Below are 144,179 nucleotides of genomic sequence, written 5' to 3'. Positions count from 1 at the left end.
AAAAAAGGGGGGGGATAATAGAAATGATAATAATTGAGGAAAGAAAAATTGAAAGGAATGCGAGTATTATTCTAACAGGTTTTGTAGAGATATTAATTTGAGAATTGAATTGATTTTTGAAAAAAATTTTCTTTTTTTCTCTTCTCTTCCTCCTCAGTCAGGAAGGATTTCTCTCATGGAATGGGACAGATTTTAGTTGAATTCAGTTGAGAATAATTAAATTCTGTGATTAAATTGACTTTTGGGAAGAATTAAAATTTTACCTCAGTCAGGAAGGATTTCTTAAACGAGAAATAAAGGTCAAGGTATTGGGATGAAATTATTTGAAAATAATTATAAATATCACTGAGCAAAGTAATAAATTAATTATAGTGCACTTAATTTAACTCGAAAAGCGATTTATATTTTTTTTCTCATGGGTTTTTTTTAGCATTAATTAAAGCTAAGGGCTGACGTTGGGAAATGGGGCCATATGCCATTGTAATGATTATCGGGTGGCTCTCGGTTTTGGATCTGGCCAAGAGTGACCTGATACCAATGGCGATGCCTTCGCCCTGCAGATGCCCTGTGGTAGGTGTATCAGAATTTTTGTAGGAATTTTTGACACCCCTAACACGAAACTGCGAATAAAATATAAAAATCTCGAAATTTCTCTGTTAAAAGTGGGTTATTTATTTTCTTTATGGATTATACTTCCAAAATAAACTATTAAAGTTGTTTTAAAAGTAATAGAAATTTTTTTTTTTTTAAACAGTAATGAATTTTCCGAACTCAATATTTTTCAATTTTTAAACTTTAAAAATCTATCAAAATTTTTCTATTGATTCTATTTTTACGAATGAAATTTTATGTTCTTTCCAATAAACCGAATATAATATTTTAGACAAACGTTTTTTTTTTAATTCACGCCCCCCCCCCCATTTTCAAGTTTCTATTAAAAAGTACATAATTAATTTACTCACCGAAAAGTAAATAATTAATTTACTCGCAAATTGAAGAGAAAAGGTCAATAAATAATATATTCAAATTTAAAACAAAAAAAACGTAGTGTTTTTTAGAACTTTACCTGTAAAGTTTGAAGTTTAAAATCTTTTTTTTAAAACCACGTTATTTGTTTTTTCTTTTTTTTTTTTTAATGGAACCTTGGTCCTTGCTCCTTTAATTGAAAAAAAAAATTAGGGCTTGAATTACATTTTTCGAGGAGTTATAAGCTTGGAAAGACAGGAGGTCGAATAATTCACGCCTCCCATTTTGAAATGTCTATTAAAAAGTAAATAATTAATTTATGTACCAAAGTCTTATATATCACAAATTGAAGAGAAAAGGTCAATAAATAATATATTCAAATTTAAAACAAAAAAAAAAGAACTGTTTTTTAGAAATTTACCTTTAAAGTCCAAAGTTTAAAACCTTTTTTAAAAAAAAACACGTTTTTTTTTTGTTTTTGTTTTTTTTAATGAAACCTTGGTCCTTGCTCCTTTAATTGAAAAAAAAAAAATTAGGGCTTGAATTACATTTTTCGAGGAGTTATAAGCTTGGAAAGATGGGGTGGAATTATTCACTATTTTCACAAAATTTCTGACACATCTAGCCCTGTGGTCATCCATAGGTGTGGTGTATGAGAATGGAGGTGGAAAAGTAAGCGTACTATGAATGATATGTATGCAACTCTTAATGATGGTGTGTTGTTGGTGGCGATTGTATGGTGTATAAAAGGGACGAATGTGAGGAGGAAGCGAGGTGATAAGCATCTCGAAGCTGATTGTACAGATGGCAAGACAGACTCTGGTCTGAAACAGCCCGTGATTCTGGAAAATGTGATTCCCGATGCTGACATAACGAGACCTGATGCTGAAATCCAAAGGAACTGAAGACGACTTGGAGATTCTCTTGTTTTCTTTTCTTTTCTCTTCTCTGTTTTATCAAAATTCTTACAGGGTGCTGAGTTGTCAATCGTGAAAAAGAAAATCCCAATGGTAGCTTGAGGGCGGTGAGAAGAAGTCCTCAATTCAACAAGATGCTTACCAAAACCTGAACTGTGAATTATAAGGTGAAGTTTCAACTGCAACTGCTTAAGGTGGGAGAGATTCCCCCTAGCTTAATAAAGAACAGGTCTCTGAGTACCCTGATTAGGGCCGTATACCATCTATTTAAGAGACTGTGCTATTAATAACAAAGTGAAAAAAGATCTTGTGAATTGTGACTGAACTCTGTGAAAAAAAATCTTACAAAATGTGACTGAAAAAAATGGTAAAAGGGAATAACTCTTATAAAACCCTTGAAAAATATTGAGTAACTTTTTTTGTTGGAAAAAAAAAAACTTTTTGTAAACAGGGGAAACAACTCTCAGGGGAAAAAAAAAGAATGACAATTTAATTAAGTGAATTTTTGCATTTTATTGAGTGACATTTATGAATGGTGATTTTCTTTTGAGTTATTACTGTAAATTGTAAGAAAAAAGGAACAAAAACTTGCATGTGAAAAGAAAAAGCGACTAATTACCTGATGAACGCATGAACTTATGAACTGCATTTTGTCATTCTTATGAACCTTTGATTTTATTAAATCAGTGAAATGACTTTATTGTGAACTTTTGTATCGAAAAAGAGGGAGAACCCTGGGTGTAGGTTGGCTATTACACTGTGTATATGTCATCTTTTTTTAACAGGTAAACCAACAATGGAGAGAGGGAGGCGTGAAAAATCTAATGGTGAGCTATGGAAAGGGCAGAGCAGTGTATTGAGAATTAAACTCCATTGGTTCTATCGAAGCAATGAAGTCTAAGGGGGGGGGCGAATGTAACATGATTGACTGAGGGAACGATTTCCTCCCCATTGGGGAGGTTGAGACCCCCCCCAAGACCTGAGGAAGACCGGGGAAATATGCTAAGATTGTTTAATTAATCCCCCGGACACGACAGCGGATATCAAAAGGACTTGAATTAGAAGATATAGATATATATTTTGTTTTATTGTCAAAGTCAGATATATATATTGTGTTATTGCCAAAGCAGATATATATTTTGTCGTTTGAAAAATAAATGACAGGAAATGTTAGAATAAGGAACAATGACATTCGTCTGCCCTGAAAGACACCGGGTCAGGTACTCTGAGTTCTAGGCAGGAAAATTGACAAGGGATTGACCCCTGAGGTCATATGAACGGATATCATTTTTGGTCCCAGATTTCAAAACTCTAGACTATGGCTGAACTGCACACATGCAATTTAGATCTGGAAATCACCGAACACATAGCTTAATCTGATTGGTGAGGTGGATTATCCATTCCAACCTGCGACCTTATTATAAAAAGCCAATACCACTCGAAAATAGACAGATTGGAGATTGGAGAGAGATTTGCACCAACCTCGAGAGGAACCAGTTCCCAAACGCTTGACCCCCCCCTCTCTATTCCGCCTGAGTACCATCTACGAAGAAGAGAGATTGAGAATTTAAAAACGTGCTAAGAACTGAATGTGTATATATCTGTAAAAAGACTGTAAATTTTGTGAAATTAATTTTTAGTAGAATAGAATTTTTATTTGTTTATCTTTCTTCTTTCTGGCATATGCGAGCTCTGCTTTTCGCTTTTAGAAGAATTCGACACCATGTCGCTTGGAATTTCATGTGGTGAGCTCCCAGCCGACTAGATATCATAAACCACAGTTTCGAAGAAGACCAGAGGTCAGTTGCTTGACCTCACCACAGGAGTTCGGCTACAGGCAGAAAACCTTATTCTGGACAACAAGACAGTATTTTTCCTGTTCTTAGAATATCGATGAAAGCTCATGGCCAACCTATTTACTTTTTCTGGTTGATTGATACTCAGTCAACGATCGCTTTTCGCCCAGGCAATTGTATTTAAATTGTTTTCTGCTAAAAACATAAAAGCCAAGAAGGTTGATATGGCTGTGAACACGTTCATTGGCAGTGACTCCTTGAGATTGCAGGAGCACAATATATCTATAAAATTAGGTGATCAAAACCCTTTTAAATTTGAGGCATTATTTTCCAGGGATTCGAATTTAAAATTCGAAGTTGATAATTTTGATAAAGTTGTTAATAACTTAACTCAAAATGGATTTCGGCTCTGTCCCAGTTATAGGAATTTAAACGAAACTCCCATTAACAGGATAATTGGTTTGGATCTTCTGGGTAAATTAAATAATCTCATATTGGTTGGGTGTCTTAGCGGCAACACATGGAAACATGGTGATTACATAATTCCATTTGGCGAGAGCCAGCATTTTTTGAATAAGGATTTAAGGTAGATTCGCCTCCCTTTAATAGTGTTGTGAAATCCCTTCCTGAATGCAACAGCTATTTAATCAATTCTGTTCTAAATCCAACCCTCTCCTATGAGGGCAGATTAAAACCTTTCTTCTTTGAATCTACAGCTGAGCAAGGGGTAGAGAAGTTGCTCACTCTCGACTCATTGGGTATCAACTAAGAGGTCAAATTATCTGCCATGGACAAAGAGAAGATAGAGGAGTTTAAAGACTCCATCATCTTAAGGGAAGGAAAATACTATATAAATTTACCATGGCATCAAGATAAACTCCCATATGTAAAAAGTAACTTTGTGCCTTCTTTGAAGATAATGGAGAGAGTGGTAGAGTCCTTAGAAAGGAAGGGAATGTATAATGAGTACCTCCAAGTGTTTAAGGATTATGAGGAATGTGGAATAGTGGAGCTATTTTTTGTCCCACCTGGGAATTATGAAGATTATATTTGGGTTCCGCATAGACCCGTTATTAAGGAGGGACCCAGAGTGATGACAAAAATTTGTCCCATATTTAACTGCTCCCTGAAACGTTGAGAGGGGACATCAATTAATGACGTTGCCTACATGAACATAAACTTAACTGCTAATGAAATGTTGCCTACATGAACATAAACTTAACTGCTAATCGAAAAAATAGATTAATTGCTGGTTTTCAGGAAAAACGAATATGTCCTTCTAAGTAATATAAAGAAGGCCTTTTTACAAATTTATCTTAAATCGGTAGAGGATAAGAACAGATTTTGCCTTTTCCTTAAGAAAAGTGACAGATTATGTACACACAGGTACAAAATAATTATACTTAGGTTCAATGCTAACTCTTCCATACTGAACTTCATATTGAAATTCCATGCGAAAAAATATGCGAAAGATTTAGCATCGTATGCTATATCCAACTATTTTTACGTGGATAATCTTATCACGACCAGTTGTGAAAGAGAATCCTTACTTACTATTTATAACAATGTTTGCAGCAGATTGTTAGACGCAAGATTCGATTTGCGATCCTGCAATTCTAACTGCTCTAAGATACAAGATAAAATGTTGGAGGATGAAACTATTTCATCTCCATTCCCAGTCTTTGAAAAGGTATTGGGATACCAATATGCTCCTCTTCGAGATACGTTAAAACTCTCTCCCACTTTAGTGGACCCTGGGGTCACAATACCAAACGGGGATTCTTTCCCAAATATGAGGAGTATATGATCCTTTATCATTGCTTCTCCCTGTCACGATACAGGGGAAGATCCTTGTCAGCTTGATCTGGAAAACAAGTTGTCTGGGGATGAGCAGATTCCTGAAGAGCTCATCAACCTGTGGTAAAACCATGCCATTGATCTAAATAATTTGGGGAAATTTGAATTTCCCAGGTATGTATTTTCTGAAAATTGTTCTGTCGAATTATGTTCTGACCCCCAAATAGGACTGCCTTGTTACATTCCCTCGAAATGAGGAATAAATTTGTTGAAAAATTCAATTGTATCTGGCATGATGATTGCCTTTTGTCATTAAAAGAAATCAATGATAAAACTGGGAGTCTCCCAACAAACCCAGACATTTTTGGAATCTTGGTAAAATAATTAAATTAATTCCTGGAAGTGACAATAATCTTCGTTCCACTGTCATTCTTAAAGACGGGTGCTAACAGATCCATTCCTTAAAAAATCTTGTGTCCTTGGAAATTAAGGGTAATGATGATATTGTATCAACCGAGTTTATTGAGGAAGGGGGTCCCTTCTGTCCAACCTGTTCGGTTCCTAATGATGGAACTTGGGCTTCATAAATGTTATTGCCGTTTGAAGTTTTAACTTTTTTTTTTTCAACAGTTTCACATAAAACTTTATTTGGTAGTAACTATTAAAGAAAACGTTATAATGAAGTATTTTGTAGAGTCGAAGAAAATGAAGGGAGGTAGCGCCCACGTGTCTGCGCGTCATGCCTTACCTTGGAACACTCCTACGGTGTGCGTTCGTGCATGGCCGAAACATGAAAGAAATTCCAAAATGGCGCCGTCCTCATCTTGTAGATTGTGCGATCATCACTGGGCCCCACGTGACCGTTCTTTGGCTGCTGATTGGCCGAGGACGAACGCCGTAAGGATAAAGGGAGTGTGTTTGGAACATGGGGGTGTCTTTTCTAGGATCGACGTCAGTGTGATCGTATCGGTGAACTGCTGCAGCTTTAAGAGTACTTTAGTGTGTGTGTGATTTTTTGGGACTTGCTCGTCTGCTGACTTTACAGGACTTTCTTTTCTGCTGATTCTACAGGACCTGCCCTTCTGCAGAACTTGGAACAAAACTTCAAGCCTCTTCTTTCTTTTCACACGTAGTCTCCTAAAAAGGTAGAATCCGACTTACTTGTGAAACGGCCATTAAGCTATTTCGGTTAAATGGGGGAAAAAATTGACCTCAAATTAATACCGGAGTTCGATGGATCAACCCCGGTACTTGACTGGGCGGAAAAGTTGGAGTTACATTGTGTTTTGTCTGGCGTAAAGAACTTTGAACGTGTTGTCCCTCTGCGCTTGTCCAGCGGCGCCTTTGCCGTGTATCAACAGCTCAGCCATGAGGGCAAACAGGACTACGAGACAATTAAGGCGGTGCTGTTCAAGGCGTTTGTGATTGACCCCGCCACTGCTTGGGAGCAACTTGAGGCAAGGACCCTACGTCCGGGCGAAACAGTCGATGTATACTTGGCAGAACTGACCAAGTTAACGGTCTTGTTTGGTGGACTGCCCGAGCGGGCCTTAGCATGCAAATTCCTAGCAGGACTCCCGACAGAAGCAAAGCGACTATTACGAGCCAGCTCAAGTGCGGATTCGTTGCCCCTTAATGACCTAGTGGATCGGGCCAGGACTGTAATGAAGAATTATTCCGAGATGAGGGAACCGGTAATTGCTGCTGCCCGGTCCACGCCGAATGATAAGAAACCGTATCAGGGACCCGGTCCACGTGGCGGAATCATATGTTACAAATGCAATGGACAGGGCCATATTGCAAGGAACTGCCGGCAGCAACCAATGGCCGTTCGCTGCTACCGGTGTAAGGAAGCCGGCCATATAGCTCAAGACTGTCCGGGAAACGGAACCGGGGACAAAGTGTCAGCGTCAACCTCTTCCCCACGCAGAAATTAAATGAGACGCTGTCGATCGTTTCGATATATGTCAACGAAACACTGCGCTCAGCACTCCTCGACTCCAGGTGCTCCCGCACTATCATATGTGCAGATCTCTGCCACACTTGGAGAAAGAAGAACGTCCGAGTGACTACCATCAGTGGAGAGACGCGCACATGTTGCGGGGTGGGCAGCGTAAACATTCGGATGAAAAATGGAATCTCCGCTAACCTAGAGGCGCTGGTGGTACCAGAAAAACCCCTGAGTTTTGACCTGCTCCTAGGATATGATGCCATCAGAGCTCTTGGTGGCGTCTACATAACGGCGACAGGGGCGGTACATTTTCAGGAGAAAGCCCCAGTGTGTGCTGCACTAAAGATCGACCAACCAGACTTCAGCGTCGAATTTGACAAGCAGAAGAGGGCCTGGACTGCCTCATGGAAATGGTCGGAAGACCGAGAACCGGCCAAACGGCAAAATGGCATAACGGAATACCATGTGCCCGACCACATGAGGCCCGCGTACGAAGAAGAACTTCGCAGATGGATCGAGGATGGCTGGTTGATTCCCTACCCCTACAAAAAACTTGGACCCCCCAAGGGTCTGATCCCATTAATGGCAGTTGCTCAACAGAACAAAGCAAAAGTCAGGCCAGTGATGGATTACCGAGAACTGAACTCATATGTTGATGCGTTCACAGGCGAGGCCGACGTGTGTGCTAGCAAACTGCGAGAATGGCGCCAGCTGGGTTCTAATGTGTCCCTATTGGACCTTAGAAGGGCATATCTGCAGGTCCGGGTTAGCGAGACACTGTGGCCGTTTCAGACGGTAGTGTTTTCCGGTTGGAGGTATTGCCTCACGCGACTGGGCTTTGGGCTGAACGTTGCGCCCCAAATCATGAAGACGATCGTCAATGCTGTATTGTCACAGGATAAGACCATAAAAGAGGGGACATCAGCATACCTTGACGACATATACGTGAATGAAGACGTTGTGCCATCATCACGTGTGAGGGCTAAGCTTGCCGAACTTGGACTGATTTGTAAGGATCCAGAACACTTGGAGGATGGCGCTCGTGTTTTGGGGTTGAGCATTCAACAGGAGCGAGGGACCTTGAGGTGGGGGCGCGGAACTGCAGTCCCCGAAGTGCCCCATATCCTCACGAGGCGGGCCATATTTTCCCTGTGTGGAAAACTGGTAGGACACTTGCCAGTATGTGGATGGACCCGGGTCGCAACAGCCAGCATGAAGAGGAGGGCGAGTGCAGTTACCAAAGGCTGGGATGACGAGACGGTGGGCAATCTGTTGCTTCGCATGGTAAAAGAAACCATCACAAGAGTCAAGCAGGAGGACCCCGCTAAAGGAGATTGGTGCGTCCAGGGAGACAGACTAAATGTGTGGGTGGATGCGAGCTCCCTCGCGATCGGGGCACTATTGAAGATGAACGGGTCTGTGATTGAGGACGCCTGCTGGTTGCGACCACTGGATGATGCCGCTCACATCAACTTAGCGGAGTTGGATGCGGCGATAAAGGGAGTAAATATGGCACTCCAGTGGAAGGTTAAAGAATTGTGCTTACACATAGATTCGCTGTGCGTGTACCACTGGATAGTTGACACACTAACAGGCAAAGCGAGAGTGCGCACCAAGGCGGCTACTGAAATGCTAATCAGACGAAGGTTGGAGACACTAAGGAAGTTGGTGGAAGAGTACAACCTATTGGTGAACGCGGTGCTTGTCGCTTCCACCCGCAATCTTGCAGATAAACTCACCCGTGTGCCCCAGAGGTGGTTCGACGCAATGAAGAAAGAAGCCGAACCAGAATCGTTATGTGCTGCCTCTATTGAGGAGACGGATGAAATCAAGAGGGTACACCACAACACTGGACACCCCGGAGTGAGACGGACATATTATTTCGCACACTTAACCAACCCATCAGTGTCCAAAAACAGAGTAGAATCAGTGGTCAAGGAATGCCAAATATGCCAGTCAATCGACCCGGCTCCCACCAAATGGCAGAAAGGTCGGCTGGAAGTCGACGGGACTTGGAGCCGGCTGGACATGGACATAACCCACTATGGTGGTCAGCACTTCCTCACACTAATCGATTGCGGACCGACGAGGTTTGCGATCTGGCGACTGTTAACAGGACAGGACTCGGCTAGTGTCATCTGCAAATTAGAGTCTATATTTTACGAGCGGGGGCCACCCGAAGAGATTCTCACGGACAACGACACAGCCTTTTGCAGCGGGGAATTCAGGCATTTCATGGACGAGTGGGGGACCCGGCTGAGACACAGGTGTGCGTATGCGCCGAGTGGCAACGGTATAGCAGAGCGGTGCCACCGAAGTGTGAAATGGATAGCAGCAAGGAAGCAATGCACGATTGCGGAGGCGGTATATAGGTACAATACAACGCCAAAGGATGACGCGACTGCTGAAAGTGCACCTACTAATGCGATACATCGCTATCGAGTGCGTGTTAAGGGCATTGACGCCTGCCCGCCTAATCAGAAGAAGACGCAAGGACGGTACAAGTCAGGGGACACCGTCTGGGTAAGGCCTCCCAATAACCGATGCACGACCAGGTTCAGACAGGGACGGATCACCGGCATAATCGGTGAGCAGGCTGTGCTGGTTGATGGTGTCCCACGCCATGTAAGGGATGTCCGGCCCGCCCTTGATATAAACCAAATGGTGAACAGTGAAAGTAATGAATCATCCAGTGATGAAATGTGGATCTGGCCTATGGCTGAGAACCTCAGCACGGATGGCGATAGCTCCAGCACCACTTCTGAGAGCTCGGATGAAGATGAAGCGCAGCCGGATGGTAGGACTGTGGACACTGACCCAGGTAGCTCGCAGGAAGATGAAGTGCAGCCGGATGGTAGGACTGTGGACACTGACCCGGGTGGCACTGGTGGAGATGAAGAAGCCCAGCTAATCCCCCTCCGTAGGAGCGCCCGCATCAAACGACCGCGGTCGCAATGCCGCATGTGTGATCTAGAGACCAGGGGGGGTGTAGAGTCGAAGAAAATGAAGGGAGGAAGCGCCCACGTGTCTGCGCGTCATGCCTTACCTTGGAACGCTCCTACGGTGTGCGTACGTGCATGGCCGAAACCCAGGAGAAATTCCAAAATGGCGCCGTCCTCATCTTGTAGATTGTGCGATCATCACTGGGCCCCACGTGACCGTTCTTTGGCTGCTGATTGGCCGAGGACGAACGCCGTAAGGATAAAGGGAGTGTGTTTGGAACATGGGGGTGTCTTTTCTAGGATCGACGTCAGTGTGATCGTATCGGTGAACTGCTGCAGCTTTAAGAGTACCTTAGTGTGTGTGTGATTTTTTGGGACTTGCTCGTCTGCTGACTTTACAGGACTTTCTTTTCTGCTGATTCTACAGGACCTGCCCTTCTGCAGAACTTGGAACACAACTTCAAGCCTCTTCTTTCCTTTCACACGTAGTCGCCTAAAAAGGTAGAATCCGACTTACTTGTGAAACGGCTTTAGTCTAGAAGGCTTGCATATTGACCGGGTGTATCGGGCACACAGGTGGGTTCGCGAACAATCTGAGTGAGGTCATAGGCAATGGTAAAATCATGACAAAACCTCCCCACGTCATTGGTTTTATTTGAGTGGGTCAGCTATTCCACATTATGGACATTGAAGTCACCGCAAATGTGAATGTTAGGCGAAGGATGAGCAGACAGGATGTTGTCAATTTTCTCAGATATGCTCTTAAAGATAGTAACCCCACTGTTGTGTGTCCTATCTTTGGCAATTCTATGTGTTCTCTGATTATTTCAGCATGCTTTCTTTTGGTTGTCACTATTTCTCTCTTACAATGATTTCTAGCATCTATGAATTTTGTCTATTTGTATTTTACTTATGATGTACAAACTGGCGAAATGCATGCTTTCTTTGTGCCATAGCAGCTGCACAATCTGTAGTGAACCATGGGGTTGAGTGGGGCTTGCTATAATGCTTCTGTGTTGGAACATGTGCTTCAATTCCCTCTTTGCACCATTCAGTTGTCTCATTGGTACACTGTTCAGCAGGAAGAGAGAAGATATTGGTCCATGGGGCATCTCAGATGTGTTCTCCAATGGTTTCCCAGTAAGCCCTGTTGTAGTACCTTATGGTTTTCAGCAATGATTCCTCACCTTCAGGTTAGGATTTAAATGTGATGTCAACTGATACCATTGGGTGGTCTGCGTTTCCAAGTGGACTGTGGGCATTAATCACACAATCATCAAGTAGTGTGATGAGGAATAGGTCTAGAAATGAAACCTGCTGAGGTTCACGATCTGGTAAGCCAGTTGGAAACATTACTGTCTATGTGAGGGAATGGGCTATAGAGAAGATATTAGTGGAGCGTCCAGCTGCATCTGTGTAACCGGAGAAACTGAGCCAATTTTTATGGTGGACATTAAAGTCACCAAACGCATGTATTTTGGCATTACAATCCAAGGAGAGTGCTACATCTATACTATCAGAGACATGATCGATTAGAGTACAATCCTGACTTGAGGAAAAACAGCAGAGAAAATATAAGTAACTAATGCAGTGATGAAATGTTAGTTGAAAGCACTTAAATCTTGAATCGGATGACCAGGTTTTTTTCTCTCTAGTTTAAGGGAGGGTGCTATGAATATTTATTCTAAGCACATGCATACATCTATCCGAGTTCTTACAGCAAAGAAGGAGGTATCCTGTCATGTTAAAGTAGTTGGAGGGGATTGAAGAGTGTAAGTTTGTTTCATTTAATGCTAAGATATCCGGGGAGTTTACTAAAAGGTAAGACTCTACATCATCTATATTACCTCTAAGCCCACGGATATTTGTGAAAGTGAGCCTCAAGGGCGGAGGCGAATTGGTTTTGTTGTTTGGTTTTATTGTGATATTTGTTTGGGTTGTTATCTAATTATGTTTTTGTTTAATGTTAGGTTAGGGAGAGTGTTGAGCAAAGTAGTCCATTAGCCGAGTCCAGTCTAGAATGTGTGGTCTCATGAAAGCCAACCAGATATAGCAGCAGGGTCCCTTTCCATGCATGACATGGCACTAAAACTATCCTAATATTATATGATGATAGAGCAGCCAGTCAAAGAGTTAGGGCACCTGTACTGTCAGTCGGAAACAGCAGCAAGACAAACTGTTAATCAGTTACCCTCAACCTCTCAGACAAGACCGGCCCAAACAAGTTTAGTGAGCACAAGTGGCATGCAAGCAAATTTTCTCAGTTTCTGAGAGAAAGAGAGAAATTTAAAATAGGGAATAGGGGAACGGAGTTCAATATCCTAGTCAGGAAATAAAGCCAAGCATAGGATGACTCTGGTGAGTCCCTAGTGTCATGCTGTGTTGTGCATGGATGTGTAAGAATGAGATTGGAACACATGTGTTTGGTTGGTAAGAAGGGAACTGAATAATGGCGCCCCACTTTATTGATTAATTGCTATGCGCATGCGTTAGTGCATACAAAAGTTAGATCACAAAACCGGAACGAAAGAGTCTATATAAAAGTTACTGAATTGAAAGAGCAGCGCTATCATTACATCTCCCTTTCTCTGAAAACAAAAATGACTTAGGTATGTAAAACAAAACAAAGAAAATGGAAAAGCTGGTTCAGGGTAGACTGCCTGAACAGTTACAGCGAAGCAGGGGATTATTCTGCCCCATGAGATGCTTGCTGGGAGGTTATGAGTGTTTGCTCATCATAAGTTCATTTTTGATGGTGGTCGTACCACCATACCACTACGGGTACGTTTTTGAGTGTCATTTGGTATGTTTGGGGATGCACACACAAGTGGGTCCACAGACGTCGCACGTTTTTGTGGAGCTGTGTTGGGGAGGTCTTGCGACATTTGTGGGGTAGGCATCACTGGAATACTTCTTATGTGTTGTCGGTTTCTTCGCAGCACATGCCCATTGACATTCTCCAGGAGATGGGAGCAGTGACCATCTACCTGGGATACTACAGTCGCTGGGTCCCAGCTTCCAGACACAGTATTCTGTACCCTTACCCATTGACCATGGTATAGGGGTGGTAAATCTTCCTTAAGTGCATGTCGTTCAAAATACCTCTTTTGGTTCTGCTGGCGTTGTTGGAATGCGCTGTATATTAGATCCTGATCATGGTTGTCATTTCTGATTTTGGTGATCAGTGGAGATTCGATTTGTCTACCCATGAGTAGTTGTGTAGGGCTTGGTATGACACTTGAAATTGAGGTGCAGTGCCAGTGCAGCAGTGCGATCTTAGGAGTTGTTCCCGACTGTTTGGTTTTCTTGAGAATATTCTTGATAGTCCTTATTTCACGTTCGATGATGCCATTCCCTTGTGGTCTCCGAGGTGATGTGGTCTCATGATGGAAGCCCCATTCTTTGGCGAATTCACGGTAGAGATGACTTGAAAAGTGTAGTCCGTTATCGCTATCTTGGATGGTATGCCAAACTCTGAGAAGATTTGGCATGTGATGTTCACTATGACACTGCTTGGTGAATGATCAGTTAGGTGTTTGACTATAGGATACTTTGAGTAATAGTCAGCTATGATCAACCATTGACTTCCGTGGAGATGAAACAGGTCTGTGCCAACTACGTCCCATGGCTTTGTTGGTATGTCATGTTGCATTAGCGGCTCTTGCATTTGGGAGGGCTGATGCTGTTGACAGATACTGCATGACTTTGTGAACCGTTCAATGTCTTTGTTTATGTTTACCCAATGAACAGTGTCCTTGGAAAGGAGTTTTGTTTTCTCTTGTCCTAAATGAGCAGCATATTCTATGTCTTTTTGAAGTGTCTAGGGGATGACAATTTGTTGTCCTTTGAGGATAAGACCATCATCAATTGAGAGCTGATCTCTTAGACTCCAGAACACTCTAATGTCAGTGGGCAGCTGCTTGATTGTCTCTGGTCATCCCATGATGATGGTCTCTCTCAGCTGATTAAGCAGAGGATCCGCTGTCATACACTGTCTTAGCTGTTTGATGCAATTAGTAGAAAAACGAACTGTATCAACCCAGACATCAAGTTCGATAGGGTCCGCATTACAAGGTGGTGGTAGGCGTGATAATCCATCAGCCAAGATGTTGTCAGATCCCTTGTTATATGTGAGCCTGAAGTTATATCCTTGGAGTTTTATTAGCATTCTTTGCAAACCTGCCAGGGCTGAGGTGAGCAGTTTGTCGATGATCATAGTAAGGGGTTTGTGGTCAGTGACGACTTGGAAATGGTGGCCATAGAAGTATGTGTGGAACCTGTGTGTGCCAAATACGATGGCCAGTAGCTCATGTTCGATTCATGCGTATCTCTGTTCTGTCTGTGTGAGGCTCTTGCTAGCATATGTGACAGGCGATAGATTGCCCTCCTCATCTGGTTGTAGCAGAGCTGCACCAATTCCATATAAACTCGCATCACAGTGCATGTATATCATTTTTTTAGGGTCAAAATATTGGAGCAGGGACGTTTCAGATAGTTCACTTTTTATCTTTTTGAAAGCTTCCTTATGGTGTGGTTCCCACTGGAAATCAGAGTCCTTGCATAATAGGTCACGCAACACTGCTGTCTTGGAACTGACATCCTTGACAAAACGAGACAAGTATGTCATCATACCCAAGAATTGTTGTAGTTCCGTCTTATGTGGTTCAGCCATTTTCTGTAGATCACGTACCTTCGCTGGGTCTGGTCTTAGTCCGGTGTGTGTGTACAGGTTTCCAAAAAAGGATATTTCACAGCATTTGATCTTGCACTTCTCCGAGTTCAAGGTAAGGCCTTCTTCAGTAGCGACCTCCATGAAACGTCTTAAGTTTTCGTCATGTTCCTGCTCTGTTGACCCATATATGGTGATATCGTCAGCTATATCACAAGCACCAGTGCATTTCTCGAGTATTCTGTCCATCTCGAGTTGGTAGATGTCCTGACTTACACACAAACTGAATGGCAGTCATTCAAAACAATACCTACCAAATGGTGTTGGGAAAGTTGTTAGTGGCTGACTTTCAGGGTCAAGCTTTATAGACCCAGACTTAGCGCCCAACTTTGAGAAGAATTTTGCTCCTGCAAATCGGTGGTTGAGCTCCTCGACAGTTGGAATTTGGTGGTATGGCCGTATGAGAGCTTTGTTTAGCACTCGTGGGTCTAAGCAAACCTTAATTGTGTTGTCACATTTGGTGACATAAGTGACAGTTTGTGGGTTTGTTGGTGCGTCGAATGACTCCTTGCGATTCTATCTTGTCGAGTTCCGATTTGATTTTTCCGCACATGGCTATAGGTGTCCTTCTCAGTGGGTCTATGTGGCATGGTACATTGGGGTTGACAACAAGCTTGTGAGTGTTCTGAAATTCACCAATATGGTCAAATCTCTCAGCATTAGGTCAGCTACACTATTGATGGGTTGGTGCTGGGCTGAGATGGCACAGTTCATTGTCACTACCCTAAGAGCTACTGATGTTGGCATTGCCCAATATGGCTGTCCTGGTAGAATTGGGTATCCAGCCATGGGGAGTTTTTATACTTGCACCTAACAGTTGTGGTGCCATACAGTTTATCCTGGTATTGTTGTAGGCTGTTAACAGACATTGTATTGAAGTGAGTGATCCGGGCATTGGGTTTCCAGCTTTGTCTCTTGTTGTCGTGCTTCCCTGAGATGCAAACTGTAGCCCAGTGACCTGTTTTGCCACATATGTGGCATATATCATTTTTGGCAGGGTAGTGTTTTTTGCCAAAACGGTGACTGCGTCCACAATTTTTGCAGGTTTGTCTGCGTTTTCAGTCAATTCCTTGCCACTGGTGTGTACCATGGCTTATTGTGGCTATCTGTGGTGATTCCTGTAACTGGTGGAGCTGGTTGACATAAACTGCTGAAGCCTCGTGTGAACGGCTAATCTAACAGCTTCCTCGATTCTATAACACTTCGGTTTGTTTAACAGTTCCTTTTGCAGTTCGGGTATTGGTGTGCTGGCAATTAGTAACTCGACAAGGTATTCGTTTAATTCATCGGCACTGAAATCACATTTCTTTGCCAACAGTCGACATCTATTGATGAAGATGTCTGTTGTTTCATTTGGTCTCTGCTGGTATTTTCCAAGTTCCAGTCTACAAAAGCAGTGATTTGTTGCCGGTTCTAGCTGCTCCAAAAATGCAGCAAATATTATTTGTGGATCCTTGCGATCATCATCAGACATCGACCAACTATTATACCGGCGTAAGCCTTCTTCGCCGGTCGCGAGAAGTATTAGAGGGACTTTATCCTCGTGTTTCGTCGCTTTGACGGTGAAGTAAAGTTCCATTTGTTGTCGAAATAGTTTGAATGATTCAGCAATACATGTCGAGCCCCAATCAAAACTAGGGACTTGTAATGAAATTGTGGCCATTACGATAAGAAAGTGTGAAGAAAAAAAGGTACAGACAATTTGTGTGGTGTGGAAGGTTAGAAAAAAAATTTGTTCAGCGTGCGAGAGATTAAAAAAATTGTTTTTTTTTTAATTGTCTGTGACGTTATAAGATTGTGTGTTGTATGATAATACCGCTTGCCACCATGCTGTGTTGTGGATGTGTAAGAATAATGAGATTGGAACACGTGTGTTTAGTTGGTAAAAAGGGAACTAAATACTGGCGCCCCGTTTTATTGATTAATTGCTATGCGCATGCGTGAGTGCATACAAAAGTTAGATCACAAAACCAGAATGAAAGAGTCTATATAAAAGTTACTGAAACGAAAGAGCAGTGCTATCATTACACCTAGTACTGTATCTCTGTCCTGGCTAATACACAGACAAGAAGTGTGAAAGCCGGCGATACGAAAAGCCCATCTATTCCTTAAGCAAGTTATGTTTGCTAGCTGGGAATTTGTTCAAGTCACCAGCTCCAGGAAGGTTGTCAACCATGACTGAGGAGGCCTCCCTCTCTCAGTTTTATTATTAGTTTTCTTTCTCTTAGAATAATGATCTGACAAGATGTACAGGTCCATCACACCGAGAAGGTTAACCGTGCGCCTGGTCTTTATACCAGGTATTTCTGTGCCCCCGCACATAATCTTACAGTATCTTACTTTCAAGTTTTTCTCTTATTCTTCATAAATAAAAGCAGGATGAGAGATAGATTCCCCTCTAACAAGAAATGTTATCTTTTAAGTCCTGTGAGAGAACCAATCGCCTCTAGCAACTAATTTGTTTTAAAATAAATGAATAGGATATTAATAATTATTTGAATATGTAAGAGAATATAAAGCAAAACAAAAGAAATGGTGGAACTAGATCTACATAAAGAGGTTCCACACAACACAGATATATAGATGCACTTAACTTGGTGTTCTTCGAGTGACTCATGTTGGTCTAGCTAAAAGACCAGTGTCTCCACATGGAATGAATTGCGGTGCAAAGATTAGCGTTTATTTGAGAGCAGTAAGAGGAAGGGAGGGAGGATCTGCCTTAAGAGCCAAATGCGTGCTTTGATTTAAATCCTCCCTTCTTTGATTTAATTGAAACGGTATAATTTTCGATTTCTGTATTAATAATTTAAAACATCATTTACCAAAGGGGATGAATACTAGAAAAGAGATGCAAATTTCCACTTTTTCTATTGTGTATATACATATATTGCATACTAATATAATAACTAATATAATACAAAGAAATGACATGCGAGAAAAATCTGGGAAAATAGTTTCAACAGGTAGATAGCACAGAATATAGAAATGGAATAAAATAATACAATAAAATAAATTAATTTTTTAGTAATATCGATTTTAAAGGCAGATTAAGAGAGGATTAAAATTTTTAAAAAGCTTTTTTTAAATGCAAGTCCATCTTACAAAATTTCATTATCATATTTTATTGTATAAGATGGGGAGTAGACTCGCCAGTTAAAATGAATTCAGATAAGAATGGGAGGGTGGAAATATGGTTTAAAATACACTATAAATACATCTAAAACACAAACTAAGTTTATAGAATGAGTTAAAATAACAAAGAGATAAAAAAAAAATTACAATTAAATTTTATTATGCTATAAGTTCAAAAGGGACTATAATATGTCGGGATAGGAAAACCGCTTTAGGCCATGACATTTCGAAGCCAAACGCTTCTCTTCAGAAGAGGGCGGTAAAGACACATATTTTACAGAGAAAAATTTTTAAAAAGATAATATTGCCTTCCTGGAAAGAGGATCAAAGGAAAAACATGAAGCTGTACTGAGACTAAAGCCAATTGTAGGACTGCCAGCAATCACTGTAAAAGAGTAATAAAGAATGCGAGAGAGTTGTATGCTCTGTCCGTTAAGTCAACAGTAACTAAGCTCCGGCTTGGTTACCACCAGTTTTGGCAAATAGCAAACAGGATCCTGAACAGAATCATGTGCTCTATCCCAACCATCATCAATGGACCTGAGGTAATTTCGTCAGCATCAGACAAAGCCAAACTCTTTGCCAAGAAGTTTGCAACTAACTATACCCTATGCGACTAAGGCTGTCAACTTATCATAATTCCTCTTTTATCAGAAAACATACCATGCAACATGCGAACATCTGTGAGTGATGTTGCCAAGCTAATCAAAAACCTTAATTCCAATAAAGCAACTGACCCTGATGGCATTTCAGTTATAATGCGGAAAAAGCTTCAACAAGAACAAATTCCCATACTTACAAAGCTGGAAAGCCTCATCAGTGTGCCCTGTATTATTCAGGTGATCGGTAGTTAACCACGTAAACAAAAATAATCTTCTTAGTGTCATGCAATATGGTTTCCGTTCTGCTAAATCTACAGAAGATGTGGTAATGGTTTTATCTCATAGGATTAGCGAATCTCTTGATGGAACCTTTTATTTCTAGGGCAAGTGCTCTTGACATAGGGTATGGCATAAAGGCCTACTTCACAAGATCTCCAGCTACAGTATAGCTGGAAATGTTTTCTCAATTATTAAATTATTTCTCTCTGATAGGTTCATAAGAGTAGTGGTTGATGGGCAGAAATCAGAAGCTCACAGTATTAATGCCAGAGTTCCTCAGTGGCCCATCTTTGGCCCAACTCTCTAACTGATCTATATCAATGATCTTCCAAATCACATCCTAAGATTATTCGAAGACATTTATGCTGATGACATTACCATCTATGTCAACACATCAAAAGCCGTAAATGACCAAGTTCTCTGCGATTCTCTCCTCTCTGATCTAGAGCATGTGGTGCAATGGAGAATCCAATTGCCAAATTCCATTTGATTCAGTCACTGGATAACTTTCGAATTACAATCCGATTGTTATCCAATGTAATTCACAGTGATCCCACTCAAAGACAGAACGTCCCTTGATCTTGTGTGACGTCACAACCAAAATGAAAACAGCTGTCCAGACAGGATTTGCAGTGATCTGACAGACCGAAATATCTTGATGAAGTGGAAGCATTACAGTACAGTACCAAATATGAGATATCTCCAAAAATAAAAGCAAAACCATACAAAAACTGCTAAATTGTGAAAACCACTGCTTAGGAAGCAATTAAGTTATTGCTTATTCACCATACATGTTTTCCTGCTTTTATTTACTTATATTGCTTCCCTCTTTTTGGAAATCATAATTTATCATTCTATGACTAAGTGTAATCTTTAAATATAAGGCCTATACTGGCCACATGTATATTGTTACTGATGCATGTTACTAAAATAACTGGCACAAATGTTATTTCCAAATGCCTGCTTTAAAGGGATAATGCTTTGCCTCCAAGATGTCTTCCTGTCTGTTTTGCATAATAAACATTAAAAATCCTTATACTCTTAAATCTTCCCTAAATCCCTGTATATCTATATTGTATATTAATGCCGTATTCTTCTAAGTTATATCATCTCTCCTGTTTCAACTGGACAAAAAAACAATTGCTCTTCTCCCCAAACTGATATAAAATCACATACTTTGCATGTACCTTGAAAGAGAGTTCAGCTTCCGGTCCTAAACTTTAGTAGGCTGACCTTTTCAAAATCGATAAATACTAAACATCTATAGATTTCTATTGCTAATGGATGCATTAGCTTAACCTATATTTATACTGTATAGAATATCTATAAAATAGATGACTAATAGACACAGTTTGCGCCCAGATTATAAGTGATCTATATTAACTAGCAACTATATCTTTCTTTCATTAGATGGGATAAAGTACTGGTGATTATCTTTACTTGAAAACTAACACCTAAAGCACATTTCGAAACAGACCCTAACCCTTATACTATAATTTTCCAATTAGTCACTAATCCACAAACCATATTTGATCTTTTCTTAACCCGAGTAGATGTTCACCTTTAATCTACACCCCACACTCATACATACTTCCTTTAAAAAACGTAACCAATCTTAATCCTATTCTGAGGAGTGTAACTTCAAAGCAGATACTAATTCTTTGATACTAACTATCAATCCTAACTATTCATGCGGGAGCATAGAAATACCTGGCTTTGAGACTAGGTGCAGGGAAAACCCTCTCTGTGCTGACGGACCAGTAGATCTGGTTAGGTCATCCATCTAGGATAAGGAAAACTCCGATTTGTAAACCTGTGCCACTGACCTCATACATCTTGGCACCAAACAGAGGAGGGAGGCCTCCTCATTCCTGGACGACAACCTCCCTAGAGCTGGTCACTTGATCAAATTACCGGTTTGCAGACCTAAACTGCTTGAAAAGTAGATTGGCTCTGCCTATCTATACTCCATACTCTTTCTTTGCCTATTAGCTAGGAGCAGAAGTGCCACCAGAAGGACTCATTAGAGACGCTCAGTGCTTAGCCTTGTTTCCTGAATAGGGCAATGAATGTCGTCCAACACATTTGCTTTATTCCCTTCTATACCTGGACATCTTGGGGTGCTTATTTACCATATGTGCTAACATGATTGGACTAGACCACTCCTGTTGGACAGGTTTGAGGGTACCGGTTTGACAGTTGCTATTTCCAACTGACAGTACAGGAGCCCTAACACTTTGATAGCGTCTGTTCTGTCATCAGCTGTGTAATATCGGGATATTTGTAGTGCCATGTCGCATACGGAAAGGTACTCTGCCCTCATCTCTGGTGAGCATTCCCGAGGCCATATTCCTGTGGATGAGGAGCTGGCTGATGGTCTACTCGTGTTGCATGATGGTGGCTATGCACATCCGTTTTGCCTAGCACCTCAATCTAGATCTGAAACTACTAAATAGTATGAAATGACAGCTCAGTCCAAAAAAATTTTCAAACCAGACACACACTCACACTTCCTCCCTTGAGGCTTGCATTTACACATATCCGAGGACTTAGAACTAACTTAGATATGTAGAATCATTTCTCCTAGCAAACTCCCCAGATATCTTAGCACTAAGATATCCCCTCTAACATCTTTAACATGTCTGGTTATCTTCCATTTTGTCATAAGGACTTTAACAGGAACAGACTTGGAGTCTATATTTGTAACACCTTCCCCATGTTTAGGGAATCTAACCAGGCCTTCATGTGCTTTAAGCTAAATTTACAACATAGTGTTAGCTACCTGTATTTTCTTTATTGCTCTCCATCAACCCAGAACTGTACTATAATTAATCATGTCTCTGACAGCATAGATGTAGCACTCTCCCTTGACACTACCGCCCAAATACATGTATTTAGTGACTAACGCCCACCACAGAAATTTGCTTGGCTTCTCTAACTACACTGATACAGTAAGTAGCATCATCTATAACTTTGCTATATCTTATTCCTTGACACAGACAGTAACATTCCCAACCCGTCTCCCACATCGCCAGGAATAGCAAGCCTCACTTCTGGATCTGTTTCTGACAAGAGATCCTGAGGATTGTGTAACAAATGCTGATTGCCAACTTGGGAATGCTGATCATGGTGTGATAATGATAGAATCACTAAACTCTCGACTCCAAGTTGAAGAGCCATTGCTCAAAACGACAATGTACTAAAATAAGGCTGACCGGTATGCCATTAGAGATCGCATCAGAGACATCCCATGGGGAAATATCTTTTCTCTTCCTGCAGAAGAGTCCACAAATGAGACTACTGAATGGTTCAAAGCAGCAATTAAAGCACCTGTTCTTACATGGAAGTTCTATAGCAAACCCCACCCTCCCCAATGGTTTACTTCTACTTGCGCAGCTGCCATGGCTCAAAGGCAACATGCATACCATAGATTTATCCAACATAAGTTCTGTACAAACAGACAAAGTATATAGACGGTAGAAGTAATTGTAAGAAAGAAGTAGCAACAGCTAAGAGTGAATATACTGAAACCACCAGGAAATGCATTGAAGCACAGAAATTAAGAACTCATGATTTCTGGAAAATCTACAATAGTATAGTAAATAATAGGCAATCAATAATTCCCCCACTATTCAACAATCATAAGGTTGTTTTCACAGCATCTGATAAAGCTAACATGTTTGCCTGTTATTTTCCCTCAAACTCTATCTTGGACACAGCAAACCATTCCCTCCCTGATTTTTCTGTGGACAGAAACCACACTAAATGATCTTAAAATCACCCCTTCTCAAGTACATGATATCATAAAAACCCTAGACACCTTAGCACCTTCTCAAGACATGATAGACGCCTAGACACCTTCTCAAGTACCTTATATCATAAAAAACCTAGACACCTCAAAAGCATCCAGGCTGTGCTATTAAAAAATGCTCCATTGAGGTTACTCCAGTTCTCTCTAAACTCTTTAACAGATGTTTTAACGAATCTTGCTTTCCTGACAGCTGGAATACTGCTTCTGTTTACAAAATCTCTGGCAACTGACCCATTAAATTATTGCCCAATTGACCTCCTCCTGCTTTCGCCAAAATATTTGAGTCTTTAATTAATCAAGCTTTAGTCTACCACCTTACAGCTTCTGTTTGACCATCAATATGGATTTAGGCAAGCCCGTTCTACTGCAGATATTATAATTGTAATCTCTGAACGTATATACCAAGCACTGGATAAAGCAGGTGAGGGGAGAGCAGTAGCCCTATATATATCTAAGGCTTTTGACAGGGTATGGCACGATGGTCTTCTCATAAAAATATAATCTATGGTATTACTGGAAGAATGCTTAACATAATTAAATCATTCTTAAATGAGAAAAGAATCCAGGTTGTTCTCGATGGGCGTATGCCTAAAGAATATTATATAAATGCAGGTGTACCTCAGGGCTCGATCCTTACCTGATAAAATTGTCTCCAACACGGGTATATGACATCACGCTCTATAGCAGGCACATGGGAAAACTAATTAGCACATATCTAAGGCAAAACTAATTAGCACATATCTAAGGCAGTCTGTAGTGGAATGGGGTCAAAAAAGGATGGTAACGTTCAAAGCTGCCAAGACAAAGCTCATTTCCTTTAATAATTATATGAAACCTTATCAACCACAAATAGCTATGGGTAAAGATACATTACTTGAAATCACTTCATTCAAACTCCTCAGCTTAATGTTCACAGGGAGCATGAGTTGGAATAAATACATTGAGATCATTGCCAAGGCTGCTGCGATGAATGTGGGATCTCTCTACCATGCTAGAAAGTTACTTACGCCTGAAGGTATCCTGTACCTCTACACAGCCACTATCCGCCCATGTATCGAGTACTGCTGTCACATTTCAGCTGGTGCATCTGCTACTAGTCTCTCGTTCCTGGACAGGGTTCAAAAGAGAGTCGCCAACCTGATAGGTCCTGAATTGTTATCTAAGCTTCAGCCACATCGACAAAATGTTGCATCCCTCTGCTTGTTTTACAAGTATTTTAAGCTCTTGTACCCCCTCGATGAAAATACCCCCGACAAACCCAACTGTTAGAGAATGGATAGATAGAGAGAGAAAGAGGGGGGGTATGAATTATAGTGTAGACACGTTGACCGGAAGTCAAGATCAGCTTATTGGATTGCATGTGAGTCATGTGATCAGGTTAGCTGAATCGAGGAGATTTGCTTGGGACTTGGAAGAGAGCGGACGGCTTCGCCGTTGTCTCCTCCCCTTTGTGGGGGACGAATGCTGACGTGGTAGAAATAAGACCTAGAAAATGAAACAACACAGGCCAAATTCACTTTCCAATCTTCTGCGAACAAACTGGAAGGTGAATAAAACGAACCAGAACACTCAGACAAGAGTGTGAAAAAAAAAACCTCGAACCTGGTGGTTACCATAAAAAAAATGTTATATGCACACAACGAAAAAAAAATATATTGTACACTACACATAAAAAAAAGGAAAAGATAAAGAAAATTAAAGAAAAAGAAAACAATGTAGGGTCCTTTCATTGAACAGCGGTAAAAAAAAAATATATAGAGACACAACGGGAAAAAAAGACACATTAAAATTATGTATAGTTATATATTATGCTAAATTAAGAGAAATAAGAAAAAAACAGATAGCTCGATCGATATACAGATAACAAATTATTGATTTTAAATATGAAAATACAGAAAGAAAAAAAATGCTGTTACGGTGTAGAAAAATAAACATAGGAAATTGAAAAAGAAAGATATATCAATCGACATATTGATTGTTGATTTTGAATATGCAGTCAATGTGTAAAACAAAGAAAAAAAGAAATAGAAAAGAAATATAAACTTTAGTTACAGAGTGTGAATGAAATGACTTGTCACAATTAAAAGAGAAACACGTCATTCAAAAATGTTGTTATGAGTTAGATGTTACAAAATTACAAATTTGTAAACTGTAAAATCTCCGTGTACTTTTAGGAAAAACAATGTGTACTTTTTTGTGAAAAAACAAGGGACAGTTTCTGCTAATGTGTATTTTTTTTTCTCTAATTATACGTTTTTTTTTCTTAGGAATTTTTTTTCTGGTGTGGAAAAATCTTATTCATTGTTATGTAAATCAATGTAAACTGTTTTATGAAATGTTAAAATGTATGTTTTTTTTTAGATTAAGAAAAAAAAGAGAAAAAAACACAAGTGTTGTCTTTGGGTGATGGGATTCTGTGATTTCGAGTACGATCAACATGGAAAAATCCATGGGTGGAAGTCCTGATATTTTTCGCTTGGCTATATGCCTTGAAAGGCAGTTGCGGTTACTGACCTAGAAAAAAAAGTTTTTCCAATATAGCAGAGCGAAATATATTTCTGTCCAACATCAGGGAGCAAATGGAGTTCCCCTAACGTGGCATAAGTGGCAGAAGAGAAAATGGCAGAAGCGGCCATAATAAAAATCACTTGGATAAGTAAAAGGTGATATTTTTTTTCTTTTTCAGAAAACCCCAGTGTTGGGTGACATGGACAATTTTAGTTTCCATCGATTGATATTTTGTGTTGAAATTTGTTTTATGAAGGATTGTCTGAAAGTTATAAGTGAGTCGGTTTTTTTTTGTTTTTGGAAACGACTATGTATTTTAATTGTAAATGTCTATGTATTTTTTGTAAACGACTGATTTTTTTTTATTTTTGAGATTCTGTGAGGTGGTGAAGGTGATGTAACCGAACTCAGAACTTGCTGACGTGGACAATTTTGGGTTTCCACGAATCTGTTTTGTTATTTGTAACTTTTTATTGGTGAGATGAGACTTTGATTATAAGAATTTTTTTTAAATTTTTATTTTCATGCGATTGATGTTTTCTCACATCAGAATTGTGCAGGTTTTTTCTTGTTCTTGGACATGTATTTTTTTTCGCAGAATGGAGGAGGAGTGAATCTTTGTCTTGTGGAGTTTATTGAAATAACGATTAATTTATAAGTAAGAACATGTTGTTAATTAATTAACAAATGATAGTAATAATAATGATAAAATAGGAAAAAGGGAAAGAAATAAGATTTAAGCAGTGTAGGAAAAAAAGACAGACTACTGGGTTGAATAAGGGGTCAACTAGTTCTTAAGTTTAGAAGAGTCAAAGGTTCAAAAAATTTATTCTAATTTTCGAAGTGGTTGTAGAATTTTTTTTTTTTTTTTTTGTCGTTTTTTCGTGGGATTTTTCTCCAGATGCGTAATTCGGCGGGAGACATAGGAAAATGCTCTCGTAATATTATAAGAAAAATCTTTTATGTCGTATGAGTCATGTGCTTGTGGAAACGCGTTATAGCGTGACGAGAGATATCGTGATCTCTGCATGATTCTAAGATGCGAGATGGAGGCCATGGGGTCACAGAGTTGTTGACCTTCAAGGGCACAAGGATTCGCACCACATGGTATTATTTGTGGATGTAATTTTATTTATTTTAATTATGATTTATTGAATAATGGTATGACAGTTCCTTTGCCAGTGGGGTGAGCTTAGGATTCCCTTAGAAAAAGTGGGTAGTAAAAAAAAAATGTATGTCTTCATCATACATTTTTATAAATAATGGGAGAAGGAATGTTAGAGAATGGATAAAGAGAGAGAGAGAGAGAGAGAGAGAGAGAGAGAGAGAGAGAGAGAGAGAGAATTATAGTGTAGACACGTTGACCGGAAGTCAAGATCAGCTTATTGGATTGCGTGTGAGTTATGTGATCGGGTTAGCTGAATCGAGGAGATTTGCTTGGGACTTGGAAGAGAGCGGACGGTTTCGCCGTTGTCTCCTCCCCTTCGCTGGGGTGGGGGACGAACGCTGACGTGGTAGAAATAAGACCTAGAAAATGAAACAACACAGGCCTAATTCACTTTCCAATCTTCTGCGAACAAACTGGAAGGTGAATAAAACAACTATAGAACCAATTTCTTGTCTTGGAGTGAAGATATTCGTAAATGCAAGCCTCAAGGGAGGAGGCAGGTTGGTTTTCTTTGTAGTTTGGTCCTGGTTTAAACGTAACTTTTGCTTGAGCTGTCATTTCATTTTATTTAAAAGTTTCAGTTAGGGTGAGTGAGTGAGGGGGTTCTGGACAAGTAGTTGTGCAGAATACCAGACATGCAATACAAGTAGACCATCAGCTGTCCTCACCCATAGGATTGTGGCCTCAGGAAAGCCCACCGGGGATGAGTGCAGGGTCCCTTTCCATGCGCAACATGGCACTACAAACATCCCGATATTATACAACTGTTGATGGAGCAGCCGCTCTAAGCGCTACCAAAGAGTTAGGGCCCCTGTCCTATCAGTCAGAAACAGCAGCCAGGAACTGTCAATCCGGTACCCTCAATCCATTAGGCAAAGCCAGCCCAGTCCAATGCACCAACATATATGGCACTGAAGCACCCCACTGTGTCCAGTTTAGGGGGATGGTATGTGGCGGGAGCGGGGAAAAGCAGCGTTCATTGCCCTAGTCAGGAAACAAGGTCAACCACTGGTGATTCAGACGAGTCCCTGTGATAGTACCTCTACGCCTGGCCAATAGGCAAAGAAGGAGTATGAAAGCCGGGCGATAGACAGAGCCTATCTCCTCCTTAAGCAGTTTAGGTTTGCCAACCGGTGATTTGTTTGAGTCACCAACTCTAGGAAGGTTGTCGTCCAGGACTGAAGAAGCCTCCCTCCCCTAGGTTTAGCTTCAGAGTTTTCCTTCTCCTAGATGGATGACCTGGGAAGATCTATGGGTCCATCAGCTCCGAGGGGGTTCGCCCCGCGCCTGTGTCGTAATCCAGGGATTTCTGCGACCCTACATGGGTAGTTAATATTAATTGGTTATTTAGGTTAATATCTCCTGAAAAAATCGGGCATTTAGGTTAACTTCTACAGAAAATTTTCACTCCTCAAACGTGGTTAAAAAAGACATTACTATGCTTTCCATTTTCATTTTTACTGGGAGAGGGTATAGGTAAAAATTCATGCAGTGGAAGCAACTAAATTTGCAACAACATTGGATTGAGAGAGGCGGGTTAATGTATGGTTAAATATAGTTTTGTAAGTTTAGGAATGTATGGTTAGATATGGTTTAGTAAGTTTAGGATTAGGATAAAGTGTTAAAGTATGATTTACTTGTTATTAGAAATTATGATTTGATGCCCAAACTGAATATTTAGTATGACTGAAAGATAAGATATGCTCAGTATAGATACAAGAGAACATTTGATATGGAGTACAGTTATACCTGATAGATATAGGTTATTGCATATTCTGTAAGTATAGTTAAATATAGATGGATGGATAAGTAGCATGTTTCATTGTATACGAATGCATGGAATTTTAGACAATTTGAGTAAGTTGCCTTCAGACTTCAACGAAGGAGGATGACTTCGCCTTTCTCTTAATTGTAGAGAATAGGAACGACCATTAAGACGGGACACACAAAAGAGTGACACCGTCGTCTGATTAGTAGTATATATAGAGCACGCACGCAACACCGGAACAAAGAACGACGACTACGACGATAGTCGACTCGGAAACCTTATATGGCGCTACGAACAGGATTTATTTTTCAACATAATTTCTTTTGTACGATTTTTGGAGTATAATGGCGTCAGGACAACACGAGGACGGCCAATACATGCAGTTGATTCAACAAATAATAAATCTGCAAAGAGAAAACAATGAGCTTCGCGGAGGGAGTGCCTCGAGTCGGTCTAACACTAAGAAACCAGACCGGCCACGTATCGAACATGGATTCACCGACGTGGACTGGGCGCTTTTCATCGACTCGTGGGCCCGATACAAACAAATGTGCGGCCTTACCGACCCCGTGGAAATCCGCAATGAACTAAGGACAGCCTGCTCAAATGAGGTAAATAAACTTTTATTTGACTTAGTTGGGCCTGAAACCCTCAATTCTGTCACAGAGGAACAACTCTTAAGGCATATACAGTTCATTGCGGTGAAAGGTCTACACCCGGAGGTGCATAGACATAAATTTCATAACATCAGACAACAGACGGGGGAGGGACCCGCACAGTTCTTGGCAAAGCTTCGGTCCCAGGCACGGTTTTGCAATTTCACGGTTCTGTGCCCCAACGAGAACTGCCGGCAAGCCGTAAACTATTCGGAGGACATGGTAGCTGGCCAACTCGTAACCGGTCTGGCAAATGCGGAGTACCAGTGTAAATTGCTGGCCGAAGCAAATATTCTAACCACTGTGGAGCAGAAGATACACAGGCTGGTTAGTTTAGAAACTACAGAGACGTCTGCTCCTCAGTTGCAACGAGGCTCAGAGGGACACTCGACTTTTGGCCTACTAACAACCAAGAAAAAACCATCTCGGAAGGAGCAGCCGCTCAAAACCCCTCAGAATAGTCCTTGTGAAGGGTGTGGGAGGACCTCACACCCCAGTGGGTTAAAAGGGCGGAAGAACTGCCCGGCGAGGGGGCTAAAATGTTTTAATTGTGGCGTCACAGGCCACTTACAAAGAGTGTGCCGGAAACAGGAGAGGTCGACGGCGGAGTCAACAAACGATGCCACACGTCAATCGAATATTTTCGGCAGCAGAATGGAGGGGGCACCGGCATGTTACAATCAAAAAGGTAGAATAGCAGCAGTGCCACACCTTGCATGGAGCAGTGGTGGGTTCAGGAGAAGTCCCCCTGAGCCACCACCCTCGTTAATGGTCGATGTGTCCCTGATACCAGAGTCCCAGGCTAAATTCGGGTGCGCTTTGGATAAGGGAGTAAGCCGTCGAAAACACCGCATCCAGGCCATTGCAGATACCGGTGCCCAGACGTGTTCGAGTGGCCCAGAAATATTGAAAATATTAGGGTGCACCAGCAGGATCCTGATACCTACCACCCACAGGATACGGGGAATCACAGACGAACCCCTAGATATCAAGGGGGTGGTCCTGACTCAGATTAAGCTCGGTCAGAAGGAAACGCGACAAGTGGTCTACGTTTCAGAAAACACGTCAGGATTCTACTTGTCAGAATCGGCCCTCAAAGACCTAGGAGTAATCAATCGCGACTTCCCGCATCGAGTATCAAAGGCCGATTTATCGGCTTCAGAAAGTGGGACAGCACCATGTGGATGTCCGAAAAGAGAATCCATCCCGGACAAGCCAGCGAGGATCCCGTTTACCCCCACTGGAGATAATAGGGAACGGTTAGAGAAGTGGTTACGTGAACACTTTAAGTCCAGCGCATTCAACACCTGCCCCCATCAACCGTTACAAGTCATGTTAGGGAGGCCGCTGGATATAACTTTTATCCCGGGGACTGGAAGAAAAGGGTAAAGGATGATTTGGATCGAGATGTTGCGTTGGGTATTATCGAACCGGTACCAGCAGGCACACCTACGATCTGGTGTTCGAGGATGGTAGTCGCTCCAAAGAAAGACGGGTCACCAAGAAGGACGGTAGACCTACAAAAATTGAATGCAGCAACGATGAGAGAGACTCATCACACACCGTCCCCTTTTAATCAGGTGTCCGTGGTGCCTGCCCAAACCAAAAAGACTGTCTTGGACGCATGGAATGGGTACCATAGTCTGCCACTCTCCCCAAAAGCCCGGGACGCGACCACGTTCATAACGGAATGGGGTCGTTATCGGTATCTCAAGGCTCCCCAGGGTTTTCACGCATCCGGGGACGGGTACACGCGCCGGTTCGATGACATCACAGTTGACATGCCTCGAAAGACCCGGTGTATAGACGACACACTCCTATGGGACAGGTCCTTAGAATTGGCTTTCTGGCATACTGTGGACTATATTACCCATTGTGGTAAAAGTGGGATTGTCTTTAACCCTGACAAATTTCAATTTGCTGACGATGAAGTTGAATTTGCCGGCTTTGTGATAACCTCGGACGGCGTGAAGCCAACTAAAAAAATGACGGAGGCTATTCTCAATTTCCCGACCCCAACAAGCATTACTGGTATCAGGTCCTGGTTTGGTTTAGTTAACCAGGTGTCGTATACATTTGCACAGGCCAATATAATGGCCCCTTTTCGAGAGTTGCTGCGGACAAAGAACCGTAAATTTTACTGGGATGACACATTGAATAGACTTTTCAAAGAGTCGAAGAGGAATATCGTTCAGAAAATCGAAGAAGGGGTGAAAACCTTCGATATGAACAGAGCGACCTACCTTTCAACCGACTTCAGTAAGGTTGGCATTGGGTATTTTCTGTTCCAGAAGCATTGCCAATGCCCAACGGAATTAGGTCCCAACTGTGGTAAGGACCACTGGAAGATGATTTTGGCCGGGTCTCGCTTCACGAAAGATGCAGAATCTCGTTATTCCCCTATAGAGGGGGAGGCTCTAGCGCTGATTTATGGCTTGGAGTCTTGTAGGATGTTCATCCTGGGATCCCCAGACCTATTGGTCACCGTGGACCACCAGCCCCTAGTGAAAATTTTCTCGGATCAGATCCTGGAGAATATAAAAAATCTCCGCCTGTTCTCATTCAAGGAGCGGTCGTTGATGTACAGGTTCCAGATTAGGCATGTTCCTGGGAAACTCAACGCAGCACCGGACTGCACATCCCGATACCCGGCGCCGTCAAGACACAGCAGACTAAAGGGCACTGACACTTCCCAGCAAATCGAGGGGAGTATACAAGCATCCATCATAGCTGCATACGCACATAACCCCAAGTTCCGAGCGATCACCTGGGATAGGATAGTCGCAGCTGCAGCCACCGATGAGGAGTGCCGAACGTTGGCGTCATACATTCAAGACGGGTTCCCAAGGTCACGCCACGAACTACCACCAGAAATCCGGCAATTCTGGCCGATGGCAGACCAACTATATTGTCTGGAAGGGGTACCCATAAAAGGGGACAAAATTTTGATACCAAAACGGCTTAGAGCCAAGGTGTTAGAGGCATTACACTCCGCCCATCAAGGGGCGAATGGTATGTTGGCTAACGCCAGACAACGGTTATTTTGGCCTGGTTTAGACGCCAGCATCCGACAAACAAGGGCGCAATGTCGGAGTTGCAATTCGATCGCCCCATCCCAGCCTAGGGAACCACTAATGCCACCCATAAACCCGGAATTCCCATTTCAAAAGACAGTCACTGACTTGCTAGATATGCACGGGAAAAGTTACATGGTATACACGGACCGATATACCGGTTGGATTGAGGTCGCACCACTACCATCAGGAAGGGCTGCAGCGGTGTGTAACGCCCTGAGGGTTTGGTTTTGCACGTATGGTGCGCCGGAGGAAATATCATCCGATGGAGGGCCACCATTCGATTCACTAGAATACAAATCGTTCCTAGAAGACTGGGGCGTAAAAAGGCACATATCATCTGCACATTACCCCCAGAGTAATGGCCGAGCTGAACTGGCCGTAAAAACGGCCAAAAGAATGCTGATGGACTGTGTTGATGGCTACGGACATCTACATCATGATCGGGCAGCACGGGCGATGATGACTCATAGGAATACGCCCAGTCAGGACCTTGGATTGTCGCCGGCGGAAATACTATATGGTCGAACAGTAAGGGGCCATCTCCCCGCACTTCGCAAAAAATACTGCATCCACAAGCGTTGGACGGAGACCAGAGATTTGAGAGAGAGGGCGATGGTGAAAAGGCACGTACTTAACAAAGAACAGTACGACATACACAGCCGCCCCCTCCAACAGCTCCGAGTCGGCGAGTCTGTGCAGGTGCAGAATCAGGAGGGACCAAATCCACGACGATGGGCGAAAACTGGGAGAGTCGTCGAGACAATGGGTAACAGGCAGTACAGGATATGGTTGGATGGTAGCGGCAGGATCACATTACGCAATCGCCGTTTCCTCAGGAAAATCAAACCGGTCATGGATACGCCGGAGTATCCACCCACTCAACAACCCCATCAACCACCTCCCCAAACACCAAGAAGGGAGGACAGCAAACCACCGTGCAACATGCATGAGATGATGGAGGTGGAAGAAGCTGATTGTGACACATCAGAAACAGATATGGAGGTGGACCAAGATCCGATCAACCACAAGCCAATGCAGACGAGTCCGGTCCCACGACGCAGCATGAGGGTAACACGAGCACCAAGGCCACTTTTCCCTCAAATGCAAGGACCAACTCACTACTACACGGAATTCTCCAGTCACATGACCACAAAACGATGGTAGTGTGGTCACATGGTGGAGGGAGGGCATGTAGAGAATAGGAACGACCATTAAGACGGGACACACAAAAGAGTGACACCGTCGTCTGATTAGTAGTATATATAGAGCACGCACGCATGCACCGGAACAAAGAACGACGACTACGACGATAGTCGACTCGGAAACCTTACATTAATTTCTGGAAGTTTGTATTTCAATGAGTACCGGTTTAGTTTGTGTAATAATTATTGCAATACTATCTCTTAACAAAGAGATATTAACGGTTGCTGTTCATTATAGATTACTTTAAATCTATGTATAGGACTATGGCTAGTAAATGTTTACTTAGAAGCTTAGTTATGGGTTAGGAGTTATCAGGAGCATGCCTAAGAAACCATTAGGTGTTGATGGGTATCAATTTACGAGTCTGTTAGGGTCAAGGGCGGAGAGCAAGGACCCCTGTAAGTTATGTGAAACGGATTAGATTTAGTGGCAACTTAGGAAATAGAGCAGTTTGATTTGTTAGTGATCAGGAGAAAGAGAATTTAAGTAAAAAAGAAAAAGGTTTGTCATGCAAAACAGACAAGACAGTCATCTTGGAGGTAAAGTATCTATAGGATGTACTTAGTATACAAGCAGTGGTATTTTGCAGTTTTGAGAGGAATTATAGGTACAATAGTTTCATGGTCCGTAGTCTAGGTCAGGGATGAAGCATTTCTAATATTGTAACTGGGTTTATCTAATTTTAAAAGTAGTTGAATAGAGTATTATGAGGTGTTCTACTTAGCTTAGGGATAGAATGAAAATTTAAGGTAATATTCAAAGTGATATAAGGAATTTCATGAGGATTAGATATATGATCACTGGATGTTGAACTGTTCAGGAGAATTCTTGTATCTATTCAGAAGGATGTCTTGGTGATATAAGATTTGATAAATTAAGAGTCTGAGGATACAGAAAGTTGTGAGCTGATGAGGATTCAGTATAGGCGATTGTATATAGGTAGCAAAGGTGGTTTAGTTTAGTACGCACGTATTGTACATATTAAGTATACTGCTTCAGTTCTACCCTCTATCGTAAAAGAAAATCCATTTGTAATTCGGTTGGCAAATTTGTCAAGAGAGGAAATTTAAAACAGAGCTTATCTAATTTTTAATGATATCAGTTTACAGACAATTGTACAGACTGATAAATTGTTGTGTAAGACATAGGAGCCCCTCATCTTGGTAATTTGATGAAATGACGGATCAAGAGCATAGGTTCGGAACATAGGTTATGAACATATGTAATAGAAAGACCACTAGACGATCACACACACAACGACATTAACTCTGGTAAGATAATCAAACACTCAATCCTTTATAAATAGACACGTTTTAATATATCCTCCATTCCAATTTCAACCAATATATAATACAGACAAGCAGCGAGGTCCCACCTCTACACAGTAGAGATCCCCAGATGTAAGAAAGCCTTCTTCCCCAGAACTGCTAAGCTTTGGAATTCTCTTCCGGGTTCCTGCTTCCCGAACTGGACTGACATGCAGAAGCTTAAGTGTAATGTAAACAGACATCTTGCTGCTAAACTCCCTACATAGTACTCCTGAACTTAGGTCCCTGATAGTATCCCCCTACATCAAAGAGGCAATGTGCCTTGTTTGGTTAGAAAATGTAATAAAAAAAACTGGTAAAACCAAACAGGATAACCATGTAAAAAAATAAATTCATTGGGTAGGATAAAAAATTCCGACTTCGACTCCTCCTACTCTTAGAAATCCGACTCCGACTCCGACTCAAGCTGAAACCTCCGACTCCTTCCGACTCGGAATCCGCAACCCTGGTTTTAAAGTAGTTTTAAATGCTCTTTATTTCACTTTAAATATTAACTTTTTAACAGTCTTAAGAATTCAAAAAGGTGAAACATGGCCCCCTCTTTGTCTTCGTGAGGTAGGAGCGAAGAGCTTCGTTTTCAGATTTGTTTTCGCGCACGTTTGAAAACTGAACCGCTCAAAAATAGAAAATAAAATACTCAACAGAATGGAAAAGTGGTCAAAAGCATATAACATTTAAAATAGAAAATAAAATGGAAGACTCTTTCCCCGTAAGTTTCTTGTTTTCGAGGAGGAGTAGTGACGCTCTCTCTCTCTCTCTCTCTCTATATATATATATATATATATATATATATATAGGGTTAATTATCTCAGAAAAATGATTTCATGGGGGGGGGATATCTCACCTTTTGTGGTACTAGTTCGGAAGTATGCTTATGCAGAGAAATGCCGTACTATTTTTAAAAATAGAATTAAAAAATTTTTTCAGAATGTTTGCGTGAATTTTCAAAGAAGGTACCGTAATGAGATGAATGAAGGAGAGTAAGGCAGCATTTTGTAAAAAAAAAAACGGAAAACAAAAGAGGAAGCAAAAAAGAATAAAGGCGCACTGTTGAAATTCATCAAAATGGCCGAAATGAAAGTCGAAAATCATGCTGACACCGAAGATGAAATCAATATTACTAACGTTGATACTGTTACTTCGGAAGTCGACATTAACAGTGTTGATACATCAAAAACTGTCAATGATGATGATGCGCATGAAGTTGAAGAACTGGAAAGGCAATCATGGCGCGAAAACATATACTGCAACCGATTTTACAGATGTTGGTATATGGCCAGTTGAGATTAATCGTAAAATTTGTTCTACGCTTGTTCAGCAGGGATCTGCCGCTGTGCAGCACCTTGATCAAGGAAGTAGTCGACCAGGAACAAAAACAAAAGGCAACATTAGAAAGCTAACTAAAAAATGATTCTATAGAGAATTGTGAGAAAATTTTGCGAACATGGATGGTGTATTCTCCTTCAAGAGAAGCCTTATTTTTATTCTGCTGCAGACTGTTTTCAACTGGACTGTCGAATTTTTCTGGTGATGTGGGTTTTACGAATCGGTGGAAATTAAACCCAAAAGTATATGAACATGAAGCTAGCACATCTCATGCTCAAGCGTTTCTCAACTGGAAGGATCTAGATATCCGACTTGCTGAAGGAAAGGTAGTTGACAAAGTAGAGCAACATCTTATTGAGAAGGAAACTAAGAAGTGGCGGGAAAATCTAGCTAGATTGCTGGTTTCTTGCCAAGCAGAATCTGGCATTACAGGATCACTGGGAAGACATCCATAATGATGAAAGAGATCAAGAAAACAAAGGGAATTTTTTAGAATTGATAAATTTATTGGCCAAGTATGACCCTGTGTTCCGTCAACATTTGGTGAAAGTTAACCTGGAAAAGAAAATCGCTACTTCTTATCTGTCACAAGAAATTCAAAATGAATTTGTGAGCATTTTGGCAAAGCAGGTGAGAAAGAAAATCATCGATCAGATCAAGGAAAGCAAATATTTTTGCATAATTTTTGATAGCACTTCTGATGTATCTCTGAAAGACCAGATGAGTGAAGTGTTGTGCTCTGTAAAACTTGACGAAAATAAAGTAACAGTGAAGGAGTCGTTTCTCTGCTTTATCCAGACAAAAGGTAAAAACGTGGAGGACATTTCTCAACTGATTTTGAGAGACTGGAGAATGATGGGATTCAGATTGGTTGATGGGTAGAAATCAGAAGCTCACAGTATTAATGCTGCTGTTATGGCAGGCCACCAGGCTGGGTGTGCAGAAACGAATTTCTAAAATCAACCCAAAAGCTCTAGTTGTGCCATGCACTAACCATTCATTAAATGTGGCTTATGTACATGCCACTTCTGTTACATTTGTTGACATACTGGGCCTGTTATTCTTGTTCTTTTCTGCATCTACACATCGCTGGGACGTCTTAATTCAGTTGACCAATCTAAGTATCAAGCGGAGTGTGGAAACTAGATGGAGTAGTCGAGCAGATGCTGTAAATGATGTGGTAAAAAAATTATTGGAAATCGTCATTGACCTGGAACAGCTCACAGAAGGAGAAAATGCAACCATAAGATCAGATTCATTTTTAATTCTCAACTCGGTATTGTCGTTTCCGTTTCTTTTATTTCTGAGCCTTTGGAAAACTATTCTCCCAGAAATCAATGATGCCCAGAAGTATCTTCAAGAAAAGGGGCTGGATCTGCAACAAAGTTCTGTCAGGCTGTTTAAAGATTGCCTTCTTCAGAATAGAGAAAACATGGTGGACACTGCAATAGACGAGTCAAAAAATCTCTGCTCTGAAATGGCGATAAGCATGGAGCATCGAATCCGCAAAAAGAAACGAATGGATGGTGAACGATTGACTGATGCAGCGCTGGGGTTTGATACTGAGTTGAGACGGGAAATGCTGTCTGTCATAGATAGGTTGACTGAAGAAATATCTTGCAGATTTCAACTAGTTCACAATCTTGCAAGTAAATACACTTTTCTTACACCGTCAAATCTGCTTGATGATAATTATGATTGTCAGCTTGGTGAAAAGACATAGAAAAAGATAAATTCTTTGCCAAAAGGAAGAGATTATAGTATTTTGTAAAAGCTTCAGGAAAAGACAAAATCAATGCCACTTTTGAACTTTATACAGAGATTCCGTCTCTAATATTGTGATCTTGCTGTGCATTTTCCTTTACCTGAGCTATTAGCGTTGCCGGCTGAGTGCTCTTTCTCTGAACTGAAGCTCATAAAAACCTACCTTCGATCAAAAATGAGCCAGACAAGGCTTACAGACTTGGAAATCCTCTCCATAGCGAGGGAACTTGTCGATAGAGTGAATTTTGATAGAATTATTGATAAATTTGCAAAAAAAAAAGCGAAAAGTATATTTGTAAATTTTTAACTGACTTGATGCCTTGCAATAGTTCTCTCACAAAAAATAAATTTATAGCCTTATTTTCAATTCATAAATACATTTATTTAAAAAAAAAAAATTAAAACTATTTTTAAAAGGATTATCAACATCAAATTTCTTAAATTTCGCACTTAAACCGAGCGATTACACACAGGGATTTCAAAAAGCATGGATACAAGATGTTTTTTCTCTTCGGGAAGCTCGACCTCTTAATAATAACATTATGAAGAAAAAGAGAGAAAACTACATCGGACTATTATCTCCTTGATACAGTCATGTTTTTTTTTGTGAAAATTCGGAAATAACAACAATAAAAATGATGAATAATAAAAATGATAAATAAAAATGATTTTATCATTTTTTAACCTTTTTATGTTTTCAAATATTCTCATTTAAATTTATAAATTCAAATTTCAAATATTCTCATTTAAATTTATAAAAAAATGTTTTCTAAAAGGTGTGACTTTCTATTTCTTAAATTTTGCACTTAAACCAAGCGATTACACACAAGGATTTCAAAAAGCACCGATACAAGATGTTCTTTTTGTCTTCGAGAGGCTCGACCTCTTAATAATAAAATTATGAAGAAAAAGAAAAGAAAACTACATCAGACTATCCTCTCTTTGATACAGCCATATTATTTGGCGAAAATTCGGACTTTAACAACAACAAAAAAGTAAATAAAAATGATTTTGTCATTTCATAACTTGTGTCGTGGAACAACAGTGAAAATAAGAACAATCAAGTCGAGGTCCGGTTAAGGAACAAATGTATTAACAATAATGTACAAAGATAAGAAAGCGTGTATATCTGCTAGGCACTCGGCTAGCAGTTGAAGTGCAGTTGCATCTCTCTCACCGGTGTTGGAATTATTAGCGCTATTTATAGTGCTAATCGGTGTAAATTTCTCTGTTCAAGGAAGGCTGGTACAACACCCCCCTTTGAAAATATCCCGTTTGGGATTAATAACATTTTTGTTTTGGGTTCACCCTAATCAATTCTGTTGATTTCTGTTTGATCTTCTGTTCTCCAGAGCTGTCTCTGGTATGGGCACCTGAAAAGTATTAAACACTGTGTCCATGATGTGCTCCTTGGGCAATCTGGTCACCTCACTGTTCGTGTATCTTTTCCGAATTTGGTTAGTGTGACGTTTGTGCACGAAGTCTGTTCCCTTAATCATGTAGACCATGTTGCCTATTTGTTTCTCAACAATGCTGGACTCCCAGAAAATCTTATTATTTTTGTGAATCTTGTAAAGACTCTTTCGCCAATTTATACTATTTTTTTGAAATTGGTTTTTTGAGGTTTGGCCTATTCTAGTTTGGTAACAACTTGTGAAAAATCAATCTAACTTTGCGTCTGAACATAACCTCAGCAGGTGTCTTCGACATTTCGATGTTTGCATTCAAAGTGACTCTGTAGATTATAAAAATTGTTGGATTGACTTATCTGTCGGCGACCCACTAGCTTTTTCAGAGCTCTCTTGAATGTGTCAATAAATTTCTCTGCTTGTCCATTACTTCGGGTGGTATGGCGGAATGGTTAGATGATCCTAACAAAAATGTTTAAATTCGGTAGACGTAAATTACATTCCAATGCAGTCTATTACTCCAAACCTAGTGAATAATTCATACAGGAAGTTGATAGTTACCTCGGATGTGGGATTCTTACATTTTAATACTTCCGGCCATTTAGATAGGCTGTCTACAACAATGAGATAGTAGAACCCATCTAGCGGTCCTGCAAAATCTAAATGAATCCTAGACGAAGGTCAGTCCGGTTTTGCCCACAGTGAGTCAGAGGAGCTTTCATAGCTAATGTGCATCCTCTACACTCCCTGATTTTTCCTTCTATATCCTAATCCATATTTGGCCAATAAACAAAAGAGCGCATAAGGCTTTTCATTCTTGATATACCTGGATGTCCTATATAGAATTCCTTGAGCATTCTTTTCTGTAATGTCGCAGGAATTATGACCCTGTTGCTATATAACAGGACGTTATCGTAAATTGAATAAATTTCTTCATCCAGTTCGTTATTGTTGATCCTTTCTTTTGTGTGTATAATAAATTCGTCCACCTCTTGCCTTACTCTTAATCTCATCAAGCGTTACTGGAAGTTCTCTTATTGTGTCACATAACATATGTTTTACTTCAACTTCCGCTTGAATGGCTGCTATTACTATATCCTCCAATGGTTCTGTCTGCTTAGGTATTAACCTCAATAACCCGTCTGCATGACCAAATTTTTTATATGGTACATACTCCATTTGAAAATTGTAATTCAGAAATATCTTTGGAGTCTATTCGCCTTCTGCTACAAAGCTGAACGTTTTAAAACAAACAAAATGCCGGCAACTAGAGTAGATCAAGTTAGGACTTTATAAAAAAAAAAAAAAAGCTAGAATTTTTTTTTTTTTTTTTTTTTTTAACAAAAAAAAAAAAAAATGTAAATTAGATATTGTTTACACATAGAAACGTTACGACTTTTAATCTATAGATAGGCCCTCGATCAAGTCATCCGGAAATAGAAATCTCCTGTCACTCTAGTAAGCCATATGCTTGCTAACAGTTGATAAAAAAACCGCTGGCGGAATCTCTAGTGCAAAAACGTTAAGTATTTTTATTTATTTATTTTTTTTTTTCTAAACTAGTCCGTAATGTTTTGTTACATTGTTTATAATTTGCTTTTCGTGTTTTATGTATTTTGTCTGTATTTCTCCTGTCTTTTTGTCTGTATTCCGTATTATCCGTCCAGCCCTTCTGCTACAAAGCTGAACGTTTTAAAACAAACAAAATGCCGGCAACTAACGATAAAAAAAAAAAAAAAATGCCGGAAATTATTCTCTAGAGTAGATAAACTTAGGACTTTATTTAAGTAGTATACTTAATATATACTATTACTGCAAGCTTGCCTGTATTGAAAATATTTTCTTTTAGTTTTCGAATCCTACCTTATATAGTTAGCCTTATGTTCAAGTACATTCGAAATATAATACAGCGCAAAGAAAGTCACTCATGAAAACGGACCTCCTAAATTAAAACCTTGAAAAATTATTTAAACTCTAATGTAAATTAATATTAAGCAGTCTTTACAAATTGATAATAGTTAATTATTGGATTTTAATTAATTATAAGATGAAACTTTTATGATTCAAACTAGATAGATAACGACAAACTTCCACCCATTAATATGGGAGGGGAGATTATCACCAAAATTCCATGAATTATTAAGTTCGCACCGGACTTACTACTTAGATATAAGTCACTTGTACCCATTCCCCTTTCTCCCCCCCCCCTTTTTTTTTTTTTTTTTTTTTTTTTAAATGGAGAGTAGATAATACAGTGGATGTGTTATCGGCAGCTCCAGTAACTCTCGCTTCTCCTATTTTGTCATTCAGTCCTCATTCAATGAGTGATGTTTCTGACAAAGGGTGAAGAAAAAGCTGCTTAAAGGTCGGTACTACTTGGTGACCAGTAGTCTGAGATGTCGGATATTTTTCTGTCTTTGTCTGTCCTTGTTGCCATGTCACTAGTAAGGGTGCTGGAGGTAAACGTTTTGTCTGGGCTGACGTTATCCGCCTGATAGTCAGGGACCCGAACCTTGGATTAACCACTAAGGAGGCTGTCCTATCAGCAGGCGCAAAGTACTGGGACTGCTGTATTGCCATTTGGTGAGTGGATCTGGACCATGCAGTAGTCTCTGGTGGGGCCTCTCGATGCCATACTAGTGGGTAATTGTTACGGCTTTACCTTTTCGTGTGCTACAAATAAAAAATAAAAAATTTCCTGTCTTTTTATCTCTTACTTTCCCTCTCTGTACTGCTCTAACCAAGTATGCCGACCTATTCCACAAATCCCCAAACCTCAACATGAAATATCTCCAGAATAAAAACTCGATTAAACCTAGAACCCCATCTTCCAGCGTAGACCCCTACTACCAGGTCTCCTTCTCCAATATCAGGGGTCTATGTTCCAACCTTCCAGGGGTTGAAACCCAATTACAGGAGACGAAACCGGACATATTATTTCTATGTGAAACTGGAATAGGGCCGACCACTTCCCTAGATGAGTTCATAATTAATGGATACTCCAATTTAACAGCTAAATCTGACTCCCAAGATCGCCATGGGCATGGAATATGTGCCTACATTAAGGATGGCTTCCCATGTGGCAGGGATATCTCTAGAGAAGATCCTAATTTACCCTATATGTGCTTCAGGGTTGCACTTGCTAACACCACTGCATTTATATTTGCCCTCTATAGGCCCCACAACAGCGGAGTTACTATCTTTAAGAGCATATCTGAGAAAATAGACCACATACTGTCTTCACATCCCTCGGCTAACATCCACATCTGTGGTGACTTCAACGTCCATAACGTGGAATGGCTGACCCATTCAAATAAGACAGATGATGAGGGGAGGTTTTGTCATGATTTTGCCATTGCTTATGACCTCACTCAGATTGTTCGCGAACCCACCCGTGTGCCCGATACACCCAATCAATATGCAAGCCTCTTAGACCTTTTTCTTTCAACTTCCCCTGAGCTATGTTCATGTACCGTTCATTCTCCTTTAGGATCCTCCGACCACTCCGTCGTATCAGTTTTTTTTTTTTTACTACATGTACACACATACAACGTCACTTCTCCTTTCAAAGGAAATCCACACATGCGCAAAAGACCACTGGAAACAACTATAAAAGCAAGAGACAAGCTGTTTCCAGCTTTTTCAGACCAGCTTCCGAGCTGAACGGTTCGACGAACCAGCCGCCTCTCTTTCGGGAGTTGCGCGCCTGTGCACGTCACGTTCCCTGCTACTGTGTGTGTGGGGGCAAGAGTTAACAGGCAGTACGTACACCTTACACATTTTCTATCTCCATGGCCTGGATTGACTTTTTCTCATTTTCTCTCTATATATACTACAATAGACTTTCCTTCTCACCAGTAAACAGCGAGAGACACACGCCCAACTAAACACGTGTAGTACCCCTTTCTTTCATGTGTTTCTTCACAAAATAAATACTAGTTCCTTTAATTCAATTTAACACGTAGTTTGTCTCTTTCTCAATTCAATTCATTTTCCCTATTTTGCACCACCACTACAAATTGGCGACACCCGAACGTGAGATGAACACGCATTTCCTTCTATACCCTAGACCACTACAGACGTTTTTGCAGAAAACAGTTCTGTAAGTAACGTAACTGTTTCTTGGAAGCTTAACTGACTGGTCTTTTTTGGGAGATTAAAATTCACCAACTTTGTATGCTTGACTGTTCTCAATTTCCTTAGCAAAAGCCTAATTTTTTTTGCGTCTGACCAGGTACTACAATCCGATATAAAAATATCCTCATATCGTCTATAGTACACACGCCACACGGACACTCAAAAATCACTTATGCACACACACATCCATTCCACACATTTTCCAATTAATAGCAACAAATTACTTTCCTCACAAATTACTTTCCTCATGGGACTTTTAAGTAAGGCGAACTTCACCAGATAAAACACAAACTTTAAAATAATCTTATTATTTTCACACAGGACTTAACCTTCTAAACTCCTTGGTTCCATGAAGGACTCTCATCTAACATTCTAGTCATAATGATTTTGAAAGAACTTTCACCGATCGGACCTTTGTCCATTCACCTTGTTGTTTTTGTTAAAAAATAAATGCGGTTCATTTTAAATCAGAAGGAGGTGTCATTTTGTTTTATTCTTTCTTTTTATTATTTTGTTTGGGGTCAAGAGATTTAATTCCACTTAAACTTCTGCACCCCTACAGAGGTCATCGATGAAGTAGAGAAACACACTGAATGGTGCTCACCCATGGTAATGGTGTCTAAACCAAACAGGGAGTCAGAATATGTGTGGGTCTCCCCAAACTAAACAAAAGTGTCAAACGTGAGCTACACATGTTACCTACGATTGAACATCTATTGGCTCAACTGGGCAAAAAAGTTGCCAGCATTCGAGATTGGAATGAGGGTATGGACAAAAGATCCAAACAGTAAGAGCGCAGAAGGCACTATCATAAATGCCACTCCCCCCACCGCTCTTACCTCTTACAAACTAGTGAGACAATCATCCAAAGAAATCGCCAACACATCATAGCCAACCCAACACAAAGAAGTGAAGGCGAGCTGGCAGTCCCTTCTCTAACATCCATAACTACACAAAACAACACTTTTTGACCCTCATAGAGGGGCAATGACTAGATCCAGGCGGATATCCAAACCAACCATCAAACCGTACCTTTAAAAAAAAGAAAAAGGGTCTGAACACTTCGCACACAAATTATCTACAAAAAGAAAAGGGGAGATGTTGTATCTGGTTAATAAGCCATCTAGTTATGTCCCTTGAATGACGTCACCCCTTTCTTGCGAAATAAAACGGCCCCGCGGGTGTCATGCAGTACGTGTTTCTGTTATACCGTACGAACACAACAATTAATAATATGAAAACGATATTCTATCGTTTCCATATTTTCAACTTTGCCCATTTGAGACAATAGATGCTCAATCGTGGATAACATGTGTAACTCACGTTTTACATTTTAGTTTAGTTTTATGATAAAAACGATAGAATATTGTTTTCATATTTTTTTAAAGCGAGCACCCATGGATAAGATTCTTTCTTCGGGGGGGGGGGGCGATTACGTGTTGGAGAAAAACAAACTATTTCAAAATTTAGAGCAGGGGATTGGTTTTATATATATATATATATATATATATATATATATAAACAAATGTTTTAATTGCCAAATACAATTTTTCAAGGCCAAACTGCTTAAAACAAAAAAAGAAAAAAAAAATTAGCTAAATTTAGCTTTAAAAGGGCCAATCTGGCCACTGTTAAGTGACTCATAATTTGGACATCTATTTTCATTAATAATCGATTTTCTACTTCATGGTTTTTCGTAAGTTTTGGATATGTTATGAATTTCGACATGTAAGAAATTCTCTTACTCGTTTTTGACACTCAGAAAAGCAACAAAGGCTCACCTTAATTCCAAGAATATTTTATTTACAAGAAAGGTAAAAATGAGTCCATATTGCAAAAGAGTGCCCTCTTTAGCTACAGCCAAATGGCAGGTAGTTCATGCCTCGAAAGTTGTAGGTAGTTTTCTTCTTGTGGAAGATGCTGGTTTAATTCGGCCGCTCGTAGAAATGATTGAAGGTTCTCGAAATCCTTCCAGACTGGTCAATAAGAACAACGCACATTGCGATCGATGTTCCATAATAAAGTATGCCCTCCTGCGGGCAATGATGACGAAGTAATTAGTCCATAGAACATTTTAGCCTCAGGCTTGTATCCGCATTTAAGTGAGTGGAGATAACAAATGGAATAGAACCCTGCCTTAGTTCATTTGGCACGAAGCGAGATAACACAAGTCTGCTTTGCTTAACGCGGGATGGAAATCTGTTTGAAGAAACACAATATTCCCGCCAATTCCTGAATCCTCCGCAGCAACTGAAACAATGCAATTTCATTGGTCAAAATAATCGCGTGATCTAGCAGTTATCGCCCTTGCATTCTGAAATTTCTAACAATGTTTCGACTATTGGTTTTAATTGAAATTTAATATTTCGATTTTTAGATTTCGCTGCAATAAGAAAAAAGAAACGAGTTTTGTTTGCCTTAAAGTATTTTCAAGCGCTTTTACTTTTTTTATCTTAAAATTGTGTGGGTGTCAAAATTTCCAGATTTTCCTGAAAAAAAAATAATAAAAAAACGCTAGCCGCTAGATCAAAATTTACTTGCTAGAAATATTTTAATTTCCAAATTTTACTTGCTAACGAAATCTCCAGATTTAGTGGGAAAGCTGCTAACTTGAAAACAGTCTCAGAGTTTAAAAGGTATTTTTGAAGGCTTACAATGCAGAAATGTACAGTCGTTATGAGCAGATTCAATTATTTTTTTTTTATTATTATTTTTATTTACATTTATTTATTTATCTACCTGATATATTTTCTTTTTTTCAACCGTGGATGGTACTTATTCCAAATGTCCTTTCATTAGTGGAGAAATAAAGCCTCTCTCTCTCTCTTGGCTGTAAATTTACAATTTACAACCGAGAGAGAGGATTTATTTCACTACTGATGATGGATTATTACTCGAAAGAACCTTTGGAATAAGAACCATCACAGTTGAAAAAAAAAAAAAATTAAGTAGATAAAGATAAATAAATATAAATTTAAAAAATAATATAAAAAATATTGAGGTGCTAATGCAGAGAGTGATCCGCGCTATTTTTTAAATCGTATTTCCACGTTTAATTAAAGTTTTATGGTTTTTTTTATTCAATTGTAAGGTTAAAGTACAGAATAATTACAAAACACCCTCCCCTCCCCATGTTAAGAATGACTTTTTAAAAAATAACCTTATTATTTCAGCACGGACTCCTTGCATGGGTACCAATAGTGAATTATTTATTATTCATTTATTTATATGCTCATAATGACTGTACATTCCTGCATTGTACATCTTCAAAAATACATTTTATTCTTTAACAATGCTTCAACAAAACCACACCATAATTCTTAGTTTCAAAGTTTATTTTACTGGAATATTTATTTGTAACCATTGACAACGCCTTCTACACGCGTGTGCGCTATTGGACGGAGTTGCGTCCCCTGAAAAGTGTTCTCTAGAAAAGTCGTTGTAAAATTCAAAATTCCGGTAAATTTGAAAATGGCTTTACGTGTAATTCGTGATCGGCCAGTTGTTTGTAATATTTCTTTCGATGGATTTTTGGATCGTAAAACGAGAGCAACTCTGTTCAATGAACTCGTTAAATACATTTTGTACGAGAAAAGTCAAATGCCTGAAATGTTCGACCAACTCAAACAGAATAGTCACGTTCTAGGCAAGGTAAGTAAGAAATAAAAGGCAAAGTCAAAGCGAGAAAAAAATCATTTGGTCCATGTTGGATATAACTTGTTATTCTTTACCTAATTTTTACATATTTAAAATGTATACGAAAATTCTTCGTTTTTAGAAATTCGAAATATTGAATTTCAAGTAAAATCAATGGTATCTACGGGTTTGTATTAACTTTACGTATAGATTCGAAAAAGTTGTTAAAAAACAAGGTGCTTCCGCGCTATTTTTTAAAATCATATTTCCAAGTTTAATTAAAGTTTTATGTTTTTTTTATTCAATTGTAAGGTTAAAGTATAGAATAGGTACAAAACACTCTCCCCTCCCCATGTTAAGAATGGCTTTTTAAATAATGTTATTATTTCAGCACGGATCAATGAGTACTAAAAACAAATATAGGTACTGGTCGCGGTAAGAGTTCCCTGCCGAACACCCTCAAAAAACAATAACTTCTCCCCGCGCAGCCGCAAAGGACATGTTTTAGTTGCCATAGTAACAACACTTTTTGGTACTCCTGCAGTATTTTACCCACCGATTTCACGATCTTAGCCGAGCGTTGACGAACGCTTTCGGCGTTAACGCCGACGAAAGCCGAGAATTCGGAGCTGGTGCAAGAACGATGTGAATAGCAACAACATTACAAGGAAAACATATTACACACACACAACAAAATGGATAAAATTAATACAAAAAATTGTGATAAAATAAATCACAAACACTTACCGTAAGTTTTTTTAAAGTAAAATAAATTTATTTTGTTGAATATATATTTTTTTTTGGGGTTCATTTTGTTTTCCGATAGCTTTTTTTTGGGGGGGGGGGGTAAGCAACAGTAATAAACACTTCAATGTTTTTTTTTTGTTTCTTTTTAACAAAACGTTATTAAACAGTAACAACAATGTTTTTTTTTTGTTTTTTTTTCAGTAATGTTTGTAGGGGGGGGGGACAACAATTACTGTTTATCTTTAGTTCCGACTGGAAGATTTTCTACTGACTGTAGAGAGGCAAAGTAGGGAGCAAAGGGTTTTCAGAGGATGTGGAAAGAAGCTCCTTCCCAACCGGGTAGCCTTCCGCGATTTGATTTATTATGGAGACAAAAGGGTTGTGTCCAAATTTTTGTCTCCACATAAATTCGCATAAATATGTTTCCAACAGCTCCCGGTTTTTTTGTTTGTTTTTTTTATCGCTAAATTAAATAGCTGAAATGAAAGGCTGTGTATTTTTACTTTGAACAATAAAATAACTGAAATGAAACGCTATGTGTGTAATTTCAATGAAAATTATTCGTCTGCTGCGCGTTCGTTTGAAGCGCCCTGATTGGCTGATAGAGTATCGTACCGGACCGCTCGCCATGTTCCGGCGTTTTCCGACGGATGTCGATCAACGCTCGGCTAAGATCGTGAAATCGGTGGGTAAAATACTGCAGGAGTGCCCTTTTTTTTTTTTTTACTCTTTTTAAATGACAACGTTAATGTTTATGAATATTGAAATAAAACATATTACTACACATTTATTAATATCTTTTTTTTTTTTTTACTGTTTATGTGTCAATTTTATCGACTTTTTCTTTTCTTATATTGAAATATTATATATATGAAATATTGAAATTATTCTTATATTGAATATTGAAATAAAAGACATTACTACACATTTATTAATAATCTTTTTTTTTTTTTACTGTTTTACTGTTTGTGTCACTTTTATCGACTTTTTCTTTTCTGTTTTAAATGACTACGTTTTACTGTTTATGCGTCACTTTTATCGACTTTTTCTTTTTTAATAGCATTTTCTTAAAAACAAAAGAAAAAGTCGATAAAAGTGACACAAACAGCAAAACAGTAAAAAAAAAAAAGATATTAATAAATGTGTAGTAATGTCTTTTATTTCAATATTCAATATAAGAATAATTTCAATATTTCATATATATAATATTTCAATATAAGAAAAGAAAAAGTCGATAAAATTGACACATAAACAGTAAAAAAAAAAAGAAGATATTAATAAATGTGTAGTAATGTTTTATTTCAATATTCATAAACATTAACGTTGTCATTTATAAAGAGTAAAAAAAAAAGTTTTAAAAAGTCGATAAAAGTGATTAAAAGTGAGATATTATTGATAAATGTGTAGTAATGTCTTTTATTTCAATATTCATAAACAGTAAAACAATGTCGATAAAAAATGTTGTTACTATGGCAACTAAAACATGTCCTTTGCGGCTGCGCGGGGAGAAGTTATTGTTTTTTGAGGGTGTTCGGCAGGGAACTCTTACCGCGACCAGTACCCAAATATATAACAAATGGGTACTTATGCAGAGCCGGACGTAACTCACCGGACGCTCGGCTAGCCCCGTAACACGACGTCAACAGCCGGAGTTAGCCGAGCGTCGGCGATGTAGTTCGACGGTTGTCAACGCTACGCGCGTGCGCGACGCAAGAAAAAAAATTCAAAGCAGCAGACGACAATAAGGAAAAAGAAGAAAAAGTAAAACAGTACAGATCAATCAGATTTATTTAACAACAACCGTTACAATTTCAGATTTATTTAACAACCCTTAAAATTGCTTACCTATGGAAGGAAATATGAACTTAACATATTTGTCGGAAAAAATTGCAAACAGCAGCGCAGAGAGCGGGTGTCCTGGAATTTTGTCAGGAAAGGAGTTTGCTTGCAAAAAAGAAAACCTGTGCCTCATAGTCGTGCCCTCCAACAGTCTGAGGAAATTACCAACAGTAAATATTCCTCGCATTTTTTCTTTTACCAGGTTTTTTCCTTAACCAACCACCCAACAAAAAAAAAAAAAAAAAACACAGTTTGCTTGTTACCTTTTTTCGCTGTTTATTCTTAAAAAAATTTAAAAAATAACCCTAACCCTAACCCTAAAAAAAAAACCACCCAACAAAAAAAAAAAACATGTTTTGTAAAAAAACAAATTTTGCTTAACTTTTTTTCGCTGTTTCTTCTTCAAAAAAAAAAAAAAAAAAACATAACTTTCTTGTATATAAAAAACACTTTACATTTACAAAAAAAATTTGTTTTCCGTTACTGTAAATAAAAGTTTTAACAAATTTTACATTAAGGTAGGTTTCTCTTTTCTTATGTTTTCAGCGCCGACGCTCGGCTTGCTTTTCCTCGCCGACGCTCGGCTAACTCCGGCTGTTGACGTCGTTTTACGGGGCAAGCCGAGCGTCCGGTGAGTTACGTCCGGATCACTCTCTGCATAAGTACCAACAAATGTTATCAACTTTTCTACCCAACTGGATAATTTTTTAGTGTTTTTATTTAATGTAACATGTTTATTCAGCTCGAAAAACATAGTGTTTACCGATGTATCCGATATGGATAAATTCGGTAATCGTGAAGAAAGAGAGCCTGTTTCCTCCGTTTGACTATAGGTGTCATTACTGTCTGTCCACCCAGTTACGGAAGCACAAAATGTATATAATGGCACCCTTGAAATATAAATGTTTTTGTTATATCTTAATTTTAAACATGTTTTTTTTGGGGGAGGGGGTTGCAAACATATTTAAGTTTTATTTTTCGAAACATTTACGTTTTGTTGATTGTTTATTTTTCAAACGTTTACTTTTTTGCAAGCATAAACTAAATATTTTTCTTTTTGAAAAGTTTGCTTATGCACTTATTGTACCGCGCTATTTTTTAATAGTAGTTTCAAGTAAGATTCAGGTTTTACAATATCCTTTTTCAAATATATATATATATATACATATATATACTCGCGGAAAAGGTAAAATAAGTACAGAAAAATTAAGAAAAAAGGGGGGGCATAAAAAAAGATAAAAGAAAAAACGTTGATTTTTTTTTATTATAAGAGTGGAAAAACGGTTGTACCCATAAATATGTTTAAAAGAAAAATATAGCAAAAATATTTAGTTTATGCTTGTAAAAAAAAAACAACAACAAAAAAACGTAAATGTTGGAAAATAAACAAGCAACAAAACGTAAATGTTTCGAAAAATAAAACTTAAATGTTTGCAAAAAAAAAAAAAAAACGTAAATATGATTGAACCCCCCCCCAAAAAAAAAGCATGTTTAAAATTAAAATATAACAAAAACATTTATTTTTATTTCAAGGGTGCCATTATATACATTTTGTGCTTTCGTAACTGGGTGGACAGACAGTAACGCCACCTATAGTCAAACGGAGGAAACAGGCTCTCTTTCTTCACGATTACCATACACATTGAATTTTTTTTTTTTTTTTTTTTTTTTTTTTTTTTAATTTATATCGATTTTTTTTTTTATATACTCGAAGGAAGAACAATTTCGTTGGTTTTCTTCAAATCTTTTTTAAAGAAAACCGATTTTAAAAAACAAATATTACATAATTTGCTATTAAACCTGTTATTTATTTTTTTTAATTTGGTCCTTGCTCCTTTAATTAAAAAAAAAATTAGTGTTTGAATTACATTTTCAAATAGTTATAAGCTTGTAAAAATCGGAGGTTGAATTATTCAATTTTTTTTTTTTTTTTTTTTTTTTACGCATTCTTAAAATCTGTTTTTGACACTGCTACTCATGCACTGAAATAGTATTATTTAAAAAGCCATTCTTAACATGGGGAGGGTGTTTCGTACCTGTTCTGTACTTTCACCATACAATTGATTAAAAAAAAACATCATAAAACTTTAATTGAAATTGGAAATACGATTTTAAAAAAATAGCGCGGATCAGTAAGTGCATTAACAGTGCAGTGTAATGATTAGTACCCGAAAAACAAATGTAAACCGCTCGTGAAAACTTACTGACATTATTTTTACTATAAATGAGGTGAAAACTATTTTTAAAATTTTATTTAAAGTATTTCAATGAGATGAAAAATATTTTCTGTCATTTAAAATATCCGCTATGTATCCATGCGCCTTGTGAAAGATCATGTGACTATGCGCACGTACATTTAATAAGAACTACTCACGCGTAATAATACGGTGATATGGCGAAAAATAGTGCGAGGGTTCAGGGGTTAATACCATGCAAACGGTAAATTTGCAACGGGTTTGAATATCAGATTCGTTGTCAGCGACCCCGAAAACCTATAAAACACCAAATTTTATTGGTCGGTGTTCTGTTGTAGTTAAAGTAAACATTTACTGAACTCTCTGCTGCTGAACACGGTAAGTTTGGGGAAATGAGTTAAAAATTTTTAAAAAATGTACAAAATACGGTGGAGCAAAGATAAGTAGGTCCAGCAGACGAGCCTCATTTTGAAAAATCTGAACAGTTAGGTCATGTGACACCGGTGCTTCTACCATTACCTTTGAATGATGAATATAGAAAGCACTCGTTTGCTGGACCTACTTATCTCGGCTTCATCATAAATTAAACTTTTCAAATTGTTTTATTTACAAAAATATTTCTTTATTAAAAAAAAAAAAAAAAATCGTTGAACTGCTGTTTAAAAAAAATCTGTTTTCCTTTTTACGTTGACTTATTTTGCCTTTGGTTGCAATTATTTATTTTATTTTCACTTCTTCGTTATGTTCCAATAAATTTCCGAAATTTCTTTGAATTTTTTTTCTTTCTTTAATTTTTTGAATTAAAAAAAAAATTACTTTTAACTTAACTTTATATTTCACCATTTTGTTTTTTAGTAATAAATGCTTCTCTACTGTAAGAAATTTCTTTCCTACACACTCAATTTCCTCCCGGCAGTAGCAAATGAATTCCACAAACAAAAGCTATACCTTTAAACTCAAAATTTATTCACAATGTAACAGCAATGAAAGTTTTTTGGTTTTGGTAAGTCCTTTTGCAAAACGGTCGCCCGATTTCCTACCATATGCATGGAGCCTTTAGTTTGAATTCCTATTGTCGGCGTGTTAGTTGTTCCTTTGGAAGGATCCATGAAGATCATGGAGAACATGGCGGGAATGATGGCACCAATAATCAGGCATGATGTGAGCCCCTTGGGACTCTAGATGAAATAAGATAAGATCCAATAATCGGAAAATAACATGACGAAGAGTTTCTTGAATGTCATCCTGGATCTGAATAGGTTCAGCAAAATAAGTTGTCTCTGCTTGTAGAGATATGTCCTTCGTTCACCGACTGTTTGGTGTCCATGAAGGAATTGTCTTGGCTCCCTAGTGAGGGAACCGCTGGTTTGAGTCTGTACAGTTCTGTGTTCTTTCTCAGACTGAAAAATAAACACATGAATACAAAAAAGGCGCCAAGTCAAATCACCTGACACATTGAAATTTAAACCAATCACAGACCACTTACCAAACTGTAGGTGACCTAAAAGATGGCAGTTAAATCTGGAATTTCTCACACACTGCCAAGGAGGATAGGAAAAAGTAATGGATAATCATTACTTTTTTCCCAATACAAGTTTATTAATAAAACGGTCGGATAAACGAATAGCAAGTTAATCCAATAAACATAAGTCTTAACTTAGACAATTTTATAATTTCAATATGTTTTAATTCAGTTAAATTAACTTTAATATGGTTATTTGTTGACAATTCAAATTGAGACTCAAAATTATAACTTTAATTCAGTTAAACTTTCTTAATATTACACTGCCAAGGAGGAGAGGAAAAAATAATGGATAATCATTACTTTTTCCCAATATAAGTTATTTACACCTTTAATTCAATTAAATTTTTTTTTAATATTAATATATGTGTGCCACTCTCTGTTGTCAATTTTCAGTTTAAACTTCAAAATTCTCATGTACCCAGACACTATTTTCACTATATAGAATGACCTGAGGAGCGTCACCCTTACAATTAGAACAAAACCACTCCCCTAAGTTAATCTTGATGATTAACTCCCACACAACTGAAATGGTACCAGCTGTCACAGAAATTGCAACACACCATTGGCGATGTTCCATCATTAGAAACTGAACAGGTTGGACAGAAAAAGGGACCTCCTTCTTCTATAATTAATCTCAGTTGATGCAATATCATCATTACCCTTAATTTCCAAGGGCACAAGATTTTTTAAGGAATCCACCTGTTCGCACACATTCTTAAGAACAACCGCGGAACGAACGTTATTGTTGTTTCCTGTAATTAATTTAATTATTTTACCAAGATTCCAAAATTGTCTGGTTTTGTTGGGAGTCTTAATAAGTACTATCTCTCCAACAGATAACTTGGGGGCACAATTGCTCCCGATTTTGGCATCAACTTCTCTTAATGACAAAAGGTAATCATTATGCCAGATACAATTGAATTTTTCAACAAATTTATTCCTTATTTCGAGGGAATGTAATAAGGCAGTCCTATTTGGAGGGTCAGGACATAATTCAGCATCATAATTATTAATAAGCAAACGAAGTTGATATTCTGTTTGAAGAAAATGATTCAGAGTTAAAATCCTAAAGTCTTTGTCGGCAGAAGCAATATAAGTGAGGGGTCGGTCATTTATTGCCTTTTGCACATCAGAAAATAAAGTCAGAAATTCAAAATAATCCAACTTTCTTCTCCCCAACAGTTTCCTCAAACATTATTTGACAGCTTTAATTAGTTTCACCCAGGCTCCCCCCTGCCAGGCAGAGTAAAGGGGAATTGTTTGATGGACGATGTGTATGGATTTAAATTGTTCCTTCAACTCGTCCGATTCAAGTACGTTCGATAACAATATTCCGGACACAACAAAAGATTTCGCGTTATTGGAATATACATGCGTAGAGATACCAAATAAATTGGTGAATCAGTAGGAATTTGCAGTTCTCGCTGTCCCTTTCTTCCTGTCCTTGATTCGCATAACTGAGACAACAGCACAAAATCTCTTTCACCAAGCAAATGAAAGAATGCTGCCCACACACAAAAGTCCGACGTCTTTTATCACCGTGGGGGCGCCAACTCCTGCAAATCAGTACCAACCGGATTTTCCTTCCCATCACGCAGGCGCAGTGTTATTTGTGTATTGGACGCAACCATGACCGGCTCATCATACATTGTCTACACTCATCCCTGATCACAGCATGTGCAAGGTTGCACTGGTAATCTTTGGTGTGTACTTTGCCACAAGGGTGGTTCTAGGGTCTCTCCATTCTGTGTTGTCTGTGGGCCAGGCAGTGTTATACCCTCAATATCATCTGAAGTCTCATCTGCTCTGCCAGGTGAAATGGCATCTGGTTGGTTTTTCAGAGGGTTCTCCATTTTGGGTTGGTTGTCGGCCAGGCAGTGTAATACATGCAGTGTCATCTGAAATCTCATCATCTGCATTACCAGAGGGGAAGGTATACGTCCGGGGTCGTATATCCTTCACATGGTGCGGGACACCATCAACACCAATGGCTTGCGGACTGATCACTTCTGTTACTGTTCCTTCTTCGAACTTGGATGTGCATCGATAACCTGGCGGTTTTACCCATCCAGGGTCACCCACACCGTATTGGGTTTGTGCAGAGGCTGGTAATGTGGGCACTGGGTCGATGTTCTTCACCCTAACTTCATGTCTATGGATCCTATTGGCAGGTGCAGTATATGATGATGTATCATCCTTGTACCAATACACTGCTTCCTGAACAGTGCATCTCGTTCTGGCTGCAATCCGCTTAATACTGTGGTGACATCGTTCTGCAATGCCATTGCTTGCTGGCACATATGCACACCGAAACCGCAGACGTACTCCCCAACCAGCGGAAAACTCCTTGAATTCCTTACGGGTAAATGCAGTGTCGTTGTCAGTAAACAGTTCCTGCGGTGGGCTACACTCCAAAAATATCGACTGAAGATGCTGAATGATGTGTCTGGAGTTCTGCTGTGACAACATCCGCCAAATGGTAAAACGCACTGGACCGCAATCAGTGAACGTCAGGAAATGTTTGCCGTTAAAGTGTGTTATATCCATCCCCAGCCTTTGCCAATTAGCTTGTACCGCCAATTTTCCTGGCGTCCAATTAACTAGGGACGGATCAATCGTCCGACATTTCTCACATTCTCCGATAGCTGACCTCACATCAGATTTGGTAATTGTTGGGCAAACCCGCCGAACGAAATAGGCTGTACGTCGGATGCCTGGATGCCCACTGCTTTTATGCAGTTCCATGATCTGACTACTGGTCATTGCGTTGCTCTTTCCAGCACAGGTCAAAGGTACAGGCTCCGTCGCAGATTTCATTCTATCGAGCCACCTTTGTGGAACACGTGTCATGGGGTCTGCCAAGTTCTGACTTGATGGGACCAGAGAAACGTCTATTGAATTAGCTTGTACCGCCAATTTTCCTGGCGTCCATTTAACTAGGGACGGATCAATCGTCTGACATTCCTCACATTCTCCGATAGCTGACCTCACATCAGTCTGTTCTTCTACCAGTGATTTTATTGTGTCCAATCGTCGTCGGAGTAACATTTCGCTGGTAACCTTTGTGCATACTCTAGTTTTTCCAGTGAGCGTATCCACTAACCAGTGATACACACTGAGTCCGTTTTTAAGTGTATAAATTTGCACTTCCAGTGTAACGCAAGGTTGATGCCCTTTAACGCCGCATCCAGTTCAGCCAAGTTAATATGCTGCACATCGCTCGTGGATTGCAGCCAACTTGCATCTTCAAAGACAATAGTGTCATGTTCCAGGGAACTTGCATCCACCCATACATTGACGTCTTGTCCGTTTACACACCACAGACCCTGTGAGGGATCGCTCTGCTTCACCCTGACTATTGTTTCCTGGAGCATTTGTTGAAGTGGAACATCTTCTGTGGTGTCATCCCATCCTTGGTTTACGGTATTGGCCCGTCACTTTATGATTCCTGTCGCTGCTTGTAGCCACCCACACACTGGCAGATGCCTGGTCAGTTTCCCGCACAGGAAGAAAATGACTCCACGTGTCACCAGGGTTTCGGAGTCGGAGGTTTTAGCTGGAGTCTGAGTCGGATTTCTAAGAGTACAAGAAGTTGGAATTTTTTATCCAACTCCTATAGTTCAATGAATTTATTTTTTTACATGGTTTTCCTGTTTGATTTTATCAGTTGTTTTTTTACATTTTCTAACCAAACAAGGCACATTGCCTCTTTGATTTAAGGGGCTACTATCAGGAATCTTAAGTTTCAGGAGTACTATGTAGGGAGTTTAGCAGCAAAATGTCTGTTTACATTACACTTAAACTTCTGCATGTCAGCAAGAACCTGAAGAGAATTCTAAAGTCTAGCAGTTCTGGGGAAGAAGATATTAGAGTAGAAGGCTTTCTTACATCTGGGGATCTCTACTGTGTAGAGGTGGGACCTCGCTGCTTGTTGGGTTTGTCGGGGGTATTTTCATCGAGGGGGGGGTACAAGAGCTTGTAGTTCGTCAGAGTATCCACCATTAAAATACTTGTAAAACAAGCAGAGGGATGCAACATTTTGTCGATGTGGCTGAAGCTTAGATAACATTTCAGGACCTATCAGGTTGGCGACTCTCTTTTTAACACTGTCCAGGAGTGAGAGACTAGTAGCAGATGCACCAGCCGAAACGTGACAGCAGTACTTGATACATGGGCAGATAGTGGCTTTGTACAGAAACAGGATACTTTCAGGCGTAAGTAACTTTCTAGCACAGTAAAGAGAGCCCACCTTTTTCGCAGCAGCCTTGGCAATGATCTCAATGTATTTATGCCAACTCATGCTCCCTGTGAACTTTAAGCCGAGGAGTTTGAATGAAGTACTTTCAAGTAATGTATCTTTACCCATAGCTATTTGTGGTTGGTAAGGTTTCATATAATTAAAGGAAACGATCTTTGTCTTGGCAGCTTTAGATGTTACCATCCATGTCTGACCCCATTCCACTACAGACTGAAAGTCTTCCTCTAGGGTTTCCGCCATTGCCTTAGATATGTGCTCATAAGTTTTCCCCACGTGCCTGCTATAGAGCGCGATGTCCTCGGCAAATATACCCATGTCAGAGACAATTTTATCAGGTAACGATTGGTCCCTGAAGTACACCTACATTTATATAATATTGTTTGGATGTATGCCCATCGAGAACAACCTGGATTCTTTTCTCATTTAAGGATTTAATTATGTTAAGCATTCGTCCAGTAATACCATAGATTATATTTTCATGAGAAGACCATCGTGCCATACCCTGTCAAAAGCCTTAGATATATATATAGGGCTACTGCTCTCCCCTCACCTGCTTTATCCAGTGCTTGGTATATACGTTCAGAGATTAGTTATAATATCTGCAGTAGAAAAGGCTTGCCTAAGTCTATATTGATGGTCAAACAGAAGTTTAGCAGCTGTAAGATGTGGACTAGAGCTTGATTAATTAAAGACTCAAATATTTTGGCGGAAAGAGGTTAATTAGGCAATAATTTAATGGGTCAGTTCGTTTGCCAGAGATTTTGTAAACAGGTACCACAGAAGCAGTATTCCAGCTATCAGGAAAGCAAGATTCGTTAAGACATTTGTTAAAGAGTTTAGTAAGAACTGGAACAACCTCAGCAGAGCATTTTTTTATAGCACAATCGGGATGAGATCAGGTCCACATGCTTTTGAGGTGTCTAGGTTTTTTATGATATCATGTACTTGAGAAGGGGTGATTTTTCAGATCATCTAGTGTGGTTTCTGTCCACAGAGGAAAATCAAAGAGGGATTGGTTTGCTGGGTCCAAGGTAGAGTTTGAGAGAAAATAATAGGCAAACATGTTAAGCTTTCTCAGATGCTGTGCAAACAACCTTATGATTGTTGAATAGTGGGGGAATTATTGATTGCCTATTATTTACTATACTATTGTAGATTTTCCAGAAATCATGAGTTCTTAATTTCTGTGCTTCAATGCATTTCCTGGTGGTTTCACTCTTATATATATCTTCATATAGAAGGTAGAAGTAATTGTAAGAAAGAAGTAGCAACAGTTAAGAGTGAATATATTTTGAATATACTTTGTCTGTTTGTACAGAACTTATGTTGGATAAATCTATGGTATACATGTTGCCTTTTGAGCAATGGCATCTGCGCAAGTAGAAGTAAACCATTGGGGAGGGTGGGGTTTGCTATAGAACTTCCATGTAGGAACAGGTGCTTTAATTGCTGCTTTGAACCATTCAGTAGTCTCATTTGCGCACTCTTCTGCAGGAAGAGAAAAGATATTTCCCCATGGGATGTCTCTGATGCGATCTCTAATGGCATATCGGTCAGCCTTATTTTAGTATATTGTCGTTTTTAGCAATGGCTCTTCAACTTGGGGTCGAGAGTTTAGTGATTCTATCATTATCACAGCATGATCAGCATTCCCAAGTTGGCAATCAGCATTTGTTACACAATCCTCAGGATCTCTTGTCAGAAATAGATCCAGAAGTGAGGCTTGCTGTTCCTGGCGATGTGGGAGACGGGTTGGGAATGTTACTGTCTGTGTCAAGGAATGGGATATAACCAAGTTACAGATGATGCTACTAGCTATGTTAGAGTAGTTAGAGAAGCCAAGCAAATTTCTGTGGTGGGCGTTAGTCACTAAATACATGTATTTGGGCGGTAGTGTCAAGGGAGAGTGCTACATCTATGCTGTCAGAGACATGATTGATTATAGTACAGTTCTGGGTTGGAGAGCAATAAAGAAAATACAGGTAGCTAACACTATGTTGTAAATTTAGTTTAAAGCACATGAAGGCCTGGTTAGATTCCCTAGACATGGGGAAGGTGTTACAAATATAGACTCCAAGTCTGTTCCTGTTAAAGTCCTTATGACAAAATGGAAGATAACCAGACATGTTAAAGATGTTAGAGGGGATGGAGGAGTGAAAGTTAGTTTCACTTAGTGCTAAGATATCTGGGGAGTTTGCTAGGAGAAATGATTCTACATCATCTAAGTTAGTTCTAAGTCCTTGGATATGTGTATGCAAGCCTCAAGGGAGGAGGCGTGAGTGTGTGTCTGGTTTGAACATTTTTTTGGATTGAGCTGTCATTTCATACTATTTAGTAGTTCTATCTAGATTGAGGTGCTAGGCAAAACGGATGTGCATAGCCACCATCATGCAACACAAGTAGACCATCAGCCGGCTCCTCATCCACAGGAATGTGACCTCTGGAATCCTCACCAGAGATGAGTGCAGAGTGCTTTTCCATGCGCGACATGGCACTACAAATATTCTGATATTACACAACTGATGATAGAACAGCTGCTGTAAGCGCTATCAAAGAGTTCAGGCTCCTGTACTGTCAGTTGGAAATAGCAACCAGCAACTGTCAAACCGGTACCCTCAAACCTGTCCAACAGGAGTGGTCTAGTCCAATCATGTTAGCATATATGGTAAATAAGCACCCCCAAGATACCCAGTTACAGAAGGGAATAAAGCAAATGTGTTGGACGACATTGCCCTAGTTAGGAAACAAGGCTAAGCACTGGGCGTCTCTAATGAGTCCTTGTGGCCGCACCTCTGCTCCTGGCTAATAGGGAAAGATGAGTATGGAGTATAGATAGGCAGAGCCTATCTACTTTTTAAGCAGTTTAGGTCTGCAAACCAGTGATTTGATCAAGTGACCAGCTCTAGGGAGGTTGTCGTCCAGGAATGAGGCCTCCCTCCTCTGTTTTGTGCCAAGATGTATGAGGTCTGTGTCAAGGAATGGGATATAACAGGTTTACAAATCGGAGTTTTCCTTATCCTAGATGGATGACCTAACCAGATCTACTGGTCCATCAGCACAGAGAGGGTTTTCCCTGCACCTAGTTTCAAAGCCAGGTATTTCTATGCTCCCGCGTGAATAGTTAGGATTGATAGTTAGTATCAAAGAATTAGTATCTGCTTTGAAGTTACACTCCTCAGAATAGGATTAAGATTGGTTACGTTTTTAAAGGAGGTATGTATGAGTGTGGGGTGTAGATTAAAGGTGAACATCTACTAGGGTTAAGAAAAGATCAAATATGGTTTGTGGATTAGTGACTAATTGGAAAATTATAGTATAAGGGTTAGGGTCTGTTTCGAAATGTGCTTTAGGTGTTAGTTTTCAAGTAAAGATAATCACCAGTACTTTATCCCATCTAATGTAAAAAAGATATAGTTGCTAGTTAATATAGATCACTTATAAACTGTGGTTATTAGTTATCTATTTATATTCCATAGAGTATAAATAAAGGTTAAGCTAATGCATCCCTTATCAATAGAAATCTATAGATGTTTAGTATTTATCGATTTTGAAAAGGTCAGCCTACGAAAGTATAAGGCTGGAAGCTCAAGGTACATGCAAAGTATATGATTTATATCAGCTTGGGGAGGAGCAATTAGGTTTTTGTTCAGTTGAAACAGGAGAGATGATATAACTTACAAGAATACGGCATTAATATACAATATAGATATACTGTGATTTGGGGAGGATTTAGGAGTATAAGGATTTTTTTTATGTTTATCATGCAAAACAGGCAGGAGTCTTGGAAGCAAAGTATTATCCATTTAAAGCAGACAGTTAGAAATAACATTTCTGCCAGTTATTTTAGTAACATGCATCAGTAACAATATACATGTGGCCAGTATAGGCCTTATATTTAAAGATTACACTTAGTCATAGAATGATAAATTATGATTTCCAAAAAGAGGGAAGCAATATAAGTAAATAAAAGCAGGAAAACATGTATGGTGAATAAGCAATAACTTAATTGCTTCCTAAGCAGTGGTTTTCACAATTTAGCAGTTTTTGTATGGTTTTGCTTTTATTTTTGGAGATATCTCATATTTGGTACTGTACTGTAATGCTTCCACTTCATCAAGATATTTCAGTCTGTCAGATCACTGCAAATCCTGTCTGGACAACTGTTTTCGTTTTGGTTGTGACGTCACACAAGATCAAGGGACGTTCTGTCTTTGAGTGGGATCACTGTGAATTACATTGGATAACAATCGGATTGTAATCTGAAAGTTATCCAGCCTCTGAATCAAATGGAATTTGGCAATTGAATTAGTTCGGGGTCAATCCAGAATTACAATCTTATCTCCCCCACCCCAAAAAATAACGGGCATAAATCATTAAGAAGCAACCCATGGCACTATAACCCTTTATAGCTTTTTCCTTTTTTTTTTTTTTTTATTTATACATAAGAGTCACCACTTATCAAGGTCCTAAGGTCACTCGAGGATAATGGTTAATGAGTGTACAATAGCACAATACTCTAGTAATCGTTAGTAGTGGAAATTTGGTAAATTGAATTACTTAAGGAGATGGCTCATCAAGAATTTGTTCATGTTGGACTTGAATATGATCAAATTGTAGTCAGCTGGAAAGCAGGGAAATGGAAGAGTTCCATAGGCGTGCAGTTCTAAGAAAGAAGCTTTGTTCATGTAATCTACGTTTAGGATTAGGCACAGAAAAAGAGTGGGGGAAATTATTGATACTGGTTTCAGCTAGACATGTGTTTTCATGAAAGTTTGGCGAGGAGGAACCAAAGATTGGCGCTCGGGCACCTGCCATGAAAATAGTGATAGAGTAAAGACAGGCTCGCAACGTCTCTACTATGGGGAAAGAGGTTGCAGGGAAGAGAATAGGGCACCCCCACCAGGTTACGAAGTCTATTTTGAACTTTGTTGAAGCATAAGTTTTCCAGCAGCTCCTGCCCAGATATGGCAACAGTACTCCATCTGTGGATGTACCTGACTCTTACTTAGGTTGAGAATTACATCAGCAGTGAGATATCTACTGGAGCGCTAGAAGGATCACACCATTTTTTCCGGCCCAGAAGCTTGTCAAAACATGGAGCCTTACAAAGATGAGAGCTATTCATTTCAATTGATGCCAGATAGATCAGAGCATGAATGATATAAAGATAGAAGCTTGGTTTTAGATGCATTAAAAGTAACCAGCCACTTATTTCCCCATTGCATCACTTGCTCCAAAGCAGAGAATCACAGAGAACTTTGTCATTTACGGCCTTTGATGTGTTGACATAGGTGGTAATGTCATCAGCATAAATGTCTTCGAATGATCTTAGGGTGTGATTTAGAAGATCATTGATGTAGATCAGTAAGAGATGGGCCCCTGAGGGATTCTGGCATTAATACTGTCAGCTTCTGATTTCTGTCCATCAACCACTACCCTTATGAACCTTGGATCACAAAGAAATAATTTAATAATTGAGAAAACATTTCCAGCTATACCGTAGCTGGAGATCTTATGAAGTAAGCCTTTATGCCATACCCTATCAAAAGTCTTTGATATGTCAAGAGTAATTGCCCTAGAAATAAAAGGTTCCATCAAGAGATTCGCTAATCCTATGAGATATAACCACAACCACATCTGCTGTAGATTTAGCAGAACGGAAACCATATTGCATGTCACTAAGAAGATTATTTTTGTTTACGTGGTTAACTACCAATCACCTGAATAATACAGGGCACACTGATGAGGCTTTCCAGCTTTGTAAGTATGGGAATTTGTTCTCGTTGAAGCTTTTTCCGCACTATAACTGAAATGCCATCAGGGTCAGTTGCTTTATTGGAATTAAGGTTTTTGATTAGCTTGGCAACATCACTCACAGATGTTCGCATGTTGCATGGTATGTTTTCTGATAAAAGAGGAAATATGAGGAGTTGACAGCCTTAGTCGCATAGGGTATAGTTAGTTGCAAACTTCTTGGCAAAGAGTTTGGCTTTGTCTGATGCTGACGAAATTACCTCAGGTCCATTGATGATGGTTGGGATAGAGCACATGATTCTGTTCAGGATCCTGTTTGCTATTTGCCAAAACTGGTGGTAACCAAGCCAGAGCTTTGGACTTTTTAAAAATTTCTTCTCTGTAAAATGTGTCTTTACTCCCCTCTTCTGAAGGGAAGCGTTTGGCTTCGAAATGCCATGGCCTAAAGAGGTTTCCCTATCCCGAAATATTATAGTCCCTTTTGAACTTATAGCATAATAAAATTTAATTGTAATTTTTTTTTATCTCTTTGTTATTTTAATTCATTCTATAAACTTAGTTTGTGTTTTAGATGTATTTATAGTGTATTTTAAACCATATTTCCACCCTCCCATTCTTATCTGAATTCATTTTAACTGGCGAGTCTACTCCCCATCTTATACAATAAAATATGATAATGAAATTTTGTAAGATGGACTTGCATTTAAAAAAAGCTTTTTTAAAATTTTAATCCTCTCTTAATCTGCCTTTAAAATCGATATTACTAAAAAAAAACTTAATTTATTTTATTGTATTATTTTATTCCATTTCTATATTCTGTGCTATCTACCTGCTTGAAACCATTTTCCCAGATTTTTCTCGCATGTCATTTCTTTGTATTATATTAGTTATAGTATGCAATATATGTATATACACAATAGAAAAAGTGGAAATTTGCATCTCTTTTCTAGTATTCATCCCCTTTGGTAAATGATGTTTTAAATTATTAATACAGAAATCGAAAATCATACGGTTTCAATTAAATGAAAGAAGGGAGTATTTAAATCAAAGCACGCATTTGGCTCTTAAGGCAAATCCTCCCTCCCTTCCTCTTACTGCTTTCAAATAAACGCTAATCTTTGCACCGCAATTCATTCCATGTGGAGACACTGGTCTTTTAACTAGACCAACATGAGTCACTCGAAGAACACCAAGTTAAGTGCATCTATATATCTGTGTTGTGTGGAACCTCTTTATGTAGATCTAGTTCCACCATTTCTTTTGTTTTCTTTGCTTTATATTCTCTTACATATTCAAATAATTATTAATATCCTATTCATTTATTTTAAAACAAATTAGTTGCTAGAGCCGATTGGTTCTCTCACAGTACTTGAAAGATAAGATTTCTTGTTAGAGGGGAATCTATCTCCAATCCTACTCTTATTTATGAAGAATAAGAGAAAAACTTTAAAGTAAGATACTCAATATCTCCATCCATGCGGGGACACAGAAATACCTAGTGTAGAAATCAGGCGCATGGTTAACTCTCTCGGTTTGATGGACCCATACATCTTGTTAGATCATCCATCTAAGAGAAAGAAACCTCTGATAACAAAATTGAGAGAGGGAGGCCTCCTCAGTCATGGTTGACAACCTTCCTGGAGCTGGTGACTCTAACAAATTCCCGGCTTGCAAACGTAACTTGCTTAAGGAATAGATGGGCTTTTCCTATCGCCGGCTTTCACACTTCTTGTTTTCGTATTAGCCAGGCCAGAGGTACAATACCAGGGACTCACCAGAATCACCTTGTGCTTGGCCTTATTTCCTGACTAGGACATTCAACTCCATTCCCCTATTCCCTATTTTAAAATTCTTTTTCTCTCAGAAACTGAGAAAATTTGCTTGCATGCCACTTGTGCTCACTAGACTTGCTTGGGCCGGTCTTGTCTGAGAGGTTGAGGGTAACTGATAGACAGTTTGTCTTGCTGCTGTTTCTGACTGACAGTACAAGTGCCCTAACTTAGACTGGCTGCTCTATCATCAGATGTATAATATTAGGATAGTTGTAGTGCCATGTGATGCATAGAAAGGGACCCTGCTGCTATATATGGTTGGCTTTCATGAGACCACACATTCTAGACTGGACTCGGCTAATGAGCCATTGTGTGTGTATACTTGGCATAATAAACAGGCCCACTTTGTTCAACACTCTTCCCCTAACCTTACATTAAACAAAAACATAATTAAATGACAACCCCAAAAAATATCACGATAAAACCAGACAACCACCCAAACAAAACCAATTCGTCTCCACCCTTGAGGCTCGCTTTCACAAATATCTGTGGGCTTAGAGGTAATCTAGATGATGTAGAGTCTTACCTTTTAGTAAACTCCCTGGATATCTTAGCATTAAGTGAAACAAACTTACACTCTTCAATCCCCTCCAACTACTTTAACATTACAGGATACCTCCCTCTTTGCTGTAAGGCCTCTGATAGATGTATACATGCGCTTAGAGTCTATATTCGTAGCACCCTCCCTTAAACTAGAGAGAAAAATCTTGAATCGGATGACCAGGCTTGTATGTGCTTTTAACTAACATTTCATCACTGCATTAGTTACTTATATTTTCTCTGCTGTTTTTCCTCAAGTCAGGATTGTACTCTAATCGATCATGTCTCTGATAGTATAGATGTAGCACTCTCCTTGGATTGTAATGCCAAAATACATGCGTTTGGTGACTTTAATGTCCACCATAAAAATTGGCTCAGTTTCTCCGGTTACACAGATGCAGCTAACGCTCCACTAATATCTTCTCACATTCCCTCACATAGACAGTAATGTTTCCAACTGGCTTACCAGATCGTGAACCTCAGCAGGTTTCATTTCTAGACCTATTCCTCATCACACTACTTGATGATTGTGTGATTAATGCCCACAGTCTACTTGGAAACGCAGACCACCTAGTGGTATCAGTTGACATCACATTTAAATTCCAACCTCAAGGTGAGGAATCATTGCTCAAAACCACTAGAGGGCTTACTGAGAAACCATTAGAAAATGCATTCGAGATGCCCCATGGACCGATATCTTCGTGCTGAACAGTGTGACAATGAGACAACTGAATGGTGCAAAGAGGGAATTGAAGCGCATGTTCCCACATGGAAGTATTATATCAAGCCCCACTCACCCCCATGGTTCATGGATTGTGCAAGCTGCTATGGCACAAAGAAAGCATGCATTTCGCCAGTTTGTACGTCATAAGTCAAATACAAATAGGCAAAATTTGTAGATGCTAAAAATCAATGTAAGAGAGAAATAATGACAGCCAAAAGAAAGCATGCTGAAATAATCAGGGAACGCACAGGATCGCCAAAGATAGGAACTCGTGATTTCTGAAAAATCTATACTAGTGTAGTGAATAAAGGGCAATCAGTAATTCCTTCACTGAGTAACAACCAGAAGGTTGCATGCATGGTAATGAAGAAGGTGGAACTGTTGTCCTGGCGATTGCCTCTAACTCCACCTTAGACCCAACACGCTTCCAAATTTCCCTATGCGGACTAAAGCCACATTAGATGATCTAAACATCACTCCTTTTCATGTTTTTTTTGTTTTTTTTTACATGGAGTTCACCACTTATCAAGGCCCAATGGCCACTCGGGGATAAGGGCTATTGTGTGTATAGTAATCAATGGAATAGTGTACCAATAGTATTGGAGAATTGATAAGGTGTCATTACTTAGGAGGGCGGTTCATCAGGAATTTGTTTGCGTTGGACTTGAAGACATCCAGGTTGAAGTCTGGAGGGAAACAGGCAAGCGGAACAGAGTTCCACAGGCGTGCAGTTCTAAGAAAGAAGCTTTGTTCATGGAATCTACGTTTTGATTTAGGCACAGATAAAGAGTGGGGAAAATTATTGACGGTGGTTTCAGCTAGTCTGGTGTTTTTTGAAAAAGATTGGCGAGGGGGGACCAGAGAATGGAGCTCAGACGAGCACTTGCCATGGAAATAATGATAGAACAAAGACATGCTCACTACGTCTCTTCTGTGGGAGAGAGAAAAGGGCATCCCCCACCAAGCCACAAAGTCTATTTTGTACTCTGTCAAGGCAGGATAGGCTGATTTTAGCAGCTCCCGCCCAGATGTGGCAGCAGTACTCCATCTTTGGACGTACTTGGCTCTTATATAGATAGAGAATTGCATCATTAGTGAGGTATCTTCTGGAGCGGTAGAAGGATCCCACCATTTTCCTAGCGACCTTGGCAATTTAAGATCAGGAGTAAAGGTCAAACCCAGAAGCTTATCAAAACATGAGGCCTCCCCTAGACGAGAGCCATCCATTTCAATTGATGCCAGATGGGGATCAGAGCGTTTATGATGTAGAGATAGGAGCTTGGTCTTAGATGCATTAAAGGTAACCAGCCACCTCTTTCCCCACTGTACCACACGCTCAAGATCAGAGGAGAGAGAATCAGAGAGAACATCATCGTTTACTGCCTTTGATGTGTTGCCAAAGATAGTCATGTCATCAGCATAGATGTCAACGAAAGATTTTAGTATGTGTTTTGGAAGATCATTGATGTAGATCAGGAAGAGAGTTGGGCCCAGTATGGACCCCTGAAGGACTCCAGCATTAATACTGTGGGCCTCTGATTTCTGCCCATCAACCACTACTCTTATGAGCCTATCAGAGTGAAATGATTTAATGATCGAGAAAACATTTCCAGTTATACCATAGCTGGAAATCTTGTGTAGTAGGCCTTTATGCCAAACTTTATCGAAGGCCTTTGATATGTCGAGAGCAATTGCCCTAGAAATGAAGCCTTTGTCGAGAGATTTTCTAATCGTATGGGATATAACCGTTAGCACATCTGCTGTAGATCTAGCAGAACGGAAACCATATTGCGTGTCGCTAAAAAGGTTATTTCTGCTGAGGTGGTTGACTACTTCTCTATTTATTGTGGATTCCAGCAACTTACTCATGACACACAGACTTATTGGTCTGTACTGAGAGGGGGATGACTTATCACCTGAATTCTTAAATACAGGGGATACTGATGAGGTTTTCCAGGGTGTTGGAAAGCACTTCTCCTTAAAGGAACGCTTAAACAGTTTTGTAAGTATGGGGGCAAGTTCTGGTTGTAATTTTTTTAACACTATAATTGGGATAACGTCAGGACCAGTTGCTTTACTGGAGTCAAGGTTCTTGATTAGCTTGGCGACCTCACGCACAGATATTTGTATGTTGCATAGCGTGTTGTCTGTTGTAGGAGGGAATATGGGGAGTTGATGGCCTTCGTCGCACAGGGTAGAATTTGCCGCAAAGTTTTTGGCAAATAGTTTGGCCTTGTCGGATGCTGTCGAGTGACCACTGGTCCATTGATAATGTCTGCGATATCATAAAAAACTTAAACATCTCAAAAGCGTGTGGGCTTGATCTCATCTATGCTATACTAATTAAGAAATGTTTAACTGAACTTGCCCTCATATTTTCCAAGTTCTACAATAAATGCCTTGCTGAATCTTGCTTCCTTAATAGCTGGAAGATGGCCTCTATGGTACCAATATTCAGGAACTCAGACCCTCTCAATTATCTCCCTATTAATCTCTTCACCTCTTCACTAAAATCTTTGAGACCTTAATTAATTAAACACTAGTTAACCACCTCGCAAAAGCAAATCTTCTGACAAACAGTATGGATTCAGGCTATGTCATTCTACTTCATATATTTTAACATTAATCTGTGAATGCAATTAACATGTACTGGATAAAACAGGTGGAACCACAGCTGTAGCCCTTGATACATCCAAGACCTTTGACAAATTAAATCGTACGTTATAACTGGATGTATACTAAATATAATTAGATCCATCTTGGACAATAGAAGCATACAGGTTGTCATTAATGGACATACATCCAAGAAGCATAACGTTAATGCGAGAGTGTCTTAGTGGTCAACCCTTGGACCATTATTATTCCTGATATTCTAAAACGATCTTCTTGATAATATTGTGTCCAAGATGGGTATATTTGCTGATGATACAATGCTCTATAACTAGCAATACACATGGCCCGATAAAACGCTTTGGATAATCACAGATTTCAAGGGGTTTCTACTAAAGTAGTCATATTTTAAAAACCAAAGCACTTTAAGTCTTCAAAATACCACCGTTTTGTTCGGAAATGAATATACTTTCAAATGAAGTAGTAAATAATAATGTACATTATATATTTTTAGAGTTTTAAGCAAATAAAGTGATAAAAATGTGAACATTATAAAACGGCATTTTCGGTAAGATTTTGCAATGACACTCCCTGATTTGTAAATACTTGTACCGTGTTTCTGTTATGAATTTTTTAATGAAATTTGGAAATTAGCCAAAAGAGATGTCATTTTTAATAATTTCGAGTGTCCGAAATTCATTTGACCACTCGTTTTTTTTTGTTGTTAAAAAAATGATTTCAAAATGAAGAGTATGGAAAATTTTGAAAAAACACTCACTATTAAATAAAACAATCTTTTTACTATGTTTATTCGTTAAATAGATGATTGGACAGTGTTTTCTCTAGTGGTACGGAGCAATTTAAAAAGATGATATCCGAAAAAATCGTTATGAATTTGAATCAGAACTTCTGTAGTAATAGTAGTAGCAGCAGCGATAAGCATGGCGTAAACAGACGTTTTGTTTTTGTTGTTTATTATTCCAGATCGATTTATTTTTTTATTTTTTAATTGAAAATCTTGTTATAAAAAAAAATTTCTTACATGTTTAGTTAGAACTATTTTGTTATCAAACATACAAATATTTTTAAAAATTGGGTAGTAGTAAATTTTTAAAATATTTGAACGAATGAAGATGTGAAATACAATTGTTTTGGTTCATGTGTATGAATGGTATACACTTCTAATTTTCGTCCTTTAAAAAATGTTTTCAGTGAATTATTATCAAATGGAAACTAATCTACCAGATTATTTAAAAAAAATAAATAAAAAACATAATCAATATTTAATTATTTGTAGGAGGTGCTCAGTTAAAAAATAAAAACTGTAGAAAGACAAGAAATGTCATTAAAAATCAAAATAACATTAAATCAAAATTTTTTAACAATTTGTCAGCTTTAACAAAAACTTGTTTCTTTTTTTATATTTAAACAACAAGAGAAAATCCCTGCACAACTTAGAGATGCCCTAGTGGTCTCCATCTTTAAGAAGGGAGACAAGGCAAACTGTGGGAACTACCGGGGCATTTCTCTCCTCTCTACCACAGGGAAAGCCCTAGCTCGGGTTTTGGCCAGCAGGCTTACACCCCTTGCAGAAACCATCCTTCCCGAGTCCCAAAGTGGTTTTCGACCAAATAGAGGCACGATGGACATGATCTTCACTGCTCGTCAACTTCAAGAAAAGTGCAGGGAGCAAAATTTACCATTATACATGGCTTTTATAGACCTTACTAAAGCCTTTGACTCTGTGAACCGTCAAGCCCTTTGGCTGGTTCTTGCAAGGTTTGGATGCCCAGAGAGGTACATTCGGGTACTGAGACTGCTACATGACAATATGTCAGCTACAGTCTTCAGTAGTAGTGGAGATGAAACAGAGCCCTTCAGGGTTGACACGGGAGTGAAACAGGGATGTGTCATTGCCCCAACCCTGTTCTCCATCTTCATTACTGCTATCCTCCATCTCACGGACAAACATCTTCCCCATGGAGTTCGGATTATGTACAGAACTGACGGGCGACTTTTTAACATCAACAGATTTAGGGCCAAAGGTCGAACGAACACCATATCCATTATGGAGCTATAGTATGCAGACGATAACGCCCTTGTAGCCCTCTCAGAAGAGGACCTACAGTGTACACTGGTTGCCTTCACGAGGGCGTACAAACAGCTAGGACTAACAATTAATATAAAAAAAAACCCAAATCCTCCATCAATCACCACCAAACAGTACTCCAGTCTCACCCCCAAACATCTCCATCGACAACGCTAGACTGGAAAATGTGGACCACTTCCCATACCTAGGCAGCATCCTATCATCAAAAGCCAGCATAGATGATGAAATACAACACCATCTCAGCTGTGCCAGTGGGGCTTTCTCAAGGCTAAGGAAGAGAGTATTTGAGAACCGTGACCTTCTGGCAAAGACCAAAATCATGGTATATAAAGCTGTCTTGCTGCCCACTCTTCTCTATGGATCGGAGGCCTGGACCACATACAGGAGGCACGTAAAAACCCTGGAGACGTACCACCAAAGATGCCTCCGAAAAATCCTCAGAATTAGTTGGAAGGACCGACGCACCAACACCAGCGTCCTGAGTGAGGCTGACATTCCCACTATCACCGCTACTGTTGCTCAACGCCAGCTCAGATGGACTGGTCATGTTGTCCGAATGCCGGATCTCCGCCTCCCAAAACAGATTTTCTACTCTCAGCTTGTTGAGGGAAAGCGTGCCCAGGGTGGCCAAAAGATGAGGTATAAGGATAACATCAAAGCAAATCTAAAGCGGTTTCACATGGACCTTGAGACATGGGAGGACGTGGCTGGGAACAGGTTGGCATGGAGGAGCGCTGTCCACAAAGGTGCTGCGCTTTATAGTAGTGACCTAAATCAAGCTGCTGAGGATAAACGCAAGCACAGAAAGGACAGATTATTAACCAGACACACCCAACCCCACGCCACCACCACTACCTTTATCTGCCCAAATTGCACAAGACAAATTGGGTCTAGGATTGGTCTCTATGCTCACCTGAGGACCCACAGAAGCCACAACGGAGGACAGTCTTACTCGGACACGAGTGACCGCCAATGATGATGATTTAAATAGGTGGGACAAAAATACTTGATATTTTTCCAAGTGTCAGGTTTTCTGTAAGAGGGACGTCACTTTTTTAAATAACATTTATCTTTGTCTGTTTTGTCATAATTCTTGTAAAGTTTCACAATGGTTATCAAACACCCTCTTAAAAAAAGCTTGCTTAATTCTATGTCGAGTACGAGTGTCAAAACCTCCTAAAACCTTTAGCCTTAACAATAATGTTAAGTACAAGTGGCAGAACTCCCCACTAAACAAACTTCCTTTATGAGCTCATATAAGCGTAAAAAAAAAAAAAAAGCGTAAAAACATTTAAAAGGAAAGTGCACATGATTAATCTCCCATAAAAAAAAATAAAATAAATTGGTCAACTGTCCTAAAACGCTAGGATCGTCTTGAAATGGTGAATTATTTTACATTTATGTCAAACCAACCCCCGCTTTAAATTCTAAAATTGTTTTTGTTTTGTTTCTATCAAGTCTTCAGGATGTTCCTATTTACAATGCCTCCCCACAGGACAGTTAGACACCAGGGTCGTTTTTTAATGTGGAGAAAAGGAACAAAAATAAAAATTGTCCTTAGCCCTATCATTAACCCAAAGTCAGAGTGGCAACCTACCCACCTTCTCATAATTGCACAAAGACCCTCTTAAAACCACGCATAATCGCCTTTTAGAAAATAAACCAACAAAACGCCCACGATTTATCTATCATAGGAAAAAAGGGGGGGTAACTGCCCTAAAATGCTTGAATGATTAAAAATGGGAAATCATTTTATATTAAATTCTAAAATAATTTTTGTTTATCTTTTATTAAAGTTTTTTCAAGTTCACATGCAATTGTCTATAAAGGTAGAATCACATATTTTGGATATGGGGAGGGGTAACAGAATCTACAATAATACCAAAGAAATATTGCAATATATTCATTTTTAACCAATCCTAGATTTTGATTTCAGTTTTGGCACATAAAATGTAAAATAATTCACCATTTCAAGACGATCCTAGCGTTTTAGGACAGTTGACCAATTTATTTATTTTTTTATGGGAGATTAAATTACAATTCAACTTTGAGTTCTTTAACTTCTTTTCTTTTAATGGAGACATGGCATTTTTAAGCAATCGCAGCATAATTATGTGCATTTACTGAAGATTATTTGGAAACCATTCATTTCTGTAGATTTTCAATAGCATATTCAGATTCCTTGCACAAAAATATCCTTATATGGTAAATTTCATTGCTTAGTCTTATGTTTTAACAAAGATATAGCATTTTTACTGAAAAAGTAGTTAAAAAAATGTGATATAACGCATATGGCCAAACGTGCAAGGCATAAAAATAGTCGTAACTTCCTTAGTTTTAATTGGATTTAAAAAATTTCAAAAGATTCTTTCTTAGCTTATCAAGCTCTTTATATATATACCAATATTGAAATATTTTAAGCCATTTAAATTTTTTCATGTGTATAACATGCAATTGGGAAGAACAGATGGACATAAATCTAAGACAATGGCAAAATCATTAGAAAATGACCTCCAGTCCATAGTTGAATGGGCACGCAAATGGATGGTAACATTTAATGCTAGGAAAACTAAGCTGCTCTCCTTTAACAATTACATGACACCTCTCGAACAGCTTATATTGATGAAAAATAACACCCTACCTGAGAATTCTACCTTGAAATTCCTTTTTTTGGAACTATTTTACCATATTTTACTTTGTGGGCAAATACATAGAGGACATTGCAAAGACTGCTGCAGAGATGGTAGGTTCCCTCTATCGAGCTAGAAGACTAGTCACATGTGAGAGTATTCTGTACCTCTACAAGGCCAGCATTCGCTCATGCATGGAGTATTGTTGCCACATCTGGACTGGTGTATCTACCACTAGCCTCTCCATCTTAGATAGGTTCCACAAAAGAGTTGTCAATCTAATCTGTCCCACTTTATCAACTAAGCTCCAGCTCTTGTCTTATTGTCACAATGTTGCATCTTTGTGCCTGTTTTAATGGAATGTGTTCTGATGAATTCGTTGCACTTGTACCCCGTACATATCCCCGACAAACCTGTTTAGCAATAAGATATCACCCCTTCACTGTTGAGGTCCCTAGATGCCAAAAATCTATTCTAATAGTTTCTTCCTTTGAACGGCTAAACTTTGGAATTCCCTTCCTGCTACCTGCTTTCCTGGCCGTACTGATATGCAGAAGTTTAAATCGATATCTTGCAAATCTTTCCTAGACATGGTCCCAAAAAGTAGCCTTTTTTGTCCAAGTGTTAGGAGTTAACGTTAAATAAATAAATAAATAAATAGAGCTGGTAGAGTGTATATGTGAGTATATTCATCAGACAAGTGAATGTTAAACATAAAAAATGATATACATGAAAAGTAATTATAAAATGCATGCTGACTAGGTGTGGGAGGCTGTTATATGGATCTGCAGAATAGATTTCCACATAGCGGGCCCTGTCGGTGGGGCATTAGAATACGCTGACTGCCCCCCCCCCCTGCAGAGGGTAAAAGTCCCTCAATGGGGGTCCTGGATATGACCTTAAACTATATCCAGTGGTGAGGCCCCAGCTTGTGGGCTTTAGGGAGTGTGGAGCCACCCTTTAATTACCATTGCTCCCAGGTCCACTCTGACCCGGAGTGGTAGTACCTGTTAGGGTCCCAACTATGGGTTAAATAGAAACCGACATGAAAACAACAAATATACTCTATTAAAAAAATTTTTCTTCAAAATCTTTGGATTCGGCATTAAATAACCCGAAAAGGGTTGATATGCCGTAAAACAAAAACAACCAACCAACCAATCCACATAGCGATCAAGGAGTCCGGAGTTTAAGATATCGTCGGAGTCGGCATTCTAGGAATTCAAGGAGTTTGAGTCTGACTTCACTATCCGACTCCGCAACCCTGCGTGTCACAATCTCTGGGACAACTGACCACGCTTCCATCGCAGAGTGCCATGCTCCCTCCAGACCTTCAATCCAAGCACTCGTGCGCCATCCTCAAGCCGCTCTCGTTCCTTGCTATCCAATCTAAACCAAAGATGCTGCTTCACTCGTTTCGTGGGTGCCACGCTGTTGTTGATGTATAAATCATCTATATATGCCAATATTGCTTCTTGAACAGTTGCATCTTCGGACAAAACAGCCTCGACAATTGCCTGCATAATGAATGGGGCAACGTTAAGTCCAAATCCCATCCTAGTCAGGAAGTATCTCTCCCCCATCACAACCACGGTTTGAAACGGCCATAAAGAACGGTGCACATGTACCTGGAGGTAGGCCTTTCTCAAGTCCAACACTTCCTCCGCCAGTCCCTCAGCTTTTGTGAACACACACCCGCACATGCCGTGTATGCGTCCACATGGTCATGTAGCTCGCGGTAATCCATAACAGGGCGCACTTTCCCCTTGTTATGCTGAACAATCGCCATTAGTGGGATTAATCCCTTGGGTGGACCAAGCTCTTTCTCCGGGTATGGTATCAGCCATCCATTGCGAATCCAAGTTTGCTATTCACAGTCATAGTCCTTCCGAATATGTTTGGGCACAGTGTATTCAGGTGTCTGATTGATCAGCTGTTGTGGTGGCTGCTCATTCGACCATTTCCAGGTTGCCATCTTTTTATCCACCTGCAAACTGACCTTGGTCGCTCCTTTGCTGATCATACTCTTTCCATCAATAGTCAGTACCTCCTTACCTTACTAGAGATCGGGTGCACCCAGAGTCAATCAATGCATCCCGAATCACTCCGTTGACACGCACGCGCTTCACTGGAAGGTCGGTTCTCATCCTACTCGGGGCGAGAGTGGCGCTCACATCTCGCCTTGTTTTCGTTTTCCGGACATTGTGTCCATCGGTAGCATCGAATGCATGGTGTACGGTACTGCCTCGATCGTTTGAGCTGACAGTGCTTAGCAAGATGGTTGGCTCCAGAGCAATTGAAACACTGCATTGAATTTTCAGAGAGCTTGTGTACAGGCACCTTTTCCGTGTCTGACCTGTCGACAGCGGCTACAACCCGTTCATTATTTACCACGGACCTTGCTCAGCTGAGCATACTTTTTGTTGGGATCTGGTTGATGCCAGCAGATGCACGTAGCAACTCCTGGGTATGGGCAAGCAGTCCAGCCATGAATGCATACTTCAGTATCTGGCTCGGGACTTCTCCGAACAGACTGGAGAGCTTCGTTAACGCAGTGTAGAATTCATCTACCGACTCATCCAAGTGTAAGGATTCATCTTGCAAACTGCTTGTATGCCTCATGAATCAAGCGCAAAGGCCCTGCGCAGTGCATCTTTCACACGTGTTACATTTTTCTTCTCTGCATCTGACAGCTGTTGGTAGACGTCGGAAGCTCCTCCAGCTAGTCGCAAGGGATGACCTGTTTGACTCTGTCAACTCCCGAGAGCTTGTAGATAAGGTCCACTCTCTCACCAGTCTACAATGGATGTTGTGCCGTCATATTCTGGTACTAATTTTAGGTCAAACCTTCCATAATGCCGAGATAGCTTGAATCAGTATGTTCTATTTGCAGTTCTCGTTGTCCCTTTTTTCCTGTCTTCGATTCGCGTAACTAACAGAACAAAATCTCTTTCGCCAAGAATATTAAAAGAAATACGCCTACATATAAACGTCTGACGTCTTTTATCACCACGAGGGTGCCAACTCATGCAAATCAGTACCAATCTGATTTCCCGTCCCATCAAGCAGGCGCAGTGTCATTTGTGAGTTGGACACGACAGCGACCGGTTCGTCATACATTGTCTACAATTGGTGAACCTAACAAAGGTAATCATAAAAGAGCGAATGCTCATATCCGGCAATAATTCCAAGTGAATTGCACGCAAACTCATGCATGTAAAGAGTAATATGTACATTTTAACTTCTACCTCTCCAATTTTTATAGAAAATTGACCGGTAAAATCCACACCGACTTGTTTAAATGGGCAAACAAAGTTCACCCCATGAGCAGGCAATTATGACCCTGCAGGTGCCTTACAAGGCAGAGCATTTATTTTTTAACATACGGTGCAAGTACGCACGAAGGCTTTTATGGCTTGTCTCCCCTGAAGGATCCAAACCCCAGACAGCCTTAACTTACTGAGGGTTAAATTAACCCCCATGTGGCAACAGTTAAGATGAGCTTCCTTAATCACCAGTTTTTTGTTAAATAATGATTTTTTTTCCTAACAAAAGGGGAAGCTTGACTTTGAAGGGCAGAATATCAGAATTCTGTATCTTTCCTCTGGTTCTAATTAACCCATCTTTATTAAGGAATAACCCTAAGGCAGTTACCCTAGGGGGGGCACTTTCCCGGATGGTTGTTTCAAGTAACCTAGTTCATGTAAGAAGGCCTCCATTTGCGTGTTAGCAAATAGCAATAATTTGGCCCTATTAAAATTGTCAGCACTATGGTGACGTAACAAATCATAAAATTTCAACACTTTTTCTAAGACGCTGATTGCCTTAGATAAGCTGGAATACCTTGTAATATCCAATGGGAAGGTATTTTCAGAATGACGTGTCTCCTGAGAGTACAAACATGATACAATTTTTTTATTAATTTCGTTTAGACAAGGTAAGGGTGAGATTGGCCAATCAATGCCATCTTTATTGAGCCATTCCGGGCCATACATCCAGAAATTGAATAACTGGGAAAATTTAGAAGTATTGATACCTTTAGTTAGAAGATCTGCCGGATTTTCTGACAAAGAAACATATTTTAATTTCGGTTGAACGCCAAATTTAATATTAATATCTTCTGAAAATTTTTTTATCTCTGTAATCCTGTTTTCAATGAACATATTTTTCTTGGATCCTTTACTGTTCAGGACCCACGAGAGGGCAACTTGGGAATCAGAAAAAAATTATCAATGTTAAGGGGCCCCAGAGCACCCAAAACTTGAGGGCCTACCTTAAGGGCTAAAAACATAGCCAATAGTTCCAAAGTGGGAAGTGAATTCCCTTTAATTGGGGCCACTCTGGTCTTTGCGAACAACAGAGAACAATTCGCTCCCTGTTTCGCATATAGGGTGAATCCGTACGCGTTTTGACACGTCACAGAAACAAATAAATTTGACAGACTGATTTTCTGACAATACACACCTCAGAAATTCAAACTTCAAGTCATTTAGATCCTTGGCATGGGTTTGCCACAGCTTATTGAGCTCTTCGGGTATCCACTCATCCCACAACAACTTGCTTTTCCAGACTGAGCTGACAATAGTCTTCCCCTGTATTGTGATGGGGAGAAGCATAGATAAAGGGTCCTATACTCCTGATATTTGCGAAAGAATCCCCCGTTTGGTATTGACCTCAGGGTCCACTTAAGTGGGAGAAAGTTTGAACGTGTCTCGAATAGGATCATATAGGTACCCCAATACCTTCTCAAAGGCTGGGAAGGGAGAAAAAATAGTTTCATCCTCCAACATTTTATCTTGTATCTTATAACAGTTAGAATTGTAGGATCGTAAATCGAAGCCTGCCTCTAACAATCTGCTACAAACATTGTTATAAATAGCAAGTAGGGATTCTCCATCACAACTGGTGGTGATTAGATTATCCACATAAAAATTGTTGGAAATAGCATGCGATGCTGCATCTTTTGCATATTTTTCCACATGGAATTTCAAAATGAAGTTCAGAATGAAGGGGCTAGCATAGAACCCAAATATAATTGTTTTGTACCTGTAAGTACATAATTTATCACCTTTTTTTAAGAAAAAAAAAAATGTTTTTATCCTCTTCTGATTTACGGTGAATTTGTAAGAAGGCCTTCCTTATATCACCGAGAAGGACATATTCGTTTTTCCTGAATTCCAGCAATAAATCTAATAATTTAGCAGATAAGTTCACGCCCATGTAGGCAGCGTCATTAATTGATATCCTCTCTCAACGTTTCAAGGAGGAGTTAAATACGGGACGAATTTTTGTCGTCACTCCAGTTTCCTCCTTAATAACGGGTCTATGAGGAACTCAAATATAATCTTCATACTTCCCCGGCAGGACAAAAACTGCTCCACTATTCCACATTCCTCATAATCGTCAAACACTTGCAGGTACTCATTATACAGTCCCTTCCTTTCTAAGGACTCTGCCACTCTGTCCATTACCTTTTAAGGAAGTCACGAAGTTACTTTTTACCAGTGGGATCCTATCATGATGCCACGATAAGTTTACGTAATATTTCACCTCCTCCCATACGATGGAGTTTTTGAACTCTTCTATCTTTTCCTTGTCCACGGCCGATAACTTAACTTCATCAATTCCTAATGAGTTGAGTCTGAGTAACGTCTCTACCCCTCGTTCAACTGCAGATTTGGCTTCAATCTGTCCTCATAAGAGTGTCGGATTTAGCACAGAATTGATCAAATAGCTGTTGCATTGAGGGGGGGATTTCACAACACAAAGGTAAGCGAATCTACCTTATTCGAATCTTCAAAAATTTTTGGCTCTCGCCAAACGGAATTATGAAATTTTCATGTCACCATGCGTTTCTTTTAAGACCGTGAACTAGTATAAGATTATCTAACTTGCTCAGAAGGTCCAAACCAATCATCCCCTTAATGGGAGTTCCGTTTAAATTTTTATAACCAGGACAGAGCCGGAAACCTTCTTGAGACAAGTTATTGACAACTTTATAAAAATTATCCACTTTGAATTTTAAATTTAAATCTTTGGAAAATAACGCCGCAAATTTAAAGGAATTTTGATCACCCAATTTTATAAATATATTGTACTCCTGCAATCTCAAGAAGTCGCTGCCAATCAACGTGTTCACCGCCATATCAACCTTCTTGTGGTTTATGGTTTTATCAGAACACAATTTAAAGAGAATTTCCTGGGCAAAAAACGAACGTTGGTTCCCAATATCAATCAAACAGAAGAAATAGATCGGTCATCCATGTTCTTTCATTGATATTCTAAGGATGGGGAAAATACTGTTCTGTGTTTCAGAATATGTTGTTCGATCCACAAAGGACTTATTTCCTTTAGGACATATGACATCAAAATGGGTTTTCCACCCACAGACTGTGCACGAGTAAGGAAATCCCTTACTTCCACAATGAACTGCATCTGAGTGTTCACCCAGACACCGAGTACATAATTTTAACTGTTTAGTCCTTCGGCATTTCACCTCGAAGGAAGGAAATTTACTACAGTTCTTAATCGAGTGATCTGTAGCTTCACATAGCTTACATAATAAAGTGGCCTTCACCTCACGTGAAGAAGACTTGATATTAGATTTTGTCTTGGGTGAAGAAGGCGCCAATTTTGGTGCGCAAATATCCCGCCGGACATCAAGTGGGGCGGCTAATAAATATTCCATAATTTCAAACACATGGGACATAATATTATTCAGAGAAGGGAATCTTTCACCACTTCTACTCATCAATTCTCTTCTTATAATATTAGGACATTTAGCAAATAATATGTGGGCTACCAATGCCCCTGAGGTCCCATCCTCAGCAAAAAAATCAGTCCTATAGGACTTGTCAAGTTCAGTCAAATCTCTTAACTTTTTCGAGAAACGACTTCAAAATTTTAAAATCCGTTATGAGACGGAGGAGAAATAATTTCCCCCAAAACCCAGTTTTTAATCAAATCCGGGTTTAAATATTTTTCTCTTAACAATTTTAGAGCTACTAGATAATTATCTGATGTTACATCTAGATTAGAAATTATATCAAATGCATAGTTCTAGTTTTAATTTCAGCACTAACAGTCTGTCAGCTTTATTTAAACTATCAGTGCAAAATTCAAATTTGTTCTGAATGAAAATTTATCATCTATGGACATGCCGGAAAACCTTGGGCAGTCCAATTGCATTTTTACAGGCATAACCGTCAAAGCTTACATAACTTGAGGTGCATCTAATTTCAATTTTAATGAAAGCAATTTTTCTTCTATTTCCGAAGAAAAATTTTCCGAAACCTCACAAAGCTGCAATTTCTCCTCTTCTGGAGTCTTAATTAGAATTTGGTCTATCAGGTCATCCAAGTTCCTTAAACAAACTGTAATTGCTGCTTCTCGAGACCTGAAAAAACCTGGTGAAGGGTTGTTAACTTCTAAGCACTTCACTGCATTTTCAATGCAAAGCCGTTTGGCCTCACATTTAGACATTAGTTCCTTTAGGGCCATATTTCATGCCTCGAGAACAAACCCTAACCTTTCCCCTAAAGATTTTTTTTTTTTTTAATAATAAATTTCAATTCACATTATCATTTGAAAACTGACAACAGAATCACAACTAATTAATACATTAAACATGGCATCACAAATGCAATCAACATTAGCAATCTCAATTTAAACACGCTAACGAAATGGCCGGCAGCGATTAATCTCAATTAAAATTAATCAATTATTTAAAATCAAATTAATATCCAATGCATACAATAAACACATTCAAAGTGTGGCTTTTACAATTAACATTTAAATTGCGGAAAAAAATCATTAACGGTTTCTTACTTCCTTTTTGTTTTTTCACGTTTACAGAATTTGAACCGAATTTTTTAATTTTTTTATTTATTTTTTTTTTTCAATTTAGTTACGTACAAATGATCCACGTGGGATCTTAATTTGAAAAATGTAACTATAATACGCTAGTAACTTATGACCCCAATTTCAAGGTTGAATCAAATTATTATCTAATGCAATTTTAAACGGAAGAATTCCAAATTTTTTTTTTTCTTTTTTTTTTTAAAAGTGCAAGCATAGCGTCAATCAAAACTTAATGTCTTATTAGTTTTTAGTGACATTAGTTACATTAACGAAATAATTACATTTCTGATTTAAGGAAACAAAAAAAAAAAATTTATCTTTTAACCTGCTCAAATTATAAAAAAAAAATTCTGCTGGTCTTAAATCAAGAATTTACACAAATTATAACTAATCATTACGTTAGCAAAAAAATGAGATGTTATTACGCTTTGCAAAAAAAAACTGAGAATATATTTAAATTAGCCATTTTGCAAAAAATGAGAATCTAAACGTTTGCACAAAGAGAATCATTTTTGACATTTTGCATCAAAAAGAGAATCTTAACGTTTTGCAATAAAATGAGAATGTGAGAAATTTCTTTCCTACACACTCAATTTCCTCCCTGCAGTAGCAAATGAATTCCACAAACAAAAGCCATACCTTTAAACTCAAAATTTACTCACAAGTAACAGCAATGAAAGTTCTTTGGTTCTGGTAAGTCCTTTTGCAAAACAGTGGCCCGATTTGCTACCATATGCATGGAGCCTTTAGTTTGAATTCCTATTGTCGGAGTGTTAGTTGTTCCTTTGGAAGGATCCATGAAGATCATGGAGAACACGGCGGGAATGATGGCACCAATAATCAGGCATGATGTGAGCCCCTTGGGACTCTAGATGAAATAAGATAAGATCCAATAATCGGATAATAACATGACGAAGAGTTTCTTGAATGTCATCCTGAATCTGAATAGGTTCAGCAAAATAAGTTGTCTCTGCTTGTAGAGATATGTCCTTCGTTCACCGACTGGTGTCCATGAAGGAATTGTTTTGGCTCTCTAGTGAGGGAACCGCTGGTTTAAGTCTGTACAGTTCTGTGTTCTTTCTCAAACTGAAAAATAAACACATGAATACAAAAAAGGCGTCAAGTCAAATCACCTGACATTCAAATTTAAACCAATCACAGACCGCCTACCAAATCGTGTAGGCGGCCTAAAAGATGGCAGTTAAATCTGGAATTTCTCACACTACATTAAAAACCGACCTTGTATCTAACTCTGCCCACATGAGGCAAGTAAATAGGAAGTAATATGACGGCTGAAAAACGTTTTTCGACCACCATAAAAGCATTACAATAAACCCTGAAAAATTTCCGCCATATGCCCTTGTTGTTCTAAGTTAACAACTAACCACTACTTGTGTTTCAAACTTTAAAAAAAAACAGCGCTTTAAAATAGTAGAAGGCACTAAAGCTTTTTTCGTTTTGGAAGGGGGGTTCAGGCGCCCCTATTATCCCAAAGAACCAGCTATGTAAAACACTTTTTTTTTATATATATGCATCACCACTTATCAAGGCCCAGGGGCCACTCAAGGATAAGGGTTAAAGAGTGTACAGTAGTCAATTGGACAATATAGTAATTGTCAGTAATGGAAATTCAGTAAATTTTTTAACTTAAAGGGAACGGCTTATCACTTTGCAATATTTTTCAATAATTATTTTTTAAAAATTCTTTACAATCAATTTTTATTTAAAATTAAATTTTCTAAAATATTTTGTTTATATATGTTTACATTTTGTTTTTAAGTAAAATTAAGAAATTAATTTTAAAAATATTGTTTATATCCATCTTCATTCAAAAGGGTTACTTTTCGGTAGCTTCACCGTTTGTTAACCTAAATTTTCTGAATGTCAGAACGAGGCTCGTCTGCTGGACCTACTTATCTCAGCTTCACCCAAAACACTATTAAAAACCCACTGAATATATGTCAGCCTATGTCACGGTAACATATATTGAACGAGTTTCTAATGGTATTTTGTATATTTTTTAATTTAAACTCTTTTTCCAAATTTACTGTGCTTAGCAGTGTCGGGAACGAACATTAAAAATGCGTGATAAAAAATTGAATAATTCAACCTCCTATCTTTCCAAGCTTATAACTACTTGAAAAATGTAATTCAACCCCTATTTTTTTTTTTTTTTAATTAAAGGAGCAAAGACCAAATTTAAAGATATAACAGGTTTAATAGCAAATTATGCAATATTTGTTTTTAAAATCGGTTTTCTTTAAAGAAAATCAACAAATTTTAACTTGCTTCGATAAAATATATGTATATATAAATTCCAAAAAATCACTTGCCTATAAAAAATACTATTCAATGGGTACTTCCATTCTTCATTGTTAAGAATTTATCTATATTTATATTTCAAATTCCATGTATTTTTTAAATAAAATAATTTTTTTAACAACTATTTGAAAAGGCCGCCATTACGTAAGCATTTTTACAGTGTTAGCGAAACACTGAAGCGGTGTTTGTTCTTGTTTTAAACTACGGATGGACAGAATGACGTAAAAACCACACGTTCACATTAGCCATCTAGCCTTGTGCGTGAAGAGATATGTGTCACTATAGCTGAATTAAAGTCACATTTTATAAGTTTTTGGCTTTAAAAAAAATAAAACAGTCGAGGAATTTTGTTCCTTTTCTCAAAGAAATACATGAATTTTTGATTTAATGCATTTTAATTCTTTATCAAGTGAAATTTTAAAAAAATTATCTAAGAAAAGAAACATTGAATGAAATAGAAGAAATTGTCGTCAGCGTCCAATATTTACTTGACAATCTAAGCATAACAAGCTTCCACTTAAAAAAAAATAAAAAATAAAAAAATCAATTGTGGTTTTTAAAAAAAAAAAGGTTTTACACTTTTGGAGGTAAATTTCTAAAACACTTTTTTCTTTTTTTTTTTTAAATTAAAAGATCAATAAATAAAATAATATTCTATCTTCAATTTGTGATATATAAAACTTTGAGTAAATTAATTATTTAAATTTCAATAGATATTTCAAAATGGGGGGGGGGGTGAATTTAAAAAAAACGTTTGTCTAAAATATTATATTTGGTTTATTGGAAAGAGCATAAAATTTCACATTGACCCTGAAAATATAGTAATAATTGAATCAATAGAAAAAGTTTGATAGATTTTTAAAGTTTAAAAATTGATAATCTTTAACTCGTAAAATTCAATTGATTTCATTATGTAAAAAAGAATGGCTACTGTGTTAGCTGAGGTATCTCTGATAGGTACTGCTACTGGCCACCTTGAAAAACGGTCAACCACTGTCAGAAGGTACTGGTAGTTTTAACACATCGGGAGAGGTCCGACTATGTCGATATGGATATGGTTGAAACGTGCGTTGGGGTTGCTGAATGTGCTTGGTGGGGATTTTGTGTGTCTGTGTACCTTGCATTTCTGGCACTCAAATGTCAGTATTCATGTTGGGCCACACAAAACGATCAGCAATTAGTTTTGCTGAGATGTGATAATCCGTGAAGATGGTCGAAAATTTATCTTCTGACTGTTGGACACAAGTGCATGCATATTTTTGACGCTTGCGCATACAGAAATAGTCACCACTGATAACATATAGAATTACATGGTTTAATATTTGGAAAACTACTTGTTCTTCATCTAATTTTAAATTTTCGCAAATACTACACTGTGACAAGGCAGTTTGGTACACAAGTGCACATTTAACAGCCTTTGTTTATGTTCACGCGTAGCATAAACGAAGGCTAGGCTGTGAAATGGAAACTGTTTGCAGATTTGTTTTTAGCACACCGAAATCTACAAAAAAAAAAAAAAAAAAAAATTGTTCTATACAAACACGAGATGGGTCTTTAAAGTAAAATGATACCTAAATTTGAAAAAAAAATATTTTTATGACATTTATCATCGGGGATCAGTTTTCAATTATAACATTCTACTAAATTGAACACATACTTTGTGCCCATCACTGAGAAAAATATTGTGACTCTCTCACCTGATCGGTGATTATTGCCGTTTTAAAAAAATTTGTGGTACTCAACTTAACTCAACGTCCAATCGGCGTTGCTCGGAACCCGACGTTAACCTCGGAGCTTCACCGATTATAAAAGCGTAACAAACGCTGCTAAAAAAAAAAAAAAAAAAGAAATGAAGTTGGCGGCGGCGCCCACTCATGTCCGAGTATCAGGTTTATCATCTGCCCCCTCTCTTCTAGCATGCTTGTACTTTACATGGCTTGCAAGGTTAGTGGTAGAAGAGTCGCGGGCAGTTTTTGCAAAGGAGTGTAGTAGCAGGGGATTGGCCTGTTCCCATGAGGAAGGGTCAATGTTGATCATTGCCAGGGTGCGCTTTAACTGGTCCTTATTGCAGGGTTGCCAGATTGTCTTAGGCCAAATTTGCGAAATTTGGCCTTTTTAAAAGCTGTTTGACCTTCAAAATTTCTGTTTGGCCTTTTTTCAAATTTGGCCTTTTTCTGATCATTTCATATAAATATTTAATAAATTATTAAATTAAATAAAATAAAATATATTAATAAATAAATAAATTATTAAATTTTATTAAATAAAAATTATTAAAGAAAGTCAAAAAGTATTTTGGATGGCCAAACTTATAGATTTTTTTTTTTTTTTTTTTTTTTTTTTTTCTCCTCTTGATTCATGGATTTGCATTTGAAAAACAACTCCAGAATCAACATCTAACATTTGCCATATCAGGAAAAAAATCTTTTTTAAAGACTTAAAGTGCCTGCATTGAGGGAATCTCACACCTAAATCTATAAATTTATTTTCACACTTACTTACTAAACATTTATATGGAACCTCTCAGGGAGTTCACAGTTGAGCATAAAACTGTTCTGGGGACATTTCTTTTAGTACTGGCGCCTTGGCCATGTTCAGTCAGGTCATTGAGTTTCAGTTTTTCCTTTTCTTTTTATCATTTCAATAAATATACAGTTAATAGTAAATGAGATATATATATATATATATTACACACACACCACTCAAGTCTAGCCTTTGAATTAGACAAATATTAATTTTTTTTTCTTGGTTATCCTTTCAAACTGCCCAAGTGGAAATAATAAAGCCTGGGAAAAGTCATATCCATGGCTCAAAAGTGCTGTGTTGTGCAAAGTGACAGTTTTACCTAAGCAAAGCAATATTTCAGCACACAAAAAACAAAAAGCATTAAGATAAAACACCAAACAGGAATATTTCTCAAGTTCTCTTGATAATTTGATATGTACAAAATCAAAGGACCAAGAAAAGGAAGCAAAAATAAAACTTAGTTTAATTATAACTTGTCATTCTTCAATTGTTCAAATGACCATACTGGTGGGATTATGAAAAAATATGGTGAAAAAAGTGTTCTAGAGAATATAAACGTGCATAGAACTAAGTGAACTGCAATAATTAAAGATGTGATTTTGGCTGCACTAAAAGAACTAAATGATTTGAAAGAAAAAAAGTTTTACTTGTGGATGAATCCACTCATGTAGCTACTCAGAAACATTTATGTATTTTTGTTAGATTTTACTGTAATAATAACAAAAAAATCCAAACAGCTTTTCTGTCTATTGTACCAGTAATCGAAACTACTGCACATATTTTGTTTGACAAAATAGTTGACGAAATAACTGATTTTGGCCAAACTCTTAAAGTCTGTATAGGATTTGCTAGTGATGGTGCAGCTTCCATGGTTGGCTGTAAAAATTCAGTGTGGTCACGAATTAAGTCTGAATCACCAGGTTGTATTCAGATGAAATGCATTTTTCATTCTTTGAGTCTTTACATCGAACATGCATTCTCAGAGTTGCCTACTTATGTTGGTTTTCTTTTAATTGAAGTGCCATTATGATTCGGTTATAGTGCCCTTAGATGAGAAGAATTCAAAAATTTATTTCAAATAATGAACCCTGTACATGAAGAAATCTTTCTAGGGAGAAATATTCCTTTTCCATTTCCAAATTTATCTAAAACAATGATGAAAAATTTTTATATTTTGATGAACTGGAAGGAATTACTTGGTTACTTTACTACTTGCAAAATTAAGTATTAGTGCAAAATGCAACAGTCATCTGCTAAAAGAAATGCTGTCAGATAGGATTCATTATTTTTAGTTTTTGTTTGCAACTTTTGTTGTTCAGGAATTTGAAATGATAAATTACATATTTCAACACGAAAACAGTGATTCACACGAACTGTCAAAACAATTGATAATGCATCACCAGAGTTTGTACAAAAGGCTTTTCAACAAAGATGAAACACGTAAAACATTAGAAAATGTTGACTTTGGTATCAGTTTCAGTCAGGAAATCTATAGGTTCACATTAACTGCTGGCACACAAGTGGACAAAAACTACAAAATAAAAGTGAAATTGAGGTGTCAAGCTATGTTGCAAAAAGCCTTACATCAAGTAGAAAAAAGACTCAAGAACATTCATTTCTAAATCCTGATAAAGTTCTTAATCAAAGATTAAGACCAAAGATTTGCTATTTCCACATATCATGGAAAATAACTGTATAATTGAGGCACAATACAGAAAAGTTTGTTTGGTAGAATCATGTGAAGAACCATATTTTGCAGAAAATAGCATTCCTCCAGATTCTCTCAAATTCTGGCAAGGTGTAGCTAAACATGATAATTTTAAGGAACTTGCAGCATATGCTTTCACATCCCTAATAATTCTCGCAAGTAATGCAACTGTTGAATGTTTTCCATAGTTACTGTTATCAGCCTTGTAATAGAATTCAAAGTAAATTACTGGATGCTATTGTAAAAGTTTGTTCTTACCTTTTATATAACCGTATTCGTTGCAAGGACTTTATATGCACAAATAAAATGATAAAGCTACACAACAGTGATAATCTTTATAGTAAAGAAAAAAGCAGAACCACAAATAATTACAAAACCATTATTTAGAAGACGTTCTCCACTGTTTGCCATGAACTTTCAACTTACCTTTCATTTCTTCGCCATGTTATAGACATTTTCAGGAAGAATTGTTTCTTTTTGCTACCATTGACCAATATATGTGCCTTTCATACAATGTCATTTTACTTCATTAGAAAATGTTCCATTAATTATTGCACATGCATTCAATTCTACAGACTTGCAGTTCTGCATCTTTGTAAGCCTCCCGCCTTAGATCAGTAGTTAACCCTAACCCTGTTGAAATTGCAACGGCTGATTGTCTTCTCCGGGAGCACTTAACAGGAGTCTCAGCGTTGCAGGTTTCGTGTCGATTTCCACTGAAAATTAATTAGCTTCTCATGCAAGCTGAAAAGAAAAAAATAACTTGGGAGTCTCGTCTACTAAAAAAAAGTTAATTTGCGAAAATTACAGGTGTTTACATTTGATCAGTTCAATTACGCCAGAAAACAGTCAGAATCTTATTCTTTGTTCTCCACGATAGTGGCCGTGATGAAGAGAGGGGGTTGGCGTTTCTTGGGAGCGTGTGTTTCTCTCGAGAAACGGCTTCAATCTGGTAATTTTGGCTCGGGCATTTGCTTATATTGGAAGGTGATGGGTTAGGGTAAGCTGTTTCTCAGACCAATCAGAGCTCAACACATCCCTTGGGGAACTCCCGAATCCTTTGTGTGTGTGTGTGTGTGTGTGTGTGTGTGTGTGTGTGTGTGTGTGTGTGCACCTCTGCCAGGCTTGCGAATCTGGGATCAGAACTTGAATCTGTTTACACGCTCAAAAGGTTAGCACTTCGACCCCTCGCACTCAGAAAGCCAGTAATTCTGAGCAGGGGCTCGTCAGGCCAAACAAATGTATGACTTCATTCTACATCTGACATCTCTTGTCACTTTCCCCAAACAATAAAATATGTCTGTTTTACAAAAACAAAATAAATCCATCCCTTTTGATAGATTACTTGCCGTTGTCCCTAACCCTAACTCGCCACTGTCTGGGATCCAATTAATGCTTAATAGACAATCTCATCATAATTACACAGCCTTACTCAGTGTTTTAGGGGGTCTTAATCTCCCCACTAAGGAGCAATATCGCTCCCCTAGGTGGTCATGCCATACGTTCATATAACCAGTTATATTTCTGTTACGTTTCTAGCAGATTTACCTCTGTTCTGACATTCTGTTCTCGTGCGCTATCACAAACGTTCATGTGCATAGCTGCGTTTCAATTCGATATTTGTTTTTATCTTGTTTTGATGTTTTTTATATCTTCTAAAAGATAAACTGTATGAGTTAAACCTTATTCATGTAAAAGCCCAACTCACTTCTTGGTTCTCTCATAATTTTTGTGTTTGTCGATCTATCTGATCTGTGGTAGTAATTAATGTAAAGTATTTTGAACACATTTTTCAGCTATATTGAAAATGTTAACTCTTTTAAATGTTTGAGTGTTTCCTCTATTTGTTTTATTTTCTTAGCAGTGAAGGTACAAAGTCCTTTATGAAATTGAAACCGTAGTCTGTTTGATATAATTTTGGGGGGAATTAAAAAATATATTTAGAAAATAAGTTCACACTATGAAATAAGTCTATAATTTTTTAAATCATACTGGAGAACGTTAACATGTGAGAATGTTAGATTTAAATAAGGTAAGTTAATAATCTTGTAAAAACACAATTTATCTTTCACAGAAGAATTTCTGATTATATGCTCTTAAAACACTATCCTATTAGAAATGGGAGACTGATCTCTCACTCTAAATTTTAAAATAATTGTTTTACCCAAGTTTTTCAAGATATTCAAACGTAATGATCAAAAAAAAAAGTAGATCTAATTGTTATTTTTGGGGAGGGGTTAGAGTTCTCATCTACAAATTTACCAACTTTTCCTTAAATTATTTAATATTAAAATAGTATCAAATATTCTTTAATGTTTTCTTGCATAATGTGTGGGAACATGCCAACCGGATGCTAACGTCTCCAGCATAAGAGACAAAATAAAAAATCGTCGTTTGCACATGGCTCCACGCATCGCTTCCGTTTGGAAAAAGAAAAATAAGATAACCATAAAAGAATTATCAACCAATGGCAGAGCTCCGCGCCGAAAATAAAGGCCTAAAATATCACAGCCGCTGGGAGCCGGTTTACGACTATAAAATGAGAGGACCAGAAAGAAAAGGAAGAGATTCGCCCAGCTGCGTCAGTGAACACACGGACATTCTTCCACCCGACCTAAAGAAATGAAGAAGAAAAGGAAAAGAAAGAAGAGATTCGCCCAGCTGCGTTAGTGAACGCACGGGGAGATTCTTCCACCCGACCTAAAGAGATGAAGAAGAAGAAATAAGGCACCAGTGAACTGAAGCCAACTCCGCTCTCACGTTATGGGCCAAGACGCCTTCAATTCTAACAATGCCTAATTCACACAAACCAAGAAAAAGAAGGAGAAAAACACAGGAGGCGAAGACGCCGCGCTGCTAGTTGTTGATGAAAGTAGTCGCCGCTTTCAAGTTAAAAGCCCTGGACACATATCACCGAAGTAGCACGACCGGCCACCCACTTACCACCCCCGTCGTCCGAAAAGATAAGTACGCTTACGAGCATTCACTCTTTGTTTAATTATACAAACCTACAAAAGTTCATTCCTTATCAATGCATACACACGCTGGACTACCATTCTCAATTTTCCTACAACATTTATTTCTCTTACCACGCGCGAACAAACAATAGTGACCCGAACTTGAGATGAAAACACATTTCCTTTTCTTGCTACAACACCAGTCCTGCGACGAACATTGGTTACATACGCGCGGACATGTTATAACTAAAATGTTTATTTCTTTCAACAGCAAATAAACGACGTTTATCTTATCCCTTAATTGAGTCTTTGTTTCCTTCAATTCCCATTCGTTTCATTATTCTTTTGTAACGGGATTGGGGTATTTATATATCCTAGTCCCCTACAAATGTTAAAAATATCTAAACTTTAAAATGTATTGTAATGAGATTATTTGCCTAAAAATTAAAAATATAACCGTTCCCTATTAAATTAAAACCGTAAAATGTGCTTGGAGGCAGGGAGCAAATCATATTTTTCAGTTTCATAGTTAACGTATTTGTCAAAACATTACAAAACTCTCAAAAAAAAAAAAAAAAAAAAAACTGCATACATATAGGGCTAAAAACTTCAATATAGTCAATTTTTCTTTAATTTTTAATTTGGCTGTTTTGTTGCCTTCTTACTTTAAAAAACGTGGCTTCGCTTTAGAATTTGACCTTTTTTTCTGAAAAATTTGGCTTCAAACATTTATAATCTAGCAATCCTTTTTTATAGTACCGTTTAGGTGGTCCTCGTGGTCGAGTCTCATTGGTGAGCTCGCTATAAAGTATTTTTTTCTAATGAAGGAATAATAACTTTAACAGAGGAAATAAGCAAAACAAAAAATAAACCAAGAAACAACGACCTACCATAACAAATTTTTTTTTTTTTTTTTTTTGTCCAACGAAAAAGTTCAGGTGCTGCTTAAAGTAGGTTCAGCAGACAAGCCTCGTTCTGAAAAATCTGAACAGTTAGGTCACGTGACATGTGACACCAGTGCTTCTATCATTATTGACCCTTTGTATGATGGATAAAGAAAGTATGAGCCAAATAGTAATAAATATTCAAAATTTCTTTTGAATTTTTTCTTTCTTTAATTCTTTGAGTTTTTTTTTTTTGTTTTTGTTTATTTTAGCTTCACTTGCTTTTATATTTCACCGTTTCGTTTTTTAGTAGTAAATGCTTCTCCACATTAAAAACCGACCTTGTGTTTAACTCTTCCCCCTGTGGGGAGGCAAGTAAATAGGAAGTAATGACGGCTGAAAAACACTACAATACATTTAAACCCTGAAGAATTTCTGCCATGCACACTTGTTATTCTACGTTAACACGGGCGGCACATGCAAGGGAGTGGCATTTTGAGAGCGTAAAAAAACATAAATGAAAGCTAACAAAAAATCTGAAATTTTATGCCGAAAAGGTTATAAAACATTGGAACTTGTAAAGATATCGGGATCAGAAAACTGTGTTCCTATTTTATGAGCGGTACACGTCAGGGGCGGCATTTTAAGAGGTTGAAAATAGAAAAAATAAATAAAAGCTAACAAAAAAATCAATTTTGTTTTTACCGAAATGTTTTTAAAAATCGGAACTTTTGGAGGTATTGGAATCTGAAAACTGTGTCCCTATTTTACAAGCGGCACATACCAGGGGGTGGCATTTTGTGAGGATAAAAATAGAAAAAATAAATAAAAGCTCACAAAAATTTGATATTTTATACCAAAAAGTTTGTAAAAAAATCAGAACTTTTGAAGGTATCAGAATCGGAAAATGTGTACCTATTTTACGAGCAGCACATGTCAGAGGCGGCATTTAGAGAGAAAATAGAAAAATGAATAAAATTAACAAAAAATCTGAAATTTTATACTGAAAGGTGGTAAAAAATTGGAAATTTTCGAGGAATCTGAAAAATGTGTCCCTAATTTATGATTCCAAATGACAAATTCAGGTTTTTTATGAGACCATTCTGTACTTTCACTAATAATTTTATAAACAAAGCAAACCCCAAAATATGACAAATCCAATTGGGGTTACACATTAAAAACATAAAATAACAAAAAATTTTATTTTTTGGAATTTTTGGTAAATGTGCCCTGGTAGACCAACACACAAACCTACCTTTAAAAACTTGTTTTTTAGGGTTTTCGAGTGTGCTGAAAACGAATATCGCATTTAAAATTGAGGACGGCAACTGTTTTACGATATTGCAAACCTACTTTTCTGCACGTTTCATGTTGCAATTTAAAGTGGCGGCCATATTTATTTATGCAGTCTGCAAAAATGAGGGGGAAGGACGTAATGAAATTGCAAGATAATGTGGAGGTTTTTATGAATTTTATTTGCACGTACAAAAAAAAATCAATATTTTATTATTTTCCTTTTTTCTTTTTTTTTTTTTGTAATAATAAAATGTAATAATAATAATAATATCTCCGCGTTATCTTGTAATTTCATTACGTCATTCCTACCCCCGTTTCACAAATATGGCTGCAACTTTACATTGTGACATGAAACGTGTGGAAAAGTATGTTTGCAATATCATGAAAACTAGTTGCCATCCTCAGTTTTAAATGTGAAATTCGTTTTCAGCACACCTGAAAACCCTAGAAAACAGATTTTTAAAGGTAGGTTGTGTGTTGGTCTACCAGGCCAAATTTACAAAAAATTAATTCAATTTATCATGTTATCTTATAGTTCAAATTAAATTCTTTCCCCCTCCTAAACATTCCAAGAATTTTAATGAAATTTATCATTATTTTATATTTCAAATGTAATTCTCTGCCCCCCCCATGCCAAAAAAAAAGAAGTCATGTGGGACCCGTTTTGTTTATGAAATTGTTAGGTGAAAGTACAAAATGGTTTCATAAATAAATTTATCATGTTATTTCATGTTTCTAATTAACCCAACGCCCACTGTAAAAAAATTTGAATTTGTCATCCCCCCCCCCTTCACCAAACTTGAAAAAATGCTAGGGGTGGCATGTTCTGTTGAACACTAGGTGGCCAAAAAGTGGGTGCCCATTTTACGTTAAATTTATATTGAAATTTTTATGACATGATCCAGCATTATTCAACCCTAAATGCTGGGTCACGTCATAAAAATGTACCATAAATTTTTCTTCTATACTTTAGAATGAAAAATAAATTAAAATTTTTTTTTTTTTTTTTAGTAAAATTTAGTTTTACTTTGAAATGAAAAATAATTTATGTAAAATAAATACACATAATGCAGCAAAGAATTTCACCAAATTTATTTGTGCCATTCGCGGCTCTCATCATAAATTCAGAAAGATTCAAACATTCACCGAAGCCCTGTCGATTCATTCCATTTGACTCGATCTTGGTTTTTTGATTGAAGCAAATTCATTAAGCAAATCACCGAATGATCCAATTCCTCCAGAGGTGTATAAATATGGTGGAAACACTTTGGTGAAAAAATCTTCATGCTCTTTTTTTTTTTTTTTTTTTTTTTTTTTTTTTTTTTTTTTTTTTTTAAGATATGAATGGCAGGTCAGGTTCCACAGGACTACAAAGACGCCTGCATCAAACACCTCTACGAAAATAAGGGAGTCAAGAATGTTTGTAACAACCATTGTGGAATATCTCTGCTTTCTCTGATGGTATGATGTCTTCAGTGTTACAAATGGGACCAAACAGGAGTGTGTAATGGCAACAGTTCTCTTTGTGCTTTTCTTCTCACTTATGCTGAAACATGCATTTAGTGACATTGACACTTTGTGTCAGGTTTCATTTTCGATCATCTGGTGGATTGTTGATTGTTCAAAGCCAAAAATCTTCTTTGAACCAAAGTTATTCACGATTTGCTTCTTGCTGCTTTTTGCCGACGATGCTGCTCTGGTGGCAACATCCTTCGTAGGCTCTTCTCGATCGCTTCTCAGCTGCATGTAGGGCCTGACAATAAGCATAATAAAGACTGAGGTAGTACATCAGCCTTCCTCTACTCCAAAGCAAATTGGAAGCACAAGGCAAAATCCACCCGAGTATAGATTTCCCGAGCATAAACTAAAAGTGGATGGTCTTGATATAAACTGTTAAATTGTTTCCTTACCTCGGCAGTAAAGTTAATCATAGTGGATCTCTTGATGATGAAATTGTTCACAGGATTGCTAAGGCTACCTGTGCCTTTCGAAGACTTTGTTACCGCTTGTGGGATGAAAGGGGTATCCGACTGGACACAAAAATTCTTGTTTATTGTGCTGTTGTTCTCTCTATCCTTCTTTACGGCTCTGAGTTCTGAACTCCAAACAAACCTCACATTCATCAGTTTGACGTATTCCATAAAAGCTGTCTACACTTGATTTGTGGCTTTATCCTCCACGACAAGATTTCAAATGCGGAATTATTCACAAAATGCAAAATATCTGGCATCGAACCATTCCTCATCCAGTCACAGTTGCAGTGGACTGGTCACATCTTGAGGATGCCTGATAACAGAATCTGGCAGATGGAAAAAGAAATGTTGGGCGGCCTTGGCTTAGGTACAAGGACAAGTTGAAACATAATCTGTCCGCAGTAAACATGCCATATGGGAGTTTAAAAAAAAAAAAAAAAAAGTGATCATAAGGAATGGAGATTGTGGTGTTTTGAAGGAGTCCGAAAAATTCAATCTGATAGCCTAAGTAAGTTAAGAGAAAACAGAAAAAGCAAAACAATTGGCAACAGCTGCCAATTCATACTTATGTTCTATACACAACCTTGTGTGCAGGTCTGAAAAGTCATGAGAGGCAAAAACATAAATGAATTTAAAAATGAGGGTTGGAACCTCATACGTTGTATTGACGAAAATAATAAGAAAAGAAACCACGACCTACAATAACAATTTGTGTTATTTTTGTAAGAAATTAAGTGAAGTTTTTTTGTGATTCTTCTGACTTAACCATCTCGTAGGCCCACAGATAGATAAATTTTAGCACTGTCAAGATTTTCAGTTTGGCATACTGAAAAAACGTGCTAGTCTTTTACCGAATATGCACCTCTCGCTATAAGACACGCAGTTTTTTTGTTTTTTTTCAGTAATTGTTTGGCAATATGAAACGATATCTTCCAGCATCTGCACATGTTGATCCAAGGTTGAGATATTCATCTTGTATAAAGCTGTTAGGAGTGGCTATTTGAAGGTGTGTTGTTCACTTAATTGTATTTTTTTTTTTCCAATATTTCCCCACAGATTGTATGCTTCTTTGCCGTGCATTGCTTTGCTGATCAGCATCTTGTGTCCGATTACAGTCAAACCCGAGTACATGACATCATGTTCCGAGCAAAACCGAGCAGATAGTTACGTTTGGTTCAAATTTTGCACAAGTACCCAAATAAATGTTACCAAAGGCAAGATTAGTTACTTTTCTACCTAGCTAAGTAGGTTTTTAGTGATTTTTGCTTAATGTAAAATGTTTAATTTGCTCGAAAAACAAGTAATGTCAACTGGTATGTGAGCACAAGGAAAACTAGCCACATAACAAATACATTGCGGCCATTTTTTTTTTTCTCTTTTTACATTAAGTAAAAGCACTAAAACCTACCCAACTAGATCGAAGAGTAACTTATCTTGTCTTTGATAACATTTATTTGTTTTATATATATATATATATATATTATACCCCCCCTGAACCTCTGTGGATTGTAAAACAAACCTCAAATTCTATCCAACTTACACCATTAATGATACACTACCACATCACATCAATTAACCCTTATCCTCAAGTGGCCTGACAGCCACTTGAGGATAAGTGGTGGTTCCCTTTAAAAAGAAACAAAAAAAAATGATGCAGGGAGATTACAAAGTACATATCAAGGCCCGAAAACCACTGGAGGATAAGGGATAATAAATTTAAGATGGTAGTGTAGTAATCGTTAATGGTGTAAGTTGAGTATGATTTGATTATTTATGGTGACGGTTCAACAAGAACTTGTTTACATTAGATTTAAAGACTATCATGCTGTAGTCAGGCAGGAAGCAGGCCAATGGAACAGTGTTCTGCAGGCAGTTTTAGGAAAGGAGCTGTGTTCGTGGAATCTGCATTTAGATTTAGGTACAGATAGAGTGAGTGACTGTTTTGAATGATTTTTATTTCATCTTAAATACTAATCTATTAAAGAGGCTGACACTACCTCCCCGCCACTCTTATGATGTATATACATGTCATGGGACAAAGATCTATTCCAAAAATTAAATATCCTTATAGTTTTCGAAAGGATAGAGAGATAGACTTACTAGACGCCAAAGTATTCAGAGTTCCAATTAAATCATTAAACTTTTTTTTTTTAAGTGTGCTTTGTGTTTATAAAAGTATGCTCTCTTTGAATGGCATTTTTATCATATTTAAGGGAATCCTACTTTTCTTTTTTTAAACATGTTTTAGTACCTCCATGATTTTTTTTTTTTTTTTTTTTTTTAAACTTTGCATAAATTCTTTCATGCTTGAGAATAGTACATTCAATTTATTTTTCCTCCACTAGAGAAAATTTAACCAAATTAATCAAACATTATAGTGTGAACAAGCAAATAATTTTTTTACATATTTTCAAGTCTTCCCTTCAAATAGATTAGAAAGAATAAATTTCCAGCTTTCAACAGAATTTCATAGTCGTTTTTTTAGGTAACTTAGAAAAACTCGAGATGAATTTTCAATTCTTGTTCCATAATTATCCATTTAAAGATAATTAAGATTCTCGTCTCTCTGCCATTAACTCAAATTTACAACTAATCTTTGTCTTAGTTTAGATGGAGTTGTTGAGTGTCTACAATAAGATTTCTGGTCTTTTCTTGCTTGCCAGAGACCTTGACAAATATGTCGGATAGCTTAGACACATCTTTACTCTTTTATTTTAAATCTTTCACCGTTGAGCGAGAAAAATAAGGGGCGTGTCCAATCAGCGAGCCAAACGGGATCACATGTTAAAGAGAAAATAGAATAAATCAGAGAGAGAGAGAGGGGGGGTAAGAGAAAGAACAAGAAAAATGCAGGAAATAAAATTTCCATACTCTCCCAAAAAGAAAATTCTTCAAAACAACAAACAATTTACTACCAAATAAACTCTGGATTTCTTTTATTTAACAATCTTCCAGATCTTATAAAGCTTTAGAGCCAGTATTATCCTTAACTAAATTAATTCTCGTTCTCAGAGAACTACCTGTTTTATCATTAGAAGAAGCTTGATGTGAGTGAGTTATCGAAAGTTCCATTGGGCACAAATTCCTCTCAGAATGTTCCTGAGTAAGGCAGATTGAACCATACCATCCAGCGACCAATAAGAACACGGCTTTAATGGGATTTATTAAAACACCATCCCCTAGCTATAGTTTTTTTTTTTTTTTTTTTTTTTTCAAAGTCAGACTGATAAAGATTATATGGCAGCTTTCTTATACTATTCATACCACAGTCTTTTGAAACAATTCAGGAATTCATCCCTACATTGCAAACTCTCAGAAGATCCTTCTTGCTAGCGGGGATGATCTTGAAAATAATCATTTTCTAAATTTAAGAATACAGAATTCTTATAGAAAAGACAAACAAATACATTTGAGATAATCACCTCCAAAATAGAATCATCCAAACAATAAGTTAAAGGCCAATTGTTAATCAATCCTTGTATATTCGACAAAACTGTTAAGAGTTGAAAATAATTCAATCTTGAAAAGGCCATTTTTTATAACTTTAATTAACCTTTCCCATACTGCACCATACCAAGCTGAATACAATTTGGTGTCTAATATGATACATATAAAAACTTCTTTATAAATTCATCAAATAAACTTATTTAACTAAATCACAACAAAAGATAATGCATTATCAGAATAAATTTGAGAATGCATGCCATAGACATTGAAAAATCTTACAGTTGCCAAAACCACTGACTGAGTAGTCATATCAGGCAAGTTTCAAGTGTATAAGATCTCACACTAAAACATGTGAAAATTAAAATATACATTTCATCACTGTCATGCACCCATAAATAACCAGTAAAATCAATACCAGTATGCATTTGATGAGATTAACACAATGTTTAGGTAAATTGGTAACTTTAGGATATTTAAAAGAAAGAGTTATATTTTTTTTTTTTTTTTTTTTTTTTTTTTGCAAATAGCACAGCTAGATATTACCATTTTAATAGCTTGTCTAGCTTTGGGTATCCAAAATTTGAAATTTTCTAAATAGCAACAATTTCCAGGTGTTTACACTTGACATGACATAAGGCAATTTTAAAAAATAAATTCTGAAAAAAAAAAAATAGCTTTTTTAAATTTAGTAATCAAGTAAAAAAAAAATGGGATTTTTACTTTATTGAAATAATTAGAAATAAAAATGATTTTTGTTTTATTTTACCATGTAATAATTTATATCAGTTGATTACTAAATTTAAAAAGCTATTTTTTGCATAAAATTTTCAAGTTAAATTCAGTTTTTACAATATTTTTGTTTATTAAATTGAATTTTTTGTTTATTAAATTGAATAACTTTTTAAATTTAGTAATTAAGTAAAAAAGAATTGATTAAATAATTCAAAATATGAAAAATAATTTTTTGTTTTTAATTTATTTTATTGTGCAATAATTTATATCAGTTTAAAACTTAAAACATTTAACAAAAAAAAACAAAAAAAAAACGTTGTTAATGACAGTTTTGATAGAAAAAAGAATCCACTGCTGCTATGAATTCGAAATAGAGGCATGTGAGTGAGAAAAGGTGAAAGTCAGGGAGACATCTGCTACAGGAGAACTTTTTTTTTTTTTTAATCAAATTTTACGATTTTTAGCTATTAAGAAGTTTTAATTATTTTCAAGACCAGATTTCTTGCTTTAAATTGAATTATTCAATTACAGAAATTTTGGCAAAATTTTAAATCTCTCCTGGTCTCCTTACTTCTTCATAAAATTAAATTTTCTTTATTGAAAATAAACTGCTTCATCTATTTACAGAATTTTTGGAATACGACATCTTCGTTCTGTAATGAGTTCATAAATCATAAAGATTTTTCTGTATTTTTATTTTTTATCTAAGTGTAATTCTACATGTCGATGTTTTGACAATATCCTAAATTAGCATCAGTAAAAACTTTTCAGAAAAGTTTCCAATTCAAGCAAAAAAATGAATTTCTATAAAAATAAATGAAAAAACGCACAAAATCTTACCATTTTCATATATATTTCACCAAGATTGGAAGGGATTGTCTTTTCATCTCCTGCTTTGTATATGCCATATTGTGTTTTTTGTCCCCCGCTTTGCATGTGCCCATGTGTTCAAAATTATTTTTATCAATAGTTCCAAGTGTTCAAACTTTGGAGCCAATTATTGAATGGTGAATATAATTTGCGACACATATAAGCGACACATGGCGTTCGTCTGATCAATTTGAACAGATTAATTTTGGCATACATACACACAATACTGTAGTACATCAGCGACATTTTCTTGATTCCGTGGATCCATTGATCAACACACAAAACATAGAGAACACCTGGTCATACGAGGGGTGTGCAATAAGTAATGCCCCTGACACACTTCCCATAGCAGTAGAGCAACAAAACTTGGCACAGTTATTAGTCTTTCTCTACATAGGAACCACCTAGAGTTACGCATTTCTCCCATCGTTTGATGCAGCTCTGAAGACCGTTTTTGTAGAACACCCCAGGTTGGTCCTCCAACCACGACGTGACTTCAGAAATCAAGGCTGCGTCATCTGGGAAATGCTTTTCTTTCAAAAACAACTTCATGGTTGGGCAGAGGTGAAAGTCAGAGGATGCAAGGTCAGGAGAGTAGGGAGGACTGGTTAGGATTTCATAACCACAGGCCCGTTCTTCTGATCTGGTGACATGCGAGTTGTGGACCGGAGCGTTGTCCTGCAGGAGGAGAGTAGCTTTGCTGATCTTGCCCCACCTCTTGATTTTGATAGCTTCCCTTAATTTCCTCAAAAGTGAAGCTTAATAGGCTCCTGTAATTGTGGTACCCTTTGCCAGGAAATCTGTCATCACTATTCTGTCCTGGTCCCAGAAGACTGTGAGCATGACCTTGCTAGCGGAGAGCTGCACCCTTGTCTTCTTTGGAGGTGGTGAGTCCAAGTGCTTCCACTGCATTGACTGGGCTTTGGTCTCTAGATCATCGTGATGGACCCAGGTTTCATCCTGTGTAATCAGTCTTTTGAGAAACTTTGACTCCTCTTCTTGGCACATCTCCAAATTCATCCTCGAACACTCGACGCGTTCTCGCTTCTGGAATGGTGTGAGCAACCTGGGAATCCATCTGGCAGACACCTTATGCATATGCAAATGGTCATGAATGATAGTTTCCACAGATCCTGTACTAATGTTAACATCTTGGGCTATTTGGCGAATAGTAATGCGCCGATCTTCCAAAATGGCAGCCTCAACTTGACAGACAGATGCCTCATCAATGTCAGAGGGGGGGGGGCAGGTCTGGGAGCTGTTTCCATAGACTTCCGGCCATGTTTGAATTCACGATGCCAGCGTTTTACAAGGTCATATGATGGGACATTATCACCATAAGTTTCTTTCATTTCATCAAAAGTCTCCTGTGGTGTGCGTCCTTTCAAATACAAAAACCGGATCACTGCTCGACATTCAACAGGCTCCATTTCACACCTGACTCAGTTCAAACACCTGTAAAACAGAAACCACAATTAGTTCAGAGCTGTAATTTGCCACATAACCCGTAGAGATATAAATCATTGCACATGCAAAATTTCAGCTAGATCAGACAACTGGATACAAAGCGGAAGATGAAAAGACAATATTGCATCTCTGACAATCTGTATGAAATATGTATACAAATGATACAATTTTTACACTGTCCTATTCTATTTTAACTTTTTTTCAGAAATAGTTTGTATTCAGTTTTTTGCTTGAATTTGAACTTTTTTGGAAAAAGTTTTTACCAACACTAATTTAGAACATTGTCTTGTTTCTTTACTATCTTTTTGGTTTGTTATCTCTAGATACATACCCGATTGAGACAATTGATTACAGAAGGTACCCATAAAGAATGATTCCTGGCTCTCTCCCCCATACACACTCAATCCTGCACTTGTACCTTGACCAATATGACTGGCAGTAAAATTCCACCTTTCACAAGATCTCCAGATGCCAAAAAGATTTTATACTCTTAAGCATTTTATTTCATCGGACCGCTTCCTTTTGGAATTCTCGCTATCTCTCTGACTGTACCAACATGTAAAAATCAAAATGTATTGTGAACACACTTAAAGCATCTTAAGTAAAAACACTATTACATACGAACGAGTCATTTGACTTGTATGTAATAGTGTTTTTACTTAAGATGCTTTATTTAAAATTTTTAGATATCCACTGATATTAAAACGCTGGTTTGTAGTTGTGGACAATTTTATGTCAAATCCTCCAGAAATTTAAGATTTCAAAACTCATATCCTCAGATTTTGTAACATAAAAAGTAAAAAATCCTGGAAATTTGAGCATGTAATTCCTAACTGTTGCTGATATGTGTGTGTGTATGAAATAAATAAATATATATATATATATATATATATATTAGGAGCTCAAGGATTGGTGTGAGCATGTGTTAAAAGCACACAGATGTTCTAGTGTCATTTATAGCTTCTCCCAGTCTAATCATCCTCCATGTGCACGTCATGAGTTCTGCTATACTAACGGGGCTCTAGTGAATAGCGAGTGTTCAGCGCCAGAAATCCCCACTGCCTTGTTGGATAAGGTTTTTGAACCAAAGGTGAGGCTCTGTTGACTGTGGCAATGTGGACCATGCTCTGGTGCCCAGCTACCTAAATCCAAGTCAGGGGTAAATGACATTTAGCGGGGTAGGAGCTCCTGCAGGCCATGGTGTAGGCAATCCTTCTAGGAGAGGACAACTCTTACAAAAAAACCTGCGGTCAAAGTAATTACCAGTCCTTGCAATGACTCATCACTGGGTTATTGTTGCAGAGACTTAGAGAGTGACACTCGTGTCGTACAAGTGCTTGTCACTTTAATACAACGGTGTACAGATGTTACTTGAGAGCTATCTTTAATCGCTTATCTTTTTATTTCTTATCTTTATCTGTTCATTTCTATTGCAAGTCCTATGGTGATGGAGGAGTGGCAACGTGTACAGACCTGACCAGTTGGACGTACATGGTCACAAATCTGCACAGAGGTGACAGAACCCCTATCATAACATCGTTGTTGTGCCTTCACCTGATGGAAGCCAACTCCGGTGGGGGTTCCTGTGACTGAACAGCCCTATTCAGGGAGAGCACTGCTCTTGGGGAAAGTGCTAGAAAAGGTGCACTAAAAATTGTCTGTCATACTATCACTGGTTAGTTTCCTGTGGGTAACGGTGGTTCATGTAAACAGGAAGAAAACAAAAATGTATCTCCAAAAAGGACTAAAATTCAATTTATGCTGTTAGAATGTATGCACTCTTCTTGATAAAGGGTCATCTAACCGTTCAGAGCGCAGGACAGCACTTGTCACTGCAGAGCTACGGAGACTTGATATAGATATTGCTGCTCTATCAGAAACCTGTCTCTCAGGAGATCAAATGACAGGACTCATCAGACTACACTCTCTTCTGGATTGGTAAACCGGAGGGTATCCGTAGAAATGGTGGAGTCGGTTTTGCAATTAAAACATCCTTTGTTGATACTGTGGAATTTCCTTCCAGTATCTGTGACCGCATCATGAAACTTCGTGTTCCTCTCTCACACAACAGATTCATCTCTAGTCTTTTGGTCTATACACCAACCCTTCAAGTGAATGAAGATGACATCTTGGGTTTCTACAAGTCTCTGTGCTCCGTTGTTGCATCTACACCAATTTCAATGCCCGTGTTGGGGATCTGGAGTGCTCTTGGCTGCTATGGTATCAGTACCATGAATGCTAATGGTCTTAAGCTACTAGAGCTGTATTCAGAATTTAATCTTACTATCTGTACCACTTTTTTTTTCTTTATTTTTTTTGCTGTAAACTGAAGCACAAAGCTACTTGGATACATCCATGTTCAAAGCATGGTCACCTAATTGACTTCATAACTCGAAAATGCAACTTTCAAGATGCATATACTGTTGGTGACATGTGCAGTGCTGAATGTGACACCGATCACAAGTTGGTGAGAGGAAAGTTTAATCTACGAATCTATAATTGTCATAGTGGCGTTAAGGTGCCTAGCCGTATTAATGTCGCCAAGTTAAAGTTGCCTGAAATTCAAAAGAGTGTGGTGGAAAAGCTTGATAATCTTGCATTTGATGGTACATGGGTGAATTTTAAGACTTGGGTTTATTCTGCTGGTGCTGAAGTTTTTTTGCTTCAAGAGGGATAAGAACAAGGACTAGTTTGACGACAACAATCTTGAAATTAATCAGTTGCTGATGAATAAACAGACAATTTATGAATCTTTACTTTGTGATGATCATTCTGATCATACAACTAATTTGCAACAATACAAAGAGGTTAAAGCTAAGAAAAATTAAAACCCAATGGTGGATGAATATAACAGAGCAGATCTAAAAGGCGTTTGACACAAAGAATTTGAAGGAATTTTATGGACTCCTGCGCTAAGTATTTGATCCTCCTACCTCTTCAATATCTCCCCTGATGTCGAAAGATGGTTCTATTGTCATTAAGGATTCAGAAAATATCTTGAAAACATAGCAAGAGTACTTTACTGATGTGTTCCACAATCCCTCAGCAGTAAATGCTGATGCAATTGATAGCCTACCACAATGTGATATCATATTCAGAATGGATCGTTTGCTTAGTTTGGTTGAAGTGCAGTTGGCTATCGCACAAATCAGCAGTGGCAAGGCACCTGGTTTGGATGGTGTTCTGGTGGAACTTAAGATTGGAGGTGTGAATATTGCTAATGCTATCCATGGTTTTGTTGAGGAAATCTAGGCAGGTGCTCCTGTTCCACAGGAATGGATTGATGGTGTCTTAGTGACCCTGTTTAAAGGAAAAGGACAGAAGAATGTTTATGACCACTACCGTGGGATCACGCTTTTGGAAACTGCTAGGAAAGTTCTCTCACGACTTCTATTAAACAGGTTATTGGAGATGTTTGTCGTAATGCTATTCCAGAGTCACAAAGTGGCTTTAGGTCTGACAGGAACTATGGATATGATTTTTTCAGCCCGGCAAGTTCAGGAGAAATGCATTGAATAACAGATACTGCTGTATCAAGTGTTTGTGAATCTGACCAAAGCATTTGACACCGTCAACAGGGATGCTCTCTGGTTGATCTTAGATAAAGTAGGGTGTCCTCCAACCTTTTTTTAAAGAATATTCAAGGAACTGCACAGGGACATGAATGTTTAACAGAAAATTGTCTGATGAAATCCCAGTTGACAATGGTGTCAAACAAGGTAATATTCCTGCCCCTACTCTTTTCTCTATATATTTTGCTGCTCTACCTACTCATGCATTTCAGGATTGCGATAAGGGTGTCATGTTAAAGTCTCGAACCACAGGTTGCATTTTTAATCTTAGAAGATTTAATGCCAGAACCAAGCTGCATCATGTCTTGGTCAAGGAATTACTGTATGCAGACGATGCTGTTTTTTTTTTTTTTTTTGTCACACTGAGACTGATATGCAGCATATAATGGATAGCTTTGCTGACTCCTGCACTGCCTTTGATCAGTCTGTCTAAAACAAAGGTGATGTTCACTCCTGCACCGGACTAGTCATACGTGGAGCCGAACATCATGGTCTGTGGGGCTAGACTAGGAGTAGTTGATTCGTTTGTCTACCTTGGTAGTTCTCTGTCGAGGTATGGCTGTTTCGACACTGAAATCCGCGGGCGAATTCAGAAGGCATCTGTAGCTTTTGGAAAGAGAATAAAGTGTGGTCTGATCATGGCATCACAGACAGGACTAGGACCCGCGTTTACAAGACCTGTGTGCTAACCACACTGTTGTATTCATCGGAGACCTGGACATTGCATCAAAATTTTATATACAAAAAAGAATGAAATATTTACAATGAAAAAAAAGTAGTTAGTAAAAGAGCCCCCCACTACTAATTGTGGCAGATAGAAAGCTTTGTCAGTCGAAAAGACGCAGGTCCACACGAAAAACTGACTTTATTGAATAAACACCACAAAAACGACCTGCATCACTGACAAAGCAGTCCATCTGTCACCTAATTGGGGTTGAGAATGGGGATTATCGAACCTAAGGTGGGGAAAAAAAAGGGGGGGGGAACAAGGGCAAACTAAAAGAGGGACTGGGACGATGAACACGTACATACTCTAGCTAAGCTAAAAAGAATAAAACAATAAAGCCTAACTAACCCATACTAAACTAATCGGTCCGATACTGATGTCTTGTTAGTTCAGGACACCCAAAATCCTTTTGACCTAAATCAAATCAGAAACGAATTCAAGGCCAGTTCCAGTCACTCTACAGTCGCGAAGCTTTCACCCACCTTTCGTTGAAATTCACAGGAGTGAGTTTCACCTTCTCCAGCTTAATTCGCATTTTCAACCGATGCTTGAACATGAGAACAAGCTGGGGAGCAGTGAAGGTCTCATCTCCGTAAACCTCCTTCTGTCGTGTCGACCAAATCACGCCTCTCATAACAGCTAGCAAACACAGAAAAACATAACGTTCCTCTTTCTTCATACTCGGCGCCCAATTGCAGCACGGGGAAACCGCATCCAGTACAAAAAAACGCCCGTTTAGTATGCGAACCGTGAAGCTCTCAACTAACTCACATAACGGTCGAACGATAGCGCAGTGGAAAAAAGCATGGCTTAGGTCTTCCTCCCAATCTCCGCATCGGACACAACTAGGTGTCATTGTAAAACCCGCTATGAAAAGTTTTTTGTGAACCCAGAGGGCATCTCGGATTACCAGCCAGGTGAGCGATACCTCGTAGTTATCGAAACAGCTCATCCCGGGCGCCGAAGGCCATATCGAGCGACGCTCCTCATTTGTGAAACCGAACTCCTCAATCTTTTCGTCTCGGACAGATCCCCTCACTAAAAACCTATATAGCGCTTTGCGAGACAACAGCCGGGTGTCAGAGAGGCTTTCATTCACCCGTTGAAGGAACCTCAACGCCTGTCGACACTCGTGATAGAAATGGCATTCATTTCGGGGCCTCCTGCGTGCCTCCCCCTCAGCCGAATGCACACTCTCCAAAGCCGGAAAGGCTTTCTTAGTGTCTTCCATCCAGAAGACACCATTCCCTAAGTCAGGTGTACACATTCGGTCCAGGTATATCAGCCTTAGAGTGTGTCTACATATTTTGATATTAGGCATACCCAGACCGCCTTCAGACGGATGCAGGCAACAGATCTCCCGAGCAACCATGGCTTGCTTTCCGCGCCATAAGAACGTGAAAAGAGCACGCACTAGTTCAAGTAGTGAGGACTCCGGGAGTGGAAGCACTGATAGACAGTATAGGATCAGGGGGTAGATATGAGTATTGCATACCTCCGCCCGACCCTTTAAAGTTAGATTTCTCAAAGACCACAAATGAGCTGTGGTCTTGACCGCTTTCAACACTTCCGACCAATTTTTCTCCAGCTGGAGGTCGGGGCCAAACCAGACGCCGAATAGCTTGCAGGGCCCATCAGTCCAGCCAAAGGGGTTCCCCTCCAGGCACCAACACGTAAGCCAATAGACTTAACGTGGTTGATTATGACCCCTGTTACCTGTGCATACCGTCTTGTTTCCATGTCGACGACTCTAATCTCGGCATTGCTCGTTACAAGCACAGTCACGTCGTCGGCATAGGCGGTATACTTTACTGGGATAGAACCACCTGGCAAAGTAATCCCCGCGAAGGACCGGATTCACCCTAAGCTGGCGCAAAAAGGGCTCAAGCGCGATGACATACAGCATGGGTGATAACGGACAACCTTGACGGATAGATCTTGTTAACCTGAAGGGCTTCGATCTCACCCCATTCACCTCCACCATAGCACCGGGATTAGCATACAAGAGGCGAATCCATGAGCGAAACTGGGGTCCAAACCCAGCCGAGCAAAGAACAGCCCCTAGGTAACGATGGTCCACCCTATCGAATGCTTTGGACTGATCTAAATTGATCAGCGCGGCTTCTGTGTCGACTTTCTCTATGATCAAGCGTATCGCGTGCAAATTATCTTGAATCGTCCGGCCCTTAACAGAACACGTCTGTTCGGGACTTATGAGATGATGTAAAACAACCTGCAAACGATTTGCTAAGATCTTGGCCAAAATCTTTAACTCTGTGTTTAACATCGTTAAGGGCCGGAAATTGCTAATCCCATCCCCTCCATTTTTATCTTTGCGAAGCAATTTAATGATCCCCCTGGTAAAGTACTGAGGTATAGACCCGTTCCTAAACCAGGAGTTGAAGAGTGTGGCCAGCAAAGGAATAAAAATGGGCGACAGCCTCAAGTACACCTCGTAAGGCAGACCATCAATCCCAGGGGTCCTATCTAGCCCGACTTGTTTCAGAGCCTCAAGGACTTCTTCCTCTTTTATGCTACCTTCACACGTAGCTGCTTCGGTTGCTTCAAGGCGAGAAAAGTCAGCTAAATACGTGTCAAACTGTTCAATCTCCAGACCGGGCTCCATGGTAAAAAGCTCCTGCAAATGAGCTCGAAAACCCTCCAGGATTCCATCATCTGATGTTACGGTTCGTCCGTCCGGCAATGTGACACTGGCGATGTGTTGATCAGTCACACGTCGACGCTCCTCCGCACGCATTGACGTGGCCATGTTTGTTGCCTCGTTCGGCACTCTTTTTAACCTAGCCCTAACTACTAGACCCTGGTCCTTCCTGTTATCCAGGGAGTCCAGTTCAGCCTTAATTAAAGTATAACTATCACTATCCCCCTCCTCCACCACCCTTTTTAATCTATCATCTAGTTGTTATGAGAAGAGAACTCAACACGACGTCAAAGCAACATACATCAAACCAAAGTGAACAGTGTTGTCACACAGACTTAGGGTTATGCAAGTTTTTTTGCATTCTAGACAGAAGTAAGTGTAGCCATCGGGACTTTGAGTTAGTGCACATTTCTTGCCAGTGTGTACGACAAGGCCCTGCCCAGGTTAGGTTACAATTTGACAGTTTAAATGTTTTAAGATTCCCTTCAAATAATTTGACTTTTCTTAATAAACTCCACTTGACAACAGTATCACAACAGTTTGCAAAGACAAGGTCAGAATTAAATTTCAATTTGACAGTTTAAATGTTTTAAAATCCCCTTAAAATAATTTATCTTATCAAATTCCCCTTGTTTTGTTCTGCAGGATTTAAGGTTTAAATTCCGTGATACACACACTTTAGTTTCTTTCCTATTTATTTCTATTTGATTTTATCTCCCAGCAACATGTGAGAGCGCGACCTGTGGCACAGCTCACCAGCACCACATGCACAAAGAGGCCCACTATGCACATGCCAGCATATAATATCTAACCTATATTTTGGGTGACTCACAAATAAATTTTGACCAACCAAGAATTTGTTAACCGTTTTTCTTAACAGCCATGATATTCCGATAGAACTTGTCAAATTGCCAAAAGCTGCAATTTCCGACATTTTCTCAAGATATGATAGCTGGAAAAGATGACATCTTGGAATATAAAATATTCCAAGATGTCAACTTTCCCAGCTATCATATTTTTAACAGCTGTTGGGTGTCGTCCCAATTATCAGGGAAAGCAGATTTCTTTTTTATCAATTTATTATATCCACAAATAATTGTGTGTGTATTAAATGAATGCCATAACTTTTCTTAACAATGTTCTTTCTTTCCATCACTATCATCACCACCATTATCATCCAACAACACTGTCACAGACCATTTCTGTTTTTCACAAATTCTAGCAATTTATTCATGATGCGCAGGAGAGTGATTGGTCTGTATTGAGAGGGAGATGACTGAATCTCCGGAATTTTTAAATACTGGGCAGACTGAAGTTTTCCAGAGTGTTGGGAAGCATTTAAGGTAACATCTAAACGGCTTTGTAAGTATGGGAATTAGTGCTTTTTGAACGTTATGACTGGAATGCCATTGGGGTCAGTTGCTTTACTAGAATCAAGCTTTTTGATAAGCTTGGTAATATCACGTACAGATGTGTGTGTGTCGCATAGTGTTTTCAGTCAGAGGAGGAAATTGGAGGGTAGGTGGCCCTGTCACAAAGGGTAGAATTTGCTGCAAAGTTCTTGGCAAAGAGTTTGGCTTTGTTAGATGCTGACGAAATTACCTCAGGTCTATTGATAATGGTAGGGATAGAGGACACGCTTCTGTTGAGGACTGTTTGTTATTCGCCAAAACTGGTGGGGATCTAGTCACTACTCAACTCCTTTAAACTTGACGTACTGAGCATACAAATCTCTTGCATCAATGGTTGCTGACAATCCTAAAGGTGGCTTTAGTTTCACAACATCTATTATGTTGGAAGTAATGGAAATAGTAATTTCTGTGTGCAATGACAACTGCACATTCTGGGCTGTTGGGCTTTTTCTGGAATTTCTTGGAGTGTATGAAGTGGTCTATACCGACAATTAACTATTCAGTCAAGTCATAGAAGACATGTTCTTTTTGAACATGGAGTGCAGGGGTATATCTGATATAAATATTTGGAAGTTATTCCAATATATAGAGTATCGATATACAGTACGATGGAGAGGTACATCTGAGGGTTTATTATATTTTGTTTTTTATCTTAACTGAAACAACTGAGTGATTGGAAGATCCCAATGGAGACAGAACAAAGGATGAGCACATTTCTGGGCAAGTTGTAAGAAAAAGGTCAAGGAGACTTGCATATTGTCTGTCGGAGTTGGGCATATGGGTGGATTTGTGAACAATTTGTGTTAGGTCATAGGCAACCGAAAAATCATGACAAGGAAAAAAATAAGGATGTCTCAAGTGACTGCTCAGGAATAACACTGCCGGACCCTCATCATCTGTCTTGTTTGAGGACTAGTCTTCAACATTGTGAACATTGAAGTCTCCGCAGATGTAAATGTTAGCTGAGGGATGCGTAGATAGAATATGGTCGATTTTCTCAGTGATACTCTGTGATAGTAACTCCACTGTTAAGGGGTCGATAGCGGGGAAAATAGTGCTGTGAGCAAGTGATACTCTGAAGCACATACAAAGCAAATTAGGATCTTCTCTGGAGAGGTCATCACATGGAAAGCTTACCATGCCAATGATTTTGGAAATCAGATTTTCATGTAAAGCTTGAGTATCCGTTAATTGCAAACTCATCTAGGGAAATAGTCGGTTCAATGCCAGTTTTGCACAGGAACAATGGGTCAAGTTTAGTCTCCTGTAATTGGATTTCAACCTCTGGAAGGTTGGAACATAGACCTCTGATGTTAGAGAAGAAGACTTGATAGTAGAGGTTGGAAGTTGGAGTTCTGGGTTCAATCTTTTTAATTTGTTTCTTGAGATTTTTCATTTTTGAGGATTGAAATATGTGGAAACGGTCGGCAGAGTTGTTAGAGTAGAAAAAAAAAAAAAACGAAGAATGATTTTTGCAACCATAAAGGTAACATTACTCACTAATATGGCATCAAGAGGCTCCACCAGGAGCTACTGCATGGTCCAGAATCCCATCACCAAATGGCAATACAGCAGCTGCTGTACTTTGCACCTGCTGATAGGATGGCCTCCTTGGTGGTTCATCCAAGGTTCTGGTCCCTAACATTTATCTCCAGCACCCTCATTAATGACATGGTCAGAAGAATAGAAATAGGAGAAAAAAATAAGGATGTTTCAAGTGACTGCTCAGAAAAAACACTGACAGCCGAGTGTACAGCTATTTTCTTCTCCCTTTGTCAAAAACATTGTTCATTGTAAATGAGAACTGAGGAACAAATAGAAGAAACAAGAGGCTACCAAGAGAGAACAATGTGCAATGTGTTTTCTGCTCTCCATAACGTACAGGCTTTTACATTCATACTAGAATTGTTTGCAGGCATCCATTGCACAATGAATAAAAATGCTAATAATCTGTTCTAAATGTAGCATTACAAGTGTATGCAGTATTTTCGTGGACATCAGCAATGTTACATATCTGATGTGCTTCATCAAGTCATATCTTTTTTATTTGTGGGTCAATTTTTAAAAGAATTGCATTGATGGAAAGAGAATAGAATAAACATTCCAATGATGTTAATTTTTCTTTTATGCTCCAAGTTAAAAATGGAAAAACAGTAAAAAATGACGATAGCAAAAAGGGGAAACTGTTTTTTCAATGTTTACATTTCATATGTTACGTTTGGGAACACATGCATGGGGTTAAATTTGATTTGATATGACTAAAATTTTACAGGCTATATAAACATACAAGTCCATCTCTAGTGGACTTTGATTTATATTTTTACGACCCTATAGCAAAGTTACGAGCGAGCAAAGTTGACGAAGAATATTTCAAAATTGATGCGATAAATTGGTATATATCATCCATTTTCATATAGATAAGTTTCAGAATTATTTTCATGTATAATATGTAAATATTTGATAATTATTAATTGTGCTGAAATTTCTTTTAAATGTTATCTTTTATAGAAATTACAAAATATAGAATTTAATGAGAAGACAGCTCCCTATGCGCTAATGCATTGACCAGCACTGAGCTGCCTACAGTCAGCGTATTAACGAGTTTCGTTTGTATTCTCTTAAAAATAGAAAACCGTTTTTTATTTTGAGTTTGTCAATTTAAAAAAATTATTTTCAAGTTTTTCAAATGGTATTTCCAAACAATACAGAGCCAAAACTATTTTGTTGTTTTTAACGCTTTTAGTACAATGTACTAAAAGCGTTAAAACCAACAAAATGTACAAAGTACACGCATTTCTGTTATTATGGTATTTATAACTTCTTACTTGTACCTAAGGTAGAATTGTTTTTTTTTTTAGTGGTCAAAAAATAAATAAATGAATAACAAATAAAAGGTACTTATAAACTTATGCTACCATGCTGAAATAATTTTATTATTTAGAAACCCCTTAACATGGGGAGGGAAGGGGGTTTTGTTAACTATTCTGTACTTTCACCTAACAATTAAATAATAAAAAGATTGTGAAACTTGAATTTAATTTGAAAATACTATTTGAAAAAAATAGTTCAGCAATATAAGTGCATAAGCACCCAAATAAATATTACCAAAGGCAAGATAAGTTACTCTTCTACCTAGTTGGATAAGTTTTCAGTGTATTTATTTAATGTAAAATGTTTGTTTATTTCGACAGTTAATGTTGAGTGTTACACAAGCACAAGAAAAATAGTCACGTGGTATCTCAGGTCTTTGAAATCTCGACAATGACTTAAAAATATAGAAAATACTATTAGAAACCCAACCAATAAATGTCCTTGCAACATTTATTGGATGAGTTTCTAATAGTATTTTGTATAATTTTCTTTATTTTTAACTCCTTGTTAAGACTATTTTTTTTTTCGAACCTGTAAAACAAAACCGTTTTTTTTTTTTTTTTTTTTTTTTTTTTTTTACTGAGGATATCTAAATAATAATAATTAGGCGGTTCGATAAAGATTTTCATTCTGACGCATTTTGTAAATTTTTACCTTGTTTCCACCTTAACATTTTTCTTTAAAAACTTTTAAAAGTTTTAAAAAACTACTTAAAGTTTTCGGGTATGCTGAAAACGAATATCGCATTTAAATTTACCCTAAATAAGTAGCTTTCCACATATTAAGCAAGTTCATTTCTTATGTTATTGCTGGTAGCCATGTTGGTATGCGCGTTTGTGCATAGTTTCTCGGAGTTGCGTTTGCATGTTCCAAGATGGCCACCAGCAATAACATAAAAAATGACATTGCTTAACATCTGGAAAACTACTTATTTGCAGAAAATTTAAGTGCGATAATCATTTTCAGTATACTCTAAAACCTATGTAATGTTGTGGCCATTTGGGCTGTGATCATAGCGTAGTATCTGTTAACTGTGGCAAGTAGGGCCAAGGGTCAAAACATTATTATTACTAATTGATTCGAGCGACAGCAGGTTGCTGGATCAATTATTATGATTAAAAAAATAAACAATTAAATTGGGAAAAAATGATTGACATATAATAATATCGCAAAAGGAATGTGAAAATAGATGGAAACCTGATGTTTGGTTTGCATAAACAAATAACTAGATTGGGGTTACATCAGTTGTTGGTCTGAGACACGAAATGATGAAATGTAATTTTGAGGAGATTCTAGCCAGTCATTAGCTGGACATCAGAGAGAACAGACGATTCAAAAAAGGTAGTTGGTTTCCGTGACACAGGGAGTGGCGTCATTTCAGGCAGCCAAGATGTATCTCTGAAGATGCCGACTGAATCATAAAAATAAATGTTCATAAATAATTCAGGTATGTGTTGCGTTATTTACATCTGTTAAAAAGAACTGTTTGTTTACAACTGTTTCGATACATCACGTCAATCATTTCCTGTTAGAACTGTTGCATAAATGTATCACTCGATGTAAAAATTAGAAGAAAACAGATCACATTATACTGTTTAACGTTTTAAACAGTATAATGTGATCTGTTTTCTTCTAATTTTTACATCGATGCGCCAAGAAAAAAAGACACAAGGAACTTGTTAACTGAAACACACAGTTGAATACATCGGATTGTTTTGAATTTGTGTCAATCATGGTTGACAATTACGTCCGTCACATAAAGTTTATAAAAGAATGGCCATCGCTCATTTGAACTGTTGTTGTAAAAATTTGATGCTCTTTTTGGGTCAGAAGCAATGGACAGTTTCTGAAAATTGTGAACATTGTTTTTTTTTTCCAGTTTTAAACGACCTTTATTAGACAATTTTTTTTTTTTTTATAAGTAAAGGACTGGAAAGGGTTGTTTTATGTAATTTACTTAGAAGCTAATGTTGAATGTTAGAATAGAAGAAAATGTGTATTGATGTATTGTATAATTCGTTGTTTTATGTATGTTGTACATGTTAAATGTGTTTCAGAGATTGCAACGTTAGAAAAGAAAGAACAGTAGATACGGTTGAATTATTTTTTTAACGAATGGTCAGCTAGTATATTCAGAATTTTAAAGGGGCAGACAAAATAAATTTATGTAGATGGTTATTTATTTTACTATTTTCGAGGAGTGATTCGATTTAAATTTTTTTCAAATTGGGATTTCTGTTGATTTTTGAGTAGTCAACATGGACCAAGTTTGAGTACTTCCTGTGTGGAAATCCGATGTTTTCCGCAAAGGTATGTCTTGACAGCTGTTGCAGTTACCAATCTGGAAAAAAGTTTTTCAATATAGCAGAACGGAAGATATTTTTGTCCAGCGTGAGCGGATTTAGTTGATAGATAATCAACTTCAGGGAACAAATGAAATGCCCCCTGACATGGCATAAGGGGCAGATGTGACCATTATGTTGAAAATCACTCAGGATGAGTAGAGGTGAAAGTAAAATACATCACATAATAGCTAAGTAAGTAAAGATTGCCTATTAGGGAATTAAATTAAAGAAAAAAACAAATCATGTAAGGCTAAAAATATTCACACCCAAGATAAGAAATTTAGTCAACGAGATATTGTCAACGTGGACAGGCAAAAGAGGCCTTCATGGATTATGGCACGAATAGACAAGGGTGTCTTCGGTCGTAGGAGGAGTAACTTACACCAAGGAAATGCCATAAGATCAGTCGATTACAAAGAACTGAGATGGAATTTTATTTTTTTTTAAATACAAATTGACTTTTCTTACCCTGGTGGGGTGTAAAAATAGTATTAAAAATGAGATCGTGGGAGATTCTGGTCTGAATAAAATTAGGAAAGTCAGCTGGGAAAAAGAAAAAAAGAGGGAAAATTTTATTTATATTTTTTTTTTTTATTGGATTTTCATTAGCCGGTTAGGTAGAAATCTAGAGATTGCACTAATGAAAAAACAAAAACAGAATAGGGCGTATAGGAAAAATGTATGGCATACATCTTTTGAAAATCGGGGTGAAAGGAGTGTAATGTTGTGACTCTTTGGGCTGTGATCATAGCATAGTATCTGTGTTAACTGTAGCAAGTAAGGCCAAGGGTCAAAACATTATTATTAATATTATTAATTGATTCGAGCGACAGTGGGTCGCTGGATCAATTATTATGATTAGAAAAATAAGCAATTAAATTGGGAAAAAATGATTGACATGTAATATCGCAAAAGGAATGTGAAAATAGAAAATAGATGGAAACATGTTTGGTTTGCATAAACAAATAACTAGATTGGGGTTACATCAGCTGTTGGTCTGAGACACGTGATGAAATGTAAATTTGGAGAGATTCTAGCCAGTCGGAAATCAGAGAGAATGGGCGACTCAAAAAGGGGAGTTGGTCTCAATGATGCAGGGAATGGCGTCATTTCAGGCAGCCAAGATGTAAAAACGTGTAATCTCTGAAGATGCCAGCTGGTCATGAAAATAAATGTTTGTAAATAATGTATTGTTATTTACATCTGTTAAAAAGAACTGTTTGTCTATAACTGTTTTACAGTGGGTGAACATGAATAACTTTTACATAGCTCTTTTCATACGAGTTGATAAAATAACAATTATCTAAAAAGAAAAAAAAATCAACTTGCAAAGCTACTTCTTGGAGGTTCAAGGTACAATTACGAATTACTTAACACTTCTGTCAAATCCTGACTGACAGAACGAGAGCAAGTTAAATTCACCCAAACTCACAGACATGCATCTTAATATCTCTGATATTGTCCCTTTTTAGATGGAAATAAAAGCATCCAGCTTATAACTAATGATGGTGAGTTTTTTTGGCTACTAGATGATGATTGTTTGGTTCCAAGCTAATGTGAAAGGATATCAGCTTAGCTAGCCATCTTGTTATTTTATATGAAACAAAATTGAACCATGAAATAAGGGATTTTGTTGGAAATTCTATACAAATTCCTATGTTTGACACGATGCACATAATGAAGGTTCACATCACCCAAAACATGAGATTAACAGCCAAGATAAACAAGGTTCAAATTGTCAAGATTACCTTGTTTTAATTTTACCAGTTTTCAAGGTAACTTTCCATTTTTCTGAATGCTTTCATATGGAATTACTCTAAAACTATAATTATGTTGATGTTAGCTTGTTTGTGTGTATTCACACACACACACACACACAAATGTTATTGCGTTTTCTTTTATTTCAGTAAAAAAGAATTTCATTTTATTTTTATAATTGAGAATATAGTTACTTTTCTTTGTATATCTAAGTTTAATGTCTTCCACTTCCCATGTTTGGTTAAAGTTTTTCTCCATTCAATATTTATTTATTTTCTTTCAGTATGCCAACCCCAAGAGTTCAAACAAGGCTGACCGTCAGGCATTCCTTTTGTTTTCAAGCTGTCAGAAACTCTTTGCAGATATTATTTCTGCATTCCAGAACATTCTTACTATTAAGGAAAGCATTATTGTTCTTGGCTCTTCACCCACAAATCCTAAAGAAATCTACCATATTGACTTTCCAACCTCATCACCATCTGGCTTAAAACGTCTTTCTTCAAAAGAAAGCAAACCATCTCTTTTTCTTCAGATCTTTGCTCAAGACCCTTTTCATGTCGGCCAAAAACTTGCACTGACGAATCTTTATGTGTTGTTGCTGTTACCTCGTAACACAAAACTTTTAGGATTTACTGCAAAACCAATTTACAAAGTATCTGACAGAGGACAGCACTATTATTTGAAATTGACTTACAAAACAGATGAAAACTCCATTTTAAATTCACCCAAACTCACAGATATGCATCTTAATATCTCTGGTATTGTACCTTTAGACTCTGATGATAGAAATAAAAGTAGCCAGCCTATTGCTAGTGATGATGAGTTTTTTCGGCTATTAGATGATGATGATGATGATGATGATGATTATGTTTGGTTCCAAGCTAATGTTAGTGTGAAGGGATATCAGCTTAGCTAGCCGTCTTGTAATTTTATATGAAATATATATATATATATATATATATACATAACATTCATATGAACCGGTTGGTTTTTAAGATTCACAATTGTGTGAAAAAAAAAAAAAATTGTATGTTGCAAATGTTTTTTTTTTTTTTTTTTTTTTACACATATTGCAAATGATGCTTTTTCTTTTTTTCCGTGTATTGCAAATGCTTTTTTTTTTCCACGTATTGCAAATGCTTTTTTTTTTTTTTTTTTTACACATATTGCAAATGATGCTTTTTCTTTTTTTCCGTGTATTTCAAATGCTTTTTTTCCACGTATTGCAAATGCTTTTTTTCCACTTATTGCAAATGCTTTTTTTTTTTCCACTTATTGCAAATGCTTTTTTTTTTTCCACTTATTGCAAATGCTTTTTTTTTCCACGTATTGCAAATGCTTTTTTTTTTTTTTTTACACATATTGCAAATGATGCTTTTTCTTTTTTTCCGTGTATTGCAAATGCTTTTTTTCCACGTATTGCAAATGCTTTTTTTTTCCACGTATTGCAAATGCTTTTTTTTTTTTACACATATTGCAAATAATGCTTTTTCTTTTTTTCTTTTTTTTTTTCATGCATTGCAAATGTTTTTCCTCCTATGTATTGCAAATGCTTTTTTTCCACGTATTGTAAATGCTTTTTTTTTCCACGTATTGCAAATGCTTTTTTTTTTCCACGTATTGCAAATGCTTTTTTTTTTCCACATATTGCAAATGCTTTCTTCTCCCACATATTGCAAATGAATTGCAAATGCTTCCCACGTATTGCAAATATATAACAAATGCTATTTTTCCATGTATTGCAAACCCTATTTTTTTCCACATATTGCATATGCTTTTTCTTTTTTTTTTTCCACATATTGCAAATGCTCTTTTTTACATATTGCAAATGCTTTTGGTAAATTTTTACAACATGCCCCAACATATTATAAATTATTATATGGATTGTTTAGTCCAAAAGCATGGGTTGGTTGGGAGTGTTTATACTATGCTGGGGCAGATCATAAAAAAATACAATGCTCTTTTTCCACGTATTGCCAATGCTCTTTTTTAATATATTGCAAATTGCTTTTTTTTCCGCATACTTCAAATGCTTTTTCTTTTTTTTTCACATATTTCAAATGTTTTTTTTTCACATATTTCAAATGTTTTTTCTTTTCACATATTTCAAATGTTTTTTCTTTTCACATATTTCAAATGTTTTTTCTTTTCACATATTTCAAATGTTTTTTTTTCACATATTTCAAATGTTTTTTTTTTCACATATTTCAAATGTTTTTTCTTTTCACATATTTCAAATGTTTTTTCTTTTCACATATTTCAAATGTTTTTTTTTTCACATATCTCAAATGTTTTTTTTTCACATATCTCAAATGTTTTTTTTTCACATATCTCAAATGTTTTTTTTTTCACATATCTCAAATGTTTTTTTTTTCAAATTTCAAATGTTTTTTTTTTCAAATTTCAAATGTTTTTTTTTTCAAATTTCAAATGTTTTTTTTTTTTCAAATTTCAAATGTTTTTTTTTTTTTTCAAATTTCAAATGTTTTTTTTTTTTTTCAAATTTCAAATGTTTTTTTTTTTTTCAAATTTCAAATGTTTTTTTTTTTTTTACATTTTAAATGCTTTTTTTCACATATTTAAAAAAAAAATTTTTTTCACGCATTTGAAATGCTTTTTTTTTTTTTTTTCACACATTTTAAATGTTTTTGTTTTCTCACATATTTCAATTCCCTGCCTCTATATTTAAAATGTTTTTCTTTATAGTTTCAATATCTTGTTAAAGTGCCTGATTGGGCCTTTATACAATATTATGGGGAAAAGAATGAATATTCAATTTCCTGTCGGTTAAAGATAAAAATAAATTGTGTGCAATGAATTTTCTTTTTCTCACTGAAATAAATAACGGATATGATAAAAATTTATTTTTTTATTTATTTTTTATTTTGTGTTTACTGATAAATTATAAGATAAACTTGTAGATAAATCAATTTTTTTTTTTTTTAAGATTTTATGGATTCTTTGAAATAATATATTTAATCTGTTGGAGACTAATTCTACCCCCCCCCCCAAAAAAAAAATTTAACCAACTAAGTATTTTTTTCTCTCTTATTCTTGAAGAGCTTTTTGGCCATGTGTTTCAGGACATGGATTGGATAACTGACACTGAATAAAAATTTGTTGATATTTTTCAGTCATGGATAATATTTTTTTCTGGTTGAAAAAATGAATGTTTATTTTCATTTTAGAAAACATATTTTTTTAGTAAATGAACTATTTTCATAGGAAGGAGGAGTATAAATTTAACCATTTGTTTCAATAGAAGAAAAAAATAGTTAATTAAATATTAGGAAAAACTTTTGTTTTTGTATTGCGAACCTAACTATAGAGGTAGGGAGTACTGGGTCGAAAAAAGGTCACATCTTCAAAATCTGGTGGGGACCCCCTCAAATCAAAATATAAGGAGTATCTAGGTCAAAATCGGAAAAAAATTTGAAAAAAAAAATTTTTTCATCTGTTGGCGGCATTTTTTAGATCTGGGGCTGGTTTTTCAAGAAATATGTGTCCGAAATGTCAATATGAGTGATTTCAAGGCATAATTTTGCTTCTTGTGTATCTCCAATGCCCATTAATGGATATAAATAGTTTCAAATGACACAGGGTCATGTATTTAAACAGGTTTTGTGGTATTCTTGGTCAATTTCGGTCAAAAAATGGCCATAAATTGGCCGAAAAACAGGCAAAAATCACAAAAACCATCTTGGGTCACATAAATTATCCTCGTCCACCTTTATAAAGGTATATATTGCTGTAGATACCTAAAATAGACATTGGAGTACGATTATATACAGGTCTCAGATCTTTTTGGGCCTTTTTTGAAGAGAAATAGACCAAATTTTGACCCAAGATTGCCAAAAATAGGACGAAATTGCCAAAATCCTGTTCTCATGCACTTAATCGATCCTTGTTCATTCCCAATGGATATGAATGACTTCAGACACACATATAAGGCAGAGAACCATGATTATTGACAGGTCTTGGGGTCTTTAAGGGCAATTTTAGGGGTGAATTTGGCCAAATTGGACCTAAAATTGCTGAAAATAGGCCGAAATCGACATAATCCCGTCCTTTTGATTTCCAAGTGCTTAACAGACTTAACAAAAGTGACTCGGATATACACTACAAGCACTACAATAATCCATCAAACTTGGTTGCAATCTCTTTGTGGTTGTGCAGTGTGAATTGCATGTTTCGGTCCGAAAGAACATCCCAGTCTCCGTTGATTTTGCATTCGACAATTTGATCTGCATCGATAGTTTGCTTATCATCTGGGTTTGGGTACCTCCATTTTAAGTTCTTCCTTTCATAAACACGCTCCAAATGTTCAATTTCGTATTTCTGGTTGTCTAGGATTTTAGTACAGTACCCCAGAAACCATGTTGGCACCCCCTTTACTGTCCACAACACCACACACATCTGATTCACATTCAGGATTAAAGGTAACTCAACCATTTCCTCTGCAACTCGTGGAATGCAAGTGATGGCTTTTAGGGCATCATCATTAGTGGGCAGAGGAATTCTTGTGGATACCGGGCAACCATCCAGGAGTGCGCAAAGATTCATAAGCCGCTCTTCATGAGTGATTTTGTTGAGTTTGAATAGTTCAGGATTTGCAGTTACATCTGATTTGTGGGTGTCTCTGTAATATGCTAACTCAGTCATGACAATCTTCTCTTGTAATTCTGAATGATCTTTTAGCACCGACATCAATTCTTCAGAACTAACACACGGACCACGCCAACTTTTACAATTTATGAGCAATTTAGTAGTGTAATTGCTTGCGTTCATCGCTTTCTTTATCTTCTCTTCAACTTTTAGACGGAGAAGAGTCTTTTGTTCTTCATTCCATTCGTCTTCTCTTTTGTTCAAAAGTTTTGCAATTGCCGTCAAAATTTTTGATGCACCATCCAATGACACACTGTGCAAGACCATATCGTTTCTCAAGGATTTTGCTTTGAACTTGTTATTCCTACATTTCGAAACAATAGCACGATGATCGAATACTCCAAGTTCTCGTTCACACATAACATTGTTGCTCTCCAGGTCTTTTCGCTCTTCCACGGTCAACTTACGTATTTGCGTGGCACGAATGTCATTGTACTGCCCAAATCCGTACTCTCTACCACATTGAAGTTCGATCGTTTTGGATGCATGTACACACATATCTTTCAAAAGTTTTATCTCCAACTCAGATATCGGTTCCTCAATATCTATATGTCTGTATTGAACAGTGTACGCTTCCAAGGTGTCCAGTTTTCCAACTGAAAGATCCTCAAACAACTTTGGAAGAATTTTGCACAGATCATCCTGCGTTCCTACCTCAACAAAATTTAGGAGAGGTAATGAGACTTTGTACGTGAACAATGAAAGACAGTTCAACTGACTCAGTAGCAATTCACTATCCAGTAACATCCTCACGATCTCGACATGTTGGTTGCTGAGATGAGTCTCGTCAAGAACCATACGAATGTAAGGCAATGCATCGAGGATCGAGGAGCACGAATATCCCAGTTTAGTAAAACGTCTTTCTCTGTAAAGAGATACATGTTTAACTTTCTCCTCCCGCTCCAAGACATAATCAAACAGATCGGCTTGGTTAGTTGATGTTGCTGATTTATCGTGGCTGACAAATGTCAAGATTGATTTGATTGCAGAAACCGCCACACATTTCTCACCGCGTAGAAAGGACTTGATTCCAGGATTCATAGAGACCAATGCATCACGAAAACTGACTTTCTTGTCCAATTCACCTAAGACTTCAATGTTTGATCTATCTAAAGCTTCAACAGTATGCGCTTTACAAAGAGTGTGAAGGGGAACGTGCTCCAAATTCAACTTACGAGCAATTTCAAATTCTATTTTCAAGTTTTTTTCAACTGAATCAGTCATGATGATTTTTACTTTTTCCCACAAGTCTTTAGCCGTAACTGAGATGTTAGGATCTTCTGGTATCACCAAAACTGCTAGACGACGGAACGTCTCGACAAGCAGCTTCACTATTTGCTTTCTATCCTCGTAGGCAAAGAACAGGGGACGAAGCGAGAACCTCTTTTTTCCAGAGAAATTGAATATAATGGCTGGCCATTCACCATCAATTTTACATCGTGATGTTGTGTCATAATGTAAGTGGCACTTCAAATTGTCGGAGTTGTTATAAAGAAAGTTGGCAGCAGCAGATTCGGCTTGAATTGCCATTATTTGTTTGTAATCAGTTATTGTTCTTGGTGCTGGCAAAACATTCTTATAACCTTCCCAATCTGATTTGGAATGGGGCATGGGTTTTCGATTTAACTTGGCCTTCTTTTTACATGGTGCTTCATCATCTTCAATTATTTCATCACTCACTTCTGGGGGAGTTGAAGACGTGCAAGGAGAAGGATTAGCTTTGTCTGCTTCTTCCTTGTTCAAATAAAAATCATGTCCATACAGAATTTTGCAGACTATTTGAACAGCTAGAATAGCTTTTTTCACTGAGATTCCACACTTCACACTGACTTCCACACAAACTTTTTTGATGGCTTCAGTGCAGTTTCGAATCTTACGAATCTCTGGCTGGGGTATGAAAGACTGGTCTGTTTGTGACGCAGCGTCAGCGCAATCTACAAGAACTCGAACCAGACCTGAACGAGTCATGCTAACTCCTTCTTGACTGTTCTTTTCACTACCTAGTGTAGTACTGTTGAGTGTGTCAACCACCTCATCCATGATGTATGAAACTTCATCCTCCATCATTTCTACCTCAGTTGCTTCTTTTTGTCGCATGTCCTCCATCTCTTTTTCAAACTCCTCGTCTACTTGTATCAAGTCGATTCCCCAATTTCGATTCATTTTCAACTGATCATAGTAGAATGTCTTTTCCGCTGGAGCAAACTTCTCAGGATCTACCGCCATGCCTTTGATGTTGAAGAGTTCGGAATGTTCCTTCTTAAACTCCATCTCTGCACGTCTTTTCTTCTTCTTGCTGGTTGTAACAGCATTGTAGTATGACTGCAAAGATTTGCGAATCTTCTTCTTCACCGATTTCGCAGACAGAACATTAGATGTGGAGAACGCCTTCGACCAGGTTATCATTAATCCCTTGGCGCAATCTGACACAGCTTGTTTTCTGAGTCTAGTCTCTTTCTCTTCAGTTGGTTGTCCAGATGGTGCGACTTCAAGAATTTTAGCAATGACTTCATATTCTGAAGGAAGAACATCACCAAAAGAGAAAGTTGTGGACTGCTCTGCAACACTACTCATTCTACCGGCTGACTCTTCAATACAATTCTGAAAGAGAAATATAACTGTGTCAGGATATTCAAAATGGACCCAAATAAAAATATGAATGGACCCAAGGAGAAGGAGATTTCAACTGTGTGCTATGATTATGATAAAAATAACATAGCAAGGAGACTCTACATTTCAGAGTCTCATTTTGAACTGACCAAATAAACAAAGCAACTCCTTTCTCAGATAACACTGCAATGTTATCAATCATTCGATTCTACTAGTACTAGTCCCCAAGCCCCTTGGGAAACTAGTTAAATAACACTTACAATTTTTGTATGAAGCTTTGTAAGAAACATTCTTATGTAAAATTTACCAGATTTGGAACACTGGACGATTAAGGGTATTTCTTTCCGCAAAATGAATGACATCTAGGGTGTAAATCACCGTGAAAATTGTGCTAAAATCCCGATTTTGTACTAAAAAATGACTTTTATATGCTAAAATAAAACTCAATTTAGCTATACATTGTGTCATTCCTATCCTAATTCATTGACCAAGTCAAAAGAAGTGAAAATACCTAAGTTTCAACTGCTATTTCTTATCCCTTCTTTTGCAAAGATGGGTAAATGGGCGTTTTTGGGCCCCCAGAGCCTAAAAATCTAAAAAAAATGGCGCCAACAGATGAATTTTGATTTTCAAAATTTTTTCGATTCTTACCTAGGTTTAGTGCATATTTTGATCTGAGGGGGTCTCCACCAAAATCTGAAGACCCGACCCAGTACCCAGTACTCCCTACCTCTACAACTATATAGTATTGTAACAAAGAATTGCCAAAAAAAATAGAAAAAAATTAGACCAACAAAATAGAAATTATTAGGTTAATTGTAATTAAAATGAGAAATTTTTCTCAATTAAATAACAGACCTTTTCATTTTATTGAAAAGAATTTCCTTTGTGCACACAGTTTTAGTAAAGACAATTTGTCAAAAATGTTATATTTTAGCAAATAATTTAAAGTGTAGTAGCTGTTCTGGTACTAGACTTTATCTTTTCTAACTTGGGTCAGTAAAGGAGTAATCCTTCTACACCAAGACATTTTTTATTTTTGTCACAATCCAGAGTGTTCCTCATGGAACACATCTACTGATGGATTCTCCAGATTAAAAACCGACATTGTGTCTAACTTTTTCCAGGCCATTCTTAATTTTTTAGGGCTGTTCATTAAATCTTTAACCACTAAGTCTGACTAGTAAGGTCATAAGGCGAAATTTTTCTTGGTTAACTGCCCTAAAATGCAAGAATAATACAAAAATTCTAAAATGGATTAATTTTATTTTATTTATTACTAGCAATTCGCCTGGCATTGCCCAGTCATAAAATATATCTAAATATTTTAATTAATACAGAAATTGAGACCTGCATGTGAGTGCTGTTTTTCTCTAAACCACCCACTTCCTGTAAGTAAAAAAAAAAAAAAAAAAAATGTAAAATACTCTAGCTGAGATGGAAACCAAAACCTAAAGACAGAGAGTCAAGTATGATAACCAGACACGATCTTTAAAAGCTGTTTTCAAACTATTATTCTTAACATAAGTAGTCTGTAATGTGAAAATGCATGTGTATTGGTGAAACAGCAAACAAAAATGCAATGACTCCCACGCACCAATTTTTCAATTTTGACCTCTTAGCAGCCCTTTTTTCAGGATTAAAACATATTAAAGTTATCCATGTGTCTGATTATCCTATATACCAAATTTCAAGTGTGGAGATCAAAAAAATTTGCTGAGTATATTGGTTGAGAAGTGTCCTCACACACACACATTCTCACTTTTCTAAGTATAGAGATTTTTTTTCCACCAAGTTTTCAGGGCGTTCATTTTTTTTTTTTTTTTTTTTTTTTTAAGTAGAATTTCATTTTTATTGGGAAGGAGGTATTTAGCTAATACCATAATAATATCAACTAGCAGGACCTGTGGAAATTCCACAGCAGCATTTTTCATGTGATATATTGTTGCTGGGCATGCTGTGAGCGTTCTGTTCAGCATGAATGAAGGCACAATCATATTCTACTTTTTTATTAAAACTGTATCGCCCCCTTACTAAAATAAGAACTTTGATATATTTCCTGGGCTGATTATTTCATTACAAACACACCGGTCAATTAACTCACATTTTATCATTTTTCATAATTATTGAATATGTTACAATGTTCGACAATAATTTTTCATAATTTCAACCCACATTATCGCCCCTCCCTTTACTAAAATATTAAATTTGATATATTGTATCGGCTGATTATTTTATAAAAAAATACCACTATCAATTAACTCGCATTTCATCATTTTTAATAATTCTTGGATATGGTACTACTTTTGACAATAGTTTTTCATCATTTAAACTCACCATATCGCACACCTTACTAAAATAATAACTTTGATATATTGTTTAGGCTAATTATTTCATTACAAACACACACATCAATCAACTCACATTTCAGCATTTTTTGTAATTCTTGGATATGTTACTAATTTCGACACTATTTTTTTTATAATTTAAACCAACGTTGTCGCCAAACCTTATTAAAATAATAACTTTGATACATTTGCTGGGCTGATTATTTCATTACAAACACACTAATCAATTAACCTCCATCTCATCATTTTTCATAATTCTTGGGTATGTTACTAATTTCGACAATCATTTTTCATAATTCATACCCACATTATCGCCCCCTCCTTAATAAAATAATAACTTTGAAATATTGTCTGAGCTTATTTTATTACAAACCCACTAATGCATGAAATCACATTTAATCATTTTTCATAATTCATGGATATGTTACTTATTTTGACAATCATTTTTCATAATTTTAACCCACAGTTTCGCCCTTCCCTCTAAATAATAACTTTGATATATTGTCTAGGCTGATTATTTCCTTACAAACACACCAATCAATTAAATCACATTTCGTCATTTTTCGTAATTCTTGGATATGTTACTAATTTCGACAATTTTTTATAATTTAAACCATCCTCATCGCCCTCTCTTACTAAAAAATGACTTTGATATATTGTCTGGGTTGATTATTTCATAAAAAAACAACTATCAATTAACTCACTTCATTTTTCTTAATTCTTGGATATGTTACTCATTTCGACAATTATTTTTAATATTTTTAACCCACATTATCAACCCCCTACTACTAAAATAATAACTTTGATATATTATCTGGGATGATTATTTCATTTCAAACACACCAATCAATTAAATCACATTTTGTCATTTTTCATAATTCTTGGATATGTTACTAATGTCGACAATCATTTTTCATCATTTTAACCCACATCATCGCCCCACTTACTAAAATAATAACTTTGATATATATTCTGGTCTGATTATTTCATTGCAAACACACTAATGCATTAAATAACATATTACAGTTTTCATAATTCTTGGATATGTTACTAATGTCGACAATTATTTTTCATAATTTAAACCGTCCTTATCACCCTCACTTACTAACATAATTACTTTGATATAGTTCCTGGGCTGATAATTTTATTATAAACACACAATCGATTAACTCACATTTAATCTTTGTTCATAATCCTGGATATAATTTCGACAATAATTTTTATAATTTAAAATCCACATTATGCCTCTCCCTCCTACTTATATAATATATTTGATATATTGTCATGGCTTATTATATCATTACAAACACACCAATCAAGTAACTCACATTTCATCATTTTTAATAATTCTTGGATAAGTTACTAATTTTGACAATAATTTTCATAACTTTAACCCACTAGGTCGCTCCCCCTTACTTAAATAATAACTTTGATATATTGCCTGGGCTGATTATTTCATTACAAATAAATCAATCAATTCTGGGTATTCTCATAGTATATATGTTTCACCTATCTTATTCAATCCCGGGTGACGCCGCATATTCTGCTAATGTATATCATTCACCTATCTCATTCGATCCTGGGCGACACTGGGTATTTTGCTACTATATATTTTCCACCTATCTCATTCAATACTGGGCGAAGCTTTCTGATAGTATATATTTGCACATCTCATTCAATCCCAGACTGACTTCATATCCGCCACCTCACTGTTGAAAATATACATTAAATAAAGTAAGGTTTTAATCGTAAACTGTTTCAGCCATTTCCGGGACCGACTTTATATCGCAAACCCACTGCTAAAAATATACATGAAATAATGTAATGTCTAAATAGTAAACTGTTTCAGCCATTTCAGAGATTATTCATATAATCTCCAACCCACTGTTGAAAATATACATAAAATAAAGTAATGTATAAATCGTACACTTTTTCAGCCATTTCCGGGAGCGACTTATCTCCCATCCTACTGTTAAAAATATACATTACATAAAGTAATGTCCAAAACGTAAATGGTTGTAGCAATTTCCGGAACCGACTTCATATTTCCCACCCCAATGTTAAAAATATACATTAAATAAAGTAATGTGTAATGCATAAACGGTTTCACCCATTTTCGGAACTGATTTAATATCCCCCAGCCCACTGTTAAAAATATACATGAAATAAAGTAATGTTTAAATTGTAAACGGTTTGAGTAATTTCCAGGACTGACTTCATATCCCGTAACCTACGGCTTAAAATATACTTGAAATAAAGTAATGTTTAAATCATAAACTGTTTCAGCAGCTTTTCGAAAGTAATACATAAAAACATTAACACGGTTAGTGATTAGGCAACCATTGCTTTAACATGAATTTCTGAGTGTAGTATATCAGTTTCAGAATTCCAATGACTTAAATCCCCTTTTTTTGGTCTTTGTTAATGGAGAAATCCTTCATTAGTGATACAATTTTTATTTTTGTTATTGACCAGAGTGCCCCTTTTGGGGAGCTGGTGTCCCCCTGAATTTTTAACCGACATGTCCAATTCCGCCCATGTGGGGAGGCAAGTAAACAAAAAAAAAAAAAATCAGAACGGACATTTTCCAGGGCATTTTATAATTAATCTGGAGTGACATTTTCAGGGCATTTTGTAATTAAATCAGGAATAACATTTCCAGTTACTTTTTTAATATTAAAACTTTGTTACATTAAACATAGTACCTATTCACAATGCCTCCCCACAGGATAGATTTAGACACCAGGGTCGTTTTTTTAACGTGGAGAAAAATTGTCTTAGCCGTAAAGGATTTCTCTTCCACTGAGAGAGAAGAAATCGAAATGTAGCGCCTAAAGAACAGTTTGATCTTAGCCAAAATGCCCAGAAAGACAAAAATCATTTTTTATTAGCTTTGCCTCAACAGCGACACCAATTTTTTTTTTTTTTTTTCAAGGGTGACATGGTTTATTTGGAATAATTCCACGTTTTGGAATATTCCACTTTCTTTTTTTAGGGATGCACAGCATGATAACGGATGGAGCGATAAGCGTAATAATATAATGATATTTTTTTTTAGTCCTTATATAATAAAAACAAATCTGCAAAGAAAACAATTCAAATTATATTACATTAAAATATGCAACAACAAAAAAAAGTAATTAATTTCTAAGTCATAAAACATTTGAAATAAAGTTTTTTAAAATATATATACACTTACATTTTTTTTTTTTTTTGTTTATTCATTTTTTATTGGCAAATTTTCATTTAGTTTCTTTCAGAGTTTTTTTAGGATTCTTATTTTCCTTTGTAGGTAGGTATCAGAGTTGATGTAATATGAATAAATCCAGATTCCTCCTCACAAGGATATGATTAACTGTGTAATACGAGTGAGAGATGTTGAAATATATTACCAGCTATGATTACAAACAACCGTTCATTTAGGTGATTTACTAAATTGTATTACTCGATTACTGTAGCCAAGCTACTCAGCTACTGCAAACAAATATATCCCTTTCTGGTAGTTTAGACATGTACAAAATCCACACCAAAAGCATTTAAAAATGTTAAGTTGAGTTTTCTTTTCTTTTTTTTCTTTTTTTCTGTTGTGTTGTTTTTTTGTTTTTTTTGTTTTGTTTTTTTTTTTCACTCTTTGGCTAACTCTCTTATGATTTGTCTAATAATGCTAGACCAGACAAATCCTACCATATACAGAATTAAGGAACTTTTTTTTTGTTTTTACTATTTAATTATCAATGATTTGTTTGTCAGTATTTTTCTTGACAAAAAATGTTTAAACATTTTTTTTTAAACTCTAGTATATTTATGTAGTTTCATTGTTATTTGTTGTATCGATTTTAGTTTTACTGTTAATTTAGAAACCATGATTATTTATATTAGCATTAGTACCAGAAATGGAAAATAAAGTTAAAAAAAAAAAAAAATATTAAGTTTTCAAAATTGAAACTTAAACTAAAAAAATTTTCTGATATCCCAAAAAGTTCTGATTTTTCTGATTTCAATTAATCATCCCAACACTAGTTTAAACAGTTTCTAAAACATTGGTTGTCCATGCAAAGGAAATATTCAGAACAACCATGAGTGGAAGAGCCAAGAATCTGTGCTACATTTAGGAGAGTTCATGGCAGTCCATAAATCATGCTTAATTTTGGTGTATGTGCATTTGCCTTATGTGGGTTAAACTCACTTTCTCTGAAGGAGGAATTATCTAGGGAATATCAAATTCACAAGCAGTCCAAAGTTGCATGCATAAAGATATGCTAAAAAGCATCTACATTTGAAACCAAACAGACTATGCATCATTTAGCCATTTACGAATAATGACAAGATGAAGTCGATGGAATTTTGCAATTTGATGCTCTTTGTGCTAAGTTTTCTTCAGCCCTCGCCATTGCCTTTTTCTGGGTATATGTGAATCATGTTTTCTTTTTGTTGTTTTTTTTTTATACTTACCAAAGTCCAAAGTCCACTCAAAGATGAGGGTTAATGAGTGCAAGGATGTCATTAAGACTACTACATAATGGTTGTGAGGGGAAATTGGATATAACTTGATTATTTGTAGCCCAACAAGAACTTGTTTATATTGTATTTGAAGATGACTATATTGTAGTTAGCTATAAAGCAGGCCAGCAGAACAGTTCTAGGAAAGAATTTATTCATGGAATTTGCATTTTTTTTTTTTTTTTTTTTTTTTTTTTTTTACACAGTGATCACCACTTATCAAGGCCCGGAAGCCACTCAGGGATAAGGGTTATTGCAAGTACATTACGTTAGTGTGGAGATTTGATGAAGTGTTTAATTAAAGGGGCGGTTCATTAGGAATTTGTTAACATTGGACTTGAAGACATCCAAGTTGTAGTCCGGAGGGAAGCAGGCAGACAGAACAGTTCCACAGGCGTGCAGTTCTAAGAAAGAAGCTTTTTCCATGGAATCCGCGTTTTGATTTAGGCACAGATATAGAGTGGGGGAAATTTTTCACAGTGGATTCAGCTAGACGGGTGTTTTTCGTGAAAGATTGGCGAGGGGGGACCAGAGATTGGAGTTCAGACGAGCACCTGCCATGGAAATAACGATAAAACAAGGATAGGCTCGCAACGTCTCTTCTGTGGGAGAGAGGTTGCAGGGTAGAGAAAAGGGCATCCCCCACTAAGCCACAAAGTCTATTTTGTACTCTGTCAAGGCAGGATAGGCTGTTTTTAGCAGCTCCTGCCCAGATATGGCAACAGTATTCCATCCTTGGACATACTTGGCTTTTATATAGATAGAGAATTGCAGCAGTAGTGAGATATCTCCTGGAGCGGTAGAAGTATCCCACCATCTTTCCAGCGACCATGGCAACAGACTTGATGTACGTGTTCCATTTCAGATCAGGAGTAAAGGTCAAACCCAGAAGCTTGTCAAAACACGGGGCCTCACCCAGACGAGAGCCATCCATCACAATTGATGCCAGATGGGGATCAGAGCGTTGATGATGTAAGGATAGGAGTTTGGTTTTGGATGCATTAAAGGTAACCAGCCACATCTTCCCCCCCTGTACCACGCGCTCGAGATCAGAGGAGAGAGAATCAGAGAGAGCTTTGTCGTTTACAGCCTTTGATGTGTTGCCGTAGATGGTCGTGTCATCAGCATAGATGTCAACGAATGATTTAAGTATGTGTTTAGGGAGGTCATTGATGTAGATCAGGAAGAGAGTTGGGCCCAGGATTGACCCCTGAGGGACTCCAGCATTTATATTGCAGGCCTCCGATTTTTGTCCATCTACCACTACTGTTATGAGCCTATCGGAGAGAAATGATTTAATGATTGAGAAAACATTTCCAGTTATACCGTAGCTGGAAATCTTGTGAAGTAGACCCTTATTCCATACCTTGTCGAAGGCCTTTGATATGTCAAGAGCAATTGCCCTAGAAAGGAAGTCTTTGTCAAGAGATTCACTAATCCTGTGGGATATAACCGTCAGCACATCTGCGGTAGATCTTGCAGAGCGGAAACCATATTGTGTGTCACTAAGAAGGTTATTCCTGCTGAGGTGGTTGACTATTTCTCTATTTAATATGGATTCCAGCAACTTACTCATAACACACAGGAGACTTAAAGGTCTGTACTGAGAGGGAGATGACTTATCACCTGAATTCTTAAATACAGGGCAAACTGATGAGGTCTTCCAGGGAGTCGGAAAGCACTTCTCCTTAAGGCAGCGCTTAAATAGTTTCGTAAGTATGGGAGCAAGTTCTGGTTGAAGCTTTTTTAACACTATAATTGGGATGCCATCAGGACCAGTTGCTTTACTGGAATCTAGGTTCTTGATTAGCTTGGCGACCTCATGCACGGATATTTGTATGTTACCTAGCTTGTTCTGTGTTATAGGAGGAAATATGGGAAGTTGATGGCCTTCGTCGCATAGGGTAGAATTAGCTGCAAAGTTCTTTGCAAATAGTTTGGCCTTGTCTGACGCTGACAAGATGACCTCTGGTCCATTGATAATGGTTGGGATAGAACGCACACTTCTGTTCAGGATCCTATTTGTTATTTGCCAAAACTGGTGGGATCCAAGCCGCTGATCAGCTACCTTGGATTTAACAGACTGGGCATATAGCTCTCTTGCATTTTTTATTACTCTTTTACAGTGGTTGCTGGCAGACCTGAAAGCAGCTTTAGTCTCAGTGCATCTATTACGTTGGTAGCTATGGAAAAAATGATTTCTGTGCGCGATAGCAGGAGCACATTCTGGGGAGAACCATGGCTGGCTGTTAGGTTTTTGTTGGAATTTTTTAGATGGTATGAATTGGTCTATGCCTACAATTAACCATTCGGTTAGATCTGATACTATAGAGGACACTTCCTTTTTAAACATGGAGTGCAGAGGTAAATCAGATATGAATGTACGGAAGCTATCCCAGTCAGCCAAAGAGTATCGGTATACAGTACGGTGGAGGGGTACGTCTGGGGGGCATTTAGATTTAGGCACAAATAGTGGGAGAAATTGTTAATGATTACAGCTAGTTTGTTGTTAGTTTAGCAGGGATGGACCATTGAGTGAAGCTCAGATAAGCACTTGCCATGAAAATAACAATATAACAGAGACAAGCTCACAATGTCTCTTCTGTGGGAAAGAGGTTGCAAAGAAGAGAATATTGCATCTCCTACTAGCAATACACATGAAAAAAAAATTAAAATGGCTTAAAATATTTCAATAATGGCATAGATAGAAAGAGCTTGATAAGCTAAGAAAGAATCTTTTTAAATTTTTAAATCCAATTAAAATTAAGGAAGTTATGACTATTTTTATGCCCTGCGTGTTTGGATATTTTTCCCTCTTTAAGATCATATGCGTTTCGTCACATTTTTTTAACTACTTTTTCAGTAAAAATGCTATATTTTTGTTAAAACACAAGATTAAGCAATGAAATTTGCTATGTCAGTGTATTTCTGTACAGGAAACCAGGATATGCTACAGAAAAATCTCCAGAAATTAATGGTTTCCAAATAATCTATAGTAAATGCACATAAATATGCTGTAATTCCTTAAAAATGCCATGTAACCATTAAAAGAAAAGAAGTTAAAGAACTCCAAGCTGAATTGTAATGCATTTTATGTACAAATAACTGAAATCTAAATCTAGGACTGTTTAAAAATGAATATATTGCAATATTTCTTTGATATTAATGTAGATTAATATCTTCTGTTACCCCCCCCCTCTCCCCATCTGACCATTTCTCCAAAATATGATTCTACCTTTGTAGACAATTACGTGAGAACACTTTGAAAAACTTTAATGAAAGATAAACAAAAATTATTTTGGAATTTAATGTAAATGATTTCCCATCTTAAATCATTCCAGCATTTTATGGCAGTTAACCCATTTTTTTTTTTTTTTTTTTTTTTCTATGATAGATAAATCCTGGTAGTTTTTTGTTTTTTAAAAGGTGCTTATGTGGTTTTAAGAGGGTCTTTGTGCAATTATGAGGAGGTGGGGAGGTTGCCATTCTGACTTTGGGTTAATGATAGGGCTAAGTGAAATTGTTTTAGAATTTAGAGTGACTGTTGATTTCACATAAATTTAATTCACCATTTCAAAACCATCCTAGCGTTTTAGGACAGTCGACCAATTTATTTTTTATGGGAGATTAATCATGTGCATTTTTCTTTAAGGAAAAGTCTTCCTTCTTATGTAGCCTGCCGAGGAATTTTGTTTGGTGAGGAGCTCTGCCACTCTGACTTAAGGTTATTGTTAGGGCTAAGGTTTTAGGAGGCTTGCTACTTGTACCTAGGGTTAGACATAAGATTAAGCAAGTTTTTTGTAAAGTGTTTGACATCTATTGTGAAACTTTACAAGAATTACAACAAACAGTCAAAAATAAATGTTATTCAGAAAACGTGATCTTTGCTACGTACCACAAGACAAAGTATTTTTTGTCCTACCTATTTAAATATTTTTTTTTTAAATTAAAAAAAAAAAGGTACTTCTACAGTTTATTGCCGAAAATGGAGAAACGGGGAAAGTTTTTCATGAAACGTAGATATATATATATTTTATTATTAAAAACAGAAAATGAAAATGACGTATTCATAATTATTTAAACTGGGTGAGTGCATTTGAAAATCAAAACATTTCTTGTATAAACATGTATCAAAATATAATTGTGAAGACATTTATTGAAAAGTCTCTTGCCAAAGTTGAAAAATTATTCACAAATTTTGAATGAATTTGATTTTGATTTTTAATTACATTTAATGTCTTTTTCTACTGTTTTTGTTCCTTAACTGAGCACCTTCAACAAATATTTAAATATTGATTTTTTTTTGCATTTTTATTTTTTTATACCAAGATTAGTTTCCATTCATTCAGTTTTCATTCTGCTGAAAACATAAGACGAAAATTTAAAAAAATATAAAGAGTTGGTACCGCTCGTACATGTGAAGCAAAATAAAAACATTTCACATCTTCTGTTGTTTAAAGTGAAACACAATATTTTTTAAATTTGACTACTATCCAAATTTTTTTTAATATTTATATGGTTAACAAAATAGCTCAAATTAAACACATAAGAAATTTTTTTTATAACCAGAATTTCAATTTAAAATAAATCGATCTAGAATAAAAATCAACCAAAAAATTAAAAAAAATCCCTGTCTGTTTACACCAGGCCATTGCTGCTGATGCTGCTATTACTAATACTACATCAATCTACACCTTTTACACCTCAAATTAAAAAAGCACAACTTCAAATTAAAAAACACAACTTCAAATTAAAAAACACAACTTCAAATTAAAAAACACAACTTCAAATTAAAAAAACTAAACTTCAAATTAAAAAACATAACTTCAAATTAAAAAAAGACAACATCAAATTAAATAAACCCAAGTTCAATTTAAAAGCACGTGACATTATGTTAGAATTATTCATACTCAAACTTTGTAAGGTAATTTGCATAACATCACTTATGCAAATTACCCACTATTACTTGTAGTTGCTCGCAACAATAAAAAAAGAAAAGTTTCTAACAATTAACATTACAATAATTTAAAATATGGAAAATAACAATGGATCTCCGGTAGTTGTGCGATCAAGTAGAGGAGTCAAGAGAGGCACAGTACGTGGTCAGTACAAACGCAATCGAAATTCTCCTAAGCGTCGGATTCTGGAAGCCGCTCGAAATAGCAGGGACTGGACAACTGTCGCAGAGAACTGTGGGATAAATAGGAACACCGCGTACGCCTGGGTGAATAAACAGGCCAAGGGGCAAGACGTGGAGGATAAGCCGCGGGGTGGAAGGCGACATGGGAAAGTTAATCCGGACATGGTCAACAACATGCTTGATATAATCGGAGAAGATCCTACCATCACTCTCAAGGAGTTGGCCTTGAAGATTTCGGAGATGCATGGAATCAACCCCCCAATCAGCGTTACTACCATAAATAACCATCTCGATGGTAGACTCTTCACTGTAAAACGGGTTCACAAACAAGCCGAGAATGTCAACACTCCGGAGAATAAGGTAAAACGTCGTATCTATGTAGAAAGGGTTATGGCCGCATTGGGAGCTGGTAAACATGTGGTGTATTTGGATGAGTCAAACGTGAACTTATTTTGTACTCGGACCGTTGGACGATCCGCGAGGGGCCAGAGAGTGGTGCTACATGTTCCAGGCTCGAAAGGTCCAAATATTCACATGGTTGCTGGTATTAGTCAACAGGGACTCATCAACTTCACCCGCAGGCGTGGCGCCTACAAGCACCCGGATGTCAACCAATGGGTTGCAGAACTACTCAATTCTGTCTTCGCAATGGGATATGATGCCGGACAGGTAGCCTTGGTAATTGACAACGCCCCGTGCCATTCCCAAGTGGAACAACTACACGACCAGGCAGCTTTTGCAGAAGTGGAGTTTATTCGCTTGCCTCCATACAGCCCGGCTCTCAACCCCATCGAAATGGCCTGGTCAGCCATCAAAGCCGTCATCAAGAGGGATCTACCGAGCGTTATACATGTGCCACAACCGGAAGATATCACAAAAGTGGAGCACCGTCTTCGTCTTGTGGAGACCGCCATCGACCGAGCCTACCAAGTGGTAACTCCTGCCATGTCTCAGGCATTCTGTAATCGGGTTCAACGCCATCACGCTAGATGTCTCAGGGAAGAGGACCTCCCTGTTGGAGAATAAATGGTTTATCTATCATGTAATAAAATTTTAATTTAATTTGAACTTGGATTTTTTTAATTTGAAGTTGTGTATTTTAATTTGAAGTTTAGTTTTTTTAATTTGAAGTTGTGTTTTTAAATTTGAAGTTGTGTTTTTTTAATTTGAACTTTAGTTTTTTTAATTTGAGGTGTAAAAGATGTACATTCAAACTAAAAACGATTTTTTTTTTTCCCCCGATATGTTTTTAAATTGCTACGTACCACAAGACAAAACAATATACTATTATTCTTTCAACAGATAATCATAGTAAAAAGATTGTTTTTATTTAAAAGTGGGTGTCTGAAGGAAATTTCTTTTTCAAAATTTTCCGAACTCGTCATGTTGAAATCTTTTTTTTTTTTTTTTTTTTTTACACAACAAAAGAATGAGTGGTCAAATATATTTCGGACAGCCGAAACTATTAAAATTGGCATTCCTTCTGGCTAGTTTCCAAATTTCATTAAAAATTTTTACTACGAACACGGTACGGACATTTATAAATCGGGGGGGGGGGTCATTACAAAATCTTACTGAAAACGCCGTTTTATGATAACATTTTTATCACTTTATTTTTAAAAATATAATGTACGGTATTGTTTATTAATTCATTTGAAAGTATATTCATTTCCAAACAAAACGATGGTATTTTGAAAACTTAAAGCACTTTGGTTTTAAAATATAACTATTTTAGCAGAAGCCCCTTGAAATCTGTGATTATTCAAAGCGTTTTATTGTCCACGTGTATTGCTACTCCTACTAGGTTTTGAATCCTGTTTTAATTCTGTCAAGGCAGGAAAGAGTGTTCCGAGTAGCTCCTGTCCAAATATGGCAACGGTACTCCATTTTCGAACTTAATTTAGCTCTTGTTTGGGTAAAAAAAATGGCGTTGGGAGTAAGATACCTTCTGGAGTGATAGAATGACGCAACCATTTTTCCTGCAACTTTGACAACATATTTGTAAGTTTTCCATTTCTGGAGTTCGTCTTTGAGACAAAAACTATTCATATCAATTGGGAATCAGAGCATTGGTAATGAAAAGATAGAAGCTTAGTTTTGAATACGTTAAAATTAACCAGCCACTTTTAGCTCTATTGCAGCACGTGCCTAAAGTTGGAGGAGATAAATTCAGAGAGATCTTGGAAGTTGTTGGCTTTGGAAGTGTTGTTATAGATATTAGTGTCATCTGCATATATGTCAATGAATCAACTTAGAATGTGATTTTGGAGATCATTGATGAAGATAAGGGAGAGAGTTGGGCCCAGAATGGATGTTGATGCTTTGGACTTTTACCTATCAACGACTACTATAAGAGAGAAAGCATACGATGGTCAAGAAAACGTTTCCAGATATTTAATAGAGGGAAATCTTGTGAAATAGACTTCATATTAAACCCTAACAAAGCCATTGATATGTCAAGAGCTATTGCTCTAGAGAGGAATCCCCCCCCTCCATCAATGCCTCCATTCAGTCTCGAAAGACAAAGGATATCCCGAGTAGGGACAGCTGCGCATGTAATTGTGTGGCAAAGGTTGCGCAATCTCCAAGTACACCTCTCCTGAATTGGCACTGCTTGAGCCCTATGGCAAGAAGTCCAGAACAACTGGAAACAATGCTGAGATAAGTGGAGAGCACAATAGATTTACCGAGTCCATGCGAAATTACAGCTGTAGCTCTAGTAGAACAGAAATCATATTGCTTGTCACAGAGTAGGTTGTTTTCTGAGGTGATTACCATTATAAACTAGCAGGACCCGTTAACCGGTGGTATCATGCATCCCCCTCCCTTGCGTAAAAATGAAAAATACGGCTGTTTTGTTTGCCGACCCCCAACCTCCTTATGTTAAAAATGGTTTTCGGAATAGAGACCTCATTTTGTGTCTGGGGTGGGGTTGTCACAAAATTTACTGGAAGGTTCAGGGTAAAGTTCAAGGTAAGGTATTTTAGTTGGCAAGACTGGAGTTATGGTGACAAACAACTATCAAACCCTGTGTCCCTTTAAAGCAACTAAATTCCAGTAGTAATCTGTACTAAATATAAATGTAAATGCTATTTAAGTGAGCGTCTTAATTGAGCTGTAAAAGTAAGCATTATAAACAGAACGGTTTATTTAAATAATAAACAATGGTGAATCTGCTTCTTAAACTTTAGATGGGTTCAATTTAATCACGTTATTATTGAAGATGTAATCATGCGAAAAGCTGAAATAATTGTTATTATTCTGAAAGCCATTCTTTACATGGGGAGGGCGTTTAGTAACTAATCTGTGCTTTAGCCTCACAATGTAAAAGAAAAAAATATCATAAAACATGAATTTAACTTGAAAAGACTATTTAAAAATTGGGGGATGGTGTCATGCTTTGCCATCATATGCATCCTAGATCAATATCTACTTTAAAATTTGGTGCTTATGCATTTTTGGTATCATGCTATTTGTAATTAGTGTTATCAGGTCAACGTACACTGAACACATTTTTACGTAAAATGAGCACCCACTTTTTTTGTTTGGGGTTGATGCATGTCAAATTGATTATTAATGCCTGGTAGCCCTCATCCCTCCTAAAAAAAAAAAAAAAAAAAAAAAAAAAAAGTAGGTACAGTTTACATGAAATTGTGTTCATTGTACGCTGACCCCCCACCCCCAACAAAAGGTGGCCATAAAGTGGGTGCTCATTGTACGTTAAATTATTATATACAAGTGATCCCCTACTTTTTTTTTCAAACTACTTGTTTGCCGGAATTTTTAACATTTTCGTTTTCATAAATCAATTTGTTTTGTAGTGATTCTGTGAGATATTAATGAAAATACTACTGGTAATAATTTAAATAAAGTGCTGTTTCTTTCAGTCCGAAATATCCGAATATGTAGATCTCAACCAATGAGATTTTGATGAATGGGAAAAGGGAGAAATTATTTGTGTAGGGGTAAAACTTTGATACTTTTATTTCATTGGTTGTGTGTATACACATATACATATGTGCAGGAGTGTATGCATGTATTCAAAAGGTGTTTTTGTGTGTGCATAAATATACAATTATATTCAAGCTATATGCATATAATGAAAATAAACTTTCAGTTTGAACTATTATGTTGGTGCAAAAATGTCGTTTTTTTACGTTCAATTTCAAAAGACTATAACTCATTTCATAATAAACTTTATTAATCGAAATGAAAATCATTAGAATCGACACATTTTTTCCGATGAGTAACAAGTTTATTCATCCCATAAGCATAGATATCCGGAGTTCTGGAAACGATGAAGTCATTGAAGGCCGATTCGGCATCATCTCGGCTTTTGAAGCATTTTTCACACAGGAAGTTGTTGATGCCTGAAAAAGTGATAAATGGTGGATGAGAGGTCCAGTGAATATGGCGAATGAGCCCAATTCATTCAACTTCTGCAGGGTCAGTTGAGCAACATGCAGGTGAACGGTGTCATGAAGGAGAGTTGGTCCCTTCATATTGACCAATCTCGGGCACATACGTTGGAGCTTCTGGTGCATTTTGTCAATTTATCAGCAGTACTTCTCTGCCGTAATCGTTTCGCCTGGATTCAAGAAGCTGTGATCGGTGAGACTAGCCACAGATCACCAAACAAAACAGTCACCACAACCTTTTATTTGGCGCAACTGTTTTCTCAAACGCAGTCGGCCAGCTGCGACCATCTTCATCTTCAAGGCTCTCGTCACCATTGTGAAATTTCCTGAACCACAATTGTGCCACATGTTTGTTAGTGGTTCCTGGGCCAAACGCATCATTGATATCATGAGCTATCTCGGAACTGGAACAAGAAAATCTTGCAGATTTGAATTTGTCCATGCTATCGAAAAGCCTGCAAAAAAATTAATGAAGAGATAATTCGATAGAGAAAAAAATGCATTTCAAAATGATATGTAACATGGCTATAGATATATAGTAATTTATAAAATATATATGGCGATTAAGCTACACTGAATATTCGGCGTTTCATCCACTCTAGGATTCGTCAGGCTTATGCGCGAATTCTGTGGTTGTTTCTCGTTTTTATATGGTCCTCTTCTGTTGAGGATTTTAGTCAGCCAATCAGCTTTCTAGTATCCACCGCGCCCCTTCCTATCAGCCATTGGGCATGCATTTTATCGAACAAAGGATCTGTTTTAGAACTAGGTTAGTGGTTTAAGGCAGACGTTTTCCTCCTTTTTTTATATATATATATATATATATATATATATATACGTACATATATGTGTGATCGTTTATGTATATTCATGTTTATTTAATTTATTTTCTATTGTTTTTGTTAGTTTTAAAGCTATTTTGTATCGCTATCCTAGAGTAAGTTTTATTTTGTGAACACAGTTATTTGCTATTTCTCTTCTACAGTTTAATAGATTTTGGGGTTCTTTAAAGTACAGGATAGAAAATTTTTCATGAAGGCATAATTTACATGGGTCGTCTAAATGTCTACACGTGGTAGCTTGTCTTATTATTTTCCATTCGACTACCGGCGAATGTCCGCTTTCTTTTAGTTCCTAGTATTTATTCGCTAGTATTGTTTTTATACAGTGTTTTTTATTTTTGAATGTACTTTTGTGGTCATAGTATCGGGTTTTGAAATCTAAGGAAGTCATGCCTACGTAATATTTCTTGTTATCTGGGTTTTCTTTCGCAAATATTGTTGCTTGATAAACTACACTTTTTGTTAGACATTTATTTTGAACTGGGCAAAGTGTGAGGTGTCTACAGTTGCATTAATCTTGTTCATTATTGGTATTTTTATTTATGGTATGGTTGTTCTTGTCCAGGGTTGGTTTGTTGTTGTTATTATTATTATTATTATTTCTGCTAGTGTTGGTTTTATTTTTGTCATGGTGTCTACTTTTTTTTATTGTTTATTTTGTTGTTGTTTACATTGTTTTTATTTAGTATTTTGTTATGTGCTTTAATTAGTATTTTGTTATGTGCTTTAATTATCATCTCTAAATTTTCGCAACAACTGTAGGATAACTTTAAGGTATTTTTATTGAAGATTTTGTGTTTTTCAATAAGATCTAGAAATTTCTTGCCAAGTTTTGTTTTTAACATTTGATTGTATGGGGCCGTATACCAAATTATAGTTCTTTTTCTTCTATTTTTAATTTTATTATAGTTGTTGGTGTTTTGTTGCTTATATTTGATATCGATATTTTTGTATCCACTATTTTTTAGGGCTGTTTCGTAGATATTGGTTGACCTGTTAAATGCATTTTCATCGCTTGAATTATTACTGAGTCTACTTACGATCGAGTTAGGAATGTGTTTTATAATTGATGGTGGGTGATTGGACTTAGGGTTTACGTAAATTGGAGTAGCGTTATCTATTAAGTATGGTTCATATGTATTTTTATCCAAGTTTAACGTGACGTCCAGGAAGTTTGTTATTTTTATGTTAGCTGATACGTCTGCTTTTAGGCCTAATTTTTTCATTTCCTTGTGTATGATTTTCTTAAAGTTTTCTCCCTTGACTTTGTTGGAGTTTTTTATTATAGCTAGTCCATCATCTCTATATAAGCCGATATCCGTAGTATCGAATATGCTTGTGAGGGTATATAGAATGAATAATCCCACAAGATCTGATGCCTCTGCAGAATCTCTGGCACCCATCGCCAAATCAAACAAATTTTTCATTTTAGTTTTTATCCATTGGTTATTGTTATTTATTAGAACTGATTTTCTACATTTTTTAATGATCTTGATTTCTTCCGAGGATATATCAGTGTATGCCTCGGCAAATTCTAGGGCAATGTTAAAAAGTTCTTCGTATATCGAGGGATAAAAGTCTATGATGTCAAACTGTATAAACGTACATTTATCTTTGTTTTCTATATTTTTAAACCAGGTGATTGCTTCGGTAGTATTTGCCCACTGGTTTAGTTCTAGGTCTTGTTTGATTTGTTTGTTTACTCTAGAAAGTATTGTTTTGCTAATTCTACCTATTTCTGGTTTAGTTGGGTTTATCAAGCGGGTGCTGGGATTATTATTAAAGTCCCATTTGTGGTCTTTAAGCAGAATGTATGCCTCTCTAGCTTTCAATTTGCCAACTTTATCGCTAATTTTTAGTTTATCGGTAATTTGTTTACTTTCAGTATTTATTATATCTATGTAGTCGCAATTCGTTTGTGTCTAGTTTTTTGTAATGTTTTCTGTGATTAGTTTGTTATATTCTTGCTTATCTATTTTATAAAAGTTTCTGGTTTTATCTGCTTTTACAAAGATTTTATTAGAGTTGTTTATGTTTCTAACGATTTTGTGTAGTTTCCGTTGGAAATTGTTAGGTTGATTGTGGAATTCTAAGTTTTTAATTACGTTTAAAAGGTCATTTTCAAAGTTTATCAAAAGGTCTACTGTTTTCGCATTTTTAAGGGTTTTAAAACCATAGAATTCTTTTTTGTTTACGTTTTCATTTTTAAGGAAGAAATTTGCTCGCCATCGCATTTGGCGTATTAGTTCATCTGTTTTTTTGATTAATTTAATAATATAGCTATGCTTGCTGGGTGTGGGGATGTTTTTTAGCAATGTTTCGAAATTAACTCTGCATATCTATTTTTAATGTGGTGAAATAAATTCTTTTGAGAGTGCTCGACTGTTTTAGGAGCTAAGTATAATTACTTCATTTACTCACATAAACCTAATATACGAAAGTATAGATTTAAGCGTAAACTTTAAGTATTTACTTCAAAAGTGCTCAATACGTAGGTAGAGCTAGTTAGTAATTTATAAAATATATATGGCGATTAGCTACACTGAATATTCGGCGTTTCATCCACTCTAGGATTCGTCAGGCTTATGCGCGAATTCTGTG

The 144,179-nt window shown here is 37.4% G+C and overlaps 1 protein-coding gene across 1 annotated transcript; it reads left to right on the top strand.

Annotated features, from left to right (window-relative positions):
* The first annotated feature begins 46,568 nt into the window (after positions 1–46,568).
* On the top strand, positions 46,569–129,866 carry LOC145255734 (MAD2L1-binding protein-like). Its single transcript, XM_080114351.1, has 2 exons — positions 46,569–46,917; positions 117,339–129,866. Exons 1-2 carry the CDS (start codon positions 46,738–46,740, stop codon positions 117,969–117,971), a joined length of 813 nt encoding a protein of 270 aa, XP_079970477.1. The 5' UTR covers positions 46,569–46,737; the 3' UTR covers positions 117,972–129,866.
* The last annotated feature ends 14,313 nt before the right edge of the window (positions 129,867–144,179 follow it).

The sequence above is a fragment of the Euprymna scolopes genome, chromosome 31, assembly GCF_053919585.1.
Source record: "Euprymna scolopes isolate OS-2025 chromosome 31, ASM5391958v1, whole genome shotgun sequence".
Taxonomy (NCBI): domain Eukaryota; kingdom Metazoa; phylum Mollusca; class Cephalopoda; order Sepiida; family Sepiolidae; genus Euprymna; species Euprymna scolopes.
This window is presented reverse-complemented; position numbering and strand designations above follow the sequence as displayed.

Excerpts from the sequence above, each read along its gene's own strand:
- LOC145255734 (XM_080114351.1), top strand. The coding sequence starts at position 46,738 with ATGGCTTTACGTGTAATTCGTGATCGGCCAGTTGTTTGTAATATTTCT. Across the intron at positions 46,918-117,338 it reads ATAGTCACGTTCTAGGCAAG|TATGCCAACCCCAAGAGTTC; the intron begins GTAAGTAAGAAA and ends ATTTTCTTTCAG.